The sequence below is a fragment of the Pelobates fuscus genome, chromosome 5, assembly GCF_036172605.1.
Source record: "Pelobates fuscus isolate aPelFus1 chromosome 5, aPelFus1.pri, whole genome shotgun sequence".
NCBI lineage: Eukaryota > Metazoa > Chordata > Amphibia > Anura > Pelobatidae > Pelobates > Pelobates fuscus.
The window spans coordinates 56,180,353-56,324,531 of NC_086321.1; the positions used below are offsets into that span (position 1 = coordinate 56,180,353).

At 40.5% G+C, this 144,179-nt stretch overlaps 1 protein-coding gene across 2 annotated transcripts; it reads left to right on the top strand.

Moving 5' to 3' along the window:
* The first annotated feature begins 597 nt into the window (after nt 1–597).
* On the top strand, nt 598–68,220 carry SMAD2 (SMAD family member 2). Of its 2 annotated transcripts, XM_063453864.1 has the most exons (11): nt 598–975; nt 18,329–18,604; nt 38,195–38,284; nt 39,452–39,645; nt 50,280–50,414; nt 57,026–57,100; nt 58,740–58,793; nt 61,337–61,549; nt 62,462–62,599; nt 63,493–63,637; nt 66,454–68,220. In XM_063453864.1, exons 2-11 carry the CDS (start codon nt 18,369–18,371, stop codon nt 66,575–66,577), a joined length of 1,404 nt encoding a protein of 467 aa, XP_063309934.1. In that variant the 5' UTR covers nt 598–975; nt 18,329–18,368; the 3' UTR covers nt 66,578–68,220. The 2 variants fall into 2 exon arrangements, with proteins under 2 accessions (XP_063309934.1, XP_063309935.1); XM_063453865.1 differs by lacking the exon at nt 38,195–38,284.
* The last annotated feature ends 75,959 nt before the right edge of the window (nt 68,221–144,179 follow it).

Here is a 144,179-nt window from a genome sequence, read left to right on the forward strand (position 1 = left end):
TTTAAAACTATTAAAAGGACACATTGTGAGGTGTATCACAGCCCTTGATTCAGTCGGTTTGTGGTACCCTTCGAGTTGGCTTGAGGGCACAGCTCAAAGACAAACACACTGTCCTAGAGGAAAGCCAAACTCTGCGCATGCGCACTCTGCCAGACAATGCCAAGCCGGGCAAGCTCTGTGCATGCGCACTCTGACAGACATCGCCAAGCCGGGCAAGCTCTGCGCATGCGCACTCTCATTCCCTTTCTTCATTCACCCCCCTGTCAATCAGGCACATCCTATCCCAACAGCGCGCGGGTCACGGCTGCAACGTCAGAGAAGGCGGGGACTGTTCGTAGACATGAAAGCGCCTCTCTCGTGACGTCACGCTCATTGTCTCCCCCCCCCTACCCAACGAGCTACAGCCCCGCCTCTCCTCAAGCCACGGCAGGGAGGAGCTTCTGAAAAGCCCCTCTCCTCCTCCTCCTCCTCCTAACACGACAGAAGAAAGCCTGACGTAGAAAGCGGACAAGGGGGTGGGCGGGGCCTTGTGCGTGATCGGCAGCCCTGTGCGCCAATAGTGTGCCGCGCTGCCTTCCGCTCAGCCAATGGCGCCGCGAGTTTTGCTGCTGGGGGGCGGGGCGGCTAGCCGTGGCGAGGCTGAGGTTGGCCGGTTGTGCGCGCGGCGGGGGTCTGTGTGAGGATCTTTCCAGCGGAGGAAAATAATAATAAAATCCCCGGAATCACCGGGCGGAGAGCGCGCGAAGGGCCCCTCCCTCACTGGTCGCCGGGTGAGCGGGGTCTCCCCCTCCATTTTGAATCGGGGTCGTTGCTGCGTCTCTCCCCCCTCCGGCCGTGTAGGCCTCACCGGGCTGAGGATCCCGCCAGCAGCGCGGCCTACAGGGGGTGAAGGAAGAGGCCGCCAGCCCCCCCCCCCTCACCCGTCAACCCCGGGCCGGAGAACGGAGGGACCTCCTCTGCCCAGACCCCTTCCAGGTAACCATCACCTCACAGGACTGCATGCCGGGGTCACCACCAACAGGCATACCCCGCCAGGCTGCGAGCCTAGCACAGCCCCAACTGCTGCAGAACTACTCCACGGCTGGCAGAGCATCATGGGAGTTGTAGTTCCGCAGCACATGGGGTTTTACTTCCTGCCAGCACCTGCTGTAGCATGTTAGAGTGTAAGCTCTTTGGGCCATTGTAAACATGAGGCAGAAGCTCCTGGTTGAGGCCAATTGTAACTACAATTGGACTACATTTCCCTGATCCTACAATACCATTTTAGAACAGTGTTGAATTGTGCATTACTATAGCATAGATTATATGATCTGACAAGTTGGCTTTCTTAAAACATCACTCTCATACACTATTAGATTGCGAGCTCTGTGGGGCAGAGAGTAAGCTTCCATTTTGTTTGCTTTGATTCTGACTTATGGCTAATCATTTCTTCTTCTGCTGTTGTTCTACTATATTATTCTTGATTCTAAGACAGTGTCATGTCTGAGCATCATGACACTTTTTATAATATTCATTGTATGCAGTTCTGTATGGAAAGTCTCCTTACTAAACCTGAAAGAATACAAAGCAGGGATGTCAATATAATAATATAATACATAAATAAGTTAAATATACAAACTGAGACTACAGTTATTACTAATGGATCGTAAATGTTGTTAAAAAAAATACCCAGAGATATGCAAGTCTCCATGAGCTGGATGAGCATTGTAGGATCTGTAAGAAAGTTTTACTCTTTTTCTGCTCTTAAAGTATTGTTTATATATAAGGTGTAGACATTTTTTTTTTTGAAAACCAGCAGTCAGATGGACATACTTTGGAGCCTCTCTGGCATTGTTAGAGACCAGTATAGATGTATATCTTTGGAGCTCTTTGGAGCAGTACTAATAGTCTTTGTAAACCTTGCTCTAAAATGTTGTATTAACCTTTATATTTTGTGGGTATATGGTGGTTTAGCTGTGCCCATTGCTTGCCTGATTGTAACTTGTTCCATTGTATCCCCCCTCCCCCAGCAATGTTTACATTCCTGGATATCCCCTCCCCCCTGGGTTAGAGAACTTATTGCCAGTAAATGGTGAAGAGATCAGGCCTATAATTATTTTTCTCTCTTTCTTTCAATCAATGAGACCGATATTCTTGAGCTTGTATTTTTAGTCTAGATCAGTTTTATGGAATATAGTACTTTTCAGCTGTCATCAAACTGCAACTCCCATAAAGACTTGACATGTAATCCTGGCAAGGTTCATGGGTGGTGTTGCCAAAGAACTGGGTATTTTCTGTCTGGTTATTCTCTAAATTCTACAGGCATTTCACAAGAATTTCCCATCGCAAACTCCGGTTGAGCGCTGCAGTGCCTTCTGAAACAAAAACTGCAAATAAAGTATTTTGTGTTTTTTAACCTTTTAATTGCCAAAGAGATGTTGGAATACTTATTGATAGAACCTGCCCACTGTAAATTGTGAAGTTCCTCTCTGTTTTGCAAATCTGACATTATGGCATTATATATTCCACTATATGTATTCTATTTTTTTTTTGTTGACAAATGTTTACAAATATATGTATACTTTTCTAAACTAGAACTTGAAAAATTCCCGAGAATTTAGGAGCCAGGAAAAACGTTCATTGGCAACACACATTCCTTAATAAAGGAACATTCTATGCACTAACACGTTTTTTTATAGCATTGTATAGTTTTTGCCCTAATTGCCTTTTTGCATGCTTAATGTTATATTGTTTTTGCAGAAAACAAATTGGGGTATTCTGCATAACCAGTCCTATCTCCCCTATGTTGCTGGTTACTGTGCCTGCATTTGTGATGTCTCTACTTATTTTCCGTCTGTTCTTCCTAAGCAAAGATTTGAAGGAGTTTTCTTTCATCTAATCGCTTTCACAGGTAGAAAGTTTATAACAAAATTACAAGTCACAGAAAATCATCTCTGAGCAGATCAGAGACTGTGCACAGACTGCTTTAAAAATTACAATACTAATCAGCCTCTACAGGGCTCAACATTCCACTCATTAACCATTGGTGTAGAAATTCACCCCTGGTGCCATGGACCCTTTAGACTTGCAGTGGTGAGAAACTTTTGGCATGGCTGGTAGCGCAAGACTTGAAATCTCAAGGCACTACATACTATGGAAACTAATGAGTAGTTCAAGATATGTGTTTGATTGAAACTCCAATGCAAATTGATGTATAGATTGACAGTCTAGTATTGAGGCTCTGCAAAGAGAGTTGCACTTTATCTCTTGTAGTTCTTTAACCACGTTCAACAGTTCAGACTCTATAGGCAATATTTAGAGACTTGTGGTTTTAGCAGAACTGATTTGTCTAGGGATTTGCACACATAGATATTTGAAAAGTGTAAATAATTGATTTTAAATTTGAGATATATGATATAATTTATGAAAAAAAGGTGTCCTTTCCACATTTAGTGTTAATGGGAAGGAGCACTATAGGGTTAGGATACAAATTTGTATTTATTTATTTATTTATTATTGCCATTTATATAGCGCCAACAGATTCCGTAGCGCTTTACAATATTATGAGAGGGGGATTTAACTATAAATAGGACAATTACAAATAAACTTACAGGAACAATAGGTTGAAGAGGACCCTGCTCAAACGAGCTTACATTCTATAGGAGGTGGGGTGTAAAACACATTAGGACAGGAATTTACAATCAAATAAGGTGGGCTGCCCTTTAGGAGAGGGCAAGAGACAGGTATGTGAGGTAAGGGTTAGTCTTGGAGGCCATAAGCTTTCCTAAAGAGATGGGTTTTAAGGCACTTCTTAAAAGATGCAAGACTAGGGGAGAGTCTGATGGCGGTAGGCAGGCTATTCCATAGGAAGGGAGCCGCCCGCGAGAAGTCCTGCAAGCGCGAGTTGGCCGTACGAGTGCGGACAACGGACAGGAGGTGGTCACGGGCAGAACGGAGAGACCGAGAAGGGACATACCTATGGATCTGTGAGGAGATATAAGAGGGGCTAGAGTTGTTCAGTGCTTTATAGGTGTGAGTTAGTACCTTGAATTGACTCCTATAACATACAGGAAGCCAATGTAAGGACTGGCAGAGGGGTGAGGTGTGAGAGAAACGACTAGAGAGGAAAATCAATCTAGCAGCAGCATTCATTACGGACTGTAAGGGTGCAGTACGGCTATTGGGGAGACCAATCAGGAGAGGGTTACAATAATCCATGCGGGAAATTACTAGAGCATGGACAAGCTCCTTGGTAGTATCTGGTGCAAGAAAGGGGCGGATGCGGGCTATGTTTTTAAGATGGAATCTACAGGATTTGGCAACATGCTGGATGTGAGGCTCAAAGGTGAGACCAGAGTCAAGTATGACGCCAAGACAGCGCGCTTGCAAGGATGGACTGATGTTGGTACCACAAACTTGGAGGGAGAGCGAAGGAGGAGGATCAGTATTAGGAGGAGGAAAGACAAGGAGCTCAGTTTTTGAGAGATTGAGTTTCAGAAAGCGGGAGGACATCCAGTCAGAGATGGAAGAAAGGCAAGTAGTGACACGTTGCAGGACGGCAGGGGAGAGGTCCGGGGAGGAGAGATATAGCTGGGTGTCATCAGCGTACAGGTGGTAGTGAAATCCAAAAGAGGTAATAAGTTTGCCAAGAGAGGCAGTATAAAGCGAAAATAGAAGGGGACCAAGGACGGAGCCTTGGGGAACTCCAACTGAGACAGGGCAAGGGGAGGAGGTATCATTAGAAAAGGAGACACTGAATGAGCGTTGGGAGAGATAAGAGGAAAACCATGAGAGGACAGAGTCACAGAGACCAAGCGATTGAAGAGTTTGAAGAAGGAGAGCATGATCAACGGTGTCAAAAGCCGCTGAGAGGTCAAGAAGAATTAGTATGGAGTAGTGGCCTTTGGATTTAGCTGCGATTAGGTCGTTAGTAACTTTGATAAGGGCAGTCTCTGTAGAGTGGAGAGGGCGGAAGCCAGATTGAAGAGGGTCAAGGAGAGAGTTGGAATTGAGGAAATGAGACACACGGGTAAAGACAAGTCTTTCCAGAAGCTTTGAGGAAAAAGGGAGCAGGGATATGGGACGGTCGTTAGAGGGGGTGGATTGGTCGAGGGATGGTTTTTTTAGTATAGGTACTACAGTGGCATGTTTAAGGTCAGCAGGGACGATGCCAGAGGAGAGCGAGCAGTTGAAGATGTGTGTTAGAGAAGGCACGAGACAAGTGGAGAGAGATCTAATAAGGTGAGATGGGACAGGATCGAGCGGGCAAGTGGTGGGGCGAGAGGAGCAAAGAAGAGCAGCCACCTCTTGGTCAGTAGCTGGGGAGAATGTCTGAAGGGTAGGAAAGGCATGATCTATGTGTGATTGAGAAACAGAAAGGCAAGGAGGGGAGAATTCTTTCCTTAGCTGTTCAATCTTGTCAGTGAAGTAACATGCAAAGTTATCAGCAGTAAGGTTAGTTTTGGGGGTGGCCACAGCAGGGCGAAGAAGAGAATTAAAGGTGTGAAAGAGACGCCTGGGGTTGCGGGAACATGAACTAATGAGAGTGGAAAAATAGGACTGTTTGGCAAGGGCAAGGGCTGCACTGTATGAACACAATATGAATCTATAATTGAGAAAGTCTGATTGTGTACGAGACTTCCTCCAGGAGCGTTCAGCACAACGGGAGCATCTTTGCAGGTAGCGCGTTGATTTAGTATGCCATGGTTGGGGGCGGGTCCTCCTCGAGGTGCTTGTTTGGAGTGGCGCTGCAGTGTTCAAGGCAGATGTTTGTATTTCTGTATTCCTAATTTGTATTCCTAATGCTATGGTGCCCTGGTGGCTGTTTGGGCACCCACCTATAGGGAGAAAAAAAAAAAGCAGTTACTCCCTCCACGCTGCTGTTATGCTTCCTTGGATGAGGTCATACTTTCCCATAGATGAACATTGGGAGTCTCTTGCACATGTTCGGTAAAATGCCATACGGCGCCAATGAGAAAATGCCTCTAGTGGCTGCCTGCAGAAATTAAACCGTACAATAAAAAAAAAAAAATCGCCGTTCTACCTAATAGCAATGTTTTCAGTAATATGGTTTAAATGGGGATGGGGGCTGATGGGGATACATATCAATTAGACAATATCATTGACATGTAATAGTCTTTGTGCCTATAGTATAGTCGTATTCAAAATCATATATCAGTCACTTGCACGTGCTGTTCTAACTTGCTATGAGTATGCACACATGTGACTAGTTGTGCACTCCCCTATACCTACAACTTTGCAAGAACCATTTTTGCATAGACTGTTTGTTTTATATTGCAGTCTTCAAAAGTAAAGTTACTGCACCCAGACCACTTCATTGAAAAGAAGTGGTCTGGGTATCTTTAGTGTCCATTTAACCTGTGATTAGGACCCCTAATGAGTCCCTATGTTTTCAGTAGGTTCTATTTGTTGAAATAGTTAGTACTGCCTTCCACAGATCACTAGAGACCCCAGAAACTGGAATGATACTAACTAAGGTGTTTCTTGATCAATTTATGAGTTGATGATTATTCGTAGGTATCGCTATATTGCTAATGATTGACATGCTTGGACAATCACCAAAATATCCCTAGAGAACAAGTGATTGTCTCAGGACATCATTCTTTGGAGATCTCACCATGTAAGCAGCAATCTTAATGCAAATGTTGGTTCTGATAGCTCCGAGAACATAGGTGTCCGTATCAGAACTTTACTGACCTGTGAAAACTTTCCTAGACAGACTGCATGTCGGGAAATGCTGACATTGTTTGTGTCTGCTCTCCTGCGTCCATGTTCACCCTCAGCAATTAGCATAGATTATTGTCTTGCCCATTTCCTTCCCATTGTACCCATCCTTCATGAAACATAACCTTTAACTTCTATTATTTTTATTTTAAGGACGTAAGTGTTCCTCCAGTAAGAGGGAAGATTATTTAAATGTAATTGTATATAAAAACAATTAAGGAAATCCAAGTCTGCTTATCACTCACAGTAATTGTCAGTGACATGGTGACTTGGAGCATGTATAGTTTACTGTGCCTATTTCCCAGAATCCGCAGCAACATCCCTCTTTTATAATGGTTTTATTTTTTATTTATAAGCAACAATAAATTCATTAGTGTTAGGTGGACTAACACATGTATTTGCAATAAGACGCAGGGGAACAGAGGGTGTTGAGGGCCCTGCTCAGACGAGCTTACGTACCTAATCTATACTTGAAGTTGTTGTAAGAGAGGGGTTTAGGGGTAAGTCTGTGTATAAAGAATACACACAAAATTAAACGAAACTTTAACAATTCTCTAAAACCACATAATATGCAAAAGTGACAGAGATGGCTAATTAAAGTGTCTGTCACCTCAAACTTAATCAAATAGATCAGAAATATAGAAAATAAGAACAAATTCTGGAAGAGGAACAATAGGAGAAAGGTAAGCTTGAGGTGACAGCCACTTTAGGTAATTCAGTTAAATGGAGCATAAATCTACCAACTGACTATCTGAAAGCTGGGACATATGCAGAATAACCTACTCCGAACGTTTCGCCATAAATCCTTTTTCAGGGGACTAGCATGTAATCCGTGTTTACATACAATACAAATGTAATATGGTGGCCAAATATGAGACATGTTCCATATTTAAATGCTAAAGTTGTAGGTCCCAAATTTGTCCCTGTAATTTCACCAAAATGAGCAAAGGTTAAAAAAAACAAACAACTTTTGTATTTGGAGTCCATGCGGGAGGGATCTAGCAGAACACAGATATGAGTAATTACTGCCTTCCTTTATGTATATGACCTGTAAGTGTGAATATAGTAGGACATTGAAATTTTCTAGAAAAATATAAAATAAAAAATAGAACAAATGAATGAATCTGTTTTCACATATTTTTTTTAGTTCCTCAATATATGTCTTATTATAAGGCAACATTAGTGTGCTTCTCTCCCCCCCCCCCCCCCCCTTCATTTTTAGCATCCTAAATGAGTAGTTATATATCTGGTTTGTATAAAAAGAAAGCCACGTATTTTAAAAACTAATGTATAATACACTTTTTTACACTATATTAGTACGAAGTAATGTACAAATGAACGAAGACCGCACAAAACAAAATGTATCTTGTACTTGAGTTACTAAACCAACCCTTGTCATAAAGGGGACAACGTGCTTACTGGAACAAATCCATGTACATGTTTACAAAATGAAAGATATTTTAAATAGCATAAAGTGGTTTTTGCTATAGTCAATCTGTTAATAGATTTAGTAAGTGTAAAATCTTATTTTGTCTCCCAAGAATATATCTGTCTTTAATACATGAAAGCATCACAATTATGTGCTGCCTGATTTTATCTTGCTGCCTCAGTTGAGTCTATTAGTTTTTTCAGATAAAACAGGAGTCTGTAGACAAGGGTTTTATCTCCAAGAAGACATGTTTAAAAGAAAGCTGTTTTAAAAACAAAAAATGTTTTTCTGCATTGTGGCAAAGAAAGCCTTGTAAGTGGACTTGAGGGAATCAACTCATTTGCATTAATATATCCCATTCCAGTAAACTGTAGTAAAAAAATCACAGGGTGGGACAAAAATTATTGTAGGATTTGACGGGTAAATGACTTGTTAGTAGTTACCGTAGTTTTTATTATTTTTGTTGTTGTAGGTACATGTAACTGAGTCTTGGGAGATTCATCTTGGGTAATTTCGTGAAGGAACAGTGAATTAGCCAGAGAAAACAATGAATTTAATACATCAACTGATCGTGTCTGACGAAGCTCATTTTTATTTAAATGGCTTTGTCAATTACTGTTATGTCTGGGGTACAAATCTCTATACGTTGAGAATTCAGTGTATATAATCATTAAAATTTATTCATTAATAAAAAATAAAAAAAGCTAGTGACTCTTCAAACACGACTCTGAATTTTTTTCCCCACCCTGTATACCCATACCTGTTCTATTTCAAAGTATAGCTGCTGCTTTAAATGTGAAAAAGTGATTCTAGCATACAAAAAAGCATTTTTGTATGCTGTTTGAGAGTCTCACACAATTACCGCCTCATTCCTTATATATTTTACAAATAGCTGCAGCTCTCTGTTAACTTTTAGCCATCACTTCCAAATTTCCCCTCTGCTATCTCTTGTCTCAAATTCCCATTATACGCTTTAGATTGTAAGCTCACGGGCTATCTAGCTAAGCACTTTGTTTAAAAAGAGCTTCAATAGCTAGACAGGTTCCTCTCCACCTTTTGTATAGGTCTGTGTATATTGTATATTCTCCCCTAATTGTACAGCGCTATGGAATTGGTTGGTGCTTTAGAAATGCCAGTAATAAAAAAAAACAAAACATTTTTTTTATTTTTTTCTGGAAAGGAACACACTATAGGCACCCAGTGGTCTTGGTGCCTTGCCCTGTTTTAACCCTGCAAGTAAAAAAACATTGGCATTCTGCAGGAACAGCAATGTTTAAATTGAAACGTTTAAATACCTCAGGGGTAGGCAACCTTCAGTACTCCAGATGTTGTGCACTATGTTTTTCCCATGATGCTTTGCCAGCATTATGGCTGTCAGAGCATCATTGGAGATGCAGTCTGTAACATTTGGAGTGCCAAAGATTGGCTACCCCTGCTCTAGTACATGTTATTCTGATAGCCCCTAGAAGTGTTTCTGCAGAAATTGCACTGTGAAACTATTTCAATCAGATGGACCCTTTGATTGGCGCATAGCAGCCTTTTGCTGCAAATGCACCCTAGTCTCCCAGTTCTTTCCTAGTTGATGATCTAAGCCATGGAGGCATGCTAGCAGAGACCATCGCAGCGAGGGTTGAAATGTAAGTGTTTATCACCATTCAAGCCTTCACACGGCAGGGAGATCTTACTATAGATAAATTAAAACTATAATGTTTGGAATCCATGTTTGTGTTCCTTTAAGATAACGTATTACTTTGTCACAGGTAACCTAATCGCAGAACTTCAGATGATGTACAACTGCAATAGTCTGACGTCTGCTTTACATTGTCTGTGTATAGACTTAACCCCTTACAGACCACAGGGTCTTTCTGAGCTCCACAAGCACTTTGGAATATTGCAAAGTGCATGATGCTTAGAGCTCCATCTGCCTACTCTCTTTTCTGAGATTAGGCTTTAGTGCTGCCATTATAAGATAGCCCATTAGGGTTGAATAGAAAAGTCTCTCTTCCAGTAAGGCTACTATGTTTAAAGAACATTTCCAAACATTCTGCGTGATGTTTGGACCTGCTGTTTGGGGATAAACTGGTTATCCCATAACCATCTGGTGGACATGGGGGTTATATGATATTAGTCACCTTAGACCAGAATAAGATGCTTCTGATTGGAGTATACATATGTAGCAGGGGTCGGCAACTTATGGCACTTGAAGGGCCTTTGCCTGCCATGCAGAGTCTGGGAAGATTGGACGATATCACCCTAAACTGGCCTGACAGAGGTCCCAGTAGGACTTAATCGTTTACCTGCTAGTGCCTGTTTGCAGCCTGCAATTACTGGTAACTCATGGCAACTCTTGGAGGTAGTTATCTCAGATCACTTCCTCCCAGTGCTTGTGAAGAAGAAACCACACTGCTTGCTGAAGCACCTACTTGCCATGTGCCTGGTTTGCCTGGTCCTCACATTACCCCAGGGGTCCTTACATTACCCCTCATACTGTTAAATGGTAGGCACAAAGGATGGCTAAAAATAACAGCACTTCCAATGTGTGGTAGTGGTTGTTAGTGTGTTTATTGCAATTTGTAGTAGAGTGAATGTGTGTGTGTTTAGAATTGTCTGTCTACCAGTGTGTGGTAATGGGTAACTGTGTGCCCTGGTAGTGTGTATTGGAGGGGTTACCACATATACCACAATACTGTAAACTGCTAACACACATAAGTGTTAGAACACAGCCCACATATGCACAAATACAACCCCACAAAGTAGCTGCAGCACTCATGCATAAAGCAATACACACAAGTAAATAAAACACCCCCTGGATTTTACATTTTTATTTTTTACATTAAGCGATATGGGTAGTAATGTATGCATTGAAGTGGTTATAGTGCTGAGTCTTTGATTGCCTTTTTTTCCCGTTGGTGTCGACGTGTTTTTTTTTTTTGTTTTGTTTTTAAACTTTTTATGTTTCCTTATATCTTAGATTTGTACTTTATTTTTTTATTTATTAAACTTGTTTTTCAGATTTGTAAACAAGAACAAAAGGATTTTTTTTTCTCATTTTCCCCAAGTGGTAAAACAAGTTGTTGTTATTATTATTATTATTATTATTATTATTATTATTATTAGTAGTATTAGTAGTATTTATATAGCGCCAGCTTATTCCGCTGCGCTTTACAGTAAACGTGGAATTTACTAAATGAGACCATAACAAAATGTAACGGGAACAATAGAGGACCCTGCTCAAACGAGTTTACAGTAGAGTATTAGAAGATTAGGACTTTCTTGGTGCATAAAGTCATGCCTGCTTAATGCGGCAATGATGTTCTTAGAAGGATGTTGCATAACCACTGCAATGCTATTACAATGAGCTGTAGTGGTTATGATGCTTAGTTTCCTAGAATTTGAAACAAATGGAACTTGTAATAGTCAAATAACATGCACAGATTCCAAAGTTATTATTTAAATAGCGCCATCAGATTCTGTAGCGCTGTGCAATGGGATTTGCCAAGCTCTTGATGCTATGAATGCGTATTGAATATATTACAGTATAAAAATGACTAATGCAATACTGTATTCCACCAAGCGAACATCTCCTAAAAAAAGAACCAACCCCCCCCCCCCAAAAAAAACGAATATATATGTGTGTATGTATATATAGAAAAATTTAGTTGTGATTTTTATTGGCATGCTTGCTAGTGTGAACAAGGAATGTTTTTAACTTTAAAAAAGAGCAAAATTTTGTAGAAGGTTGTAAGATGTCTTACAGCATTCGTTTTCGTTATATATTTTTGTGTACCTATGTATTTTCTTTTTTTGTCAATCTTTATTTTATTGAGGCAAGTGGTTATGGTGGTACAGAATGAAGAGAGGGAGATTTGCAGGGGTCATACAGGTGAGAAACATCATGACAAATTACAAAATCTCTTAGAAGTAACAGCCTCATTTTATATTATATAAACACGCTGGAAAACAATAAGTTGCTAAAACAGGTGAACAGTAATAGAAGTCGTAGTCATCAAGCTTAAATACATGTTAGGGAGCATAAAGTCCAAATGGCTGCATGCTAGAGTGTTATGGCCGGCTATTCTGTGGTGTATGGGTAGATAATATGACCGTCAACATCATTGAATGAAATTTTTACATGCTAGGTTAAGACGTGTATAGATCTAAGTTATATGTAGCTTTGCGTCGTTAGGAAAAGACAGCCTTTACGATAATAATGGCGATGACATGTTATTAACAGTTAACACTAAGGATTAGATGTCACAAAGGTTAAACTAAATGCAGGCACCATGCAATTAACGTTAAAGACCTCGCTAGGTACATGCAAACATGGAAGCAAGATTAATAAGCAAAATTTTAGATATCAACTGGCTGAACAGGCTAACCCTTAATAGGCAGGCATAATACTTGCTCCACTCGTTTATTTTGGTCATAAGACCTGTTTGATGCGTTAAAGGTTTGGGAATGGGAGCAGAGGAGGTAGCCATATTAAGAGATGCAAACCCATCTTTGAGGCCCATTGGGCGACTGTTAAAACATACATATAATGAGACAGTTAAACAGATTGAGCTATTGCAACAGGTCATCTTGCCGGGTTATGCCGTGCCATTGTGCCGTGATAGTCCCTCTCAGCCTATTCCCTTCAGGGGCAGGTGATGCACCCCCTGTAGTCGGAGGCCCCATTCACTGCTGTCTCTGGGGATCTGCTGCGGCATCGTTTCCGTGAGGAGAGTGGGTAGACCCTGGGGTCCTGCCAGTTTAGGTCGATAGCGTCTTGTTAGACCCCTGAGTGTGAGCTGTAGCGGCTGTGTCAGGTAGGTCCAGATGGTGTCGAGTAGCCGAGAAGAAGCTGGGCTCACCACCCTGCTCCGGGTCTGTGTGAAGGCCAGTATCGTTACTCCACGGGCTCGGGGTCTTTTAAAGGCCGGGCCCTTTCCCGTTGGGGTAGGTCTGGAGATCGTGATGGCGTTCCGCCGCCTGCGGCGTATAAGCCTCCGCCTCTGTGGGGGATACATTGGGGTTTCACCCTTTAGGGCCTTCAGCCCGGATGGGATCAGATGTTGAGCGGTCGTCAGCTTTGTCACATAAGTACCCGGGGGTCCGCCTGTCGCCCACACGTGTCAGCTTGGCATCCAGGTTCGCCTGTGCCCGAGTCTGTGCGGCAAGGTGTCGAGCTTCCACTCTCGCCCAGAAGTTCTCCAGCAGCAGTTGCAGGCGTGAGGATAATGATTCATCTGGGCTAAGCTGACATTTTGGCAGCGCATGGCCTTCGTTGGGTTGAGCATCCGCCATTTTAAAGTCGCTTGTGGCCTGCTGGTTAGGTCCGTAGTTTCGGCTGTCGCCTACTTTTGTAGGCTGCATGAGTGTACAGGATTTGTTGAGTGGGACCGGGATAACCCCCACCGGTCCCAGGGGGGGGGAGGGCAGCCCGATACTGCGGGTGCTGCATGCTTTAGAGTACAGGGAGAGCGGCCGCCTCTCCCTGTTCAGTGTGATGTAGGCCCCGATCCTCTTCTCCGGGTTCCCTGCAAGTGATCCAGGCGTGTAAGGTGTCCCCCGGTTCCTCATCCCCCGTGGCACAGGGTGAGGTAAATTGGGGTTCAATATTAGGCGGGTACCCTTTGTTTTCTGTCTATATTAGAGTGTGGGATCGGGAGCTCACTGACTTCATGTACGTTCAGCTCCCCGGTCAGGCTCCGCCCCCCTACCTATGTATTTTCAATACTTTAACAGAGGAATAATTGTTTAGGTGGTTTATGTGGCTTGTGGTTGAGAAAGGTGGTATAACAAAAAACAAATGATTTTTACTATGTACATTTTTTTTCTAATGCTTTATAACATTTCCTTTGTGCATGCAAAATAGCATAGTGGTTTAAATGGCAATCCAAAGTGCACCAACCTTTTCCTGCACAGGAAAGGCTGATTTTGTTGTTTGGGGTTTAAATATGTAGTCATTTGTACGCGCAAATATATGTAAACATGTTGCTTAATATACTGTGGGATTTTCTTTTGCTTCTCCTCTGTGTGCATCTTGGGAATTCCTTCCAGTTGAATTGTGTTTTGAGACCGTTTCCACAGGCTTGCAGGCACATGTGGAAAGTCTGTATTTTTTATTTTTTATATACATCTCATGTCTCCTGTGCCTGGCTCTCATGTATGTGGACAGACCGTTCAGTTCTATCTGCCGGCAAACTATAGATTTGAAAAATAAAAAAGAGGGTTTCTACAGTTCTTCCAGACTGCAGTCAAGCAGCACAAAACAATATATAAATAAATTGCATTTCAGGCAGTCAGCTGTTAAATGAGAATACATATTTTCTTTTTCTAGTTGCCACATGTGAACAGACCTGCACCACAATAATCTATTGTATTCCATATTTCAGTGTAGTGGTTTAATAGAAAAACCAGAGTGAGCGCATATCTTTGGTGCATGGTGAATGGTTTGAATAGTTGAATCTGTGCCTGAACAAAATGCTTCTGGAAATGTACTTACAGTGAAGAATAGTCAAGTGCTTATTTTATACATATATAAGCTCTTCTCTTTGGAGATTTTTTTTGTTTCCTAGGCCATATAATGTCAGACTCTGCCTGTTTTGGTACGAAGTTATTTCTATATAAATACAATGTTAAACACTGGTCTGCACACCAGTCAAGCCATAAGACTTTCTTTCCCGACTGAAATGTCACATTTGCAGTGCTGTTACTACTGCAATGGATTCTGGGTGGGCATATGGAAATTAGTTAAACATAGAACCACCTTTTTGCCCATTTGTTTCTACTTTATTCATGGATTTCTTGGACTAATGTCTGCTGTATACAACAGCCTTGAAACACCACTCAAGAGGAGCTGCAAAGCCAGATAACCACTCATGGACAGCTGTTTTGTCGTTAATGCAACTCATCAGCGTGAGGTTGGTTACTGGCTTGCTATTGAGGCTTGGAGTTACTTGTGGAGCATAATCCAATAGTTATTGTGGGGAAAAGTGATTGACAACCACTTCCACCTAAAGCCATTGCATAGTAAATAAATTGTTAAACACAGATCTGCAACTGTATACATATATCCCAACACATCAGACAGTGATGTCATATCCAGTTATTTTCTGTAATGAAGGGAAAATGCATGGGTAACCTCCCTGGAGTTGAGGGGCCTTCAAGGGACATAACACTGCCTAAGTACATGAGAAAAAAAGCAGTTTAGTTGATATACCCCTAATGAAACATGCATTTGATTAATAATTTTTGAATTGGGGGTATATCTAAAACAGGGCTCAACAAAGCCTGGGATTTGTGAGCCTATTAAGCCCCTGAGGTGACTGGTTGCCTGAGAGGAGAGGCAGGCGGCTGAATGAGGAAAGGAGGCTTATGGAGAGCTGAGGGAGGCGGGCTGCCGGCTCATTGAAAGCTACGGGAGGGAGGTGGGCGACTGACTGAGGTAACGGTACGCCGACTCATGTAGAGCTATGGGAGGGAGGTTGGCGGCTGACTTGGAGGGAGGTTGGCGGCTGACTTGGTGCGGCGGCAAGAGAGGGGGACTGTAATCTCCCTGCTCTGCTCCCTCGTGCGCCTTGAAGTGATGCTGGGAGCCAGAATATGACGTTACTACGGCCCCTCATCACTAAACTGTGCGCGTGAGGGAGATGACAGCAGCCCCATTGGACACAAGGGAAGCTCTATTCTCTCCACCTATCCAAAGGTGGGGATACTGAGTGAATTTGAATTAAAATAAAAAAGTAATTATTTATGAATGAATGAATGAGTGTCTGTCTGTGTCTGTCAATGTGTGTGTTTAGATGATCTGCCCCACTCCAATCACATGGGAAATGTATTTTACTCACCATTTTCCCCACGCCGTGCTGTTGGAGCTGGCCCCACCTCCTAGGCTGAGATCAATTTTGATCATCACAGCCAATCCAATACTTCTGCCAAAATGCCACTGTGACAATCAACTTCTCCTCATAGAGATGCATTGAATCAATGCATCTCTATAGGGAACATTAACGTAGTTGCTGCACAGTATGAAGCACTGACCCAGGAAGCACCTCTAGAGGCGACCTGAGTGACTGTCATTTGAGGTGTCACCAGGCAGCAATGTAAACACTGCCTTTTGTCGGAAAAGTCAGTGTTTATATTGAAAAGCATGCAGGGACAGGATATAGACTTCAGAACAAATACATTAAGCTGTAGTGGTTCTGGTGAATATAGTGTCCCTTTAAGAATGGAATTTTTGGCGTTGAAAAACCTTGCTCCTAACCTTTTTAGTTGGCTCCTAGATTCCAAGCAAATTTGGCAAGCACTGATCTAAAAGCAACTTTCAAAAGTTGCAGATCTCATCTGAAATCTTTACATAACCCCTTGTAACCCTCCATAGACTTTTTGTGGCTGTCTAACCACAGACTTTCCAATGCAGCTCAATGAGCAGTTTTTACAAGGTAGGTGATCTGGGCAACTGCTGCCTCTTGAGTTTAGCTCCACTTAACTAAGCAAAAGGAAGTGACAAGACCAGTTGTCGGAAAAGGGGGTGTAACAAAGGTAAAGGGACATAATAGTTACCAAAACAACCTTAGTTTATTGAAGCAGTTTTGGTATATAGATCATGTCCCTGCAGTCTACCTTCTCTGCCATCTAGGAGATAAATCACTTTGTTTATGTAGCCCTTGTCACACCTCCCTGCATGTAACCTACACAGCCTTCCTAAATACCGCCTGTAAAGAGAGATCTAATGTTTACACTCCCTTTATTGCACAATCTGTTTTTAATTTAGAATGTATTATTTCCTGCACTTTTAATAGCTTGATAGACCTTGCAGGAACCTCCCGTGTGTGAGTATAGGTCAAATTACAGAGCAGGAGATAAAAACATCTAAAGCAAGTTACTATCTCATTGAAAATTAAACCTTTTTCTTTAAGCAGACTGTGTGAAATTACAAGCCCCTTGTCAGCCACCCCCACCCACCACTTTCAGCCAGTAATCATTGATGCATTGGTGTTAATGCAAAAAAGTTTTGAAAGATCTTTTTATTACAGCATTGCAGATATACAGTCCATGAATTTGCAATCACTGTGACCCACCACTCAAAAATGCTTCTCAACACTATGCATTGAATGCTACATAATTTGTGAATATTCCCAAGTGACTAGCTTGGTGTCAGCTCGACCTGCTGTTTGTGCTTGCCCGCCTGCCTGGCAACGATGTACCTCCCACAACATATCTGCAGCTCTTAATGGTTACGTTAGGATAATACATGCATACACACAGCAAGCTACCTGCAGCGTCCTAAAGCTGTGTTCTGCGGTGCATGCTAGTGGACATGACAAGATATAATTATTTGAGTCAAGCCAAAGCGAGTCTACTGAATGTTTACTAGACAGCCACTTAAGTTTGGTCTTACAAAAAATGTAAATGGTGCTGTATCTGAGTGTTACTGCAAGGGTATTTGCACAAAAACCACATTGGTAACCTGCAGTGGTTTTGGTGCTTTTATGAAACATTGCGGGGAAGCAGTCATGATGGGGGCAATCCCTCAATGCTTATAAGAAGATTATTGGTTTCTATGTAACTATTCTTTAATGGCATATGAAGGTGTAATATATAATGTATAAAATCAGTGTTCACACACTTCTTGAATCATACTATCTTATCTTGCTTGGTATTGTAAATAGTAAACATTTTGTTCTCTATATGCAAATCTGCTTCCTTTTCTCATGTTTTATTTAAGACTTTTTCATGGCCACTTCGTTTCAGTGTGGACCACTTTTGGAGGTTTTTTTTTTGTCAGTTTGCTTAGTTGCTTTGCTTTGGATCAGTCCACTTTGGCATAAGGACCCACGTTAAAATTGTGTTCTGAAAGTTTGTGTTAAACTTGAAATAACTGTATTTGTAAGGTGGCTTCTTACATGTCTATTGTGTATATTTTCATTGACTGTTTTTGTTTTCTTTAGAGATATAGCTAATAGAGAACTTTTTTATTATATAATGGGAATAAAATAACAAGTCATAGCTATGTTGGACGGCTTTTAACAGATCAACTTTCTTATTTATTTTTTTCGTTGCGTGTCCCTACTTATGTCTTTTTAAAATTCCTATTCATTTATTTGTGATTATGTTTTGTAACTGCTCTGTATTCCTGTTTCTAAATGCTAATCCGCATACCTTTCTCCTCCCCGCCCCCTCCCCCATTAGGTAAGAAGTGGATTGAATTCCTTTTCCAAGCACAGCAAGCATGTCCTCTATCTTACCGTTCACTCCACCTGTCGTGAAGCGCCTTTTAGGATGGAAAAAGTCCGCCAGTGGTACCAGTGGCGCAGGTGGTGGTGAGCAGAATGGTCAGGAAGAAAAGTGGTGTGAAAAGGCAGTGAAAAGTTTGGTGAAAAAGTTGAAGAAAACAGGGCAATTGGATGAGCTTGAGAAAGCAATCACTACGCAGAGCTGCAACACAAAATGCGTAACAATCCCAAGGTACACATTAAAGTATTCTGTGTGTTATCAATGGCGTTTGTTCCAAGGGCAATTCAGACTTTGGGGGTTTATTCACTAAACAGTGAATTGTAAAAAATTAAATATTGCAAAATTCACACCTTCAAAATAGTGTTTGATCTTTATATATTGTTCTGAATATTTCTAGTTGGTTAAGTAACTGCTTTGTTAATAAAACCCCTCAGTTATTTGTTTCCACTAGTGAGCAACATGATGTCAAACAAGGCGTTGCAAATGCTAACCAGGATAAACATTTGAAGCTATGACCAGCATATCGCTCTTTGTAGCATTCATTTTTGTATGTGAAATCCGTTTTAATACAAATGTACTGGTTTTATTTTTAGATCAAGACACTCAAGAAAAGCTGACTTTATTGTTATTAACTTCAATCTTAGTATTTCCTTGGTCATCACTTCAGTTACACTATCAAACTTGTTCTTATTAAAAACCATTTGGACTCTAGATGTGGCTGTTTGGATTTGATGTGTGTGATGGCAGAGGGGGTTAAAAAATTGTGGGACAAATTGACAAAAGTGAAGCTGTCACTATAGAAACCAATACAGTTGACCTGTTGATTACTGAACTTTATCATTCTGTTATGTCATATGGTCAGTGATGGCTTTATTATATATGATTTATTTTTTATATAAAAATGTTTGTATTTCACTGACAGGTTAAAAAAGCTTTGAATAGATTTTGCTTTTCCATTCACTTACACTCCAGTTTGACTTGAAATCATTGTCAAACATTGATAGTACATAAAAAATGTACTATCTTGTAATGTATCTTAAAAGGACACTGGGATGGATTTACTCTTAAAAAAACAAAAAGAAAACTGTTTTGCTACAGCAATAATAACCCTATTACAAAAAAAATCAAAAAAATCACGTGTTCTCCCCACCAATTTATTCCCTGGCCTCTCATAGGCTTCTACTTTATACCTAGTGAGAATGTATTTTGTGTTGCCATCAGCTGCTCACTAATTTCTTATATGAATCCATGGAATGCTGCATGTTTAGTGTATCCTTGAGTGGCATCTCATTTCTTAATGAAATACAAAACTACTCAAGTGAATAAATGAGACACAGCTATTGGCTGCGTTGTGTGTGTGCACATTGACCAAACACATCAGATGTGTGACAAATGACAGCATTACGTTCTATTTAAAACTGTGGATTGTGTTTTACCTGCTGATGTTCATTCTTTTAAACTTTGCGAGGTTAGAGCTTTTTTTTTTTTTACGATAATTTTGTTCATTTTTTCCAAATACAAGATTAAAGCAAAGTGCTGGGAGTTTCAGAAAGGAGCTGATAATTCTTTTACAGATGGGAAAAGTACCATTGTAGTAATTAGGTTTTTACTAATATAGTAATTCCCAAATTACAAATTGACTTTGACTGCCAACCCGATTTTAAACTGTCCTTTTCCCTTAATTTGTTTTAACTAGAATAAAATTGGCATCCAGCACCTGACATATTAGGAAAATAATGTTTGGTACCTGGTAGGAAGTATTCAGAAGGTCTAGCACTGCATAATTGTATGTAAACTACACATTTGCATGACAATGATGTTTAAATGGAATGCTCCAAGCACCACAACCTCTACAGCATGTTATAATGGTTATGGTGCCTGGAAGGCTTTGGCTCCCACATTGTAAGTTGCCAAATATTTTTAAAATGGTTTGACTGCTTACTTGGGGTCTGACAGGCGTTGCACCCTGTCTCCACAACTTCAGCCAGAGAATCAGAAGTTTTCAATCTGAGCTAACAGAAGCTCCTAAGCAGGATGTTCCCGTTCTCTGGCTGAGGTAGTTGAGGCAGGGGTCGGCTTCAGTGAACCCCAGGTTAGAAGTCAAACTGTTAACTCATTACAATGGGGGTTGCCAGGAAGCTCCTGGCACCATAGTCTCTACGGCACGCTTGGAGTGTTCCATTAATTTGGTTAGTTTTTATTTTAAAAATCCTAACATTCTTATTTTTAACCATCTGTTAATTTCTTTTTGAATGGCAGGGCCTGTTTATATTACCATAATATACAAACATTAAGATGAGTGGTAGTATTGGTGTTGTAGCAGCCTGCAGATAATTTCATGTTGAACAAATACTTGTTGGCAAAACTGTACAGACTGTATTGTTTCTTTTAAATAAATATTGATATAAAGCTTGTCCGCTGTGTCAGAGGATTCCCCTCCCCAACCCCCTTTTTGTTTCTTCTTTTTTGTTATTACTTATATGTTGAGTAAGAGCTGAGGAACAACAATGCCCAAGCTCTTACTCAACATCCAAGTAATAACAAAACAATGAAATCCTATATTCCTTGTGTAGCATTAGTAAATGAGGCTCAGTCACTTTCAATGTATTATTATTATTATTATTATTATTATTATTATTATTTATATAGCACCAGCATATTCTGTAGCGCAAATAAATTAGCTCAGTGGGCAAATGCATCATCAGAACAATCCGTTCAACCCTTGTGGGTTGCAGGTTCAAATCCAGGCAGGGTTGACTCAGGCCTTCATTCTTCTGAGGTAGATAAAATGAGTACCATTAAATTGGGTAATAGTAACATCCTGAAACCAGAGCAATCTGAATGTACCTTTCCTGGTTAAATACTTTCTTATAATGGCAGAGTACAGAATATTTGATAGTCCTAACCTCAACATCTGAGGAAAGGGATTTAGGGGTGATTATTTCTGATGACTTAGGCAGATAATGTAATAGAGCAACAGGAAATGCTAGCAGAAAGCTTGGCTGTATAGGGAGAGGTATTAGCAGTAGAAAGAGGGAAGTGGTCATGCCATTGTACAGAACACGTGTCCTTCTAGTACTCCTTACTTGGAGTACTGTACGTAGTACTGGAGACTATTTCCAGAAGGATATTGATACTTTAGAGAGAGTTCATAGAAGGGCTACTAAATACCATGGTTCATGGATTGCAGGATAAAACTTACCAGGAAAGGTTAAAGGAACTTGGCATGTATAGCTTGGAGGAAAGACGAGACAGGGGGGATATGATAGAAACATTTAAATACATAAAGGAAATCAACACAGTAAAGGAGGAGACTAGAAAAACTACCACAACAAGAGTACATAGTCTTAAATTAGAAGACAAAGGTTTAAAAATAATTTCAGGAAGTATTACTTTACTGAGAGGCTAGTGGATACATGGATCCAGCTGAAGTGGTAGAGGTTAATACAGTGAAGGATTTTAAGCATGCGTGGGATAGGCATAAGGCTATCTTAGATATAAGAGACTAATGAAAGTTTTAGAAAATTGGGCAGACTAGATGGGACGAATGGTTCTTATCTGTCGTCACATTCTATGTTTCTATGTCAAACTCAAAGGCTAACACAGGCCAAATAAACAAGGTTTACATTCATGTGGGCCGCAAAAAAAAAAACCCTTTAGTTTTCATAGAAATGTAGGTTTATTTTGAAAAGTAAAGTATAAAAAAGTTGCCTAACTGACACTGGACGCTCGTAGGGCTTTAAAGTAAACAAAAGAGCAAATTTATTTTAATGAGACGTGCATTTGCCTATCAATAAAAGTTTCAGTCCAACTACCTTGACTTATTAAGAAAAGTTTGGTAATGGGACTGAAATGGTGAATGTATGCTGTTGCACAGCTGTAAATAACACGTTATCTTGTTGATTTTGAAAAACTGAGTGTGTTCTTTGATTTGGTCATCAAACTTAATTTTCTCAGCCAAGGCTATTGTGCATGTGTGGCAAAAAGCTGGTTGACCAATCAGCGTCGCCATGCAGTCCCAATCTAATATACAGCCCCATTCTAATACATTGCCCACAAATCCAATACACTTCCCCCTCCATCCAATCAAATAACTAACCCTTTATCTTAAACACTGCCCCCCCTCCCTCCACTCTAATACACTCCCCCCTCCACTTAATCTAATACAAATGTACTGGTTTTAATTTTAGATCAAGACACTCACTTCTACCACTCTTAATTAAATACACTGCCCCCCTACCTCCCCTAATTTAATAACTGCCCTTTCCTTCCCCCAATTTAATACACTGCCCCTCCCTTAAATTAATACAATGGCACCCTCCCTCCTCAAATACAGCCCCGCCCCCTCAAATTAATACACTGGCCCGCTCCCTCCCCCAAATTAATACTGTTCTCCCTCCCCTTTTTAACACTACACAGGAATGTCTCTGCAGCCCCTCTTCCCCTACCTTAAGATGAGCCGCCCATCCTCCAGTTCCAGCTCTGCACTTCTCTGCTCAAGCAAGCCAGATGCTCCTCTGGCACCGCGAGCAGGATTGAAGGGAGAGTGACTGGCCTGCTTTGCAGACAGACAGCCACTCTGCGCTTTTGTGGCCGTGGGAGGGAAGACCAATTTCAGACAGGAAACAGGCCCAGGGCAGAAGGGCCGCAAGTATGACATGCTTGCTGTAGAGCTTTACAATAGTATCTGAAGGGGGAGATTTTACAATAAATGAGACAATTCTGCACTCAGATCTTTCTATGCTTTTATTCAGTGTTGATGAGCCAGTTGAAGTACAACTGTTCTACTGTTTAAATCACATCACATTTAGTGGTTTGCCATGGGTTTCATGCATTAATGAGCCTGAGTGCACAGTCTTTTTAATGGGGATGTGCACGGGCCAAAAATTCAGTTCGGTTTGGAAATTCGGGTAAGTAAAAAAAATTTGTCTGCTTCGGCATTCGGACCTGAACCACTTGTTTTTACACTTTTCAGAAATCCGAAGCACTTCGGATCTTTGTCAATTCGGAACTTATTCGATTCGGCAATTCTAACATTCGTAAGCATCCAAATGTCCAAATTGTGTGAAATTCGTCCGAATATACATTCGGAACGAAACAAATTGCACATGTCTACTTTTTAAGAGAGTGGGCCAAGATGTAACTTTCATCTCCATTATATCATTTGAAGTGAGGAGTGGACAGTAAATGAACATTATCTTCTACTTTCTATATTCTGTTCCAATTCTACCTTTTAAAGGAGCACTATAGGCACACCAAAACAACTTTAGCTTATTGAAGCAGTTTTGGTGTATAGATTATACCCCTCAATTTTCTCTTGTATGAGTTAAAGCACTTTGTTTATGTAGCTCTAGTCACACCTCACTGCATTTGCACAGCCTTCCTAAACAATTCCTGTAAAGAGACATGTAATGTTTATACATCCTTTATTGCATGGTCTATTTACATTAGAGTATATTCTCTCCTGCACTAATAATCTAGAGCAGTGGTTCCCAATCCAGTCCTCAAGTACCCCCTACCAGTCCAGGATTTAGCTATTACCCAGTTGTGTCTAAAGGTTTATTTATTTTTTCCTAAAAACACCTTGGACACAACTGGGTAATCCCTAAATTCTGGACTGTTAGAAGTACTTGAGGACCTAGAGCTTTCTACGTGTGATTAACCCCTTAAGGACACATGACATGTGTGACATGTCCTGATTCCCTTTTATTCCAGAAGTTTGGTCCTTAAGGGGCTAAAGTCCAATTTACAGAGCAAGAGATAAAAACTTCTAAAGTAAGTTACTATCTGATTGAAAGCAGAACTTTTTTTTCATGCAGGCTTTGTGAGTCAGAGCCAGGAGAGGTGAAAAACAAGTGATACAACTCCTTAATGGCAAATAATTGAGCAGTGAGATTGCATGAGCATGTTCTATTCTCTTAAACTGCTTCATTAAGCTAAAGTTGTTTTGATGCCTATAGTGTCCCTTTAAGATTTCACACCATTTTAGCTCTCCCATTTTCCAATCGTTCTGTGTCATTATTTCCTCTCTGTACACATCCCACACACATCATGTCAGTACCCTCTATGTCAATTCCCTATTCTTGGTCTGCATGCCAGTATTCATTTCCAGAACATTTCTCTTCACCACACCAATCCACTCTGGCCACTTGTGAACTCGCATTAGAATTTGTTACATGTGTCCTCCCCTACACAGGTCTCTGTTAGTCATCTGGATAGCTGTTGGTGCTTGGTGGTTCCTGAAGCCAGGAATGGCTGCTGTTGATGTCATGTGACCCAAACCCCATAACATTACTCATTGCTATATACAAGTGAGTGCTACGTCTGGTGACACTCCTACCATCACCAATTTGTTTCTCTCTTTTAGGGAGAGTTTAAAAATGTCTTTCCCCCCCCCCCCAAATTGTTTTTGGGTAGAAAATATCTTTCAACACGAAATCTGAGTTGTGTTATACTATGCTGGATGGTACCTTGTTACCGTGGAGACTGGAAAGAAATGACCTAGTGACAGACTCTCAGCAGGACAGCTAATGCTTTGTAAACCTTTGTCTGTGTAGCTGTTATCTGCACTAGCAGTTCATGGACACTTTAATTTAAAAATAAATTAGTTGATTTGTAAAGTATAAACCAGTTAAACAAACAATGGAACCTGTATCGCTTACACATGTATGCATGATTAGACATTTTCGCTGTTTTTATGCAGGTCGTGATTGCACATGCAAAAAGCCTTAACGTTACACACAGCATTATTTTAACAGTGCAGACATTCTATTGTGCTAGCAACTGTATAGTGTTCTCCCCCCTCCGTCCCAAGTGCAGTATTTTTTGATTTTTCATGTTATCATTACTATCTTTCACTGTGATATATAATCATCTGAATTGTTAATGCAAACATGTCTGTTAAACTATGCACTACAAAAATAAATATATATATATATATATTTTTAAATACGTTTTTTTTTTTTTTAATTTCGGCAAATTTGACCCGTTTTCGGACGAAATTTAGGTGCATCCCTAACACAATGTGATTTGTTCGTGGCAGGTTGGCACTCCACTATAATAGAGAACAATAATAAATTATATACTCCTACCTGGTCAAAGAAAAACTCCAAGCTGGACCACAAAACATGGCAAACAGGGCTAAATGCAATACATAAATCTCACCTAGTTTAGAGAAGCATAAGGAAGGTACGAATCTGTGTAGGTCAGGATAATTGGAAGAGGTGAAAAAAACTAGCTAACCTTATATGTTCTCCTGTATGAACTAGGAACTAATACTACTTCGTTACACCATACCCATGGAAGAGAGACCGCAAATCCCTACAAAAGAAATGTGGAATTCAGGAGACCAAGGTGGAAATGTGGTAAGTAATAATAGATATGGAGGTTGACATCATCATACTGAGTGTAGTTCCTGGCTAAGAGCTCAGATACTAACTCTACAAAAAAGCTAGTTACATTGGCTCACTAAATGCTAGTGCCTACTGAACACCAGTCCTGAAGCAAAGCATTTCTAGTGCGATATAAAGAGAGTGCGCTCCATAGTAATGTGTAAACGTAAACCAATGCTTTAGGACTGGTATTCGGCAGGCTTTAGCGTGCCGGGGTTATTGGCTTCTGTCACGAGCGTGGGCTATAGGCCCAGCCGAGACAGTGGGGAGAGTGTGGAAGTGACAGGGTTAATGACACCAGACCCCTGGTTACCTGTTGCTAGTCCCAGCAACCACTCAATTAACCCCTGCAATCCCTTCTACACTAACCCCCTAGTACACACTTTACTGCCACCACCAAGACTTTTAAACCCGGGCGTCTTAGGTTACCCCACACACAGGAGAATTATAGAATCACAGTTCTGCTTTTACTGATCAAACACATATAATTAACCCTTTTTGGTAAAGTGTTACCTGCTTTCCTCTGGAGAGTGAAGCTCTTATAGAACAGAGACACAAGCTGATTAAGTAAATATTTAATCTGACAATAAAAGATTCAGTGCTGAGTACAAAATACAGAACCCCAATTCCTTTGATGGACATGGTTGCTTTTTGTGCTGGGCAGTGAAATTATACTGTTGGAGGATAAGGCTCCAACGGAGCAGTTTATCATTGTTACCGGACACCTGCAGCAGGTTGTGATCAGTCCATACCACTGCTACATCCTCAACAAACATGCCTGATTTGCCTGTTTCAATTTCCCATCGATCTCTGGTAACATCCCTTAAACCACACCCACTGCGCTCATGTAGTAGTTGTAAGGGGAAGAAACCAACGGATTTATGCAGCACTCCCTGGTAAGCACACAAAAAAGCAGAAAGAGAACACTCCCAGGATAGATGTGCTCTATCACCACCCATCATCTTTCATTTTGGGGTCTGTCTGCTGGGCTTGTTCACAATCAGAAAGTTGCTTAGGTGTATGCGTGAGTTGTGATAAACTGACAAGGTTCCTGGTTCCTCTAACATTGTTTCCCTGCAGCCATCCTTCCTGGACCCACAGGCTGAGTCTGTCCGTGCCCCTCACTTTCACTCCAGGTCATCACACATACCGAACTTTGGAAACTGGCTAAGTCTGGCGCAGAGTAAAGCTCACACACCCTCTGCCCTCCCTTATGGCCTTGCTGTCTCTTCACAGTTTCACCCAGTGCATCACATACATCTGCTTCAGGCACATATTGGCACATATATTCATTCAGCCCCCTCTCGCTGGAAGGCTTTTCCCATACATTTTCACAGAGCACATTTGACCCCCCTTGATCAGATACAGAATTTTGCACACACTCACATATTTTCTTCTCCAAGGCAGGCCATCCTCTCACAATCTCACATAGCCCCTCAGACTCTCCTGCTGCAGCCCTGACCCACTGCTGACTTGGTACCACTGCGACTAATGGTACACATCTCTTGCTCTTACCTTCCTCCTCTACCTTACTCTCTGACATCCCAGCCTCAGTGTTTTGATACAGGCACATCACTACTCACCCCTATCTCACATTTGGTAGACATCACTGGTTCAGTAACAGGTAGATATTTATCCACACCCTGCTCTCCCTCCCAGCAATCACAGTTCACAACGTCTCCCAAAGTTTCACACAATACCTTAGGTGGAGCAGTCAGCCCTTCTGGCTCACAAACAGTGTCCTCTGGACCATAGTGACAGAGCATCCTGCCCAAATCATTCCCCAACAGAACATTAACAGGGATATCCTCTGAAATCCCCACTTCCCGCAAACCTTTGCCTGCACCCCAATCAAGGTACACACATGCCAGGGGCACAGCGGTGCGCACACCTCAAATTCCTTTCATGGACATGGTTCTTCCAGGGATTATGTCCTCCGTATTCACCACTTCAGGGCGCACCAGGGTGAATGAAGCTCCAGAATCTCTGTCCCATGGTCACTCGGTCACCCACAATTACACTCTGCAGGTTATCGTCTCGTTTCCCTACAGACCCACCCACAAGCAAAACTGATGGTGCCCCTCCACAGGCTGGTGAGGGTATATTCCTAGTGGGGCAAGTCCTGCTCAGATGACCAATCTGGTTGCATCAAAAACAACGGCAGGCATCTGACTCACTTGACATCACCGCCGACTGCCAGCGTAGCCGGGGCTAAGTTCTCACTGCAGATCTTACAGGTGGTGATTGAACTGTAGCTTCTCTCCAGGTCGAAGTAGCAGCTGACACCAGTCCACGTCTGGATGTGGGTGCATGGATGTCGGCATAGTCATCTGCCAGTTCTGCAGCAGCCCTAGCATTTTTTTAGCTTTCTTTCCAAAATCCACTCTCGTACATTAGGGCTCCGGGTCTGCAAGAACTGCTCCAGGACCATTAAGTCATTAAGGGCTTCATAGGTAGTAGCTTGTACTCCTGTTACCCATTGCCGGAACGTGGTTTCTAATTGTGCAACATATAGAATGCAGCTGGATGATGGGCATTGCTGCATACTCCTAAACTTTTTCCTGTAAGACTCAGGAGTAAGGTTAAAAGTTTTTTGCAATGCAGATTTGATTGCCTCATAGTTGTTATCAGTCTCTGGGGGAAGGGACACAAACACATCCAAGGCTTTCCCTTCCAATTGTGGAGTAAAATATCTGCCCCACTGGTCTGAGGGTAGTTGATGCTGCCTGCATACTTTCTCAAAACTTTTTTAAAAATACATCCAAATCTGTCCCTTCTTCGAGGTAAGGAAAATCATCCTTACGGAGCCTACGTGTGCTGGGCTCTGATGCATTTGCTGTTCAGGGAGGACTGAAGGGTAAATTGCAGTTTAGCAAGTTCCAGCTCATGTCTCCTTTGCGCCTCCCTTTCGGCTAGCCTCTCTCGCAGATTCCCTTTCTGCAGCCTGCCTTTCGGATAGCCTCTCTGCAGATTCCCTTTCTGCAGCCTGCTTTTGGATCATCACATGCAGGTACTCCTGAGGATTTGCAGCCATCAGTTGCCGAAATAAATCAGTTGAGCAAATGTCCTTAATGTTTTGAGGGGTACAACCACCAGGCATTTCAGTAAACAACACTCCTGCAGTAGTAGGGAGCTCAGTAACCCTTTCAGTGTCCGTCTCTGGCTGGAAAACATGGCTGTCCGCCTCCACAAGGTCAGCAATAAGTTGTCTTATTTTTGCCAAAAGTTGGTAAATCCTTTAATTGGCACAACAATTCCAAGGCCTCTTTCGAGTGTTTGCGATAGGCCTCCATATTCACAAATAGGATAGAGAAAGAAAAACAAAAGATGGGAGAGGGAAGAACTGTTTTTCACTTTGTATGTATTTTAAATCAGCACTGAGCTTGGTCTTTGAAAATTACACAAAAACAAGTATGCAATTTATTTTAGTGCGAAGACCCCCTTTACAGGTAAAATCTAGCAAGCACTAAAAATCTCTAAATATATCCCATCAGCTGCCGCCAGTTTGTCACGAGCGTGGGCTATAGGCCCAGCCAAGACAGTGGGGAGTGTGTGGAAGTGACCGGGTTAATGACACCAGACCCCTGGTTACCTGTTGCTAGTCCCAACAACCACTCAACCCCTGCAATCTCTTCTACACTAACCCCCTAGTACACACTTTACTGCCACCACCAAGACTTTTAAACCCGGGCGTCTTAGGTTACCCCCACACACAGGAGAATTATAGAATCACAGTTCTACTTTTACTGATCAAACACATATAATTAACCCTTTTTGGTAACGTGTTACCTGCTTTCCTCTGGAGAGTGAAGCTCTCTTAGAACAGAGACACAAGCTGATTAAAGGGACACTCTAGGCACCCAGACCACTTCTGCTCATTGGCGTGGTCTGGGTGCCAACTCCCACTACTCTTAACCCTGCAAGTGTAATTATTGCAGTTTTTTATAAACTGCAATAATTACCTTGCAGGGTTAACTCCACCTCTAGTGGCTGTCTACTAGACAGCCACTAGAGGTCACTTCCTGGGTTCTAGCACAGGAAACCTGTGCTAGAGCGTCGCTGGACGTCCTCACGCTGTGTGAGGACCTCCAGCGTCGCTCAAAACCCCATAGGAAAGCATTGAAATGATTTTTCAATGCTTTCCTATGGGGAGACGTAATGCGCATGCGCGGCATTGCCGCGCATGCGCATTAGGTCCCCTCGGCCGGTGGGCGAGATCAGTCTCGCCTACCGGCCGAATCAATTTTGAGGAGGAGCGTCGCAGAGGCGGAGACAGCGACGAGGGACATCACCGCTGCCTCAGGTAACTCACTGAAGGGGTTTTCACCCCTTCAGTAACCGGGGATTGGGGGGTGGGAGGGAGAGGGACCCTCCAGTGCCAGGAAAACGGATCGTTTTCCTGGCACTGGAGTTTCCCTTTAAGTAAATATTTAATCTGACAATAAAAGATTCACAGTGCGGAGTACAAAATACAGAAATAAATGACATACAGATAACAAATTGCAAAACAGTACATAAAATAAAATAGGAGAAAACACAAGAAATACCTTACATATATTTACCCCATATAGAATTCTTGTGGGAGTCTTAGATGGTATTGATCTCCTAGAAGTTACTGACAAAAGAAAAAATGAATAACTGAACTCCCTGGGTAGTCCAGCACCCTCATTATATATCTAAACTAGTTGTTTCTCAGTGGGCAGACTGGGAGAGGGGAGGACAGAGGGGGTTGGTCTGGCAGTCTATTGCCCACTCTATGAAATTCCTTGTGTCCAGGTCTGGTGATGGCTATCTAGATGTTTTATGGTCTAGGCCTGGTGCAAGATCAAAGACCACAATAAATGTCATCCCAAGGTTTACAAAAAAAAAACCCAACTCTTAACATATATAAAGACACATCAAACACCAACTCATGCTTTTGGCATGAGAGCTTCTATGTAAAGTTAGTATGGCTCTTCTTAGCCAGGAATTACACGCAGATCCCAACCTCTATCAGTTATTAAAAACCTTTCCATCTTGGAGTCCTGGATTCCACATTTCTTTTGAATCAGTAACTTATGTAGAATATATGGCTAGCTTTATCCCAAACCCCCTCCAAATACTCTGGTCTACAGATTCATACCTTAATTTACATTTAGCCCTGTTTTGTCATGTTCTGTGGCCAAGTATGGATTTTTGTCTCTAAACATATGTGTGTGTGTATATATTTGTGTGTGTGTGTGTGTGTGTGTGTGTATATAATTTTTTTTTTTTTTTTTTTTTGTAGTGTCCATCTGCCTCTAACAATCACATTGTGTATGGCCTTCACCCCTCCTAGGTGAAGATTATACAGCTGGCCACCTATCGTTTTGCACACAGGTCCACTTATATGTCCCCTCCATTTTTTTCTCATTTTCTATAAAAATTTTCCCTCAGTCCTACCTGCATCTGGACTTTGTGCCCAGTTATCAGTAGTCGTCTTGTGTTTTATATGGGCCATGCTCATTTCAGAATTGAGGGTCTAGTGACTTTCCTTACAGGTTTTCCTCACACTTTCTCAATGACTTCGGACAGTAACCTAAAAATTCCTTAAAAGGGCTTTCTTCCCTCAAAACAACTTTAAAACCTCACCCATGGACTCTGGCTCCAAAATAAACTTCACGGAGATAAAGTGTTACTCCAAGCATCATTACCACTTCAGTGATTTGTAGTGGTTGTGGCCTCTGGAGTCTGTATGTGTTTTGCTATGAAGCGCTAAACATATGTAACTCCACCTTTGGCACAGTCATTGGGTTGTCATCAGCTTTCATTGCACAGAATGTCAGTCATTGAATGCAAAAGGTCAGCTGATGCTCTCCAATAAACTGCAGCATCCATGGCTTCACTCTCACTGCATCAGATCCTGTCGGGGACTCATTTAATGGGGCAAACTGTTGCTAACTGGTTTGCCCTGTTACCAGGGAACCAGGCTTGGGTACTTCTGGTATTTGGCATCACAAGTCTTACCCCCGCCAGCAGAGGGATTATGTGCAGAAAACAAAGCACATACAGACTTCAGGCACGTGTCAAGTTCAAGTCAGTGAGGTGGTTATGGTTTTTGGCGTAACTTTAATGTTATAAAACAGGAAAATACATACAAGTACTTGTTTCCCACTTGAAGTAACCAACCTTTTTTAATGTATTGGTCACTTCTCTATAAACCTTGTGCCAGGAAGTCTAGCCATGTATAGCAAACCATTGCATAGCACAAGTTTTTGCTGCATATTGTCATTGTGAGTATCTAAAAAGAGCTTGCACATGCAGTTCTTATGAAGGTAGCCTTTACAAGTCCACTCTTTCCTTCCCAGGAAAGACTTTGTGTCTTCATAGAGAAATAATTAAGGAATAATGTTGGTCTGATAGGAGCTCTGAGAATGAATGGGGTGAAGGCAGACACTTTCAGGAGTGTGCAAGCTACTTCCGTTCGCTCAGGGAAGCAAGCTTAGCTGGCTGCCAGACAAGTGTTTAATAGTTTAATTTTAAAAGTGTTAATTTCTTGTAGAAATCAAACCTTTTTTTATAACCTGAAATTAAATTGGGATAGGCCTCACCCATGAGGCACTTAAGCAAGCTTAAAGGTACAGTACATTGCTAGAAATACAAAATTATTCCCCCCATTCCCGGCATCAAGTAAATTAATAAAAACTCTTTGTACACCTACCCGATTCCAGCACTGCGCCATGTGCTTTGAGTGCCATGCGCATTAAGCCTTCCCCCATAGGAAAGTATTGAATCAGTGCTTTCCTATAGTAATTTAGAAGATGCTGGCTAAAATGACGGGGACACTGCACCCAGACCTTTTAAATGAAATGAAGTGGTCTGGATGCATGTAGTGTCCCTTTAAAGGGACTCTCCAGTGCCAGGAAAACCGTTTTCCTGGCACTGCAGGTCCCCTCTCCCTCCCACCCACCATCCCAAGTTGCTGAAGGGGTTAAAACCCCTTCAGGGACCTACGTGTATCTCGCGCCGATGTTCCTCGGCGCTGGTTCAGGGTCCGCCCACGCTCCTCCCCCGCCGAAGTCATCTGGCGTGGGAGACCTATTGCGGGCGGCGACGGGGGAGACCTAATGAGCATGCGCGACAATGCACTGCACGCGCATTAGACCTCCCCATAGGAAAGCATTGAAAATGCTTTCCTGTGGGGATTTCAGCGAAGCTTGAGGCCCTCGCATAGCGTGAGGACGTCCAGTGACGCTATAGCACAGAAAATCTGTGCTATAAATTCGGACGTGCCCTCTAGTGGCTGCCTAGTAGACAGCCACTAGAGGAGGAGTTAACCCTGCAAGGTAAATATTGCAGTTGCAGGGTTAAGGGTAGTGGGAGTTGGCACCCAGACCACTCCAATGGGCAAAAGTGGTGTAGGTGCCTGGAGTGTCCCTTTAATTGCTTTATGGATCACTTGAGGCCCTGCTGCAGTTTGTATGGATACCAAGAGCCATAGTTATCCTAACAATACTTTTTATAGGATTTGTTTTCCTCTCTCCCCCTCCCAGACTTGTTGGCAGTGTTTTCTTTCTGATCATGAAAAACGTCAGGTTAATTTGAAGATGAATGTAACAGGTACAAATATAATTAAAGTGGATTCAGTCCAACAATTAATTGCATTTGGCAGCTGACCTATAGATGCAGCAAATGTCTTGTTTACTGTCTCTTCTTGTATTCCAGGTTGTGTAACTGTGTCTATTAAATTATCTTTTATTTGCTATATGACTGCACAAATATTGGAAGAAAATACCAGAGTTCAAATGGGATCATGCAATTTGTAATCTAAAAATACAAATTCTCTCAAACCTGCCTTGGCATTGCAATCCCCTCTGTTTGCATAAGAATAGGGGATTCCTTTCTAAATAGTGAATTCATAAACAGATTGCAAAATTTAAATAAAAGAAAGTAACAAAACTAGTCTATTGCAGCGTAGCCCCTTAGTGTCATAGACAACTTCATTTTGCTTGGGCCAAAGTGACTAGAGCAACTGTTGGCATTTTAATTGTATTTTTCAGGCATACCATCACTTTGTTGTGCACGTTTATTAAATAGTGTTTAACCAACCGATCTTATTAGCTAATAAATAATTATGATGGACTGTCTTGATGGCAAAAATAAATTGCAATGTTTTGGTGTGAACCTTTATCAACATTAGTGTTGTTTGAATTAATCATATCTATCTATATATGGTTTCAAGAAGTGTTTTACCAATCCAAACTATTACATCAACAATTCAACCCTTTCTGGGTCTTTATCAAGATTTTTTGAAATAGTAATGTAATACTTTGGATTGTTAAATATACTTTTTGAAAACCTAGATAGATCTCTCTCTTCTCCCATCCGCCATTCCTCCCCCCCCCCCTGAACATTTTATGTCACAACACTAAAACCACCTACCTAATATTGTGTGTGCCCCTCTTGTGCTGTCAACACAGCTGTGATGCGTCAAGGCATGGACTCCACAAGACCTGTTGACTGTCTACAAGATATTAGCAGTACATCCTTTAAGTCCTGCAAGTTGCTAGCTGGGGCCTCCATGAATCAGATTTAGAGATCTGGGAAAATTGGAGGCCAAGGCAACACGTCAAATTTCTCAAACCATTTTTTGCTATGTGACAGGGTGCATTATCCTGCTGAAAGAGGCCTGTCCTATTAGGGAACATTATTGCCATGTAGGGGTATATGTGGTTTGCAACAATGTCTACTTGGGTGGTATGTGTCAAAGTAACATCCACATGAATGCCAAGACCCGGGGTCTCCCAGCAGAGCATAACACTGTCTTCGCCTTCTTCCCATAATGCATCCTGCTTCCCCAGGTAAATATGATCAAAAATAAAACTTCTTTCTATTACTCTATGGTCCAGTTCTGATGCTCACGTCCCCACTGAGGACGCTTTCAGCAGTTGGCATGGTACCAATGACCCTGACGCTGATTCACCGGTTTTCCTTCCTTGTACCACTAGTGGCAATAGCATAGGACTTCAAATTGGAAGCCCCAGTATATATTTATATACTTTTTCTTTTTTTTCTTTTCTTTTTTTCTCTTTCTCAATTGGGAAGTTGTGCCTAAGGAGGGTAGCCACTGCTGGGTAGGATTCTCCAAAAACTGGGGTTTTGTAAAAGACAAATAAAAATGAACATACAAAATAAAGAATAATAATGAGACCAAAATCTGTCCAATGCATTAAAGTTGTGTAGGTGCCTGGAGTACTCCTATAAGTTTTTAAAGTTTACTATTTTGTGCATATATCGGATATTTTATATTGAGGGATACTGAGCTTTCAGACTGTTGGATGTTGGTGATGGTGGATATGCCTCCAGAGCGTGCTGTGCATTTATTTCATACATTAACCAATGTATTGTTACATTCACACATTTCCATTTTATCTTTATTTATTTTTTATTTTTTATGTGGTTCACACCGTTGTGATTTGTGGGATTTCCTTGTTGCTAGATAATGGTGAATCTGACTTTCATTTTCTAATCACAATGAGCGAATGTTTGTCTTTAGAAAACAATGAACAATTTAGCAAACATTGACTTTCCATAGCTCCACCACTCCACGTATGGTTTATCTCCACATCTGTCTGGTCATCCTATTTCTGACAAAACACTTAGTACTTTGTCACATACACTCTGATTTCTCACTGACACGTTTTGACAGACACACACACTATACACTTTCACTTGAAGTGCAGCAATCATGTTCTGAAAGTAGAGCTCCAACCATATTAACCTTAAGGGGACTGTCACTTCTCTGGAATTTACACCATTGAATGCAACATTGTAAATCACTTGTAACATTTGTTATAGACACTCTAAGTACAAAAACAACTTTAGCTTAATGCAGAGGTGTATAGGATAGAGATCTTTCTTTTGCTATCTCACTGCCAAATTCTCTGGCATTTAGTAGTTAAATTAGTATTATTTTTGCTCCCTTGGGTACACCGCCCCCCCCTCCCCCCAGATGTAACTCACACCGCCTCTCTACACCTTCCATGAGAAGTAGCTAATTTAATTTTTTTTAACTACACCTTATTGCATAGCGTGTTTTTATTTAGAAGTTCTTATATCCTGCTCTGTTAATTACCTGCTAGTGAATGCAGTATCTTCCTGCATGTTTAATAATCACCAGAACAACTATAGCTTAGTGCATGTGTCCTGGTGAGTACAATAATTTCCTTCAGGCATTTTGCTGTAATTCCTGTCTTTTCAGACAAAATGCAGCTTCTACATTACAGCATAGTGATAGCTCCACTGACCGACCACTCTTTAGATTGCTGCTAGAGGTTATTCCTGGGGCAGTGCTGCATAGTAAGCAGCACGTCCATTCTGTATCTCCACCCTCTGCATGCAGACACTGAACTTTCCTCATAAAGATGCATTGACTCATTCCATCTCTATGAGGAGTTGCTGATTGCCCAGAGCTCCTAACAATGACAGGGAGCCAATTGCACCATACAGAATGGTGGGCTTCTACATGTAATTCTTTTCATGCCTACCAAACACATATTTTAAAATATGGGGATGAATAAACATTATAAATCATAGGAAGTGGCAACTCCTGTTTTAAGAGTATTTCACTGTAGTTCTCCTCACAGTAGGAAAAATATAAATAAAAAAAATCTTTGGGAATCCATTTTTACTTTTTCATTATGTTGCTGATGTCTCACCAGTAGGTCAATTGTTAACTGCCATTTCATTGTCTCAGTTTTTTATGCTAGGTCTGTGATGTCACTTTATAGTAGATGTTTTTTCTTTTTGAGTAGTTTGTTATTGACATTTGTTGAAATATATGTACCAAGGTAGAATCAATTTCATGTATCACATACAATCTACTTTGGAACTCACATGACTTGTGCTAAAATGGACCATTAAAATTGCATATCAGATGCGTGCAATATTTAACTCTTCATTTTTTGTCTTTTTTGTTTTTTTATTTAATCCATATTTAAAACTCCTCCTCTGGTGTCCACTTGGAATACATTTATAGGGGGATAAAAAAAAAAAAGAGAGCTGGTCTTGCTACCCTGCTCAAGTAATTTTAAGACACCGGTGCATACCATAGACTCCATCCTACACGTGCACAGTACATCCATCATCGATCTCAATGAATGGTGGACATTCTGTGAGAGGAATAATGTCAGATTTTTTTTTAAATACATCCATACCCTTTTGTAAGTAAATATGCCTGACAAATCCCTTTAATTCAAATATATATTTTAAATTATACCTGCCTGTAAGGGAAATACGTTCTGTTTAATTCAAAATTCAGTTCTTATCCTGTTTACTCTGAACCCCGAAAATACCTCTTGATTTCATTTCTCTTTGCTTTGCATTATATGTATATGTCTTGGGAACAGTGTGTAATTTATCACTTTGGTATCCACAACAAACAGGAAAGATTATAAGATGTGAGGGCCTTTTTTTTAATGTTTTGCCAGAAGTAGCTATATTTCTATGTACATATGATACACATTTATTTAAATAAATAAAAAATGTCTGCATTATTTATATTTTTTCCATGTGCACCACTTAACTGTTTCAGTATTCTGGCCTTTTATTGTTGCATTTTGTTAATTGTTACTTAGGTGGTAGTTATTTCATATGTATTGGGGGAGGAGGGGGAGGGGGATGTCCGCAAACCATCAACACCTTTTTGAGTCCTGTGTTTATTTGATCTATTTTAATTGGTGGTATAAGCGTTGGCCTTATTGCATAATATGACCAATAAATGCCACCTATGTTATCTGTTTGACACAAGGATTTAAGATTCCTAGGTTCCTGTCAAGGTATATGTTTCTTGGATCAAACCCTGGACTTCCTTAGTTATCCTAATCACTAAAATCTATCTAGGGAATTAGAGGGCTTTGATGTCTTATGTTAACTATACCTTAAACCTTGATCTGAGCTTAGTAATTGTTACATAGCTTTGTTTTAGTATTTGCTCCCCTGCCCACTAAATCGTTTCAAATTTACGGTAAAGCCACATGAGATTTAAAATTTATTTGATCTACGTTGATCTGAATCTGCCATCCTGCCCTTTTTCTAGAGTGCTTCTCTCAATCTCTCCCCCCGTCCTCCCCCCGGCATGACTTTGTCAAACCACTATGAAAGTATGTAAGTCAACCATTTTCCACTTCTGTTTAGTTTTGGTTTGGTGGGGGAAAGTCTTCATAGCAGCATCGAGTTCCATACAATCACAGTATCTTGGTGTTTTCAGCATTGTCACAGCTTTCCTTGATCACTTGTTCCATTTGAAACTGCTTCCTTTACACGAACGATGATTTTTTTTTTGTTTTTGTTTTTTTATCTTCCATGTGAAGGAAGTATTCTGTACATTTCCATGTACGTTTTACATCATGGTGTATCAAATAACCACGCTTCCATATTCACATCAATTTTTTGTTTTTCAATTTATGCACAGCACTTGCTCTGAAATTTGGGGACTGAGTACATCAAATACCATAGATCAGTGGGATACCACAGGCCTTTACAGCTTCTCTGAACAAACCAGGTGAATATTTTGCACTCTGTCGCATTCTAGAGCTCTGTGGGTTAGGAGTTTAAAGGGGCGGAGGATGCTTTTAGTGAAATTCTCAATGTACTACAGGATGCTGCTTCTTTAGAAATAAATAGGCACAACATTGAAGTCCTTGGCAAATTGTTATATATTTCATTTACTTACTAGCTGATGTTTTGACCAAAGAAATTATTTAAAAACCCATCGGAATCTGCCAATAAATGGAAATTTAACCCATTGTATGATCAGTTGTAGCACAAAACTGTAGCACATATTCAATCAATTTTAGCCACTCCATAGCCATATTTTATTTGTTACAGAGTAAAAAAAAAAAATATATATATATATAAAAATATATTTTTTTCCTGGTTTGTGTTATGTCTTTGTCTATGTTCATTTCACAACCATTTACATCTGCATTTGTGTATGTGCATATGCAGCTAGTTTTTGTAATGCAATGTTTCTGAATATAGGTTTTCCATGGGTGCCTAGTCTTTTTTTTTTTTCCTTTTCCTTTCTCTTTAAAGTTGCTTTTTTTTTTTTTTTCTCAACGCTTATTAAAATGACTTTGAGTCTTGGCTGAGAGTGTTTGCGTGTTTTCGGGCTAATGTATATGCTCTTGAAAATTGTGTTAAGAGTTGAAACAAACGGGGGAAAAAAAGCATCCAGGTTAGATTAGTTAATAGGAGTGGGGACATCCTATTTTTGTTTTTTGACATTGAGTATGTTGCTGTTGCACTCTAGTCCCTACAAAGCTCATCTAAAACTCTTATCAATGCTCTTATCTTGCTTATGGCTTGCTTTTGTTTCTTTCCTTCAGTGTTGCTGCAGTGTTTGTGTTTTGCATGACGATCTAGCCTTTGCCTGCTGCAGCTTGACTGTTTGCTTAATTCATCCTGAGCTGCTACAATACAGCTTTCTTGAGTATTTATATTTTATTTTCTTCTCTCCACTAATTCTTTTCTAGCAGGTGCTGTGTGTCAGGGCTTCGTGCTGATTGGGAAGGGCTTGTGTGCTTGGGAGGAACAGCTTTGCTTTCTTGTATTTTTGCACATGGTGATATTTCCTTTCCTTTCTGCTTCAGTGTTTGCATTTTTAAAATTGTTTGTATGATTTAATTCCCTTCTCCCCTTTCTTAATATTTATTCTTGTGCTGTCCAGGTCTCTTGATGGGCGTCTCCAAGTATCCCACCGTAAAGGGTTACCGCATGTTATTTACTGCCGACTATGGCGCTGGCCGGATCTTCACAGTCATCATGAACTGAAAGCAATTGAAAATTGTGAATATGCTTTTAACCTTAAAAAGGATGAAGTATGTGTCAACCCATATCACTATCAGAGAGTGGAGACCCCGGGTAAGTAGCCTGCAGTCTATAATATTTCTGGCAGAAAGCAATGTGTAAACTAGTTAAGTTACAATTTAAATAATTAGTATGTTGTGAGAAATGTTTTGTGATCTCTTAAAACAACGCAAAAACAATCTTTTCTGCTAAAGACTACCTTAAACATAACATAAAATGGGTCAGGTTTACAAAGACTGGCTTGAAGTTAAATTAGCAGACTAAGATTATTGTTTATGGTTGATCTGCTGTAGTGATTCAAATTCTGGAAGCACCATAAGCATTACAGCCTGCTGTAGTTGTTATGTTGCCATAAGTGCAATATTGTCTTTCCAACATAGTCAAACTATTTAAAGGAACACTATAGTCACCTAAATTACTTTAGCTAAATAAAGCAGTTTTAGTGTATAGAACATTCCCCTGCAATTTCACTGCTCAATTCACTGTCATTTAGGAGTTCACTTTGTTTCTGTTTATGCAGCCCTAGCCACACCTCCCCTGGCTATGAATGACAGAGCCTGCATGAAAAAAAAAACTGGTTTCACTTTCAAACAGATGGAATTTACCTTAAATAATTGTATCTCAATCTCTAAATTGAACTTTAATCACATACAGGAGGCTCTTGCAGGGTGTAGCAAGCTATTAACATAGCAGGGGATAAGAAAATCTTAATTAAACAGAACTTGCAATAAAAGCCTAAATAGGGCTCTCTTTACAGGAAGTGTTTATGGAAGGCTGTGCAAGTCACATGCAGGGAGGTGTGACTAGGGTTCATAAACAAAGGGATTTAACTCCTAAATGGCAGAGGATTGAGCAGTGAGGCTGCAGGGGCATGTTCTATACACCACAACTGCTTCATTAAGCTAAAGTTGTTCAGGTGACTATAGTGTCCCTTTAAGAAAGTTTTGTAAAGGTATCTGGGTGCTGCCACCTCCCTTCTGTTCCTGCCATGGAGCAAAGCCGGTCTACACAGGGCTACGCTGATTGCCTGAGAGTGCTCAGTTGATGCTCTCACCTTAGCTTGGAGGAGCATATAGCAGCAGGTGAAAGCAGCACCTGGTATTACTACAGTCAGTTGTCGAACTGTTCTTTTTTTTTTTTTTTTTTTTTTAATTCTTTATTTTGGTTGTGCAAGAAATAACAGTAGGAAAAAGCATATATTGCCACAACAGCGTATACATGCTTCACAATTGCATATTAATATACATACGTGACACTATAAGCATTGCACATTTTTATAGTAATAGAAAGTTGTTGTCAAAAAGGCATAACAATGGTGGTGATGCGATGATATGAGATCTAAGAGGTGCCACCACCTATGGGGTCACCCTCTCTATGGGGCATTATTAGGGGGCTCATAAGTCCCTTTGGGTTACGATAAGTGAGAGGGGGGGGGGGTGTGTGTTTCAGTAGATTATGTGTCGTGCTGTAGACAGAGTATCTGCGAGTTGGGAACCAGTCTGGTCTGTGTTCCGAGCTGGATGAGCAGCTTTGCAGGGCGAAAGTGGGGGGACAAACTTTCCCCGGTGTATATGGCTATGTGACGTTAGTGTTGTATGTGTGTACATGTGACAGAGCTTAGCAAGGAAACAATACATTAGTCAAAAGGGAGAGAAAATAAAAGAAAATATAAGGCCATACGGTGATAACAATACTAGGCAGGAAAAAAACGTTAGGGTGGTTTCATTTGGCAAGTCCCGGTGTGTTAAGGGGTGGTAAAGCCCTTGCAGGCTGCTGTAGGGACGGCCTCGGGTTATGCAGTCAGGTTGCAGGTCCGGGATTTGGGGTGACCCGGGCAGCGCGGGGTACAAACTCCCGTATTCCAGCCGGGTCGATACGAGCCAGTCCAGACCCAGAAGTATCTGTCGGGGAGGGAAGGCCAAGCCTGTTCAATTGTTCTCCAAGTTCCTGCAGGGTGCTCACCCTGTATGATTTCCCCCTGTACCTGGAAAAGGAGAGTTCTCGGCATGCCCCATCGGTAGGTGATGTCCTTTGCCCGCATAATCTGCAGGTGAGGTCGCAGGGAGCGGCGCCAGGCTAGTGTTTTCCTTGTGAGATCCGGGAAGATCTGCAGCGTGGCGTCTTCAAATTGTATCTGGTTCTTCCCCCTTACTGCTGCGAGGAGCAGGGCCCTGTCCTGCAGCAACTGGAAACGAACTATGAGGTCTGGGGTCGTAGAAGGTGGAGCATTTTTCGGTACCGGGATCCGGAACATACCGTCAAGTTTTACTGCTTTCGCTTGTTTTGGCGGCATATAGGCTGCGATGAACCTCCGAAGAAAGTGAGGTAAGTCGGAGACCCCCACAGATTCCGGCACACCTCGGAGCTTTAGGTTATACCGTCTCCTCATATCTTCAAGTGTGTCCAGTCTGCCCGTGGTAGCGGCGTGTAGCTGTTCAAGCTCTGTCACCCTCTTCTCCACTGCAAATAGTCTGGAGTCATGGGTGCTGTGCGCCGCCTCCAGTTGGGTGATTTTTGTCGTCGCGGTGTCCACCGCCTTTTGGAAGTGGGCCATGTCTCCTGCAATATTGGCGCGCAGCTCAGCCAGCATCGCCCTCAACATAGTGGCAGTGACCGGTTCCCCGTCGTCTCGCTTCTTGTGCCCGGGGCCTGCGCTTAGAGTAGCGGCTGCCCCTTCCTCCGTGTCATCAAAGCATTCCTCCGAGGAACAAGAGAAATCCCCTTCCAGGGCGGCCATCTTGTCCCATGCGGCCTGCTGTTTATTGCGGAACAGTTCACCGATATCTCGGCTTGGAAAGTCCTTATCCGCTTTCGGCTTCTTATTTTTTCGGCCCATGTCGGGTGCTGTACGGTAAGGAAGGTTTGTGGACCTTCAATATGCCCGTTTTCTCCCGCAAAACTTGCGTTTATCGTAGATTATTGCGGAGCTTGGAGAAAGCGTGTCTGCTCCGGTGTTCTGCCAGGCTCTGCCCCTGTCGAACTGTTCTTGATCACTTTGGCTGCTTGTTTAGGAGGCGGCGGGGCACTCGTGGCACCATAACCTCTAAAGGTGGTTCATTTAAGGCGCATTTTGGGGGAGGATAAGGGCATGTGTAATTGGTTATGGGATATTTAATATAAAATCACGAGGTGCAGAAAAATAAAATCGAAGCATTTACTGCCTGTGTTCTATGCATAACGAGATGACCCTGTATATCTTTATGACAGGCCTGTCCAACCTGCGGCCCCCCAGATGTTCCTGAACTACAACTCCCATGATTTTTTCAATGAACCAGATAGCCAGGGAATCATGGGAGTTGTAGTTCAGCAACATCTGGGGGGCCGCAGGTTGGACAGCCCTGCTTTATGAAATATCAACAGCAATTCTCTCACTGATGCTTTTCATGCCATCTTATTTCTGTGCCACTCTGAATCTTAATCTGGATTTAGTTTCTTTGTTGGTACTCACATAGTGCTTGCCTTTGAATAACTTCACAGTGGGCTGTAATACATGAACGAGTGTCCCTAGCTACTAATAGCCCCATAGACCTGCGTCTGATTCCACCATGAAGTCTGGTGTGGCTTGAAGACCACTTTACTGTTCCAGGCCTGCATGTAGTAGCCACCAGCAATGTTTATTCCTAATGTCTAAAGTGAGTGGAACCATCTGATCGTAGGATGGCATATCTTGAAGGAATCTGCTCTTTAGGTGTTGGGTAGCCTGATAGTGAAGTGGGGTCAGAGTGATAGCCTCTAGATGAGCCAAATGATGGAGAGGAATCTGGTCTTCTCGAGAAACTCTTTGTAAGTTTCTTCGTTATCTAGGTTTGTTTTTTTGACTGAGGCAGACCTAACACCCAATGGGTGGCATCTATCTTGAATCCTAGAAATGGAATCATATGAGATGAAGAGAGGGGTGTTTAAAAAAAAAAAAAAATATATATATATATATATATATATTTATGCCCCCCCGATTCACTAAAGACTCCAGTGAGTATATTGCAAATCGCTTGTGAGACCTCCGTCTTTATGGTTCGTCAGAGAAAAGCAACATATTGTCCAGATAGATGAGACAACATATAGCCTTGGAACTCAGACCATGACCGGTTTTAGGCGCTTCATGAAGCACCATAGAGATGATTTCAGAATGAAAGGAAGACACGAGAACTGGCACACTCTGCCTTTCCAGAGAAAACAAAAGAAGGGGCATAGAAGAGGAAGAGGATATGTCAGGATGGATAGATACGTGTTTTTCAAATCTTGGCGTGCAAACCAATCTCCTGCACGAGGAAATATCTTGAAGATGGAGACCTTCCATCTTGAAATTACGGTACTCTACAAAGGTGTAGAGACGAGTCATGAAGCGGTGGAAGTCTCCAGTCTTTTTTCGAACTAGCAAAATTTTCCTGAAGAATTTGCCCTCATCTGGGACATATTGCACAGCACCTTTCGCGAATAGTGATCTCACTTTGTCGTCATAGATGAGGGATTGGTGGTCCGCAGTTAGCAATCCGGTACTAGTGCTGAGTGGAACTCTATAATGTAGCTTTGTACTGTTTGTAGCACCCACCCATTTGAGGATTAATCCCTCCATCCGTGGAGAAATTTAGACAGTCTACCTTCATGCAATAGTCTGGCAGGGTATAAGAGAGCAAATCTCATCTCGGGTCACAAAATTCTCACAAAATATCAGAACCGCAATCAAAATAACTTAATGGTGGAAAAAAGATATCTGGATAAGTATTCTTGTAGTGTTTATTTTTTTCAAGAGCGATGCATGCCCACCATAATAAGCAGCAGTGATAAGAATAGTACATAACACATCTCTGCATCGGGCATCAAAAAAGAGAACATCGAAAAGTTTGTTCTGGGATAGATTCAAGCGTCACGACCAGTCTGGGCCAGGAAGATGGATACTGTAGAGTCAAAGTCCGTTCTCTGTGACCTTGTCTGGCAAGCAGGGTATCAGGCATTCAGTCAGGAGTCAGTTATGGACCTCTCTATCTAGAGGTCTGTTAAGCCAGGAGTGGACTACCTGTGCCAGATTATCTGGGAGTGACCACTCCGAGGAACTCTGGTGTCTGCTGGTTATCTGGTCAAGCAAAATTTGTCCAGAGGAATCCAGAAAATTGGAAAATCACTCTGGATGTGGAAGCCTTCCACGACCAATTCACTGTCATACAGTGAATCATCGGGGTTCTCCCACATTGGCGGTGGCAGAGTGCCCAGTCTGCCACTCACCCAACTCAAGACTGCGGGAAGAAGGGAATAGTCTTCCTCATCCGAGAGGTGTGTGTGTGTGTTTTCTCTAGTTCCACTGCCCTTCTGAGGCGATTGGCTGGGGCCTTCCCTTTGTGGAAGCGAGGTTCCGGTCAGACTATTTCCAGAAGTGTTTAACGCCTTTTGTCGCCCTCTCACTGAGACATCAGACTCTGCAGAGTTGTCTGCAGAACGTGAGGTGTCTGGGATCCCTTTGGGCTGGATGGCCTTTTTCTTATGCAGTGGTGGGAGTACTTTCGCCAGAGGTGTTTTTTTTTTTTTTTTTTGGAAAAATAAAAAATCCCCTCGCTCTCACTGATGCCTCCACCGTGGAATTAATTTACGCTTGCAAGCTTGGTCTTGAGTTGGTGACTCGCCCATGATTGTGTGTAATTAGGAGACAACCGGGGAACCTATAGATTGGAGATATCTGATAAGGAAAAAACATCCTGACAATAACTAGTAAGAAAGAGGAAGTTCTTAGGGGATCATGGGACTTGGGTTTACTTGTTTTACTGTTATCTGAATGGTTGTATTTTTGAATAACTTGTGCTGCTGTAGAGGTCTATTAAAGAGAGTATTGGACAAAACACAAAGCCTTCTGTTGTGTAGTAAAATTGAGTGCCTAGAAGAACAACAGATGGCCAAGAGGAGAACTTGAAGGAGCTAGGGGTACATATTTAAAGTGACACCCAGACATAAGCAAATATTTTATCCGCTTTGGCAAAAATATCTAGACCCATTTTTTTGCAGGCTCAATTTTGTATAATTTTGCTGTTTACAGTACCTGCATACCTGATGTTAAAGCTTCTTTAGTGTCTCTCCTTTATAATCTGCTGTGTCCAATAAAAGTTGTATCAAGAAGTACAGCAAAGGTTTCCTGAAGTGGTAGCTCAGTCCTGGCACAGAAAGCCTTGAAATTGTACACAATGTACAGTTAGATAGGTAGATACAATATATGGACAAAGGTATTTGGACCCCTGACCATTACACCAGCAGGGACATTTGACATTGCATTCTAAATGCATAGATGTTAATATGTAGTTGGTCTCCCCTTTGCAGCCATAACAACTTTCACTTTTCTGGGAAGGCTTTCCACAAGATTTTGGAGTGTTTGTGTGAATTTATGCCCATTCATTCAGTAGAGCATTTGTTAAATCAGGCACTGATGTTGGACGGGAATGCCCCAGCTCGCAATATCCATTCCAGTTCATCCCAATGTTTTTTGTTGGGGTTGGGGTGAGGGATCAGTTCTTCCACACCAAACTCATCCAATCTTGTCTTTATGGACCTATGTGAGTTTACGTTGTCTTCTGCTTTGTTGCTGAGTTGCCGCTTCCACTTTCCAATAATACCACTTACACTTGACTTTGGTATATCTAGCAGGGATGACATTTCACAAACTTATTGCAAAGGTGGCATCCAATCATAATCCCTTTCTTGAATTCACTGAACACTTCTGAACGACCCATTTTTTCCACTCGTTTGTAAATAAAGGCTGCATATCTAGTTTAATTTTATAAACATGTGGCAATGGGCCTGATTGACACACCGAAATGAAATTCTAGGCCGAAAATCCAGGATGCCCTTGGCTGAAAACCGAAAATGACTTTTTTCCCCCCAAATGATTTAACCCCTTAAGGACCAAACTTCTGGAATAAAAGGGAATCATGACATGTCATGTGTCCTTAAGGGGTTAAAGTTTTTCCTAAAATTGTATTAATATTAGACTTTTTAATGAATGTAATCTAATAATTCCCCCCCCCCCCCCTGCTTAATGTTCCCCTCCCTCTCTTCTTTAGTGTTTTCTTCCCTCCTCCCAGTCCCATAGTGTCCCCCTCCCGTGTTTTTTTTTCTCCCCCTCTCCTGTCCCATAGTGTTCTTTCCCCCTCCCCATAGTGTTCTCCCCCCCCTCCCCTTTTCCATAGTGTTCTCCCCCCCATCCCAAGTGCAGTATTCTTGACTTTTCATGTTATCATTACTATCTTTCATTGTGATTTATAATCATCTGCATTATTAATGCTAACATGTCTGTTAAACTATGCACTACAAAACAAAAAACAATTGTTTAAAAAAAAAAATAAATTTTTAATTTCGGCAAATTTGACCTGTTTTTCGGCCACAAATTTAGTCACATCCATAGTGTCCCAGTACCTTTGTCCATATAGTGTATACAGCTGTGCGTTCTCTTTATGTAGACTTGTGACTCTCATGTTTTTAGTATCTGCAAAGAGCCAATGCTTGATCTGCAGTATGACCCACAATAGGAATTGTTGAGCTTCTTTAGCGAGACCTTCCTTTAATATCCCTTTTCTTCTCTATTAGAGGCACTGTTTTCTGAGATTTTTTTAACCTATATGTCTAGCTTAGGGGATGATATTTATAATTACAAACGGTCTTCAAGTGATATTCATTACATTTGTTTCCACCAATAAATGCAATGTCTTTCTTAGACTTGGTTACTTCATGCCTATATTAATTAAGGAAAGTGGGTAATATATTTGTTGGTTTATATCTGCTGCTCTAGATACAAAAAACCCCCACACATGTCCCTCCTACAAGGATTATAGTAAATTAGACAAACATCTCCACATTTAGAGTGATTGTCTCACAATTTATAGTCTAAGTCTATAAATCTGGTTATCGTATTAACAGCCAGTTGGAGTGGCTCCTCAAAGTGTTAACTGATTCCAGACTGCTCTCATTTGTCCAGGAAAAAGCTGGCCTTGAAAACGGCCCTCCTCGCCAGGTTGGCTTTACTCAATTTAGGTTTGGTATAATATACACTTCCCTACTCCCTATAGAGCTTAAAATGACTGTCACCTTCCTGGGTCTATGCTTATTTTGTAAATGCCCCTGATGGAGACCTTGCTGCTTGGTGTGCATTGGCTGGGGGTGTCAGTGGTGATGGTCTGATCTTCAGCTCCTGGTGATTCTTCTGCCAGGAGCTCACTTCAGTGCTGTTCTCTTTCCTTATGTATTAAGAAAATGACACTGATGTCTTTGACGGAGACCACAGAAGCCTCCATGGATAGATAGTCTTGCAAGGAGTAAGAAAATGCCTTATAACCACAGCCTGTGCTAGGGTCAGCTGTGAAAAGTGGCAAAACATATGATGGCAGTAGCTTACCCTTTTAACATGTTTTGTCAACGTAGAGACAGTCTCTTCGAGCATTTCAAAGATTTTATGTTTGTCATCCAGAATTTATTTTTGAGCATTTTACAGAGTGGATAACTTGGTAACATCGCGATCACATGACTCTGATTGGTGGGATTAACAGATTGGTTGCAACTGCCTGGGTTGTCAAGCAGATCCCCCAACATTGAATTAACGTTTCTTAATTATAAATGAATAATCTATACATACATTTAAAATTAAATTATATAGATGGATTGAGATATATAATGTGTGTGTCGGTGTGTGCGTACCCATATACTCATAATAGTTTGTGATTCATGTGTTTGTTTGTTTTTCTTTGTTGTGTTTTTTTTTTTTTTTAAAGGACCTGCCTGATTTGCAAGCTCTTTAACACCCTGTAACTTTTCAAAATTTTATAAAACTTTTACAGGGGAGATACTGTTGTACTTTTGAGACCTCGCTGAACAAAAAATATGTTTAGAGCAGTAACAAGTATAGTAACGACGATATAGGTGAAAGTGCAGCATTTGTGTGAAAAATTGCTAAAAGCAAACCTAAACATAATTTGGCCAGTGTTTGTGACTAAGTGGCTTCTAAAAACAGACTGGACATAACCCATTTTGAATACCCTGGGTTGCCTACTTTTGCAGATAGTGGGCCCTTCCTGGGCTGCCATACGGTCTCATAGGCAGCATAAATCCAGCAAGCCAATCTGACAAATTGAATTGTGTAAAAACATAAGCACCATATTTGACCCTGTAACTTTCCAAAACTCCATGAAACCTGTACACGGGGGCATCGTTGTACTTGTGGGGCACCATAACATAAGAATGTGTTTTATTGCAGTAAAAGCTAACAGAGTATTTTGATCAAAATAAAAATGCCACACTTTGAAGCACTGCCCCAGGAAGCGCCTCCCAGTGGCGACTGGAGGTGTCGTTAGGGGGCAATTTAAAATGGCGGTAATAATTATAGTAACCAGAACTGCAGCTTAAAGGACCACTATAGTGCCCTGAGGGTGCCCCCATCCTCGGGGTCCCCCTCCCGCCAGGCTGGATGGAGAGGAAAGGGTTAAACGTACCTCTTTCTCCAGCGCCGGGCGGGGAGCTCTCCGCCTCCTCTCCTCCTCGGCTGAATGCGCATGCGCGTCAAGAGCCGCGCGTGCATTCAGCCAGTCTCATAGGAAAGCATTTACAATGCTTTCCTATGGACGCTGGCGTCTTCTCACTGTGATTTCCACAGTGAGAAGCACTCAAGCGCCTCTAGCGGCTGTCAATGAGACAGCCACTAGAGGCTGGATTAACCCGAATATAAACATAGCAGTTTCTCTGAAACTATGTTTATAGAAAAAAGGGTTAATCCTAGCTGGACCTGGCACCCAGACCATTTCATTAAGCTGAAGTGGTCTGAGCGCCTATAGTGGTCCTTTAATGTAGTCGTTTTGGGGAGTATAGTGTCCCTTTAATTTCTCACACATTTTTAGATTCTCCTGAACAGAATGATATATGTGTGGGTACACTTAATATGAAAGGGGTAAATTATGGTTACAAAGACGGATAGCTCAAATTGTAGGCTTTGTTTTGGCTCTGAACTTGTGCAGTTGCCTCTGTCCTTTTAAATTTCAGTTATCTGATTTACTGTCAAGTATAAAGGTCTGTTGGGGTATTCCACATCTATGAGAAATCTTTAGAAAACACTTTATTACTTAAGTGTTCTGACTATTCAAATTATTACTTATCACTACTGAGTGCCAAAAGCCCTGTCAAATCTTTCTTTGGGTTGGTTTTTACATTTTTTTCTTTCGGTCTAATTAATTGTAAGATGCTCTTCTGTTTATGCTTTGTATATACAACCAACCAAAAGGTATAAAGAGATCATTGTTTAGAGTTTTTGCTCTAGCAAGAAAAAAAATCATATCTTTGGTTTCATGCATGTACACTATTGTGGAAAAAGAACCATTTTGTATAAGCTATGCTGCCACTTTTTTCATGTACTCGATATATTTGTAATGGTGTAATCTCTACACTGTGTATACTTACCTGGAGTTTGTCTCCTTCATCCACTATAAATGCAGATCTGGCTCTGAATACATGCTTCCCGATTTTCTCTTAACACAACTTAGTGTGGCATCACATGGTCCAGTTAAGCATTGTGGGGCATATGATCAGGGGGGCCTTGAGAATGCTATACATTTCAGATTTCTAAAGGTCCATTTTTAAAATATGAATAAAATAAGTATCCTTAGGAAGCACTTATGAACCTTTTTACTGATTGTTTTTTCTTCTCCCCTCCCCCCCCCCTTCTTTTTTAGTTTTACCTCCTGTATTAGTGCCACGACATACAGAGATCTTAACAGAATTACCACCACTTGATGACTACACGCATTCCATTCCGGAAAACACTAACTTTCCTGCAGGGATTGAACCGCAGAGCAATTATATACCAGGTAAATTTACTGTAGTTAACAGGGTGTCATTGAAACTGTCATCTTAAAGGAACAGTAAACAATTTCAAGGGCACCCGATTTAAAGAGAATTCATATTATGTTCTTAGGGTGTCTGTGCTGGTCATCACCGAAGCCAATAGAGACTAGCAAGCCATGTCTCCAAATACACACTCAAAACCGTTCCTGTACTTCTGGTAGCCATCTGAAGAGTGGCCACTGGAAGTATCCCTAGGCTGTAATATAAATACTGCATTTTCTCTGCACAAAGCCTGCAAGGACTGACTATACTCACCAGAACAACTACATTAAGCTGTAGTTGTTCTGGTGACTATAGTGTCCCTTTAAGGATGGCATTTTTCTGGTTGATAATGAAAATGTTTTAAAAAAACTGGCTCCTAACTTTTTTAGCTGTCTCCTTGATTCCAAATAATTTTGTCAAGCCCTGGTGTATATAAATAAACCTAGAATTACATTATTTTTGAATTCACTTTTTTTCAATTCAAAATGTTGGGGGACCTGCCTTATAAAAGGCAGAAATTGCAGAGAATTTAATTTGCAAGCTCTTTGACACCCTGTAACTTTTCAAAACCCCATAGAACTTTTGCCGGGGAGATACTGTTGTACTTGTGAGACTTTGCACAAATATGAGTGTTTTAGAGCAGTACAACATATATAGTGCCGTGTTGCGTGTTTTTTTTCCTGTGCTAAACTGAAGATGATGGAGACATAAACGCATACAGTACCCATCGGTTGTTTGTGTTCTGAGTAGAGTTTTAAACCAAAAGTGATGTAAAACCATAATTTGGTTTATTAATGCCAGTGATGGGGGGGGGGGGGGGAGATAAAGGTTTTTAAAGTGATGTCAAATTCTTCACTGTTACACAGCTAGAAGAACTTTACTATATCGGTGACCTTGTACATAACAATTTGAGTCTCCTTCCCTTTTACAGCTTTTTTTTTTGCTTTCTTTTTTTTTTCTTTCATAAATCACTCCCAATCAATTTAAGGTAAAATAGTTTTTTAACCCCTTAAGGACTGGACTTTTTTTGCGATGTTGTACATTTGCGACCAGGCATCTCTTTACACTTTTGTGATGTTTGTGTTTAGCTGTAATTTTCCGCTCTCTCATTTACTGTTCCTATACAAATGATATATATTTATATTTATATATATATATATATATATATACCATTATTTATATAATCTCATGTAATTTAATTTTTAAAAAAATGAAAAAATATGATGAAAAATTGAAAAAAATACATGTTTTTTGACTTTTATGTGAAAAAGCGAATGAAAAAAACTGCTAAATAGATTCAAAATTTTGTCCTGAGTTTAAAAATACCCAGTGTTTACATGCCTTTTGCTATTTTTTTGCATGTTATAGGGCTATAAGTACAAGTAGGATATTGCGGTTTCAAAACATACATTTTTAAAATGTATCAATAGTGACATTGTAACACTATTATTTGTCAAAATTCTCTGAATAACACCCCACATGTACATATTTTTTTTTAAAGTAGACAACCCAGGGTATTCAATATGGGGTATGTCCAGACTTTTTTAGTAGCCACTTAGTCGCAAACACTGGCCAAAGTTAGCGTTCATATTTGTTTGTGTGTGAAAAAAGTAAAAAACTAAATTGAACGCTAATTTTGGCCAGTGTTTGTGACCAAGTGGTTACTAAAAAAGACTGGACATACCCCATTTGCAATACCTTGGGTTGTCTTCTTTCGCAAATGGTATGCCATCATGGGGGTAATTCTCATTCCTGGGCTACCATACGCTCTCAAAGGCAACGTAACCAACCTGGTCATTTTCAATGTAAAAATATTTGACCCTGTAACTTTCAAAAACGCTATAAAACCTGTACATGGGCGGTACTGTTATACTCAGGAGACTTTGCTGAACACAAATATTAGTGTTTCAAAACTGGAAAATGTATCACAACAATTATATCATCAGTAAACGTGCTGTTTATGTGTGAAAAATGCAAAAAAGTCACTTTCACTGACAATATCATCGCTGTGATATGTTTTACTGTTTTGAATCACTAATATTTGTGTTCAGCAAAGTCTCCCGAGTAAAACAGTACACCCCATGTACAGGTTTTAGGGTGTCGTAGAACGTTACAGGGTAAAATACAGTGCTAGCAAATTAAATTCTCTGGACTTTCGGCCTGGGTTGGCAGGCAGGTCCCTTAAATTGCAATCAATAAAATAACTTAATTATGTAAAAATATTACATAAATACGCACGTAGAATTTAAATATATGTGCATATTTATATATTTGAAGTCTACGTGTATATTTATATAATTATTTATGTAATTTTGTATATGGACATATGAATAGTTTGTATTCTTTTTATTTATTTATATATACATAGATATATATACAATTTCATTCTAAGTGTATTTTGATATAAATATATATATTAATATCAAAATACAGTTAGAATAACATTTCGTATAGATATATAATTTTTTTTTAATTTGTATTATTATTTTTATTTTTTTTAATTTAATTTAAATTATTTATTATTCGTATTTTATAATAATATATATATATACAATATATATATATAGTTATTATATATATATACGTGTGTAAATTAATTATAAGTGTATTTTTATATTAATATATGTACATATTAATATAAAAATACACTTAGCATGACATTATATATATATGATATATAGACATATATTATATAGGTATAATATATGTCTATATATCATATATATACACATATATAATAATATTTTTTTTATTATTAACTTTCACTTTAAATTTTTTTATGATTTTACACTGGCAGGAGACTGCCTGTCAGCACAGACAGTCCCCCTGCAGGCAGAGACTAGGACACCTATTGTGACCATGTGGTCGCCCTGTTGGGCGATCACATGGCCCCAGGGGTCCTAATCCGCCATGGGGAGACTGTCTGGGCTGCAGACAGTCTCCCCACACCGGGAGCAACGCCGATCGCCGCCGGGGGAACGACGGCGATCGGGTAAGTACATTTTAAATTTAGGACGGTTCAGGACCGTCGTCGGTCGTCAAGGGAAAAATGCCGATGACGGTCCTGAACCGTCTTGCGTCCTCAAGGGGTTAAGCATGTGTTTTTTTTTTTTTTGTTTTTTTTTTCAGTGCTGCAGGATATGCTAGGGGTTTATATACAAAATAAAAATTAAGAGCTGGACGAATAATACATGATCTTCCTGTCTCGACCGATCACTAATCTGTATAATATGTTTATTTTTTCAAATGTAATATGTAAATTCCAAATACAGCAGTATGCTTACTAAATAGGGCTGTATGTACAGTTTCACTTTGATTATGATGGAAGGGTCTTCATGTTATGGAGCAATCTGATGTAATAAAAGCAGCACTGTCACTGTCTCGGGACTTTCCATAATATGCAAGGCCTCCGACAGTAACAATGCCACTTGGAGAAGGCTGGCTGGGTTGGGGCAGGTGTCACAAACGTGTACTATTGGCCCAGCCGAGACAGTGGGGGAGAGAGTGAAAGGATTAATGACACCAGACCCCTGGTTACCTGTTGCTAGTCCCAGCAACCACGATATTAACCCCTGCAATCCCTTCTACACTAACACCCAATTACACACTTTACTGCCACCACCAAGACTTTATATCCGGGCGTCTTAGGTTATCCCGCACACAGTAGAATTATAGTATCACAACCTTACTTTACTGATCAGACACATATATATATAACGTGCTTACCTGAGCTTTACTCAGGAAAGTGAGCTCCTAGAGAACATATACACAAGCTAATTAAGTAAACATTTAATCTGACAAAAATGATTCACAGTGCTGTGTACAAAAATACAGAAATAAATAACATACAGAAACACAGATCCAAAATTGCAACACAGTCCATAAAATAAAATTGGAGAAAACACAAATCTTTACTTATAGTTACTCCTTATATATAATTGTTGTGGGAGATTCAGATGTTACAGGTCTCCAAGTAGTTGTTGAAAAATACTTCCCCTGGATAATCCTCATTATAGATCTCAAACTAGTTGTTTCTAAGTGGCCAGACCCCTGGGTGGATCAGAGGGGTTTGGCCTGGCAATTTATTGTCCACTGCATATTTTCTTAAATTATGTTGTCCCGACTTGGAGAAGAGTCACGCCAAGGGGATCTCTCTCCCAGCTCTAGTATGGTTACCGAACAACCTCCGACCTAAATCCTCAGAATTACTGCCTACCACCACACTAACCCTCTCTGTATGGGACAATTACTCCCGAAAGAGAGGTATAGCAACGTCGTTCTTACCAGCGACCCCGATGGAAGCAATACGGCAGCTTATCCCTGACTTTAATCATAAACTCTGGCAGAGACATGGAATACATACACTATCGCAAGTAATGCAGGGAGACACCTCAAGTCCCTTACAGATCTGTGCACAGAATACAAGCTACCCAGAACTGCGACCTTCTCCTATATCCAACTGCAATCATGGATTAACCTAAATAGACAACAACAAACTGCAGCGCCACCCGACCCACATTGGGTCAAATTGATACAAATATGCACCAAAGTCAAGCCGGCAACGAAACTCATCTCACAGCTCTACGCCTCCGCAAATTCAGGCGTCCAAGCATCCCCGCCCTCCTTCCAAACGGCATGGGAACGGGACATAGGGCACAAGCTTACAATCGACCAATGGAGGAACATATTCCAAGCCAACAAAAAAACTCACCCTATGCACAACGCACGTAGAACTCTCACGCAAAATACTGTATAGGTGGTACCTAGTCCCAATAAGACTCAAACACAGCTACCCGAAGATATCAGATGAATGCTGGCGGTGCCAAGGGGACCGAGGCACCTTACTGCACATATGGTGGCAATGCCCGCTATTGCAAAAATATTGGTCACAAGTCCTAGACTTAATAACACGCTGCACAAAACTGCACATCTCCCTCCTGCCAGAAATATTCCTACTACTATTATTACCTCAAACACGGCACATGCACACTAAATACCTGCTATACCACATCTGTATAGCGGCCCTCACCACTATCAGTAGAAATTGGAAACAAACGAAAGCTCCAACGATCACCCAATGCATCACAGCTGTAGAAGCGTCCAAGACCTATGAAACAATGGCAAGGAAATCAAGCCATTCTGATCCTTATTGGACCGAAGCATGGAATCTCTGGGACAGAAACAAACCACACGAACCACACTGAACAAACGACAAGAGAACCACCCTCAAAAGATGGAAAGCCCCCACGACCGGAGGCAACCTAGCAACACATAAGCTGGCTCACATGCACACACACCACACACACATCACACCTACACTAAGCCTACACTACAACTACATAACACCCCCACACAACACGTCTACACTGAAACTACACGACCCCAAGTACACGACATGGACCTCATATTCCCACATGACCCGACCCCACCAACCCCCCATATATCCAACACCAACACTGAAGACTACATTACATCCTAAGCCCATATCGAGCTCGAACCATTCGCTACAGACACCACCCACGACCAACACATAAAGGCTCATCTCCACTGAAAATTAAGACATTACAACCAATGGTGTTTCCCAATCGAGCTCATAGAAGGTATCAGTGTTAACCATATGCAGGGATTTAACACTGTTGAAAATATTGTGTATGGATATATGCGTAACCCCCCTCTCCCCCTCTTGCCTTCTGTACCCCCCACCCCCGATTGAAACATTGCTGAAATTTTGTGTATGGATATACGCGTACACCCCTTTCTCCCTCTTGCCTTCTGTACCCCTTACCCTGGATTGCAAAATAAAAATTGTCAAATTCAAAAAAAATTATGTTGTCCTTTGAATAACACAAAGTCAGAGCATACGCACCAATACTTTTTATGATAGTTATCTAGTCATTACATTTTATGGCTTAGGCCTGGGGTTGGATCAAAGCCTACAATAAATGTTATCCCAACATGTACAACAACAACTCTTAACATATATCAAATGCCAACTCATGCTTTGACATGCCAGCATGCAAAAAAGCGTTTAACTTGCCTAAACTTGTCCCTACAGTCTGGTAGAAAGAGTCTGTTTCCTGCAGCCGTGGTGACAGCTGGTGTATTGACACTTCTAGGTGATGGTAGCTCCGCCCAGTATCCAGAAGTGTCCGGCGTAGGAAACCTGCGGAGACAAAGTAGACCCTACTTTGTCTCAGTGTATCTTTTAACTGAGTTGGAATTTCAAGGAAATTCTAACACCGTCAATGTGAAAAATTCAGAAAGATTTAACTTGCCTCCGTACCTTCCTCTTTGCTCCAGAACTCTGCAAGAAAATGCCTTCCTTGCCAAGGTGCATTATTCTTTACTTTTACATCTCTAGTGCTCCCCACAATACTGCAACAACATTTATAGGTCATGTCTGCATTCCAGGACACTAATAAAGAGTTTTAACATTGTTATGGTGTATCAGGGACATTCTAAAAAATAAAAAAATTCTCAGACTCTATATATCAATATCAAATATCAAATATCAGTTTTTTTATTTGTGATGATACTTGCATTGTATAGCAAATATGAATCTATTAATCTGCATACATTTTTGTTTCCCTAGAAACTCCACCTCCTGGATACATTAGTGAAGATGGAGAAACTAGTGACCAGCAAATTAACCAAAGCATGGACACAGGTAAAGTTTTTGACCAATGTATTCTCATTAGAGCAGTAGTTCTTAACTGTTGGGTTGGCACCCAAGGATGGGATCCATGTGCCATCTTAATTGGAGCACTTGGTTGAGGCACATCATCTACATCAATCCTCAAACTCTTGTTTCCTGTAACAGCTTTGCTTTCCCCGGAGTGGTAGATTCCCTTTGAGGGACTGTATGTGAGGTTTAGTTTATAGTTCTATATTTTTGCCATTGAACAATGGCTTACTATGCCAATGCCTGGCCAATATAAAGAATTGTTGCATTTGGATGGTATATTCTTTTGTGTTGGTTATAAAAATAACCTACTGAACTCACTTGGCCGCAAGTATCTAATAACCTTGTCCCAGGTGCATTATTTCATAAGTTTCTGATAAAGGGTTTCATGACCTTCACAGAAGTATCTGCTGCAAATGTAGTTTTCCAGCAGCATTGATGCGTGACTGACGAACCTTTAGTTTGGAAACTGATTTTATTTTGGTTCAGGACATCCTGAAAGTGTCCCTATTGCTGATGGCAAGAGCTGGAGGTAGGGCCGGGTCAGCAAGAATTTTTTTTGTAAAGAGTGAGAATAGTAGAGCGGCTATAAATGCAGCTGTTACGTTGAAAATCTTAATTCTAGCTTTTCATGGCTGTGGTAAATGTTTTTCATTTAAGTAGTACAAGCACTTTGAATGTTGGTTTGCTTTTATTTACAGTATAATTCTTTATGTATATTTTACAGCAATGCATATTTCCAGTTAACATTGCTGTGTGTTTATAGTGATAATACATTCAATACAGAAGGGGATTTGGAGGGTGTACTGTATGTGCCATGTGTAAAGGTGTTTTGTAAGACAAGTGTACTGTTTGAGTTCAAGGTTAAGTTGTAGGTCATATAAAATATTCTTTAATATAAATCTGAGAGCAACTCAACATTACAATAAGGAATTTCTTTGGTTTTAAAAATTGGAAGAATTTGTTTGGAATACCATCGATCTCAGTCTTACGGGTAAACCCTAAGCATTCTTAATTATTTAAAAATTATACATGCTTTCTATCTTCTGTGTGTGTGATTTTTTTTTTGTAATGCGTTCTTATAAGTCAGTAACTACTCTGATTGCTTATCCTGACTCGCTCCTTCTCTATGGGGGCCATCTGGAATTCCGCTTTGTTTGAATGCCCTGCCTTTTGACCAAGAAAGAGGCAGATCAATTAGAAGAGCTTAATATTTTCAAGATCCCTGACATAATGGGGCTGGGCAGCTCAAAAAAGTTTTACAGTTTCAACCTTTCGATTGGCACATGAACTCCAACTGAGTAAGTTGTGGTTCTGGCCAAAGAGGACATAAGATTACTGCCATCACAAAGCAAGGATAAGCCAAGAGATGCACTAAAAAGTGGTATTAACAATAATCTGTAAAGACGATATATTGCAAATCTTTTAAGTATGAAAAATATAAAATGAACTTTTCTCCTTTAACTCCATACGGCTGCTTAGCAATTCACAAATGTTTTTATCATTTCCAGGTTGGTGTGTTTTAGTTGTCTAACTTGTGAGATATCAGGACCTAGTCAGCAGACACCTTAGACTTCTTGGACAATAGAGACCAGCTGATTGATCTTTTTCTTGTATTGCACAGGGTCACCAGCGGAACTTTCTCCTAGTACACTTTCTCCAGTCAATCATGGTCTCGGTGAGTGTATGTCACAGTATTCACTTGTAATCTCCATGTGTTGTCATTAAAGGACCACTATAATGCCTCCAAAGCTTCAGTTGCCATTCTCAGCCAATACATTCTGTTTACACTTTGTATGAGTTTTTGTGATCATGGAGAAGTATGCGCTTCCGCTTTGTGAGACCAGAAAGACTGCTTGTGCCCAACACTGTAAGGTAGATGTCAAACTGTTTGTGAACAGGTTGACAAATTACCTACAGATGGTGACTGTGGACTCCTGGTCCCATAAGCACTATAATATGCTGTAGTGGTTGTGAAATGTAGCTTTCTTTTCATTTCAGGACTTTACACTTTTTGAATTTTTTTTTATTCTTTATTATGATGGTGCATAGCAAAGATATTATCAGTACAGTACAGGTACGTCTGACATTGGCAGTAGAAGTGTGCATCGGTAAAGCTATAACAAAGCATTTTTTATTTTTTATATAGACAATAACAGGATTTAACAATTTGAGCTCATCTGAGAGGAGTTGTAGGGTGGTAAGTATTAGATGAGGGTAGGCTCTCAGGTGCTCCCATGTGGTGGGGAAGAGATGTTCGAGGGACTGTGTCGAGAATAGTAGTGCGATGGCGTATGTATGTTTGTGGAGAGATGCGTGAGTTCTCCCGGTGTATGGGATATCGATTTGCCTAGAGGCTTGGAAAGGGGATTGTGTGGGTGAGATTTGCTTGGCGCAATACAGCAAAGCTTATGGGGAGATATGTCTCCTTATCGTTATGATACCCCTAACCAAGGGGGCGGCAGGGGGCCCCCAGTCGGCCCCCAGTCCCAGAGTGTTGTCCGGTGTCAGCTGCCTGTGAGCCTCCGGCTCTTGGGACAAGGGGGTGATGCGGGTAGGGTCCCAGGTGTCTTTAGGGGTGGTTGACTGTAGTTCCTTATTACTTTCTGCCAGTCCCAGTGATTTTTAGAAAGGCCGGTGCCCCTTTGATCGACGTGAGTGTATGATTAGTTCCGTTGTGGGTTACCACAAGAGTAACTGGAGCTCCCCAGCGGTAGGTTATGGCCGCAGATCTTAGTTGAGAGATGGCTGACCCCAGTGATTTCCGCCAGACAAGAGTGTTTTTTTGTGAGGTCTTGGTAAAAGGTTAATGATGAGACTTCGAAAGTCAGTGGTGCCCTATTCCTCAACGCCATCATGATCTGTTTTTTGTCTTGCGAGGTTAAGCAGCGAAAGATGACGTCTCGTGCTACCCCAGTTGATGTTTTAAGTGCACCCATGATGCGATAAACTCCGTCGATGACCACTTTTTGGTGGCTTTGTGGGCTAATATAGAGGAAAGTAATCTGCGGGTATAGTGCGGGAGTTCTGTGGTCACGTCAGCGGGGATTCCACGTATTTTAATGTGGTTCCTGCGCTGTCTGTCTTCCAGGGCCGAGATTTGGTGAGCCATGGTGACTTGGTGTGTTTGGAGTTGTTGCACTGTCTCTTTAAGGGCTGAGATGTCATTTCTGGCATCGAGTATGTCCTCTTCAGAGGCTTGCACATGGTCCGTGATGGCTTGTATATCCGTTCTCAGCAGCGTGAGATCAGCAGCCCACAGTGTATGGATATCATTAAGCAGGATTTTCAAGTCCTGTTTGGTTGTGGGAGCTGACCCATCTGTGGTGTCAAGTGTGTGCAGCAGACTTGCCTGGGTGAGTGGCGTGGCCTCCTGCCCTTCTTGTGCCCGGTTCTCGTTGTTCCGGTCCACTGCTGTAGTCCGCTTGGGCTGTGCAGGCTGTCTGAGCATAGCCCCTATGTCTCTGCCATCGGCCGCGGTAGTCGGTTTTTGGGAGCGGCGACCTGTAGCGGTCCGACAATCCGGCAGTGTCGGGGAGGTTGTAGGTTCTGTTCCCAGGGGGGGCTGTGTAATGTTGCTGCATAGAAGTGCCTCCAGTCCCAGGCTCAGAGGGGTGCAGTAGGCCACAGACTTGCGCCGCGGTTTGGAGTGCTTTGGCGTGAGAAAGGAATCTATCGATGCGTTGTGACTCGGGGAGACCCGCTGGAGGGGTAAGGAAGTCGGATGGGTCTTCGTTTTCACGATATTCGGTTAGTTAATGTAGGTTGTTTGAGAGCTGTTAGAGATGGCGTCCATTCGTCAGGCTTGCAAGCCCCCTCTTCTCCACCTCCCCCGACTTGACACTTTTTAAAGCAATATGTGAAGATGTTTGAAGGCCTTGTGGAAGAAGTTACTCTAGTGTTTTATGTATGTAGTGCTGTATCTAGTATCTGTATGATGGGATGGTGATTGGTTAACATTATCACAACCCTGCATACCCACTAGTTGGGGGGGGGGGGGGGAGTGGGAGGTATATTTCTGCCTCAAATAATTAGGAAATATTCACCCTTGATAGCAAGTCTGAGTGACCGCTTACTGGTTAAAATGAATTGCAATCAAATCTATTTATTTAAATTGGAGCACTTGCTTATAAGTCAAATTGGTATCATATGTGACCTTATCTGATATTCTAAACTAAAGCTTAATTATTCATTTTTTCTTTTCTTTCTTTGATGTTCTAGATTTGCAGCCTGTTACTTATTCGGAGCCCGCATTTTGGTGCTCAATAGCATATTATGAACTTAATCAGCGAGTGGGAGAAACCTTCCATGCGTCGCAGCCTTCACTAACTGTGGATGGATTCACAGATCCTTCAAATTCGGAGCGGTTCTGTTTAGGTCTACTCTCGAATGTAAACCGTAATGCCACAGTGGAAATGACTAGGCGTCATATAGGTATTTTCCTTTCTTCTTTTCTATTTATTAACAATTCACAAAAAGGAACAGCCTAATATATACTGTTTTTCCAATTAGAAAATTAGATTACAAATCTATTTAATTTAACAGTAACAAGCTTGCAAATATAGAAACCTATTTGTCAGATTTTCTCAGGAATCTTACCCTTATCCAGTGCTTGTCAGACATGTGGTGAAACAAAGAATTGCTGAGATAATTTGGACAGTTATTGGTTTTTGTCAGGTTACAATTTGTATTGCATTTTGTAATAGTTCATTATATTCATTGAATGTCAGCTCAAGTATAGGTGTTACTTACATTTATCACACTATAGATCCACCTACTCCATAACTGATTAATCCATATTCCTTTTCAGTTGTGACATCATATATTAAACTAAAGCATACTGAAGTACATGAAAGCAATAGAGTTTACAGATTTATTGTTACATATGCTTTTGAAATAGAAATGTGTGACTGGTTTATAGAAAACATAAAACTTGTATAATGCACAATTTAATGCTGTAAGAAATTAAGCATATTTGGAAATGGTATCAATTGCTAGTAGTCACTCTAAACATCCGTTATCATCCACACTGAACTGAAAATGTTCAAGGGAGAATTGTGCATTAAAATATAATGCAGACAAAGATTTCAAATAATTTGATGATCAAACAACTTCTGTAATATAAATTGCAGTGACACTGGGACTTAAAAAAACAAAACCCCCAGTGCTTATGTTAAGATGGAAATCAAGGTAACTGTACAGCTTCAAACCCCTCTTTGGCAACCTTTGCTTCCCTGAGCACTAGAACTTGCAGTGGTGGGGGAAGGGGGGATGTCAATACTGCTTTTTGTATAAGTATGCTTTTAATAAATGTGTTTAAAATCAGTTTCTATCTTTATTTTATAGGAAGGGGAGTGCGACTGTATTACATTGGAGGAGAGGTTTTTGCAGAGTGCCTAAGTGATAGTGCTATATTTGTTCAGAGTCCAAACTGTAACCAGCGGTATGGTTGGCATCCTGCCACAGTATGCAAGATTCCTCCAGGTCAGTGTTACACAACATTTCTGTTTATACTCTGCATTTTCAGTTTATCCCAATACTCCCCCCAAGTCCTATGAGAAAGTAATGCATCACCATTTTGCCTTCAGAATAGTTATATGGAAGGCCATGTGTGGCAGGAAAGGAGGCTGGCTGACTTATACAGTGTGAGCCAGTAGTGCATGCCTGCATGGTATGACTAAATGAAGTGGTTTTATTACTCAAATGATAAGAAAGGGGTACGGTACCACTGATATTGCTTAAAGAAAATTGCAAGTTTTTAATGGGTAACGGGCATCTGCTTAGCAAAAATACCACTGCTTATGTTTCCCTGGAAAGGAAAGTCACGCAGGGATTGTATTAATATACAGGTGTACACTATTTTATAACAAGTTTGAGGAACCAGACAACGTGTGTGTGTGTGTGTGTGTGTGTTTGTTTTATATATTTGTGTATGTGTGTGTGTGTGTGTGTGTATATAAATAAAAATAAAATGTTCTACCTGCGAAAGGTTTTAGAACACTTTCCATTTAAAAAAAAAATAAAAAAATGTAATGTTAAAATTTTAAGAAAAATTCCACGCACCATAATCACGTCATCTAAATGAAGTCACTATTATGCCTGGAGATCCTAGGTGCTATCTAAAATGTAAAATGTTTAACCCAAAAGTGCTCCAGAAACCTCTGGTCTATTCCTCCAGCCTTAAATGCGGGGCTTGTGATATTCTGAGATTGTTTTGCACTGCCTTGTTTGTCTATGCGTGCGTATATGATTTTAAATTAAGTTACATTTAGTCATGTATCCATATGACCTAGCAGAAAAGGTCTTGATTATTCCTGGAGACAAGACTAAAACAAACACATCCCATTTAATTTCCTAATATACTCTGTTTACTGCAGGCTGCAACCTGAAGATTTTTAACAACCAAGAGTTTGCCGCCCTACTTGCTCAGTCTGTGAACCAAGGATTTGAAGCAGTTTATCAGTTAACCCGAATGTGCACCATCAGGATGAGCTTTGTAAAAGGCTGGGGTGCCGAATACAGGTATAGTTTCCACCAATCGGTATTGGTGTGCCAACAATGCAATGGCAATGGTATTTTGCTGGTTATAAAATGTAACCTGTATGTTCTTCTGTATGTTTGTGACAGCTGCCATACCTTGTACGTCACACTTACGCAGTTGTTGAGTGCTGGTGTACAGGATATGGCAGCAGTTTATAATCACCTCACGTAGTCGAGCAAAGATATTCTATTGTCTGACTTCTCTCTGCTGAAGTTGCTGGGCAACCACCTCGCCCTTCCTCTCCATGGTTGCTGACAGTACCCCTTTAAGATTAAAAATAATTTTATCTCTCTCTATCTTTATCTATTACATGATTCAGCAATCTTAACTTATTTAAAAAAGCCACATGGGTCTGTTTTACTGTATTCACTTTTGTGAATACCAAGCTTGTTTGCAGTTTATTGCAAGTTTTGTTTCAGCAGTTTACTGTGTCGTTACTGGTCTGTCAAGTTTTTGTTAGGTTTACTTCATTATGCTAATATACAGGGTGATCTGGGCAAAGAAAGCTCCAAATGTGTTGCTGCTCACATGTTTAACAATAAATTAGAGAAGGAATCTTATATTGACTTAATATTGTTTTGCAGCCTATGGTTAAAATAAACTTGTGGGTTGCAGGTTCAAATCCAGGCAGGGTTTACTCAGCCTTTCATTCTTCCGAGGTAGATAAAATGAGTACCCTTAAATTGGGAAATAGTAACATCCTGGATGTTGGGCAATAGTAACATTCCCGGGACGTACTTGGAAACCAGAGCAATCTGAATGTACCTTTCCTGGTTAAATACTTTCTTATTATTAGTTAAGGAACTTGCAGCACACAGAGGGGAACAGCATAAAAGTACTGAAGCAGTGTCTGAGCACTCAAATATAATCCAATTTCTAATACAGAGCGGCAGCGGATTGGCTCTACTATCATAGCTCGATAAAGACTTTATATTTTTAAATTATATATTTAGCTAGCTGGGGTGGTGGTGAAAGCTAATAGGGAAATTTGGGAATTTGGTGTTAGGCTAGCTGAGGGGTTAACGTTTAAAAAAAAAAGTTAACAAAAAAGCTTTCAAAAGTTGTAAAAAAAAAAAAAGTTAACGTTCAAAAAAGGGACCCCTCCCCCCCCTTTACCCAGTTCTAATAAAAATTAACCCATTCCCTGCAGTGATCAAAATACAGACCACAGTATTATACTGTGGTTTTATTATTTTTTTTACCCCTTCAATTTAATTTATTTCATTAATTTAAATATTTTAATATTATATATTTTGCAAGCTGGGGTGGGTGGGAGTTATGGGAAATTGGGGAATTTACTTTTGTTGCTGCTTACTCCTCGTTAAGGGTTAAGGTAAAAAAAAAGTTTATAAAAAATTTTAAGTGTAAAAAAAAAAAAAGGTTTTAAAGTTTAAAAAAAAAAAAAAAATGCTCATTACTACTACACCTGGAAATAACTAGCGGAAAAATAATCACACACTAAAGTTTAAAATATCCCAGGGTGTATATATATATATTTTTTAAATGGTATGCGTTTGTGGAGTAGTTGGAATAACAAACCAGCTAAACTACTCAAAAATGGAGCATGGACACGGCGTAAAACTTCAAAGTTAGAAAAAAAAAGAAGAAAAAAATGGCTACGTCTCAAATGTGTCCCTTCACCATCCACATATATACCTGGCAAAGGTACATACGTGGGGGTATTGTTGTAGTAAGACGACATAGCTGAGCAACATATGAAGTATTATACCGCTGTAGCACACATAATATACTGTGCAAACTCACTGTGTGTCAAAAAGCCAGAAAAAATGCTTATTACCTCTACACTTGGTATAAGCTAGTGAAAAAATGATCACACGCTAAGGTTCAAAATATGCCTGGGATGTCTTCTTTAAGAAATTATATGCCTTCATGGTGTAGTTGGAATATGTAGCCTGCTTCAGTGCTCCAAAGTGGGACACGGACGCATCAAAACCCTCCATAAAAAATCACACTTTAAAAAACTGAACTTGTCATGTCTCTTTTACAGCACTGTAACTTCATAAAATAGTGTCTAGGTCATACATTGGGCATATTGTTTTACTCAGAACATGTAACTGAGCATAATTTGGGAGATTTTATGACCGTGGTACGTATCAAGTGTAAGAATCCATCTATGAAAATTCTATCTATAGAAACTTAAATAGCCTTGTCTCTTATGTGGCATTGTAGTTTCTTTGTTTTCCCATTTGTTAAACATTTTTTTTTTTTTTTTTTACAATTAATGAGAATTTATCTATGTATTTGTGACCTCGAATTAAAGCCCTTTTAATAGAATGTCTGTCAGCATGCAGAGCTAAAAAGATAAGGTACATTAGAGATCAAAGATTATTTGGCATGTATATCAATTTGTGATATCATGAGACGTTCATGCAATGTTTATATTTTTGGTAAATTAATTCCATGAAGCGGGAAAAAAATGATCTTTAGATATTTTATAACATATTTGCTGTGAAAATAGGCATGTTATCTCTGCAAAGTTCAGAAAGCTTTTTAATCCAATAGTTGTCCTCCAAACATGAGTGATTTAACTTATTAAACTGTAGATGGCTTACCTTGCAATAATTTCATCATTATCCATCTATGTATTCATTTAATATATAGCAAATTATTTCCAATATAACTTATCTGAAGTTATTATTCTAAATGTGAAATCTTTATCTGGCTGCAAATGTTTAAAATAACATTCAGCAAAACAAATTAAAAAATGAAGGTATTTATTTTCTTCCTAGTTTACAACTTCCTCCCTATTTATTTTTCCTTTTCTCCAATTTTCCAGGCGGCAAACGGTTACAAGCACTCCTTGCTGGATCGAACTTCACCTGAATGGACCTCTGCAGTGGTTGGACAAAGTCTTGACTCAGATGGGCTCTCCATCAGTCCGCTGTTCAAGCATGTCCTAATGACCCCCTCCCTCTATGTGTAACCTATGGGTTCAATCTGAAGTCCCAGCTACAGACTTAATACAGCTTGTCTGTCATAGTAATTGTGTGTGGTCCCCATGAACTGTTTACAATCCAAAAGAAAGTGAAAAACAGCACTTGAGGTCCCATCAACTAAAGCACCTTGTTGGATTCTGTTTCTGATACTCTAATGAAAGTAGATGAAATCTTAGTGTAAAAATAAAATGACTCCTTACTGGGGAAGGGACATTTTAAGGACGTGTAATGGTGTATTATTGGGCATATAATTGAGTGTCCAAATGGTTTAACAATAACATGAGTACTCCTTATGTAAGTGTCATGTATAGTGTTCTCCAGCTGTTCATTGGTCAGGCAGCATGTGGCCTTCTTGCTGTTGTTGAACCTTGAGTTCCATGCTCCTTAGCTTAATGAGACTTCTAGTAACTGCTTGAGGGCAACAAGTCTCCCAGCCCTCACCCATTCCCTAAATAGAATATTCCTGCTTCTTTATCTTAGTTGCAAACCTCGATTTAAGTTTTTTTTTTTTTCCATTATTGTTTCCCATAGTATATTTGTATTTCGCCCTCCTGTGACCTCTTGCTTTTTTATTAATGTGCCCTAATGGTGCAAATGCTTGCTAAGGTAAAACTGACTTTCCTTACACGTCTTTTCCTAGCAACCAGGGACCCTTAATGCATCCCAATTATCCATTTTTGGACTGGAATTAATTTGCATCAAATAATTATTCTATAGTGTCTTTTCAAAAGCAGGCCATCTTGTCACACAGTGTGTATGCCAATTTGAAAGCACCCCAGCCCCTTTTCATTGTTTTTATACAAATAAGGTTGAGTTTTGAGGTGGAAATTGTTTTAATTTTTTAAGTGCGTGTTATTGTCAACACTTGGACACTACATTTGCACCCTATAAAAATATTTAGAATCATATTCTACAGATGTCCATGTTTAGCGAGGGTGGGGGCAAAGGTTGTTTAGAAAGGGTACTCTGACTAAAACAAATGTACATCTTACTAACCATTTTCTTCTTTAGCTGTCTGTCATTCTTTTATAATTGTGGCAGTGGCAAGATTGCCTTTTCTTCTTCGACTCTATCCCCTTGGTTGTATCTATTACACTAGTTGTGTACTTTGTAAGTACAGCTAGTGAAACTTGTTGGCTTTGAGAACAAAAACATGGCCAGTGTTAGGGCGTTTCATCATTTGGCAAAAATTGTGATGATTTTTGTATGCCATATAGTTTAGTGCAGGGGTAGCCAATGGGTAGCTCTTCAGCTGTTGTATTACTGCAAACTCTAGCAATGGTCATAGTGGAAAACGTACTTGTGTATAATCAGAGTTGTAGACTCACAGCAACTGGAAAGCTCCATAATGTCTCTCCCTGGTTTAGTGCATAGAGGCAATTCCAAAACTGTGTTGGGAAAGTAAATCTGGTAGGCCAAACCATGAAGAAAACAAAACAAACAACAACAAAAAAAATAAAATAAAAATTGGCAAAGCATTTAACATTTGTGAACTAGTTTTACCAGTAGATTGGTGTATTGGTAGAACTTGTGAACTTAAGACCTAAGCTTTGTGCGTGTTGCAATTGCCGAATATGTGAATACACTAATAAAAGATTTAATTCTCACTTTGTAATTTTCTTTTCATGTGGTTTGCTCAATCGCCCAAGTTTCAGTAAGATGGACTGTAAATAGTGTTTTGTGCAGACTGTTGTACTATAATACAAAGAGAGACAAGTCATTTGACATCTAGATGTATTTATTACTGCAAGATGAAATAAAATCTAAAAAAAAAAAAATTTAAACTAGTAGCAAAATGAATACAGGGAAATGGTTTGCAACCAAGCAAAATGGCTGCTCAGATGCGAGCTCTTAGTTATTGGGCTAATAACATTATGGAATAATATCAAGCCTGAACTCTCACTGGATTTATACTGCTGGGCTGACCGAGCAAAAAAGTTAGAAAATCAGTGCTACATCCTGTTTTAAAAGGCCAGCAGTCACCTTGTGATGATTCCAAGGTAGACTCTTGAGGACTTGTGTAGGCTGCAGCTGAATGACAAGATGGAAGGGGCATGTACAATATTGGCGTAAAGGAGTCTTTGATTATGTCTTCCCAAAATGGAGGAACTACGGAAATCCTGTGTGCTAGTAAGCCTACATGTGGGACCTGCAAAAAAAAAAAATTTAGGACAAAGTGTATGCACATAACTTTGTTTATAGAGCTGTAGTCAAAATTATTTCAACCCCATTAAAAATCAGGTTTGTCAAAATGTACAAACTTTCAGATGTTTGCAATGAACAAATCAAACAAAAGCAATCGAAATAGCTCAACACAACACATGTTTAAGCGGTATCCCCAAATTCATCTTAAATTGCAACATATGACCTCTAGTCTCGAAATTATACAACCCCTTCATGGCAAGCATCTTTAGTACATAGTAGAGCACCCTTTTGTTGTTATGACCTGCTGCAAGTGAAATGCATAGCCAGACACCGGCTTCTGGCAGTGTTACTTGAGGAATCTTAGCCCATTGCTCATGTGAAATGGCCTCCTGTTCAGTAATACTCTTGGGTTTGTGTGCTGCAACTGCCTTCTTCAAATCCCAGCAGAGATTTGCAATGGCATTAAAGTCTCATTACTGTGATGGCCACTGTAGAATTTTCCAGGACTTCTACAACCAAGCCTTGGTGGAATTTGAGGTATTCTTGGGATCATTGTCTTGTTGGAAGGTCCAATGACGCCCAAGCTCCAGTGCCTCACAGCATGTTTTCTCCTATGATTTTCTAATACTTCAATGAATCCATCTTTCCTTCCATATGCTACAATTTTCCAGTGCCAGAGGATGCAAAGCAGCTCCAGAGCATCACCGAGCCACCACCATCATTAACTGGAGGCAGAGTGTTCTTTCCAGCATATGTTTCATTCTTCTTCCTCAAGACATACCTCTGGTCCATTGGGCCGAGAAGTTCCAGTGTTTCATCCCTCACCAGAACAAAATCACAAAACTTCTGTGGCTTATTTATATAATTTTGAGCATATTGGAGCTGACTTTTCTTGTGCTTCTGGGTCAGTATTGGTGTAAGTCTTCTGGCATGGACACCTTCTGCATTTAGTATGTGCCTTACTGTGCTCACTGTAACCTCAGTCCCCAGTCTTGCTGTAGATCTTTTGCAGTTTCACAACCTGCTTTCTCAGAAATATTATTGTAGCCATTGATAGCTTCCTTTTTCTGCCCCTTCATCTTTGAACTTGCGAACCATTCTTTCCAGTGATGTCTCTAGGAACATTCAGATTCTTTGCAATCTTCTTGTATTTTGTTACTTATTTGTGAAGGGCAATGTTTCTTCTCTTAACTTTATTGACCATTGTTTTAACTTAGTCCTATTTCCAAAATGCAGTCAAATGTGACACTCAACAAACCACTTGCCAGTTCAGGTATTTCAAGTGTTGCAGCTCAAGCACACCTGGAGCAACTAATGAAGTCCTTAGTTGCATCAGGTGTGCTTGAGACAACACCTGTTTTGCATATTTGTGTTGCTGTGAGGGACTCTGTTCAGGAGTTTTTAATAATTTTGAGATTGGAGAAGTCATTGTAAGTTGCTTTTTAAGTTAATTTTGGGGAAAATTACTTGAAGCATTCATTTTGTTGAGCTAATTCAATTATTTGTTTATTGCAAACAGTCAACAGTCTGTAAATGTTGACCATAAACCTGATTTTCAATGGGGGTTGAAAAATTTTGTTTACTAGTAACCACTTCACAGTATGTGTTTGTTTTATTTGGTTGTTACTACTTGTCTAACCACTGCTACAGAAGATCATACATGAATAGGTCTATGTGATCTAATATTGTAGTTGCACAGTTGTGTAAGTATCATTGCCACAGTGACTTTTTCCAGTCATGGCAATGACAGCACTACTCCTGGGTTAGCTCCTTCCACCACTCCCATTGGATAGGAATAAACTTCTTGGCCAATAAATAGCCCCTCTGACATAAGAGCCCTAATTATTTTCCTGTCCACACTCTGAACTTTTTGGACATACTAGGATCTATTTAGTTCCAATTTCTATAAGTTCAGCATCTCTTCTTCCGAGAAGCTGCAGTATAGAGCGCCTGAAGAGGTCCCCTTAGTGACGGTGCAAACTCTCTAGTAACCTGTTGGTAGCTGTATGGAACTTGGGAATGCAGGGTAAATTCATTTGGTACCTGCAGTATTTGGAGGGAACAGTTCCTTACACAGCAAGGGCTGGGGAGTGCATCCACTTGCATTTTGTTTTCTATGTATGGGGGATTTTGGGACCTCCTATGGGTTTGTAGAGCCTCTTTTCCATAATTCATGTAGGGTAGCGACGTTGGACGCAGAGCACGTACCTGATTGACACACGTCTGGGTATGTGCCGTTACCATTATAACGGACTCTTGCTCACGGTTTTAAAGGCTGTTTTGCGTTAGTTTGCCACTGTCTGCCTACTATTCCTTGTTTTTTTTTATTCTGTGCTTTTGGGCTTCTGCTCCTGGTTGCCTTTACAGATTGCTGTCCCGATGTTCAGTGCGTGACAGGTAAGTGTGTTATAATCTTATGTCTTAAAGCTCTAGGTTCGTTTTTTATGGTTCAAATGTTAATTATTTTCTGGTAGTATCCTATTATAATTCTGTGATTCATATGTTTCATATCCTATCTAGGCCCCTACGCTCTACCGAAGACCTCCGTCAATCCTCTGTTCGTACTCCTACCTCTGACGCTCACCTTAAATACTTCTCTAGGGCTGCACTGTTCCTATGGAACGCCCTTCCCCTCTCTTAGATTTTCACACAGTCTCCACTCCTTCAAAATATCTTTGAAAACTTATTTCTCCAGGAAAGCATATCAATTAAACTGTGAACAGCTTTCCCTTCCAGCACCCTGATTCCTCTCCTGAATCGGTCATTGAAACAAAACACTAAACCCTCAATGAACACTATCCTATCAACCTACTTTTCTACCCTACCCTTACCTTTTGTGTCACATTACCCCACTCCCTCTAGCATGTAAGCTCATTGAGCAGAGCCCTCAACCCCTCTGTTCCTGTGTGTTCAATGCGTCTGGTTACAAATACGTGTCAGTCCACCCATTGTACCGCACTGCGGAATTTGTTGACGCTTTATAAATAATAATGTTAAATGTGATCTATTATTGCAGAGGTTTTCTTGTTTTTTCTGTATTTAGATTGATATATATATATATATATATATATATATGTGTAACGGACCGTTTCAGCATATGAGGGGTTAAAATCCGTTTAGGCGATAATCCCCTTTTCTCAGAAAGGCACAGCTACTGCAGAACATCAAAACTCACGAATTGGATATAGGTGAATGCATTAAACTCCCGAACTGCATACCAGGGAATAAGGTAGCACTCCAAGCTGGAACCTCACGAATAGCTGCTAGCAGATGAATAGGAAAAGCAGACATCAGCTTACACTCCTAGCAATCAATCTCCAACAGCATACAGTGAATCCTCCCCAAGAACGAGACAAGGCTCCGTGTTGAAGGTCAAGCAGTGGTATGAGGACTGGGATGCCCAGCCTGCCTTTTTATTAGAATACAATACAGAAAGTACACACCCAGGGGGAGGTATAAAACAACCAATCACATACAGGGTTCAACCCACACATCCCCTCCCCTCAGATAAACAATTAACCCAATTATACGGTACACATTTTTAGGCAAGTTCTGGATGTACCCCAAAAACAGGGGGTACACCTTTAAATTCAGCATCGCTGGATAGAGCTCATTCAGGGAGACCATATACCCAAAAATCAGTGTATTCGGACAAACGGTTCGGGAGATATGGGATTCCAAAGACTTGACCAACCGCACAGAGCAACTAGCCGAAAACAGTTCCATGAGTTTTGGCCTTGCGGTCGGTCCTCGTTCGGGCGGTGAAAGGATGTGAAATTCGTGCCATCCATTCGAATCCTTATGGTCGCTAGAATCCCCATAGTCTCATAGTCTATTAAGCCTTTCTGCCGAACGGTGTAACGTTCGGTAGTTTCAGTGCGAATTTACGGAGGTCTGGAGGACTCAGCGGTGTTCGCCTGTTTGCGTGTCTGTTTTTAGTTCCATGCGGTTACAGGCAAACACCGCTGTTCGTGCACAAGATGGCCGCGAACACGTGTAAAGTGCCGAAATGGCGGCCACCCAGACACTGAAACAAAGGGAATGTTAAAAGACACGAACGTTTTTTAATACCGAATCTCAGCAAGGCAGTTACACATTTTCCAAGTGTCCATGGTCTCTGTACAGCCCAATTAAAGAGCCAGAGACCGCATAATAGGAATCCATTAAGCCCAGCTATAGTTTTTAAAGTGTAATACGTCCCGGGGCCATAGTCGCAGGGAAGCAGGCGGACAACCAGGCTCCTCCAATACAATGTGGCGAGATTGGTTTCGTCACAATATATATCTCAATCAATTTTTAAAAAAAATTTTTTTAATGAGCCCTAGATTTTCTCATTATCGCTTCCTCAAGCCAGAAAAGTCACGGGTCACAATCTAGAGGTTCAAGGTATGACAATGTATTTTTTTTTCTCCTTTGGTAGTCTGGTTGTAGCAAAAAGAGTGCTTTCTTACATTTTCTTGTCCGTTCCCTCTACATTTTCTTGTCATGTCTACCAAGAAATCCATTGCTTTGCCTGTCGACAAGAAACCAAGACAGAACCACTGTGAAGTCTGTGTTAAATTGGCAGAAGGAAAGCAGTTTTGCCTACAATGCATTACACTGGTGACAGAGAGCGCCCCAGGGTCTTCTGGCACCATAACTTAATTTAGATGAATTTGTTATGGTGACCGGAGTATTCCTTTAAGGCTGGTCTTTAGAATTCCAAGTCAGAAAGGTATAGAAGTATAAAGTGCCCTGCCTGGTGACCCAATACTTCCTCTTATTCTAGCAGTATATTTTCCTACAGTATTAGCACTAGCACTATTAGCCTGCCAGATAAGTATTATCTTTTTGATGTGCAGACAAGGTTTTAATATACTTAATAGACCAGGTGTGGCATTTAAGAGGCTGTAGTAAGGGGCAGGCGGACATAGTGTGTTAAACTAATTTTAAGAGCAGCTCTTTTACTTGCTGGGGTCTTAGCATATGATGGTGACATGGTCCCTTGCTGTGCAGGGCAAGGTATTGATACCGGAGAAACTGACGGAAGCCAAGCACAGAGAGATGGACACAGGTTTCTTCAGGAAGGAAGAGATTCTTTATTGGATCACCGATCGGGACTCAGAGGGACTAGCGTCACCAAAATACAGCAAATTCTGAGCCCCGGACAATAGTGCAGGCTCCTTATATAGGCATATAACTCCTCCCATATTAAGCTCCACCCGCACATTCTCTTAACCAATCAACACAAATAAGAATTAACTTCCTGTTTGACCGCATGGCTTGTCCAGCACAATGGAGGAGGGGAATACTATATCCTGTATTCTTGCACATGCTCCGTACACTACTGATCGTATCTTGCCTCGTGCAACCAACTGATCGATACGTCAGCATATGCACGTACACATGCCACGTGGTAATCTCGGCCTACTAAATTTATTTTTACCGAGATTCCACCACATTCCCCCCTTTGATGCCTCTTGATATTTTACAATTACTTGAGGCATCACATAACCTTAGTTTTGCTTACACCGCAAGTTACCTTGAACCAGACCAGACTTATCTTATGATGTGAATCTTCAACATTCATCTTCCTGCATTGGTTCTCCTTGATCTAGAGCCCTATACTTATATATCGCCATTATCTGTGCAGCAGCCTTCCTCTCTGCTATACTTCCTATCAGGCTTTGCACAGACCTAACTACTAAGGGTATAAGACACGGTAGGAGTAGACACAACAGTAAAATCAGTAGGACTCCACCTACCACTGCCTTAAGCCCTCCAAACCACTCATACCAGCTACCAAACCAACTACTTGGATTGTACCCTTTCCATACCTGAGTAGGCACATGCGCTAGTTTAACCATATGGCTGGTAAGCTCAGCTATTGCTTGCCCTTCGTCATCTATTTGAAGACAGCAATTGCTTAGGTTAAACTTCCCACATACACCTCCCTCTACTGCCAAAAGGTAATCCAAGGCTAATCTATTCTGGTATACTGCTGTCCTCATCCTGGTGTTATGCTTCGCTAGAAGATTGAGCGCTTGTGACGTCTCGTTGGTGATAATCTCAACCACCGCCTGTAATCTTATAATGCGGTTGAGCATATAAATAGGGGTTCTATAACCAAAGGTACCATCTTCTGCCCACGTGGCTGGCCCATAATAATCTATGATACGCTGGGGAGGCCATTCATTATCTTCCCAGGTGCCTATCTCTATGGGTCCCCTTTTCTTCCTATGATTCACATCATACACTTTAACACCTAAAGTCTCACCTGTTTCAATCGGTAACAAGAAGAAGGATGGTTTGAGCATACCCAACACACATGCCCCTTCCCAGTCCTGTGGCAACTCCGAATAGGCTTTCTTACCACAGATCCAGTACAAATTTGCTGGGGCTCTCCAGGTAGATGTGATGGATAAATCAAACCACACATCCTTTAAACTGGCATATCTGGCAAACGGGTTAGATGGTTCTGAGACATTTGAAGCCGACCACCAAGTTGTATTTTTAGTATCATCATCATAAGCTTTTTGCCCTAGACAAGTTAATTCTCCTACAGAAGTATTATACATTATTCCTTTCCTCGCTATGCAAACATAACCTATGATGGAGGTCTTTAATCTCCACTCAGATTTACCTCTAACACTCAAATGATAATCGGCTTGTGTAGATATTAGTTGGTCAACTGCCTCAGAACCGGACATTACCTCCTTTGCTTCCCAAGGCCATTGGTCTCCCATGTTAGTACCTCCACACACATAGCAGTTGGTAACATTAAGACTACCGGCAATACTTTCAGCTAGGTCAATGAACAGGTTTTTAGCGTTATGGGGGATCTTATTATCTATACTCATCTCTTCATAAAAGGAATGGTATACTTGATGAGTCTGGGAGGATACCGTATCAGTCTCTATTCCTATAAACAATAATGTCCCAGGATCTAAACCCGTCCCGTATATCTGAAACCCAAATAAATTTCCATACTTATCTAGGAACTTGTCGGGGTTATTAATAAGTATATGGACTGGGTTGCATTCCATAGACTTACAATAAGGGCTAGTCGGCAACTTAGTCACTATCATGTCTTTATCTACTGTCTGTCCCCAAGTCGCCCACCCCACACAAGACCAATATGGGCAAAAGTTATAGTCTTTATTTGGGCATCTAGGACTTACATACTTATTTTTACTACTGGGACAAATATATTTATCATTAGACCCATACGTCCTCTCCCATCTAAGATCCCCACATACATTCCACGGCTTTCTACCACTTGATATCGCTTTACACGCATCAAATAGCAGAACACCCGAAGAATATACGGATTCTAACACCGTCTTATTAATTAGGGTCCCCTGAGGATCTCCATTCCTGAGAGTCAACCAAATTGTACGAGGTTGATACTCTGGACTGAAGCACTTAGGTTCTCCTACTCCTAAATGGCACACACTATAGTCTATATTTAGGTATCTACATCTTGATACCTCTCCTTTACATTCGTATTGTGAATGCCAAATTAGGGTTTGGGAAATATGGTTACCTGTTCTCGTAGTCTTAATGCATACCTCACAGCTAGCACAGACTGAGTAGTGCGTTTTCAACTGGATCTTGCAGGGATTCTCTGGATCTGCTGTAACTTGCCAAGAATCGACTGCTGCTGGTTTAACCCTGGAGTGATGTATCCACGGAGTTACTTCGGCTACTTTTATCGCTGTAGGGGTAGACAAAAGAACAACATAAGGACCTCTCCACTTGGGCCCTAACGGTACATTATTCCACTCTTTAATCCACACTTGGTCTCCTGGATGATAACTATGAACAGGGGGATAAATATTCACAGGTAATCTATCTTGTACCCATTTCTGTACCTCCTCCATAGTCTTACCCAACTCTACAACCTGCTGCCGGGTAATTCCTTCTCCCAACTGACTCAAATCCCCCCTTAAGTTACCAAGTACGGGAGGTGGTCGCCCATACATGATTTCAAAAGGAGAGAGGCCCATCCTTCTGGTAGGGGTACTGCGGATTCGCAATAGAGCTATGGGTAAGAGAACGTTCCACTTAAGTTGGGTTTCCTGACACATTTTAGCCAACTGGTTCTTAATAGTTCTATTCATTCTCTCTACCTTACCAGAACTCTGGGGTCTATATGCAGTATGAAGCCTCCACTTTATACCAAGCATATGAGTCAGTTGTTGTAGGCACTGGTGAACAAAAGCTGGACCATTGTCCGATCCTATAGAACAAGGTAGTCCATATCGGGGTATTATTTCTCGTAGCAGGAATCTTACAACTTCTCCTGCTTTCTCTGTACGAGTAGGACATGCTTCTACCCAGCCTGAATAGGTGCACACAATTACCAACAGGTAACGATGTCCACCCGATTTAGGCATCACTGTAAAGTCTATTTGTAGATCGGACATGGGGAGTCCCCCCATAAACTGGACTCCTGGTGGCTTTACTGGTCCTTGTCTTGCATTATTCTTAGCACACGTTACACATCTGCGTACAATGGCCTGAGTCAAGTTGGACAATCTTGGTATGTAGAAATGTTTCCTGAGAGATTCTTCAGTACTGTCTCTCCCAGAATGTGTCCCGTTGTGATAATTTTGGACAATTTCTACCGCTAGTGATGCTGGTATAACTATTCTTCCATCTTCTAGCTGATACCACTTGTTCTCCAAATACTTTCCCGGTTCAGTCTTTAACCACTCCTCTTCTTGAGCTGTATAAACTGGAGTCCATTGGGACAATGGAGTTGGTATAAGAGCAGCTATATGCCCCACATACTCCTGTCTTCCTGATTCAGCAGCACGCTTAGCTGCACTATCTGCCATCCGATTTCCCTTGGTTACATCACCACCTCCTCTCAGATGCGCTCGACAATGTATGATACCGACTTCTTTCGGCTCCCACACTGCTTCCAATAGTTGTAGGATTTCGGCTGCGTATTTGATTTCTTTGCCTTCTGAATTCAGTAGTCCTCTTTCTTTATACAAAGCTCCGTGGGCATGAGTGGTTAAGAACGCATACTTAGAGTCCGTATAGATATTCACTCTTAAACCTTCAGCCAATTGTAACGCTCGTGTTAGTGCTATTAATTCTGCCTTTTGTGCTGATGTTCCTTTCGCCAGTGGCCGAGCTTCTATCACCTTGTCTATTGTTGTTACTGCATATCCTGCATAGCGGATCCCTTCTTTCACATAACTACTGCCGTCGGTATAATATTGAACATCGGGGTTCTGGATGGGAAAATCACGAAGATCTGGTCTACTTGAAAATACTTCATCCATTACTTCCAAACAATCATGTTGACTTTCAGTAGGTTGTGGCAAAAGGGTAGCTGGATTTAAGGTGTTTACAGTCTCTAAATGCACTCTTGGGTTTTCACACAACATTGCTTGATACTTGGTCATACGGCTGTTACTAAACCAATGATTTCCTTTGTAATCCAACAACGTCTGTACTGCATGTGGGACTCGTACATAAAGTTCTTGACCCAGAGTGAGTTTATCGGCTTCAGCTACTAGCAGGGCGGCTGCAGCTACGGCTCTTAGACAAGGTGGAAGTCCGCTGGCCACTGCATCCAGTTGCTTAGACATGTAGGCAACGGGTCTTTGCCATGATCCCAAGTACTGTGTCAATACTCCCACAGCCATTCTTCTTTGCTCATGTACATATAAGTAGAATGGTTGTGTGTGATCAGGTAGACCTAATGCTGGGGCACTCATCAAAGCCTTCTTCACATCTTCAAATGCCGTTTGCTGTTCTTGGGTCCATAAGAAGGGGTCGTGCTCTGTACCTTTGATAGCTGCGTACAGAGGTTTTGCCAGTATCGCATAGCTGGGAATCCATATCCTACAGAAGCCTGCTGCCCCCAAGAATTCTCGCACTTGTCTTCTATTCTTGGGTATTGGTATTTGGCAGACAGCTTCTTTTCTCTCTGGCCCCATAATCCTTTGACCTTCAGAGATATGGAATCCCAGATACTTGACAGTTGGCAAACACAACTGAGCCTTCTTCCTGGACACCTTGTATCCTGCCTTCCAGAGAATATGTAGTAGATCGTGCGTTGCTTGCTGACATTTTTCTTTTGTAACTGCTGCTATCAACAAGTCATCTACATATTGTAACAATACACATTCTCCTGGGATAGACTCGAAATCCAGTAGATCTTGACTTAGAGCTGAACCAAATAGGGTAGGTGAATTTTTAAACCCTTGGGGCAGTCTTGTCCAAGTCATTTGGCGTTTTGAGCCCGTTACAGCGTTCTCCCATTGGAAAGCGAAAATACATTGACTTTCTGCGGCAATTCGGAGGCAAAAGAAGGCATCTTTGAGATCTAAGACTGTGAAGTAAGTAGCCCCGCCCGGAATTAAAGCAAGCAGGTTATATGGATTGGGTACAACTGGATGTATACTAACAACCGCATCATTGACTGTTCTCAAGTCCTGCACAGGTCGATACTCATCTGTACCGGGCTTTTGAACAGGCAGCAATGGGGTGTTCCAGGGGGAAGTACAGAATTTTAGGATACCATACCGTATGAACTTATCCAGATAGGATTGGATGTTCTTCTTAGCCTTCTGTGGGATGTGGTATTGTCTTAGGCTTACTGGATAAACCCCAAGTTTCAGTTCAATTTTTATAGGTGGAATATTGCGGGCCAGTCCTGGTGGGTTGTTCTCTGCCCAAACTCCTGGTATGTTAAACAATGTCTCATCACTCCTAGGGTTTTGGCTAGTCAACACTGTATAAAGTCGCCACTCTTCTTCCTTTGGTACGGATAAAGTCATAATACCTGAAGGTCCATTAAACTTTAAGGATGTTGTTCCATTTGGTAGGAACGTAATCTGCGCTTGTAATTTTGATAGCATATCACGTCCCAGCAATTGGACTGGACATTCAGGCATATAAAGGAATTGGTGTTTTACTACGTGGCCTCCCAATGTACAGAGTCGACTTTTAAGAACCGGTTTTTCAGCACTTCTTCCAGTTGCTCCTATCACAGTAATAGTCCTTCCAGATGGAGGAGCAACTAGATTAGTCACCACTGAATGTTCAGCACCAGTGTCGATCATGAACGCACTCCTTTTTCCCCCTATTGATACATCGACCATAGGCTCCGCTCGACCAAGGGGGATGGAGCCCGGTCGGTATCAATAGTCCTCCATGACCGTGTCAGCCAATCCTACAAAGTCCCTACCTTCTCTATCGCGGGACCTTTGCGCTGCTGGAATATACCTGTCTTCCCTAACACTTCCTCTGTTCCCATTACTCCCTCTATAACCATTACTCCCTCCGGGGCCTCCTCTACCTCTCGCTCTGCCTCTAAAGTTTCCGTAGCCTGCCCTGGGTTGGTCTCTCTCGTACTGCTCTCTTTGCGGACATTCGTTCCTCCAATGCCCTTCTTCCTTGCAATACGCGCATTGATCCCTACTCAAAGGCTCTCTACTCCATCTATTATTGCCTCTATCTGGGCCCCGTTTATCTACGCCTGCGATCGCTACCGCTAGCATATCAGCCTTTTTACGCATCTTGCGCTCTTCCTCTTTCTTACTTTCTGTATCCCTGTTCATATAGACCTTATTTGCTACCTCCATTAGTTGGGTGATGGACATACCTGCAAACCCTTCTAACTTTTGTAGCTTGCGCTTAATATCTCCGTATGCTTGGCTGACAAAGGCGGAGTTAACCATTCGGGAATTGTCTGCGTCTTCCGGATTAAAGGGGGTATACAAGCGGTATGCCTCCAATAATCGGTCATAAAAGACACTGGGCGCTTCATCGCTTTTCTGGATCACCTCAACTGTCTTCGACATGTTAATGGCTTTCTTTCCTCCTGCTTTCATGCCAGCAATTATAGCGTCTCTATAGGCTCTGAGTTGAACCATATCAGCACCATTTACGTTCCAATCGGGATCAGTGTTGGGATAATGTGTTGCGGCTCATGCTGCTGGATTAGCTTGGTTCAAAACACGGGCTCTATCCTCTAGTGCTTTTATGGCTGCTTGATTTATTCTTGTCCTTTCCTCATTGTTAAATAAAGTCATTAGTAACTGCTGGCAATCAGCCCATGTCGGATTATGCGTCTGTACTATTGAGGTGAACAGATCAGTCATGGCTTGTGGTTTCTCAGTATACGAGGAATTATGGGTCTTCCAGTTTAAAAGATCGGTTGTGGTAAATGGGACATATACGAAGACTGGGTCAGCGTGTGCCATTTGACCTGCGGCATCGATATAAGCTGACCCGGGATTCAGACGAAGAGGCATCTGATAGTGCTTTAATTGTTGGGCACCAGTCAACTGTCGGGTTTGGATGGGGCTACGTAGAGAGGCGTCAGTCATGGGTTCCGGTCGGGGAGAGATAGGGTATGGGGATGTGGGAGGTTGGTTTTGGGAAAAGGTCGTAAATAAAACACTTCGAGCCGAGCTAGATGAAGCTTGACCGGAAGTCTGAAGTGGCGCCAAATCAGGATATTCGTTTCTAATGGGGGTGGGTTCTGGTTCCGGAAGGGGAGATTTAGTACGAGGGGGGGTAGATCCTGTACTGGAGGAGGAAGCGGAAGTGGATGGGGGTAATGAGGGGAGGGCTGCAGGACTTCCTGCGTTTGCGTCACTTCTTCTTAACGGAAAGTAAGGGGGCGGCAAAGGGATCTCGGACTCAGGGGGCGTGTCCAAAATGGGCCTAACACCAGTCCTAGTGGACGAACAAGTCCTAGCTACCATGAGGCGACACTGCTCCTCGTGGCATGTCTGGAGCCATTTTGGCGAGTCATTTACGGCCTGTCTCCAACAGTCAATATAAGGAAACTGGCCGTAAAGTTCAGGCCTACCTGATACAGCCACGTGTAAGCGCTGTACCAGAGTTAGATCCAAACTGCCACGTGGCGGCCATGCCGCAACCAAAGTAGGCCACTCCCTAGTACACAAAGTGACCAAACGTACAGGAGACATTTTAACCCCAAAATCACAAGTTTTGAATCCCTTTTTAAAATTCTTCACCATACAACCTAAGGGATCCGGAATCGTTGACTGCGACGCACCCATACTTAACAACGGAACGTCGTCGACAACGAATACTATACACGCGTACTATTCAACAGTCACACCCGTTTCCTCTGGCAACAGCACCACGTGGTACGGTTACCAAGTGAAACGTACACAATAACAATAAACACTCAGGGAATTCCCGTACACACACAGCTGTTACACCAGTCACTATATAATCAATATTATGCCCTTTGGCGTAACTATACAGTCACCCACGCTATAATTCTCTATATACGAATTACCCGTCTATAACACACCCCAGTAACATCGTCTTTTACAAATAGCGGTTACAGTACGGTTAGCATAGGTCAAAGCACAAGTTAAGGTCACAATACAATTATTAGTGGTTATGGTGTTAAACATGCAATGGACGACAATGATTAGTACTTATATACAGTGTCAGTAAATATACAGGGTTATGGTACCGTGCACTATAATACAGCAACACACTATTAACACTCTCGCTAGACGGCTGAGCTCGCGCTATCTAACAAGATATACACTTTACTAAAACAATCGTTAACACATTTACAATTCCCAACTAAACTATTGGCCAGTACCTTGAATGGACTACCTAAAACTATATACACCCGTTTTGGTTAGCCACACTGCCCAATCACCACATATATAGCGAGCTAGAGAACCGAATTTACACAGGCGCCTCTTAGTCGCACTATCAAAAGTCTAGTGGGTTCCAAATTTACACGCCTTCCCACTTAGCCCAGATAGGATGAGAACTAGCGAACCGAATTTACACAGGCGCCGCTTAGTCTCCCGGTCCCTCCGACCTAGCGAACGTAATATACACCCTAGAACGCTAGTCTAGACAAGACACCGGTGTCCGGCTAGGGCTATTTACACCAGGACCCCGCCTGACTAACCAAATCAAACGGTCTGACTAAAGAGCGTTCGATCGAGCGGTGCGCCTTCGCTCCTTCCCTCCGACAGAGGGGGCAGATACACAGATTCAAACCCCTTTGGGCCTACCGCACAATCGGTATACCCCTAGTGGGTCCTGCCGTCTAAAACAGCAGTTGTCTTACCTCCTCGTTCCTGAACCTGAGTTCACACTCATCGACGGGGACACCCCAGCACTTCTCACGTAGAGGCCGATGATCTCCTGGACAACAGACCAGTGGCGCCGAGACGAAGGGAGGTCCACGCAGAAGTTCAGGGGTGCAGCCGTAGAGAACGTGGGCAAAGATAGACCGTCTCACGACTCTGCCTCTCAGCTACCGTTGAACGATGAGTTTCCCGGCCAATGCACCAAATGATACCGGAGAAACTGACGGAAGCCAAGCACAGAGAGATGGACACAGGTTTCTTCAGGAAGGAAGAGATTCTTTATTGGATCACCGATCGGGACTCAGAGGGACTAGCGTCACCAAAATACAGCAAATTCTGAGCCCCGGACAATAGTGCAGGCTCCTTATATAGGCATATAACTCCTCCCATATTAAGCTCCACCCGCACATTCTCTTAACCAATCAACACAAATAAGAATTAACTTCCTGTTTGACCGCATGGCTTGTCCAGCACAATGGAGGAGGGGAATACTATATCCTGTATTCTTGCACATGCTCCGTACACTACTGATCGTATCTTACCTCGTGCAACCAACTGATCGATACGTCAGCATATGCACGTACACATGCCACATGGTAATCTCGGCCTACTAAATTTATTTTTACCGAGATTCCACCACAGTATGTTTTACTTGAAGCTGTGCCTGGTTGCTGCCCCCACGGCCATCCAGTGGCTCCTGGTGCTTCATCTGCAATATTGAGTACAATATTGATGTTTATGGAGGATCCCATAGAAGCCTCCCAAAAACAAACCATTTTTCTACTTACTAGTGAAAGACGGGGGAAATGACAAAACTTGATGGCACTAGCTCTGCCTTTTGTCAAGCATAGGGAAAGCATAAATTAAAGTAATTCCTACTTTGTCTTGTATATTTTGACTACTTTGGAAAAAAAATTGAGTTGGGGGGAGGGGGAAGAGACTGTTCAAAATTATTCCCTTTGATTTGGCATACTTGGGCCCAAAAAAAGTAAATTACTTTTTTGGTAAAATGGATCCACTATGATGGATAACGTTTTAAAGGACAGAAAATAATCTATATATTACAGGCATACATATGTTCAATAATGTTCTAGAAGTATGATGGAAATACTTGAAACCAATAAAGAATAATTTGCCATTTTTTGTTCTATAAAACAGTGATTCAAACAAGGCGTGGTCATTTGTTTTTGAAGGGACTTCACCTTGACTTTAGATTTATTTTTTATTTTTTTAAACTTTTTATTGAACAGTATTAAAAAAAAAAATATATATATATATATATATATATTTCACATTTGTAGCGGATTGTGGATAACCCGACCGGTTACCTCTGCTAATTCCTTCCTTCAGCCTCTCTGGAACCATCAAAATAAGCAGACATTAATTTTCCCCCAGCAACTGCACGACACACAGTTCTGGGAGTAGACGGTCTTTTTATGCAAAGTCTCCTCCCTGTTGCAAGGGGTCTCCATCACAAACATTCAGGGTCTTTTCTCCCAAGATCTTCTGTGCCTGAGAGATCATTGCATGAGGAAACTGCTTTAATTTAATTATTCCTTATGTACAGGACAATCTACAATAGTTCCAAACACCCCACCAACACATTTTAATATTTCAAAAGGGGTTAATTGATCGCACGGAAGGTCAGAGCTTACAACCCAAGTTCCTGTTGGAAGCTGGGACCCCAACCGGGCCACTCTGCCAGTTGTGAGAAATCACACACAAGTGTCCATTTTCCCAGGTGTCCCAATGAAACTGCAAATTCACTTTTTGAGGTGATGGTTGCCACAACGCCAGTTCATACCTTTTGTTCTCGAGCACTAAAATCAGTGCTTCCTTAATTGATGATAAAGTAGTAGATTTCCAATAACAAGGTATGATCGATGTGGCCACCCATGATTCTTTCTAATTTGCTTGATGTCTTTGGGAGATTTTTGAATAAACCCACCTCCAGAGAGAGTGTTATAATTGATGGATCTATCTTTTTATTCAGTGAATGTAATGCTGCAATATATTGTGTGCACGGCTGACCATACTCTAGTGTAGGTAACCTGTAGTTCTTTGTGTTACTAATATATATTATAATTGTATAAGATGGGGTGTCAGTTTTTGGTGTCAGTGTTACTCTACACCTTAAATGGTAACTGTTGGCCTTGAAAACTTTCAGTAAGGAGAAGTAGTTACTTGACCACCCTATGTTGTGTATGTAATACCAGTACATTATGTGTATATATATTGCATGTATTTGTGCAGGAGGGGAATCACCAGAACACCTAGGACATAAACAATCTGGTGGAGTCCAAGGATATGAGCTCGATTTTGTTTTTCTGCCAATATATATAAAAAAAAAAATTTAAGGCTCAGAAAGATAACCATAATTTCCTTCGTACTAAATTCATATTTTATACCTTGTGCCGAGGGGGGTATTTGGTATGCAGCCAGGAGAAGTGTTAACTTAATGGGTTACGTGGCTATGGACAGAGTGTGAATTTAGTCTTCTGATGGTTAAACAATGTTTTTTTGTAAAACCATATCCACTTCTCTTTTCTGGGGAAAGCAAAGGTTATAAAAGTGGTGTGTGTGTGTGTGTATAACTTTACTTACTTAACCCCTTAAGGACCAAACTTCTGGAATAAAAGGGAATCGCAACATGTCACACGTCATGTGTCCTTAAGGGGTTAAAGCCAGATTATGATTGTATTAGAACTCTAGTTTAGTCTCTCAAGATTTTATAATACATTATTCAGTATTGCGCTTTTTTTGTTTGTTTTCACGTTTGGGCACTTTCAATGGCTCTTAAATATATAGATATATAAAAATCAAAGGTTTGAGCTTATATTTTCATATACTTATTTTGCACTTTGCCACCTAATTTGCAAGCACTTGTTTTGATTGGTATTGACATTGATAAACATTGTAAGCGCATGATCCCCTGTATCCTATACACACTTGATATTGTGACCAGGGCTGGGTTTAAATGTCAGGTGCCTGTAGACACAGAATTTAAGGCGAGTTATGCCATATATGAAGAATGTCGCCTGGTTTTATGAATCGGGTTTTCTTTTAGATAAGGTGGATGGCTGGGTGTGTGTGTGTGTGTGTGTGCGTGCATCGTTTGCCTTAGTAAGAGATGGAAGAAGGAAGGCAGGCAGAGGCAGTGTTATGCTCTTGGCAATGTTCCAATGGGAAACCTTGGGTCCTGGCATTCATGTAAATGTTACTTTGATACGTACCACCTACTTAGACTGATGCAGACCATGTTTACCCCTTCATAGCACTGGTGTCCCCTGATGGCAGCAGCCTCTTTCAGTAGGATAATGCATTCTGCCACACTGCAAAACATGTTCAGGAACGGTTTGAGGAACTTGACAAAGTGTTCCAGTTGTTGCCTTGAATCACTCAGTGCTGCCCCTGTCCCCACTGCAAGGCATTTCCTGTGTGAGAGACTGTTAGTGGGCAGATGGGAAGTGATCCCTTCCACTTCCTGTCCAGCCTCTCACACAGATGCTGGAGAAGCTGGAACATAAAAATAATAAAATAAAGATTTGTTTTACTTATCTTTTTCTATCTTTCCTATCTGGGCTTCCGCGTCATCTGACAGGCTTACTCTGTAAGTGCAGCGAAAGTGCCTCCAGTGGCTTTTGTTGTAACAGCCATTTCTGGTGTGTTTATGCCTTTAAAGTCAACATTCCAGTTTCCTTGAATGGTTAAATTGACAGGACCACTGCAGCCAGGCCACTTAATTAAGATATAGTGGGCAGAGGGACTTTAGTGGTACTTTAAGCTCCAAAATTTCACATTTAAACAGGCACTTTCAGGCCTGGTGCCTACTCGGCATAATAGGAAATGCTTCCCTGATTGTTTGTACACCATATACTTGAACATTCACTTAGTATAATTTATGCTTATAGGATTTAGACTTATAGGATGTTCATTCTCTCTGTTCCTATTACCTCTACGCAATTATTTTAGGACCGGCCGCGGCGGGCTGGCCCTTTAAATGCTGCAGCCGCCGAGCGCTGTAAAGAGCGCTCAGACGGCTGCAGCTGCTTCTCCCCTCCCTCCCCTCCCCTGTAGGTGGCCGAGCTGCACTCCGGTCCGCGGTCCCGGCCGGAGTGATGGGAAGGTGCACACTGAGTGTGCACTTCCTGTCAGTCCGGCCGGGTACAGGAAACAGAAACACTGAGCACCTTCCTATCACTCCGGCCGGGACCGCGGACTGGAGTGCAGCTCGGCCACCTACAGGGGAGGGGGTAAGAAGAAGGGGGGGGAGAGAGTAAAAAGAGGGGAAGGGGGGGGAGAGAGTAAAAAGAGGGGAAGGGGGGGGAGAGAGTAAAAAGAGGGGAAGGGGGGGGAGAGAGTAAAAAGAGGGGAAGGGGGGGGAGAGAGTAAAAAGAGGGGAAGGGGGGGAGAGAGTAAAAAGAGGGGAAGGGGGGGGAGAGAGTAAAAAGAGGGGAAGGGGGGGGAGAGAGTAAAAAGAGGGGAAGGGGGGGGAGAGAGTAAAAAGAGGGGAAGGGGGGGGAGAGAGTAAAAAGAGGGGAAGGGGGGGGAGAGAGTAAAAAGAGGGGAGGGGGGGGAGAGTAAAAAGAGGGGAGGGGGGGAGAGTAAAAAGAGGGGAAGGGGGGGAGAGTAAAAAGAGGGGAAGGGGGGAGAGTAAAAAGAGGGGAAGGGGGGAGAGTAAAAAGGGGAAGGGGGGAGAGTAAAAAGAGGGGAAGGGGGGGAGAGTAAAAAGAGGGGAAGGGGGGAGAGTAAAAAGAGGGGAAGGGGGGGAGAGTAAAAAGAGGGGAAGGGGGGAGAGTAAAAAGAGGGGAAGGGGGGGGGAGAGTAAAAAGAGGGGAAGGGGGGGGGAGAGTAAAAAGAGGGGAAGGGGGGGAGAGTAAAAAGAGGGGAAGGGGGGAGAGTAAAAAGAGGGGAAGGGGGGGGAGTGTAAAAAGAGGGGAAGGGGGGGGAGTGTAAAAAGAGGGGAAGGGGGGGGAGAGTAAAAAGAGGGGAAGGGGGGGGAGAGTAAAAAGAGGGGAAGGGGGGGGAGAGTAAAAAGAGGGGAAGGGGGGGGGAGAGTAAAAAGAGGGGAAGGGGGGGAGAGTAAAAAGAGGGGAAGGGGGGGAGAGTAAAAAGAGGGGAAGGGGGGGAGAGTAAAAAGAGGGGAAGGGGGGGGAGAGTAAAAAGAGGGGAAGGGGGGGGAGAGTAAAAAGAGGGGAGGGGGGGGGAGAGTAAAAAGAGGGGAAGGGGGGGAGAGTAAAAAGAGGGGAAGGGGGGGAGAGTAAAAAGAGGGGAAGGGGGGGGAGAGTAAAAAGAGGGGAAGGGGGGGGAGAGTAAAAAGAGGGGAAGGGGGGGGAGAGTAAAAAGAGGGGAAGGGGGGGAGAGTAAAAAGAGGGGAAGGGGGGGGAGAGTAAAAAGAGGGGAAGGGGGTAAGAAGAACACAGGGAGGAGGGGGGGTGAGAACACACAGGGGGGTTGAGAACACACAGAGGGAGGAGTGAGAAGAACACAGGGAGGGGGGATGAGAAGAGACCGCTAGGGGAGGGTGGGGGAGAGGAGAGACCACTAAGGGGCAGGGGAGAGCTCTATAGGACAGGGGGCAAGACAGGGAGCTCTTTAACACTACGCACACACAGAATGCATCCCTATACATACACAGAAACACACAATGCACCCCTATACATACACAGAAACTGAACATGCTTCCCTTACACACAGAGAAACACACAATACATCCATTACACACACACACACAATGCAACCCTTACACACAAAGACAATGCATCATTTGCATACATATACAGAAACATACAATGCAAACCCTTACACACACATGCAAACACACATACTGTTTTTCTTACATACACACAGAAACACAATGCATCTCTTACACTCAATGCACACACATACAGACACACACCTTGCATCCCTTATGCATACAAACACAGATTCACACAATGCATCCCTCACACACAACCAGAAACACATAATACATCCCTTATACACAAATACACACTGCTTCCACTACACACAAACACACTGCATCACTTGCACAAACTGGTATCCCTATACACTAGATACCATAAGCACACATATTAGATAACACATAACACATCCCCTACACACTCCACTCCCTGTGATCGAGCTCATGGGTGGGTGGAGCATATAAGTGGACTTATGAGTGGCCTTATGGGCATACTCACCGTCAGGCACTGGGGCCCAGACCTTGAGCTGTGTAAGAGGCCCCCAAAAAATGGAGCTGCTTCCAATTCTCCTAGAACGTTGAATTTTGTGACCACAGTTGCAAACAGCCTCCAGAGGTCCTGTTCTACACCAGACCAGTGGAGCCAAACTGCAGCCCATCATCATCCTCCTCTAATTGTAAGTAGGCAATCTAGTATATTATAAGTGACACTAATCTATAATTTACCTCACATTAAAGGGACACTATAGCTTAATGAAGTGGTTCTGGTGTCTATAGCTGGTCCCTGCAGGCTTTTTAATGTAAACACACACTGTGTGCAGCACTGGCGTTAGTTCATATGGCAGATCATATGGGTGGGGCATTGTGATGTCACATGGGGGGGCGGCAAATTTATATTTTGTCTAGGGCGGCAAAAATCCTTGCACCGGCTCTGATCCTGGGCAGGTGCACCAGTCTACTGGTGACCCACAGGAGGGGAGTGCACTGATTGCACTGCACTCTCCTCCTGCCCAGACCTGTCTTGACCGCAGTGCAAGTGCCCTCTGCCCCTAATTTACAGTGGCTCACACTCACAACAAGCAGTGCCTGGAGCCCTTTGCAGAGACGGAAACAAAGAGGTTCTGCGGCAGCTGGCCGTCCTGCAAGCATTACATTAAACAGCTGTTCCCTATGCAGCCACAGGTGGCGTTGTGCTGGGAGACTGTGATTACTCTTCACTTCCTCCCAGCCTACAGAGCAGCGCATGGGGGAGAGAGGAGGAGGCATGATTTAATCTTGAATAAATCCTCTAAGCAAACCTTTATAAATTTGGGGGGATCAGCTCTGTTTCCACAGTTTATTGGTGTTTACTCTCATCTCTGTATTAATATTGAGGGATGTCTAAGTAGTAACATCAGTGTGTGTCAGCAGGGCCAGCCGTTGGGGTGGGCAAGCTGTGCGGTCACGCAGGGTGCCATGACAACAGAGGCGCCCGGCGGCCAACACAGCTCACAAGTTGGGTACACCAGCATATTTAATTAAAACGATTCGCTGGTGGTCCACTGGTGCGCACCAGCAGTAGGTGCAGTCAGATCATATCCTCTCCCTCGTGGTTCCGGCGCTCAGTTAGTGAGTCAGAGCACAGGCTCAGAGATTCTCAGCCTGTGCTCTGACAACATTGAAAGTCAGAGCCGTGAAGGAGCGGGTATGGCAAAGAGCTACTGATTTGCATAACATCAATATCCGTTATAAAACCAGAAAAAGGTGGGCATGGATGGTGAACTGATTTGGTGGCGCAATGGGCCACTTGACTGGTTTTGCCCCCCAGGCCTAAGGTGGCCAGCCCTCCCCTGTCTCTACCTCTAATCAACTGCTTTGCTCTTAAAATCATCTATGACCTCTCATTGAAATTCTCCAATTTTGCTCGCTAGCATTTTCCAGAACTCCTCTTAGAACTTGTTGCATCATGATATCCAACTCATTCTTTCCCTCAAAACTCCTCTTTTTGAAATGTCTTATCGGTTTTAGTGTGACCATTTATAAAACTCTTCACGGAGCACCATTACGTCTATAATTTGCCCATCACATTTCACCCATTTTGGGCTGCCATAATTTGCCCATGACAATTCCATTTTGGACTGCTGCACATTACAAACAGGATTTTAGGATTGTGTACTAGAGTGAGAATAATGGGGAATTCAAGTGAATTTCAAATGTAACATCAAAGCAGCAAAACTGGAAACATAGCTGACTTAAAGAATTCTCTTCTAGTTCGGATGCTTTGGCTTTTAATTCCAAACAATGTTTTCCCTTTCCATCTTAGATTCTAAACATAGCATGGTTACTCAAAACCTGCTGCACTTAAACTAATTTATTTTGGTTAAAAAATTTTTTTGCAATAGCATTGATGTTTATTTTGATCACATTGACGTGACATTAACAATGTCCAAAATCTTCAGCAGTCACCTGTGCGACTTTCCTATCTCCTAAATAACATTTTTAGGCTGTATTTTAACTTGTTTATCACGTTGTGTTTTCTGGCCTATGCATTACAAAAATCCAATAACAAGTCTTCTTTTAGACTTTGAAACACCTTGCGAGAATATATATATATATATTTAATATTATTTTTTTTTATTAAGGCTGTGCTTCAATTCTTCGTTTGTTTACATGAAACTTAGAGCAACATTTTAAAAGGTTTATCTTCCATATTTTTATATAATAGAAGAATATAAAATCCCCAAGGGCAGGTTTTATAAGACTGGTATGCGGGTAAGATATATTTGTCTAAATTTAATAAGACCCAGTGTATATTATTTACACTAAGCAGAAATGAGATATAAAGACCATAAATTTTACTCTGAAAATTATTTGTGAGTGAAAATCTGATCAGAGAAATGGGATTTAAGAACGCAAAATGTGTTTTTGCTTCAATTTTATTTTTATTTCATAGTTCCAATTAAACACCTGGAACCGTTTGACACTACAAGCATTCTATGTCCCTCTGCAAATGCATTGGCTACTCCTGAACATAGCCAGTAAATATGATTTACAACTCTGCCTTTTTAAAAAAAAATAAAAATAAAATAGAAAGCAAAGTGCAGTAACAATTTATCAAATGCAGGAATAGCCTCAGAGTGCTGAACATCTACAGACACAGCTGAAAAACAATAGTGTTCCATAAAGAAGATTGGTGTTACGGATGGATAATGAGAAGTTGGGTTTATGTACTGTGGTCCTTACTGGCCAATGATGGGTGGGATATAAGTTTCAAATTGTTTTGGCTTTCAAGTTTCATGGGATTGCTCTCAATATTATTACTATTATTTGGTATTTATATGGTGCGAACATATTCTGCAGTGCAGTACAAAAGAGGGAACAATAAAGGACACATACTGTCACGAACACAACCTACAGGTGATACTCGAAAAATTAGAATATCATGCAAAAGTTCATTTATTTCAGTAATGCAACGTAAAAGGTGAAACTAATATATGAGTTAGACGCATTACATGCAAAGCAAGATAGTTCAGGCTGTGATTTGTCATAAGGGTGATGATTATGGCTTACAGCTCATGAAAACCCCAAATCCATATTCTAATTTTTCGAGTATCACCTGTAGTCTAAATGTGCACACGACATGGTTCTTGTGGTGAAAGAGTATAAGTTCACCATTTGTCTGCGCTAAACCTGAAATAATGATACAAATCCCCCTTAACATCACGCACTCTATTATTATAATATAAATATTACTAATATACTACTTTAGCACAATATGTATGCAATTTCAAAACACTAATACATTGCTCTCTTCAGGTAACATGAGTCTTAACAGACAAAGGCAGAACATTTGCCCATGATTTGTTTTATACTTACTGTCTTCCAGGTTTCCAAGCCTGCCCACTGGTGGTATAGATGGAGGGAAGGCGTACCTACACGGACAATAAGTGACCACCCCATTTTGTTTCAGACCAACATCAATCCAAATCATTATTTCATTATTTATATAAATTCTGTAGCGCAAATTCTGTAGCGCTTTACAAAGGAATAGAAATTGTTGATCTCTTTTGTGCTTGCCACAGAAATAAACATTTCATCTGTCTTTGTTGCTATTTTCCAATTTCAAAAATATGTCACACTTCCTATTTATGACGTAATATAATGGACTCCAAAATTCCTTCCAAATGGCTTAAACTGTGCTAGCCATATTTATACTTTTTTTTTTTTTTTTTTAATAGATTGTGCTTCCCCCATTTTAAATATACACGAAAGGATGCATGATTATTCATCTGTGGGTTATTATTAACGTTTCTTTTGGATGTGTTTCTAGAATACAATGGTAATCTTGAATGCTAATGGCCATTAGCATATCAAAATAACCCACTATCTAAGTGGGGATATAGGCATATGGTAAATTAGAGAGTTATTTTACATTGAGCTAGACTTACAGGCAACTCGTGTAATCTTTCACACCTTGCAGAGGGGCTCTGGAGTCACAGCTTCAAAAAAGTTGTAAACCTTCTGACAACTATCACATTCCTATAAAATTTAAATTAACCCCTTCTGACATCCATCCGCTACAATTGAATTGGCCATACCAGTTCTACCAAGTAGCCAATTCATGCACTGCATAAATCACATTAACCCTTTAACCCCTTAAGGACGAGTGACGGACAAGGTCCGTCACTCTGGAAGAAACCCTTAATGACGAGTGACTGACCTCGTCCGTCACACGGTAAAATTAACCCCAGATCACCGCGATCGTGGGGTTAATGGTGCTCCGGTCTGCCTCTGTATTAGAGGCAGACCGGGAGCACCGGATCGGGCTGTCCCAGTACATGTGCCCGCTCTTGACAGCATGTCAGAGCGGGCACATGTGCTCAGTATACTCACCTCCGCCTCCCTGCACTTCCGGGTTCACTGTGAAGTGCAGGGAGACAGATCAGTGCTGATCCTGCCCCCTGGTGGAAAAAAATAAAGTTTATTTAAAATCCCACCCCCCTTTGCCCATTTTAAGAAAAAAATTAACTCCTTCCCTGCCAATTTATCACTGACTACAGTGATCAATTGGCAGGGATTACATTTTAATATGATCTCATTTTTTATTTTTTTTAACCCTCAGGGGTTACATTTATTTTATTAATTAATTTAAATATTTTAAAATTATAAATTTAGCTAGCTGGGAAGTTAGTGGGGAATTGGGAGATTTAGTGTTAGGCTAACTAGGGGTTAACGTTAAAGTTTTAAAATAAGCTTTAAAAAGTTAAAAAAAATTTTAATAATGTTTAAGTAAAAAATAAACCCTTTACCCAGTCTAAATAAAAATTAACCCCTTCCCTGCCAGTCGATCACTGCCTACAGTGATCAAAATACAGATCACCGTATTAGAATTTTTTTTAACCCCTGACTATTAACTTTTATTTATTTTTTAACCCTCAGGGGGTTAAATTTATTTAACTAATTTAAATATTGTATAATTAAATATTTTGCTGGGTGGGAGTTATGGGAAAATTGGGAATTTACTGTTAGTGCTGCTTACTGCTAGTTAGGAGTTAACGGTAAAAAAAAAGCTGAGAATGTTAAATCTGTAAAAAAAAAAAAAAAAAAAAGTTTTACGAAAGTTTAGGAAACTTTAAAAAAATTAATAAGCAAAACAAAAGTTTAAAAAATAGTTTTAAAAAGTAAAAAAAAGTTTTAAAAAATACTTTTAATAACGCTCATTACCACTACACCTGGTACAAGCTAGCGGAAAAATGATCCCACGCTAAGGTTCAAAATATGCCTTTTGAAATACCCTGGGATGTCTTCTTTAAGAAATGGTATGGCTTTATGGGGTATTTGGATTATATAGCCTGGTAAAATACTCTAAAATGGGACATGGGCACAGCGTAAAAATTGAAAGTTTGAAAAAAAAAAAAATGTAATGGCTGTGTCCCAAATGTGCCCCTCGGATGTCCACATATGCATGGCAAAGGTACATACAGGGGTATTTTTGTACTCAGCAGACATAGCTGAGCAACATATGAAGTATTATACAGTAGTAGTACACATAAGGTTTGCAAAATATACTGTGCAAACTCACTTTGTGTGTCAAAAAGGCAGAAAAAAACGCTTATTACCACTACACTTGGTACACGCTAGCGGAAAAATGATCCCACGCTATGGTTCAAAATATGCATTTTGAAATACCCTGGGGTGTCTACTTTAAGAAATGGTAGGCCTTTGTGTGGTAGTTTGAATTTACCACCTGCGAAGATGCTTGGAAATTGCACATAGGCCCAGCGTCAAAGTTCGGTAAAAACTGATATGGCTTGGTCTCCTATATGGCACTGTAGCTTCACGAAATAGTGCCAAAGACATTCATTGGGGGTGTCTTTTTACTCAGAAGACTTAGCTGAGCATAATTTGGGGGTTTTGAACTTAGTGACACATATGAAATATACAAAATGCCCAGCAAAAATGCAATCCGTATGTAAAAAATGCACTATTATTTTTTACCACATACTTTGTCATATATTGGTGAAATAATGGGGGCATGTTAAGGCACAATATGCACCTTATGAGATACCTTGGAGTGTCTACTTTTACAAATGGTAGGCCTTTGTGGGGGTTTTTTGAACAGTCAAACTACTATAATACCCCAAATGGAAGCATAGGCTCATTAAATCCGTCTCTCAAAATTCGACTGTGAGTACTGAAAAGGACAGGACTCCTATATGGCACTGTAGCTTCACAAAATAGTGCCAAAGACATACAATGGGGGTGTCATTTTACTCAGCAGATGTAACTGAATACAAAATAAAACTTTGTACAGGAATAGCACACACCAACTTTACAAAATACACATGAGAAGTTCTATGTTATAAGTTTGTGTGCCAAAACCCCCCAAAAATACAATTTTACTCCAATATTTAGAGGTTGGCGGTGAAATGGCTACGTAGAAAGTGTCAAAACAACTTTAGGTAAATAGCCTGTGGTGTCTACTTTATATAAATATATACTTTTGTGTGGCAATTTTGTTTTCTTTTATGGCTATTAAGCTTACAAGACAAACATACCAAATTCTAAAATCGCTCCACATTAAAAGTTTTTTACTCCTTGTGCTTTGTGACCTGTAACTACCAAAAAAAACTTAAAATCCCAGACACATTATATATTCTGTAAATCAGAACTAAATGATTTTTTTTATTATTATTATTTATATTTATTATTACTTTCCTTAACCTGCACTAATTGTGCACACATTATTATTGCAAAAACTGTAAAAAAAATCAACATTTTTCATTTTTTTTTGCATTTTTCTGAATTTTTTAAATAATAAATAAGCATTTATGTATATATATGTTACATCAAATTAAAGCCCTTTCTGTCCTTTAAAAAAACGGTATATAATATGCGTCGGTGCAATAAATTAGTAAAATGCAGATTGCAGTTTAACGCAAACAGCAAAAAATGCCGTTGTCATTAAGTGAAAGACAAGCTTCTGAAGCTCTGTCCTTAAGGGGTTAAGGACTGAGCGAAATGTACACGTTGTGATCAAAACGTAAACAAAAAATTGTATTTGCGCTTTGTCTGTTTAGGCGTAATTCGCCTCTTTCATATTATGTGCACCCACACTTATTATATATCATTTTATTCAGGGAAAACAGCGCTTTCATTTAACATCAAATATTTAGGTATGAAACATAATTTAATATGAATAAAATATCAAAAAATTAGATAAAATAAGAATTTTACTTTTTTTTTTTTTTAGTTCTACGTGACATTTTAACTGTGAATGCCATAATACTGTTTGCTTTTACTGCAATATTCAGCGATGTCTCGTGTGTAAAACAGTACCCCCTATGTACAGGTTGTATGGTGTTTTGGGAAGTTACAGGGTCAAATAAAGCAAGTTACATTTTTTATTTTTTCACATTGAAATTCGCCAGATTGGTTATGTTGCCTCCCTCCACCAGCCCGAGTCTGCACATGCGCTCTGAGTCAGCGAATTGGTCCAATCACAGGCTTCTCTATGAGAAGTTTGTGATTGGTCCACGTGCAGTCCCTGTGACATCAGAGGTGGCATGAAAGTCAGCACTGGGTGCACAGATCCTGGTAAGTAAAATATCTTTCTTTGCAGATAAGAATGATTAATTCATATCAATTCATCCTTAATGAATTATTAATTTATAATGCCCAATAGGGAACATTACACAGAATAGATCCACCCCCGCTCCTCCCCCCCCCTCTTCCCCAAAGGGTAAAAGTAACCCTTTAACCTTTTTGTTGCAGTCTTGTAAAAAAAAAAAAAAACTACTGTTGGAATCTTCGTCAGGTTGGCCAGCATCGAGATCAATTAAACAACTTTGGTCATTCTTCAATATGCTGTATTTTTCTAACATGATTGGAATATGTTTAGGCTGAATATTAGTCACCAATGAGTCAATTCGCATATTCAAGACTAAATTTCAAATCATTTTGAAATCTTCTAGAGTGATCTAGCCTAATTTTCAGATCATACAAGGAGGTTTTCCCCAAACTTTGCATTTCAAAACTTTATTTTTACTATATTGAGTTTAGTGTGTAAATGTGCTAGATTATTCTTTAATAACATTAAGATTAGCATAGTATTTACAATAATTTGGCACAAACCATTTTTAGCTTTTATTAATGAACATCTATCTTATTTTCCAACTCTAGATGGCACCACACTCTTTCAAATCCTTAAGGTGTTTTAGTGGAAAAAGCAATAGTTTTAGAATGCTTCGTGATCTTCTAATTCAGATGTTTTAAGAATATATAAAGATTACTGGGAGTTATGTATATAAATTGTTGCATTCACGTTCACTTTTGCACCAGTGTACCCTGACGTGCATAGTTGTGTATAGTCTTGGTCTCTAGGATTCATATTCTATATGTACACTGAACAAAATTATTAACGCAACACTTTTTTGTTTTTGCTCCCATTTTTCATGAGCTGAAATAAAAGATCTAAGACCTTTTTCTGTGTACACAAAAGGCATATTTCTCTCAAATATTGTTCACAAATCTTGCTAAATCTGTGTTAGTGAGCACTTCTCCTTTGCCGAGATAATCCATCCACCTCACAGATGTGGTATATCAAGCTGCTGATTAGACAGCATGATTATTGCACAGGTGTGCCTTAGGCTGGCCACAATAAAAGGTCACTCTAAAATGTGCAGTTTAATCACACAGCACAATGCCACGGATGTCGCAAGTTTTGAGGGAGCGTGCAATTGGCATGCTGACTGCAGGAATGTCCACCAGAGCTGTTGCCTGTGAAGTGAATGTTCATTTCTCTACCATAAGTCGTCTCCACAGGTGTTTCAGAGAATTTGACAGTACATCCAACCGGCCTCACAACCAGAGACCACATGTAACCACACCAGCCCAGGACCTCCACATCCAAAATTGTCTGAGACCAGCCACCCGGACAGCTGCTGCTACAATCGGTTTGCATAACCAAAGAATTTCTGCACAAACTGTCAAACTGTCACAGGGAAGCTCATCTGCATGCTTGTCGTCCTCATCGGGGTCTTGACCTGACTGCAGTTTGTCGTCGTAACCGACTTGAGTGGGCAAATGCTCACATTCAATGTAGTCTGGCACTTTGGAGAGGTGTTCTCTTCACGGATGAATCTCGGTTTTCACTGTACATGGCAGATAGCAGACATCGTGTATGGCGTTGTGTGGGTGAGCGGTTTGCTGAGGTCAACATTGTGGATCGAGTTGCCCATGGTGGTGAGGTTATGGTATGGGCAGGCGTATGTTATGGACAACGAACACAGGTGCATTTTATTGATGGCATTTTTAATGCACAGAGATACTGTGACGCGATCCTGAGGCCCACTGTTGTGCCATTCACAACCATCACCTCATGTTGCAGCATGATAATGCACGGCCCCATGTTGCAAGGATCTATACACAATTCCTGGAAGCTGAAAATATCCCAGTACTTGCATGGCCAGCATACTCACCGGACCGGTCACCTATTGAGCATGTTTGGGATGCTATGGATCGGCATAAACGACCGCGTGTTCCAGGTCCTGCCAATATCCAGCTACTTTGCACAGCCATCGAAAAGAAGTGGACCAACATTCCACGATCAACAACCTGATCAACTCTATGCGAAGGAGATGTGTTGCATTGCATGAATCAAATGGTGGTCACACTAGATACTGACTGGTTTTCGGACCCCGTATTAATTTCATATGTCACATTTATAAAAAAATATATATTTTTTTCTAGAATCAATAAATATCTTCAATAATGTATCATTAAGATATTTGTACCCATTCCTTTATAACTTTGTTCTTTGTTCTTAGTTTGAATTTTAAGGGTTAAGTCACCATACGATGGTGGTCAGTCAATCAGTCTACCTTCTATTTTAGAATTTTGTGTTTGTCATATTAAATATAAGGGCAGAGAAAATGATGGCCACTACCAAAAAAAGAAAGAAAGAAGTGAAACAATACTCTCGTAAACTGTGTTTGTCGCTCCAAACAAATTATTTTAACTAAAAGTTAAAAACATGTAGTTTACAAGATTTAAATATAAACATTGTTTTACTACCATTGTTATCTTGCAAGGATCCCTAAATCTGTTGTACCTTGCTTTTTGTTTTGTTACTTTTTTTTTTCCCCCATCTATTTAGACTTCTCTATATTTTCTCCAATTTTGGAAAGTATCCCAATTTAATTTTTTTTTTTTTCTTCCCATTTATATTTCGGGTGAACTTTGATCGGAGCAGCAGTTATAACTCAGATTAGTAGATTGTAAATTGTTGGAAAACCCAGAATGATTGAAAAATGTATTGTATGGGATCTTTGCAATGTTGACACGTGTTGCCCACATGTCTTTGGGATGATAGGCTTGGCTTTAACAAGTAAAGTGACTGCTTTGCAGGGCCGGCGCTACCATAAGGTGGCCCAGGCGGCCGCCTTAGGGCGCACCAGCCCTGGGGGCGCAATGTCAGGCTGACCGGAAGGAGGGAAGCCGGTTACTATTTGTAGCGTGGCCGAGCCCAGAGATTCCCGCCCGCGGAGCCCAGCCTCTGCCCGCCCACCTCCTACCCTGCTGCCTGTCGACTGCCGCAGGCTGTGTGGAGGGGGCGGGGATATGACGTCATATCCCTGCTCCCTGTGTACCTCACAGCGCGGCTGGCGCCCAGTGATGGGGCTGGGCTGCAGGACTCCACAGAGCCGGACAGCATGTACCCAGGGGACAAGATTGAACTGTACAAATGAAAGTATGTATGTCTCTGTATCCATGCATGTATGTATCTGTATGCATGTGTGTAACTCTGTGCCTTTTATGTCTCTGTATGTACGGATGTATGTATGTGTCTGTGTGTCTCTGTAGGTCTTTGTATGTACGGATGTATGTATGTGTCTGTATGACGGTTTGCCTCTGTATGTATGTATTTTTGTATGTCTTGTATGTTTATGTATGCCTGTATGTCTCTGTATGTGTCTGTATGACGGTATGTCTCTGTATGTTTCTGTATGTATGTATGTGCCTGTATGTCTTTGTATGTATGTTTATGTATGCCTGTATGTGTCTGTATGCCTCTATGTGTCTGTCATAGACTGTGTCTGTATGACGGTATGCCTCTGTATGTATGCATGTCTTTATATGCCTTTGCCTGAATGTCTCTGACTGTATGTGTCTGTGTCTGTATGTCTCTGTATGATTATTTCTGTGTTTGTATGACAGGGTACCTGTGTGACTGAAAAATGATGCCTGTGGCTTGGGAGGAAATACACACAGGTGAAGATGCATTTTTTTTTTTTTTTTTTTTTAAAGGAGGGTGAGGGACGCCAAAATGCATCTTCGCCTGTGTAACTAAAATCCTAGCACTGGCCCTGCTGCTTCGCACTGGTTATCAGAATTGCACTTTCAGCAGAATCTGCTAAAATCACAATATGCCCACTTTCCGTTGTCCCATAGTGATAGATCTATACCCTTGATATATAACATTTTCTCCTTTGGGCTCAATACAATCAGTCCAAAAGTAGGACATAGGTTTGATATCTAAATTTCTGTTGACCTTATTGATGGATAGGGCTAACCTGCTAAACCTTTGGGGCAGTGGGAATTGTTTTAGTCCTGGCTTAAAATGGTACTCTACCATCCAATAGACTTTTTCTAAAATCCACTCTTTCTAAAATCTGTGTGCCAGTAACTAGTAAGCTTGGTATTGCCAATCTTGGCATTCTTAATACCAGGCCTTCTGTCAGAGCCTTATGTAGTCTGTACTAAACAATTAAAATATATCTCATCACATTAAGGATGGTTGGCTCATCCAGGCCAACCCAAATACAGCTGTGAATCTCACCCTTGTTCTTGTCTAACCTAGTGTTACCCAGTCTCCTCTCTAGTCCTCTACACCAAGAGGACTTCTCTAGTGAGCGGCTATATTTCTGGGAGAGTAATCACATGTAAACGCAGAATTATAAATGTTAGCAAATCTTTCTAAACATATACATAATTATGTATTAGCCATATTTAAGGAACATTTAATAAGTAAAAAATAATTTGCTGTGAGGCCAACAATAAATACATGTGTAAAGTTATGCTCTGAGATAAAAAAAAAATGATACTTAATCTTTTTTTTGTGATCATTATATTCTCCTTGTTCTAACTAAACCAAAATTAATCTTGGAAACAAAAGACTAGCGGATTATTTTGAATTAGATGCATGTTTTTTTTTAGTTCATTCGAAGTATATATTCTACTAATAATTAAAGTCCAACAAAAGAGATGTTGTCATTTATTAATGATTAATTAGAACATTGTTATCTATTCCTGACCTTTCAGTCAACACAATAGCTGGGCCTAAGTGTATTGTTATGGTTCTCTTAATTTCTCCAGTGTCAAATGTTGGATACATGTGCCTTGCCTTCTCTCTTGCTTTTGCAATAGTCATAGTCTGGTAACCTGAGGATATTCACCAATGTTAGACTAATTAGTTTAAAATTAATTTTCCACCCTTCCAGATCAAGAATAACAAGGGTTGTCTTGAGATACCAGAGACCTTTGAAGAAAAGAATGCCATGCTCTTTGAGAATCTGACCAGTAGAACCGATCGCGAAGAAAAGAGAGATTTTTTTTGTTTGTGTCTTTTGCAACAGGCAGTCATCCCAAAAATATTTCTTTTTCAATGGGGACATGAGGCAGCTAATGAGCTTATGTCAAAGGAATTTTAGAATCCTGCATTGTTTTCGTGGTCAGACTCATTAATTAATTAGTGTTCTAAAAGTGAAATGATATGAAAGTAAGGCAACGTTACAAGCTGTCCATGAATATGGCCTCTAAGTACAGATGACGTGGTCTGAGTTTACACCTACCTGCATTATTATTTTTATAATAATTTATTGCAATAGTTTGATGGAGATTTATTCAAGAGCTTCACACAGAGGTAGTTGCAAAGTATTGTAAAGCAATGGATACTAGCATGTTGTTATAGTAGTTATTGTCTAAAGGAAGGCAAAGGAATATGTCTTAAGAAGGCTAAAATATGTTTGGGAACCGGGCACCCATTCGGTTCTTGTTAAGTTCTAAGTACCATAACTTAATAAAAGAAACTGGCTAAGATTGATGTGATTTTTAGCTGAAGTCTGCTTGGAGTATAGGGCTTCTTTCTGTGCTGCATACTATTGGAGACTGCATGTACAAGGTCTTATTAGGATTTAGAAGGTCTTTGTTAGAATTGTTCCAAACAGTGGGTTATGGAAATGAAATCAGTATTTTCTGTGGTAGAGAAACAGAGCGAGATTTAAATGTTTAATTAAAAGTGTGTGTGTGTGTGTGTATGTATATATATATATATATATATATATATATATATATATATATATATACTGTTACCCCAAAGCTTAACTTTACTGTTTATCTTGTATAGCATTGGAGCTCTTGTGCCCAACCATATGTCTTCTTGTTTGGGGAAGAGATAGGAGTGTTTGTTGGTCTCTAGCCACGTTATCATTATCCTCTACCACATCGAATATGAAGTGAAAAAAGAGCAGCTATTCGTCAAGAAACTCTGGTTAACAAGGCTCTTGGGACCCACGATTTGGGATATTTGGGGTATTGTGGTCATTTGATATCTCTACTCTTTTCCACCAAGGTGGCCCATAATGTTTCTGTAAAATACCTATTTTTGTATTTGAAGATGGTGGATTTATCATTGGCCAATCTGTTGTTGTTTTTTTTTTTTTAACAGATTGTCATTGCCTTTCATATGATGTTGTTTTTACCATGTTCTAGGTAGAGTATGCAGAGCCACCATCATCAGGATTAACCGCTAACATTCGCATCTACTCGCATCATTAGCAAGCCCTGCATGGAGAATAGAAGTCAAACCTAGAAGAAAATATGGCATTTACAGCTGACATCTCAAAAACAAACACGCTTGTTTAATTGCCAATAGTAAATTCACTCTCTTTCTATCTACTACTAGAACTGGCATCCATACAGGTTTCCGCAATTGCACCTAATGTCGGTTTTACTCTTTGCTTGTTTATATCTACTACTTTTTTTTTTTATGATCTATTCAATTATATAAAGTTTTTTTAGACATTGTGTTGGCTGAGAGCCATGGGAATTGCAGTCCGTATAAAACAGGAAGTCTTTATGTTGCTCCCTTACATTCCAGTACTTTGTGTTTTCTGCATTTACCTTTTTTATATTTTTTATTTTAATTTACTCATCATATGATTCCTTATGTTCTCCTTTCCCTGGTGAACTGATGGAGGACGAGTTGTAATGAAAGCAATGTTGCACATAATGAGATGTACTAAGTAGCACTGTGCTTTAAAACAAACAAACAACATCTGCTATTGTGTAGCGGTCAGGGATTCCCATGTCCCTGTGTTCCTTGTTACCTTCATTTTTTGGTGTATTTTCTTATAATGGAAATTGCTTGCTTTTGTTACAAACAAATGTAACTTAGTTGGCATTATGCATAACTTAATTAACTTAATTATTTTATTCAAACGAGCTGGAGGGCTATATGTTGTCCAGAACTATACTATATGTTGCTTAAACGATACAATCTATTGCAACAGCAATATTAATCTATGCGACCAACCACTTCTGCCTTTATCTGAATGGTTAACAAGGACGTTGGGCAGGGTGTAGTTATGACTCCAGATCCATAATACCAAGAAATATGGTCTCCTCCTTTACTGTGTCGATTCCCTTTATGTATTTAAATGTTTCTATCATATCCCCCCTGTCTCATCTTTCCTCCAAGCTATACATGTTAAGATCCTTTAACCTTTCCTGGTAAGTTTTATCCTGCAATCCATGAACCAGTTTAGTAGCCCTTCTCTGAACTCTCTCTAAAGTATCAATACCGTTCTGAAGATACGGTCTCCAGTAATGTGTACAATACTCCAAGTAAGGTCTCACCAGTGTTCTGTACAATGGCATGAGCACTTCCCTCTTTCTACTGTTAATACCTCTCCCTATACAACCAAGCATTCTGCTAGCATTTCCTGCTGCTCTATTACATTGTCTGCCTACCTTTAAGTCATCAGATCTGACAGCCGCCCTATGAAGAAACTCAGCGCTTTACCGCGCATGTGCGCGGAATGCGCGTTCGCGAGCTGAGCTGTCTGACTGACAGCTCAGCTCGCTTTCTAAAACTAACAATACGGGGGGGACCTACTGTCTCCCCCTGCCCCCACCCCTGAGCGGTGGGTGGGGGCCCTAAAACTAACAATACGGGGGGGACCTACTGTCCCCCCCAGCCCCCACCCCTGAGCGGTGGGTGGGGGCCCTAAATACAAAGGGGGGGACCTATTGTCCCCCCTCCGGCCCCCACCCCTGAGCCGGTGGGTGGGGGCCCTAAAACTAACAATAAGGGAGGGGGACCTACTGTCCCCCCCGGCCCCCACCCTTGAGCGGTGGGTGGGGGCCCTGAAACTAACAATAAAGGGGGACCTACTGTCCCCCCCGGCCCCCACCCCTGAGCGGTGGGTGGAGGCCCTAAAACTAACAATAAGGGGGGGACCTATTGTCCCCCCCGGCCCCCACCCCTGAGCGGTGGGTGGGGGCCCTAAATACAAAGGGGGGGACCCTAGTTAACCCTTCCCCCCCAAAAAAAATGTATCTCCCTACCTACCCCCCTCACCCTAAAAATAATGAGGGGGGGACCTTTAACTAAAAACCTGTAAAAAAAAAAAAGAGATTAAAAACAACTTACCATTCGATGTTTTCTTTCTTCTAAAATCTTCTTTCCTTAGCCCCAAAAAAGGCCAAATAAAAAGCCATAATAACCGACGCAATTAAAAAAAAAACTAGCGCAAAAAAAACTATCCATGTTCACCCATGGAGGGCTCCGCGCAGACTGAGCTTTGCAGGGCGGGGGAAGGCTTTAAGGCTTTAAGGCTGGTTTAAGCCAATCAGAGTGCTCTCTGTCATTTTACGCAGCGTGGGAAAATTTAATTTTCCCACGCTGTGTAAAATGACACAGAGCACTGTGATTGGATGGCTTGAAATCCATCCAATCACAGTGCTCTGTGTCATTTTACACAGCGTGGGAAAATGTAACTTTCCCACGCTGTGTAAAATGACACAGAGCACTGTGATTGGATGGCTTGAAATCCATCCAATCACAGTGCTCTGTGTCATTTTACACAGCGTGGGGAAATTGAACTTTCCCACGCTGTGTAAAATGACACAGAGCACTGTAATTGGATGGCTTGAAATCCATCCAATCACAGTGCTCTGTGTCATTTTACACAGCGTGGGAAAATTCTTTGGAATTTTCCCACGCTTTGTAAAATGACAAAGAGCACTCTGATTGGCTTAAACCAGCCAATCAGAGTGTTCTTAGCCTAATTGCAGGGCGTGTTTTTTTGCGCTCGTTTTTTTTTTCGTTTTTTTTTTAAATTGCGTCGGTTATTATGGCTTTTTATTTGGCCTTTTTTGGGGCTGAAGAAAGAAGATTTTAGAAGAAAGAAAACATCGAATGGTAAGTTGTTTTTATCTCTTTTTTTTTTTTTACAGGTTTTTAGTTAAAGGTCCCCCCCTCATTATTTTTAGGGTGAGGGGGTAGGTAGGGAGATAAGTTTTCTTTGGGGGAGGTTAACTAGGGTCCCCCCCTTTGTATTTAGGGCCCCCACCCACCACTAGAGGACATAGGGGGAAGGCTTAACCCATTCATAAACATAGCAGTTTCTCTGAAACTGCTATGTTTCTGAAAAAATGGGTTAACCCTAGAAGGACCTGGCACCCAGACCACTTCATTAAGCTGAAGTGGTCTGGGTGCCTAGAGTGGTCCTTTAAGATATTAATCTGATCTTATAAGGTTTCGACTTAGTCCTTTATATTATACAAGATCAGAAGAATCTTTAAGGGACACTATAGTTACCTGAACAACTTTAGCTTAATGAAGCAGTTTTGGTGTTTAGAACATGCCCCATGCAGCCTCACTGCTCAATCCTCTGCCATTTAGGAGTTAAATCCCTTTGTTTATGAACCCTAGTCACACCTCCCTGCATGTGACTTGCACAGCCTTCCATAAACACTTCATGTAAAGAGAGCCCTATTTAGGCTTTCTTTATTGCAAGTTCTGTTTAATTAAGATTTTCTTATCCCCTGCTATGTTAATAGCTTGCTAGACCCTGCAAGAGCCTCCTGTATGTGATTAAAGTTCAATTTAGAGATTGAGATACAATTATTTAAGGTAAATTACATCTGTTTGAAAGTGAAACCAGTTTTTTTTTTCATGCAAGCTCTGTCAATCATAGCCAGGAAAGGTGTGGCTAGGGCTGTATAAACAGAAACAAAGTGATTAAACTCCTAAATGACAGTGAATTGAGCAGTGAAATTGCAGGGGAATGATCTATACACTAAAACTGCTTTATTTAGCTAAAGTAATTTAGGTGACTATAGTGTTCCTTTTAGTATAATCACTTCCCTCCTCTATTGCCTTCATCGTTTCCCACAAATAGACTAGGAAGAATTTACGATTAGAACTAACGCAGTACGTTGTTTATGTTTTATAATTTATATGTATCAACAAGCAATTACTGCAATTGAAATATGTCTGTATAAAATGTATATTTTGAGATTAAGAAATAACATAATTGTGATATTACAAACTATTATAGAATACTTAAAATTAGATGTATTTGCTGTAATATACTTCATGAAAAATAAATAAACTCAGTGCTGTCCCAGATCCTCCAGTGTCTGTGTGTGAGGCTGGACAGGAAGTGGAAGGGATCACTTCCCATCTGCCCACTAACAGCCTCTCACACAGGAAATGCTTTGCAGGAGGAGCAGGGACAGCACTGAGTGATGCACACTGTATAGCAGCCACAGTAGCTTAACAATCAATCATAGGAGAATGAGTACTTTGCAAATAACCTTTCAAACTCTGTCAGGATCGGGACAGGGATCCAACACGCAGAGTACAGACAGTAGAAAGGTACGTATACCGGACCTTAGAATGGCCGGACTAACGTACGGAGATAGAGAGAATGGTCAAAGGCAAGCCGAGGTCGAGGGAACGAGAAGACCGGTAAGCGAGGAACAAGCCGAGTCAAAGGGTAACAGAGATAAGCAGAGTAATACAAACAAGCCGGGTCGGAACCAAAAGGATAACTGGAAATACAAGAGCGCTGAGTGACTAGACAGGCTAGAACCACGACAGGGCAATGAGCAAATGGAAGAAGCACTGTTAAATACCCTGGCTCAGGAGAGTAGACACGCCTCCGACGAGTCCTGATTAGTTTCCAGACAATTGAGTGACAGGTCGGTCCGGGTTGGCGTCATGACGTCGACTGCTGGGCGTCGTGTTACAAAAGGAAGTGGATCCCTCGCGGCCGGCGTGTAAATGACCGGAAGGACCGTGAGGGACGGAGGAAACAGCCCTTCTGGACGGATAAACTTCTAAGTCTCTACCTCTCTCAGAGGAAGAGACTTCAGGTACCCTGGCAGTACCCCCCCTCTCAGATACGCCCACCGGGCGGAAGGAACCGGGACGAGATGGGAAGCGGGAGTGAAACGCCCTGCGGAGGCGAGGAGCATGAACATCCTCTTGAGGTACCCAACTCCTCTCCTCAGGACCATATCCTTTCCAGTCGACCAGATATTGTACTCTCCCCCGGGAGATTCGAGAATCGATGATAGAGTTGACCTCATACTCCTCCTGACCCTCCACCTGAACAGAGCGAGGAGAGGATACCGTGGAGGAAAATCTGTTGCAGACTAGCGGTTTCAGCAATGAAACATGAAAGGAGTTAGGGTTGCGTAAGGCAGATGGGAGAGCTAGACGATACGCAACTGGGTTAATTCGAGTCAGAACCCTGTAAGGTCCAATATAACGAGGAGCGAACTTCATGGAAGGCACTTTTAAACTAATGTTTCTAGTACTCAACCATACTCTATCGCCTGGAACAAAAACCGGAGCCGACCTTCTACGTTTATCAGCGTGTTTCTTAACCAGCATAGAATTGTGCAGAAGAATTTGTCGAGTCTGATCCCACAACTTCCTCAAATTGGCAACATGAACATCAACCGACGGTACCCCTTGGGAAGGAGAAACCGAGGGAAGAATGGATGGATGAAAGCCATAATTCATGAAGAAGGGGCTTGAATGAGTAGAATCACAAACGAGATTGTTGTGCGCGAACTCCGCCCAAGGAATCAAACCGACCCAATCGTCCTGGTGTTCGGAAACAAAACAACGTAAATATTGTTCAATCTTTTGGTTGGTGCGTTCAGCAGCTCCGTTAGACTGAGGATGATAGGCGGAAGAGAAATTCAATTTGATACCCAGTTGAGAGCAGAAGGATCTCCAAAAACGAGAAACAAATTGGGAACCTCTGTCAGATACAATTTGGGAGGGTATCCCATGTAAACGAAAAATCTCCCTTGCGAATATCTCTGCCAACTCGGGAGAAGACGGAAGTTTAGGCAGAGGAACGAAGTGAGCCATCTTGGTGAATCTGTCAACCACGGTGAGGATAACAGTCTGTTTTTTAGATATAGGTAAATCGACAATAAAGTCCATAGCCAAACAGGACCACGGCTTTTCTGGAACCTCTAAGGGATGCAGAAATCCACATGGAAGCGTATGAGGTTGCTTGGTCTTAGTACAAACCTCACACGCACCGATGAAATCTTTGATATCCCTACGTAAAGCAGGCCACCAGAAGTCTTTAGAGATCAAAGCGCACGTCTTGCGAATGCCAGGATGTCCAGCCACCTTGCTGTTGTGGAAACATTGTAACAGTTCCAGTTGAAGAGCAGGAGGAACGAAATGTCGACCCCCGGGAGTCTGTTTAGGGGCTAGATGTTGCAGCTTTAAGATCTCGGCAAGTAACGGAGAGTGAATCCTGAGATTCGTGTTAGCGATAATATTGCATTTCGGAACTATAGAGGAAAGAACAGGTTCAGATATAGTAGAAGGTTCATATTGGCGAGACAAAGCATCGGCTTTAGAGTTCTTAGAACCAGGTCTATAAGTAAGCACATAATTGAAGTGGGTCAGGAATAAGGACCAACGAGCTTGTCTGGCGGACAGTCGCTTAGCCTCCCCAATATAGGACAAGTTCTTGTGATCCGTTAAAATGGTAACAGGATGTAAGGTCCCCTCCAATAAATGTCTCCACTCCTTTAAAGCCATAATGACCGCTAATAATTCCCTGTCACCGATGTCATATCTGCTCTCAGGGCCAGACAGTTTCTTGGAAAAAAAAACACAAGGGTGTAGTGGTTTGTCCACCCCTAACCTTTGTGACAGAATAGCACCTACGCCTGTCTCAGAGGCATCGACCTCGAGTAGGAACGGCAGAGTCGTATCAGGATGGACTAAAATTGGAGCAGAAGCAAAAAGTTCCTTGAGAGTCTTGAAAGCAACGAGAGCTTCAGTAGACCAAGTCTTAGTGTCAGCCCCCTGTCTGGTCATATTGGTAATAGACGCAATAATAGAAGAGTATCCCTTAATGAAGCGCCTATAATAATTGGAGAAACCAATAAACCTCTGAATAGCCTTGAGTCCCTTAGGCAATGGCCAATCTAAAATAGACTGGAGTTTGTCGGGATCCATCTTAAAGCCTTCCCCAGAAATCACGTAACCAAGAAAGTCTATCTGAGACTGGTCAAAACTACATTTCTCCAATTTGCATTATAACCCATGTTGAAGAAGTTTGTGTAATACCTTTCTGACTTGTCTGTGGTGGGTCTCAATCTCTCTAGAGTGTATAAGTATGTCGTCCAGGTACACAATAACACAATCATGTTGAAATTCCCTAAGAACTTCATTAATCAAATCCTGAAATACTGCCGGTGCGTTACAAAGACCAAAAGGCATGACCGTGTATTCATAATGCCCATAACGGGTATTGAACGCTGTCATCCACTCGTGTCCTTGCTGGATTCTCACCAAGTTATATGCCCCTCTGAGATCCAACTTGGTGAAAATTTTAGAGCCCTTTAGGCGATCAAACAGCTCGGTAATCAAGGGGATCGGATAGGCATTTCTGATGGTTATTTTATTCAAACCTCGGTAATCAATGCAAGGTCTTAGGGAACCATCCTTCTTTTTAACAAAAAAAAAACCAGCCCCGGCAGGAGAAGAAGATCTCCTAATGAATCCTTTGTCTAGATTCTCCCGAATATATTCCTCTAGAACTGAATTCTCTTTGGTGGATAGAGGATATACATTGCCCCTCGGAGGCATGGTACCAGGTAGTAGATTAATTTTACAATCAAAAGTCCTGTGTGGGGGTAGAGTATCAGCATTCCTTTTGTCGAATACTGCTGTTAAATCCAGGTACAGAGGCGGTATCTGTATATCTGTAGACTGGGTAGAACTACCTGGTGTGTTAATTACACCCAATGGAGAAACCCTCCGTAAACACCTCTCCTGGCAACCCTGGCCCCATGAGAGTATCTCCCCTAACTCCCAATCAATAATAGGGTTATGTCTCTTTAACCATGGGTAACCCAGGACTATGGGAACAGAAGGGGACGAAATAAGCATAAGCGATAAGTTTTCCTCGTGTAAGATACCAACAGTTAAGTTAACGGGTATGGTTTCACGAAAGATAACAGGCTCAAGTAAAGGTCTACCATCTATGGCCTCAACGGCCAAGGGTGTATCCCTTAACTGGGATGGGATAGTGTGTTTAGTAGCAAAGGCCTGGTCGATAAAATTCTCAGCAGCTCCGGAATCTATCAAAGCCATGGTCTTTAGTACTCCCTTCTCCCAAGTTAAAGAAACTGGTAGCAGAAGCCTGTGATCTTTATAATTATGAGTAGAGGACAAAATAGAAACACCCAAGGCCTGTCCTCTAGAGAAACTTAGGTGCGGGCGTTTCCCGAGCGATTAGGACAATTCAGGCGTAAGTGACCTCTGACTCCACAATACATACACAATCCCTCCCTTCTCCTGTACTGTCTCTCCTCTTCTGAGAGGCGAGTATTGCCTATCTGCATAGGTTCAGGAAACAGTGAGGTAGTGGAATCAGGACTTTGAAATGCGGGAGCTAATTTAAAGGAAGGTCTAAAGTTCCTCTCTCGAGTGTTCTGTCTCTCTCTTAAACGCTCATCAATACGAGAAATGAACGAAATTAAATCCTCCAAATTTTCAGGAAGCTCTCTAGTAGCAACCTCGTCAAGGATTACATCTGATAGCCCGTTCAAAAATACATCTATATAAGCCTGCTCATTCCATTTAACTTCTGCCGCCAAAGGCCTGAACTCTAGTGCATAATCCACAAGTGTTCGGTTCTCTTGTCTCAGGCGCAAAAGTAATCTAGCTGCATTGACCTTTCTACCAGGAGGGTCAAAAGTTCTTCTAAAGGCAGCTACAAAGGCATTATAATTATATACTAACGGGTTATCATTCTCCCATAATGGGTTGGCCCATCTCAGAGCTCTCTCAATGAGTAAGGTGATAATAAATCCAACCTTCGCCCTATCTGTAGGATAGGAGCGAGGTTGTAATTCAAAGTGGATACTGATCTGGTTTAAAAAACCACGACACTTCTCAGGTGAACCACCATAACGTACTGGTGGGGTAATACGGGAAGAGGCACCTACAGTGGCTACCTCTAGGCCTGAACTCACAGGGGAAATAGAAGTAGTACGCGTCTCCTCTGGTGGGTTATTAGCACGAGATAATAACGCCTGTAGTGCTAGGACCATCTGATCCATTCTGTGTTCCATGGCTTCAAACCTAGGATCGGAAGGACCAAGCTGACTGTTTGTACTTGCAGGATCCATTGGCCCTGTCGTAATGTCAGGATCGGGACAGGGATCCAACACGCAGAGTACAGACAGTAGAAAGGTACGTATACCGGACCTTAGAATGGCCGGACTAACGTACGGAGATAGAGAGAATGGTCAAAGGCAAGCCGAGGTCGAGGGAACGAGAAGACAGGTAAGCGAGGAACAAGCCGAGTCAAAGGGTAACAGAGATAAGCAGAGTAATACAAACAAGCCGGGTCGGAACCAAAAGGATAACTGGAAATACAAGAGCGCTGAGTGACTAGACAGGCTAGAACCACGACAGGGCAATGAGCAAATGGAAGAAGCACTTTTAAATACCCTGGCTCAGGAGAGTAGACACGCCTCCGACGAGTCCTGATTAGTTTCCAGACAATTGAGTGACAGGTCGGTCCGGGTTGGCGTCATGACGTCGACTGCTGGGCGTCGTGTTACAAAAGGAAGTGGATCCCTCGCGGCCGGCGTGTAAATGACCGGAAGGACTGCGAGGGACGGAGGAAACAGCCCTTCTGGACGGATAAACTTCTAAGTCTCTACCTCTCTCAGAGGAAGAGACTTCAGGTACCCTGACAAACTCCACATGACCTAAATTTTCTGTTGACTCATTCTCAGATCATTTGGAGTTAACTTCATGTTGTATTTATCCACCTCCCATTTGATACCTAATGGAATAACAGGGGCCCTTCCTCAGATCTCCTCTCACTTCCATGCAGTCCCAAGTGCCCAAATAATACATTTATATTTAGTTATTGTTTAGTGTTACTAAAGAGATTGTGCCACAATCTGAAACCCTTATATGTTCTATGAACCAAATGGTGACAAAGAAATCTTGATTCGTTAATGAATTCATGCTATTTTATCCACCAATATCCATACCTCCCAACATTTCTAATGGACAAAGAGGGACAATTTAATTTTAGGGGTGTAACCAGGGGCGGGCAGCCGTTCTCAGAAATTTTAGATGACTTACTAATAATTTATGAAACTAAAATGTAGTTTTCAAGAACAATGTACCTTATTTTCTGATATCTAGAAACGGTTGTTGCAGTTTAAAGGTATATTAAATGGAAATGCTCTAGAGGTCTGGAGTGTCCCTTTAAAGTTTTGATGGTAATTTTGGTAATTTGTTTGGGTGCCTACCGCAATGTAAGATGCTGCACACTCTTGTGACTCCCATATTAAAATCTATCTGTGATATGTAGTTGACTTCAAATATGGTACTTTAAAGGGACACTCTACTGGCCAAATAAAAAAAAAATCTATTGAAAAAAAACACTATTTAGTAGATATACTCAAAATGGAAACATGCATGTTTTAATTATGCAGTTTTTTCCTGCAGTCTTTGCATGCCCTCCCCTTCTAACCTAGCCCAGACGTTCTGTGGCTATCCACAGAATGCAGCTCAATAAGGAGTCTTTGCAAGTGAGGTGCTCTGGGCAATTGCTGCCTCTTGAGTTTAGCTCAATTGTTCAAAACAACCATGACTTAATAGGATCAGTTGTTTTAAAAAATAGCCAAGGGGGTATAACAAGGCTAATTTAACCCCTTAGTGACCGTGGACGTACAGGGTACGTCACCAAAAAAAATGGTTAACGCACAGACAGTCCCCCCTCTGCACTGTAGGACCCCCAGGGGTCATGTGATCACTCTAAAAGAGCGGTCACATGGCCACAATAGGTGTCCACAGTGCTGCCCGCAGGGGGACTGCCTGAACTGACAGGCAGTCCCCATGCTGGTAAAAAAAAGTTAATAAAAGTAAAAAAAATACATTAATAAAAAAAAAAAAAAAAAGGGACATACCCCATTTTAAATACCCTGGGTTGTCTACATTTAAAAATGGTGTGCCATGATGGGGTTACTTCCATAGGCGTGTGCCTGGGCACACTCTAATCCCTGCGGCCCGCACTATGTGCCTCCCTCTGTGTGCCGGTGAGGGAAATCAACGATCTCCCTCACCGGCCCACAGGCAGGGAGGGAGGCAGGAGAGGACCCGGGGAGCTCTAGCCTGCAGCTCAGCCGTGTTCCTCTCGCAAGGTCAGTGCGTTGCCGTGGCAATGCTCAGATCTCGTGAGAGTGAATTCTACCCCCGCAGGCTAGAGTTCACTCACCACTGGACCAGCAGGGATAGCAGCCGCACAATCCCCCCTCCCTACATAAGGTAAGAAGGGAGTGGGGATATTAACTAAACGGTCTACCCACCCCACCCAACACATACATCACCCTTACACACACACAGTGCCCTTGCACATAGCACCCTTACACACACACACACACACACACACACACACACACTAACAGTGCCCACACACACACAGCACCCTAATACACTCACACAGCAGTGTGTGTGTGTGTGTGTATATATATATATATATATATATATATAAACGAATAAATGAAAAATCTAAATGCACTCACAGGTCTTTGTATCAGTAGAGAAATTGGTTCTTTATTTGTTCATCAATGGTGTACAAAAATCAATCGACGTTTCGACCCTGCCGGGTCTTTTTCAAGATCTTGAAAAAGACCCGGCAGGGTCGAAACGTCGATTGATTTTTGTACACCATTGATGAACAAATAAAGCACCAATTTCTCTACGGATACAAAGACCTGTGAGTGCATTTTGATTTTTCATTTATTCGTTTATATATTTGACGCCAGCAATTTGCACCCAGGCATAAGAGATACATTTAATTATCTTTGGAGGAGAGTGCCAAGCTTCCACCTGTATATATATATATATATATATATATATATATATATATATACACACACACACCGTGTGTGTTTGTGCTTTAGAGTGCACACCCTTATGCAATAGGATGCGCACGCCTGTGGTTATTTCACAATCCTGGGCTACCATATGGTCTCAAAATGCAACACAGACCCAGCAAACCAATCTGGCAAACTGAATTGGGCAAGCCCTATATTGACCCTGTAACTTTCCAAAACACCATAAAACCTGTACATGGGGGGTGTTGTTATACTCGGGAGACTTCGCTGAACACAAATATGAGTGTTATAAAACAGTAAAAGTTATCACGACATTGGGGGCACTGTTGTACTCGGGAGATGTTGCTGAATACATATCAGGGTTTTTTTTTTGTCAGTAACACATAACAGGAATTGAGAATCCATGCCTAAAGTACAATGTGAGAGAAAAATAACACAAAAAAAAGTGTGATTGGGTATCTACATTTTAAAAATATATGGTTTGATGGGGGTAAATTACATTGGCCGGCTTCAGAAATGTCCCTAATAGGACATGGGTGCATGATGACCAGCTGTGAAAATTCCAAGTTGGAAAACTGGAATGCGCACCCTCCAAATAAGGTCTTTTAGCCCCCAGAGAACCCGACACACCTGTACATTGGTGGCATCACTGTACTCAGGAGATGTTGCTGAACACATATTGGGGTGTTCTTCGGCAGTAATACATAACAGGACCTGAGAATCCATGCCTAAAGTACAATGCGTGTAAAAAATAATACAAATAAATGACTACCCAAAAGGTTGACAAAGACTGGTGGTAGAATTAGTGCATGGAAAGTGTTAACATACCACCATTTGACATACCCTAGGGTGTCTACTTTTCAAAAATATATGGTGTGATGGGAGTAAATTACATTGGCCGGCTTCAAAAATGTCCCAAATAGGACTTGGGTGCATGATGACCAGCTGTGAAAATTCCAAGTTGCAAAACTGGAATGCGCACCCTCCAAATAAGGTCTTTTAGCCCCCAGAGAACCCAACACACCTATACATGGGTGGTATCACTGTACTCGGGAGATGTTGCTGAACACATATTGGGGTACACATATTGGGGTATTCTTTGGCAGTAACCCTTAAAGTTTTCCATACTTGTATTCTTAAATTGCTATGTGTGTCAAAAACGATCACCAATATTTTTTTTTTTAAATTTGGCATAGATTGGGGTAAAATGGTTGCATGAAAAGAGTTAAAGTTTAATACCTTAGGTTATCTTCTTTAAAAAAATATATATATATATATACATGTGAAGGGTTATTCAGGGATTCCTGACAGATATCAGTGTTACAATGAAACTTGCGTTAGTTTTGAAAAAAAAATGGTTTGGAAATAGCAAAGTGCTACTTGTACTTATAGCCCAATAACTTTCCCACAAAAAGCTAAGAACATGTTAAAGGGACACTGTAGTCACACAGACCACTTCAACTAAATGAAGTGGTCTGGGTGCCAGGTCCTCCAGGTTTTAACCCTTCAGATGTAAACATGTTAATCCAGCCTCTAGTGGCTGTCTTCCTGACAGCCGCTAGAGGCGCATCTGCGACGCTGGATGCGAAATTCACATCTAGCGTGCAAAACTTCAATAGGAGAAGCATTGAGAAATGCTTTCCTATCGACTGTTTGAATGCGCGTGCGACACTTGCTGCGAATGCGCATTCCGCTCCACTCGGGAGCGGACGTCGGCGGGGGAGGAGAGGTCCCCAGCGCTGAGGGAGCCCAGCGCTGGATTAAGGTAAGCTGCTTATAGTTTTTTTTTATGGTAAATTATATGATATGATGAAAATAATGGGATTTTTAGAAAGACCATTTAATGACTAGAAAAACGGTATATAGCATGTGTGGGTACAGTAAATCAGTAAAAGGAAAATTACAGCTAAACACAAACACCGAGCCCTGGTCCTGAACAAGAAAATTGAAAAGTGATCTGGTCACTAAGGGGTTAAAAGCGTAACAATTTCTATTAAAATCTGCACTTTTTGCATGGAAAAAAAAAGAGTGCTTTGTGGCATTGTGACAAATTATGTAACTGTGGAGACTCAGGGCTAACAATTAAATGGGGCTAAAATTATACATAGGGCTTTTCAAAAACCCTAGTCAGCCTCTCCCATCCCCCATCAGGTTGAGTTACAACCCTTGTATCCTCTGTTCCCATGATCTGGCTACAATCCAAAATTCATGTACATAACTATAACAAAATGATGAATGCATAGAAACAGTTTAGCTGTTTATGTACCATAAATGTCAATGACATGTTAGAAGGGTTGTAGACCAATATCCTGTATATAAAACAAGAAATGAAATCTGAAGCAGTGTAGCATTTCTTTACATTTTGATCGTACTTTCAAAAACTAGAATATTAATAATTATAATAAACTCTTTAATCGTGCATGCATGTTTTACATGTGTGAGTGGTGGGCCTCGTTAGTCTACATCGTAAATAAATATTTTCTGCAGTTACGAGTCCATGCAGACCGGTACCTAAGATGTTATTTTTAAGATTCAATTCAAACTTTTTAAGTCCATGTCATCATCACAGCTAATATGGTCTTAATACTTCAGGCAAACCTAGTGCTTTCAGCCTATTACACAAAATAAATGACATCACATGCATTTACAAAAACAGCACAATATCTATATTAACTCATTGACTGACCCTGAAACCCTGACTAAGTTAAAAATAGCGTTCAATAGTTGTCAATTCAACATTAACATGAGTGTATTTATTAAAAAGTGAGTTGTCATGAGTTGAATTCATGTTAAAAAATTTAAGCTAAAATAGTGGCAGTCCTGCCATCTTGATTTAGCCTCCTGGTGTCCAGCATCTGGGGGCACCAGAATACTATCCTCGGGCAGAACAGTGAAAGTGAATATTACAACTTGATCGCGTTGTGACTAGGCACTGGGACCCTGCAGTAAGCACATCAGCAGTGCTCTCTGTAAGGTCCTGAAGGCTTGGTGCCAGTCAGACAGGCCCCTGCAGTCCGTCAGTGGGTGGGCATGCTGACCCATTTTGGGTGTCACCGGTGACTTGTGTCTTGTCAGTGGTGATGCCCCCATTCAGGACAGCCCACTGTCCTGCTCTGATGCTTCCCAATGTTGGAAGTGTAACGGACGCTGGTATTTCAAATACCTGTTCATTCGCTTTCTCCCGAATTGCTAGATACTTTGTGATTATAGCTCGCAGTTCGGGTGTCGATTTGTGCATTCTCCAGAGTAAAATACAGCATACACATAAATCCAATGGGTATTCAGACACATATCCAAACATCAGCCTAGACTAGATGAAGGGTACAACAGGAATGTTTTTTATTCAGGCCAAATGGCCGGCTTTTATACAAATGTCAAGGGTACATTATCACAATGAGTCAAAATGACTCAACATAAAATACAAAATTTAAAAAGTACATAATAATTCACATAAATATTATAGAGGCCCCCAAAAATGTCATATCCCCAGAGAGCCTGGATCTGAGCCCCTAAGTTGTCCAAAGAGCGCTCAGATCCCACAAATAGAACCAAATCACCACCGGGGTAAAGATTTGACCGACTGCTCATGAGGGACTTGCCCAAAATAGTTCCACTGGTAGCGGTCGGTAAATTTCAGGAGTCCCAAACCGAACAAATCCACAAACGGTTCCCCTGGCTCATTGGTAGCGTTTTTTCCCCAGGTTCATGCGAACAAACCTACCAAACAGCACTCTCCTGGCTTGCCTGTGAAAAGAAGCAGGCGTTCGCGGAGTTGACCGTTGTTTGCGGAGTCGAGTGTCCAATTTGGAGTTCCAGACACTCCAGGTCCCGCTGCCTCCTTTCGTGCGACAAGATGGCCGCCATTTTCTACAGCACATGTTGTTCGGTTGTACGAACGACGGCCACACAGGTAGAGTGCTAATTCCTGCGGTTTTCTTGAACTTAATAAGCCAGGGGGTGGTCGGTGTTCGGTAGATTTATCTACCGAACAAAAAAACCCCTAAAAAAATAATAACGAATGGGAGCCAAAGTATATTGTTTCTTCACAGGAAGTATGTAATGAAATAGAAATTAAAGAAAACGTTATTCACTTAACAGAATTTTTGAGAATTGACAAAGGAATTACATTTTTTTGCCAAACAGCTGAACTGACTAAACAGCTCAGGTGAATAATAACCTATTTTGGCTTGAAATGTGCATTTATATATAGAGAAGAATTGACTGAAGACCTCCAATTGGTTTTTACACTGTACTGGATACATTTGTAGCTATCACTTAGCTCCAAAATTGTTCCAGTCATTCCTTTATCAATGTAGCCCCTGGTAAATTTTAGAGAATAAAGATTTTACCCACCATTTTGAGAGCAAAGAGTATAGAGTCACAATAAAGTGTGAACCCCCCTCCCCCCAAAAAAACCCCAGAAATAAAATGTAATAAAATGCATGTATTTGGTAGCCTATTTTTTTTTTAATGGAAAATATATGGGAACAATCAAAAGAATCCCCCTGAAGCATGTTGAAAATTATTGGCCAATGTTTGTATGACCAGTATCATTTTTTTAATTTAGCTGCAGTCATATAAAATAAATTGTTCCATAGTAATCTGAGCTTGTAATTCTTAAATGCACCCAATTCATTCTTATGTTAAATTGAATTGTCTGGACACCGGAGGGTGCTGTGAATTAGCTTGGCATTCTCAATATATATTATTTATGCTGGCCTGTAGTTATGTTAAAATACCTCTAGATGTCAGGAGAGAGAGGGGAATGAGATTTGTCTATGGAGCAGCTGCATTTTGTGCATATAAGTACACTTCTCTGCAAGGAGGGTAATTTAGAACAATTACACCAATTATTACTGCTTTTCTAATTAGTGTTTTTCCTACAGAATTAGCTGAGTGTTTATTAGAAGTTGCTTGCTGCCAACAGCTTAACTGCTTCACTACCAGATTTTGTTAAACATTAAAAAAAATAAAAAATGTTGTTATAAGGACTTTGCATAAAAGCGTTGATTAAATATTAATTTTGCTTTGTTACATTTACCATTAATTTTTAACCAGCTTTATGTCTTCCTTAAAAGATGTGTTAAGTGTGTTGAACCAAGTTCTTTCTCAAAGTAAGTAATTTTGTTTTTCCTCTATACCATTAAAGAGTACACAGTAAATGTACAGAGATGGATTGCAGGAACACAACAAATCTTGTTTTCGAACTTGCAAGTAGTTCATTTTATATTTTTCATAGCAATAAGTGATTCATCTATTGGTGGCTTAATTAATTAATAAAATGTAGTTATATGTACACAAATATAAAAAAAAAAAAAATTGGAAATAATCCATAGATATTCCTTCTACATTTTAATAAGAATTTTAAATATGACATTTTGAATTTGATATCATATTTTATTGTCATAAGAATAATACAATACAGTAAGAATAATCATATAGAAATAAAAATATAATAGAATAATCCATTGAGAAAGCAAAAAACAAAACAAACACTAGTAAAGTAATTTAGATTTTAATATTAAACAAATTATGTAGGAAAAAACTCAAAATCGAGCTTTTGAAAATAGTCTAAAATTACATTTTGTACAACATATCATTTTTATGAGACCACAAACAGTTCAATATATTGAACACATCTGCTATTTTTTTAAGAAGTGTTTTTTTTTTTTAAATGTATATAAATGTAAAACGAGTAGCTATTGTATGTTTCTGAAAATATATATGTTTATGCATGCACATAAATGATTCTATTTTTACAGCCAGGGAAATTATCTTAGGGGGAAAAAAATGGAATTGTTTTTGGCAATTTAAAAAAGCAGACTTACTTGTCATTATAAAAAGATCCCATACCTCAATATTTTTTAAAAACAATTTGTAAAAACATGTATTTTTAGGTATTTAAAGTATGCTGTTTTTGGATATGCTACAATTAATATGATGCATCTGAATACATCCGATATTAAATAATCGTTTTATTAACACAATATTAAAAAACAAAATTAGATGCAATTGTCCTTGATATGTTTAGTAAATATTAACCTTTTTTTCAAGGTTCTATTAAATTGTGACTGGCATACATAAGGTGTTTTTAAACTATTCACAATTAACACACATTGACATTTACATTGCTTATCACAGCATCATTTTTGTTTTATTATTTTAATTAAATTTGATCAAAAATAGTTAAATTTTGATATCATTCAATAGCAGAGCTCTATAAATTTTGACATTTTATCAAAAACCGAATCAGTTCTAAAATTAACTAAATAATTAAATAGAGAATGTATGTGTGCATATATACATTCAGAGATATAAAAACATAGAATGCAGGTAAGGAGAAATTGGTTTAGATTTATTCTGCTAACTAATATTTTGTCATTGAAAGATATCTCTGCACTTTACTCTGGATCAGATTATCCTTCAGGCTGAGATATTAGATAGAGCTGCTGTAAGATTCAGAGTAAGAATAAATGTTTAGAGACTCTACTGCTTATTGAGTTGTGTTGATAGCTTTGCCTTCGTATTATGCTATTTAGTGAACAGAATGCATGATATGATTCATTTGCAGATGGCCTATTAGATGGATATCGTTAATGTTACAACGCTCAGACTCAGATGTCTAGGTGGTATTTTTGAATGGCTTGCTATTTCCTGCATCTATATACCTCATTGCTGCCTGCAATTGATATATTGAATGTAAACTAACACAGATTACACAATACACGTAGTCTCTCCCTATGTACGTATATATGCATACATAACTTTTGCTTTGTAAATACTGATTTTTTGGTCTGGGGGGGATTGTGAATGAAGCAGAATAGGTTCACAGATACGCTCTTAGAACACAATCTCAATTTTTTAAAAATTTTTTATATTTATATTTTTGACAGAGAAAACATAACCCCATTTCATTTAAACAAAATTAGACGTTTTTTTTTTTTTAATTTTTACATTTCAATACGATCCACTAAGAATCTGGTTCCTATCAGTTACTATAAAAAGAAACACACAAAAAAATAATAATAAAAAAATAAACATGTGTGGGGTATGATGCATTAAAGTCTATTATGCGACTTATTTTAAAATGGGCATTGCATTAGAGATTGCCTAAAGCTAAATACCTATCCCTCCTCCAGGAAAGTAATGATGTACACAAGAAGATTGAAAATTATCTGACAATGGGGAATGTCTGTAAAATATATAGAGTTTTCAGGTTTGGAAACTCTGCATTACATACACTGTGTGCTCTGATTTAATTGTTCTCAGACAAGATGACAATGAACTGCATTGTGGGTAATTTGTATATTTTTTTTTTTATGCCCTAGTAGCAGCTAATTATTATATTTTTTTGGCAAGATGCGTGTCAGTGGGAGCAATGTTCCCTATTGTAAATGCTCCCAATTGTCTTATCTTTTTTTTTTTTGCTTAAAGGGATACATGAACAATCATAATTCCTTTTAAGCTGATGGATGGATAGATTTTTTTTCTTAAACAGAAAGACATAAAGTGAATCATTTGTATAAGAAGATGGTGTACTGGTTTAAGGAAAGAGTATTGAAGAGCCAAAGGCAGAAAAAAACTAGAGTAAGATTCTATAGCAAGTAAATAATGTGAATATTTTCACTATAGGGATTTTAATATATTATGCAATGGACAGACAATGTTGGTAGAAACAGCCTTTCCATCATGAAGTGGTGAATCCACCGTGACGCTACCCAAACCAACATTAAGCTGTCTCTTCAACCATCTGGCAGCTATTACCACCGTGAAGTTTTACCACCCATCATAAAGCTACCTATCTCATGAAAAAGAATCCCTGCCCACAATTAATCTATTGTGGTTCCATCTGTCCTGAAGCTGTCTTTCCCACCATGGAGTAAATCCACTCAACATGTTTGCTAAACCATAATGATTACCACAAAGTATCTCTGCCCATCATAGACCACCGCTGTCTACCAAAAATATATCCACCCACCTGTACTGCTCATACTGCCTGATGCACCACAAATAATCTTTTCCACAATATGACAAATCCCTCAACAGACATGCAGGTATCATCCGTACTTAGAAGTGACTTCGTCCACCATTGTACAGTCTAGTCAAGCCATGTTTACCTACAGCAGGCTTTGCACCTGTCTAAATAGACCTTGAGCAATGTTGTTTACATATTTGATAGGATGGGGCTTATATCATAAAGAACACATTTTTGGGACCCAGACCTTATTTGACAAGGAAGTCAGACAGGAGACCTTATGGGTATTTCAGGAAGGTTTGAGGTAAAAAAAAAAAAGTCACCACTTCAGTTGGCACATGTAGCCCCTGAGCCTCCCTTTTGATGGCAGTGCCTTAGCGAATGATCAGTCAGTTTTACCTTTAAGACAGGACTATAGGAGTTAATATCTGAAAAGATCAAGATCAATCAGTGTTAACATAAAGAAAGACTAATTAAAGGTTTCACAAGAATCCCTGTAGTAATTTGCTTAACTGCTCTGAGTTCAATTGTTCCGTCTCTATTTTTGCTCCGTACAATTCCAGTTTTAGGCTTCACCGGGCTCTAAGCACTGCTCATTGCTGGCCTCTGGAGGGAATTGTGCTATGGAAATATGCAATTAATAATTCAGCAATCATAATTGCTAATTATTAAAACAAAGCTACCCCTATTTCATGGCCTAGTTTTGCGATTTCCTTTTTTTAAATAACAGATTGGAGGTTACGTGCAGAAATCTTGTTTATATTCCATGCTTTTAAATTAACGATAATGCACTTTTACGGCCATCATGCTATTAATAATGAGTAATAAACTGACTGATCAGCTTATCGGCGGTAAAACATCTTATTAAATTATATTTATAAGATACTGGAGGAAGACCAGACTCAATCATACACCCATCAATGCTTTCATATCTGTTTTTCAAAGACATGTTTACCACTGTTATATCAGAGTCTCTTATTTCTTGCGATTTCTTCTGAAAGTTTTATCAATGCATCCACAGCATGCATGCACATTTTCCTAGGAAACTGCTGTAAACGTTTCCCTTTCAATGAGAAGACCAAAACCTTCCATTGCTTTGAGAGGCCATCGTGAGCGGGGGACAGAACGTTTTTTTCCCCTTAATATTGGAGATCCACAACCTTTACTCTTGTTGATATTTATTCTCTTTATTCCCAAAATAGAACTGATTTACAATGCTTTTATTAAATATATAAGAAAGAACCAAACTTTTTTTTCCCCTCTTAAAACAGAACAGTTAAAACGATTGCACGATTCTTTAAACATTGAAAAGCACTTGTAACTCGCGTTAACCTTTATTTTCATGTGATGCTGCTTCTTCTAAAAAATTTATGAAAACGCAAATGACATCACAATCCAGTTCCGTCCTGGCACAGCTGGAGCACACTATGCAAATGAGGATGCAAACAGAAACAGTTTCTCCTCTTCTGTTAATTTTGTTCAGTGACAGAAAAGGGTAACGTAAAATGTCCCTTAAAAAATACACTAGAAACATGAAATTGTATGGTGCACCTTCTATTAGCTTATGACAGTTTTCAGAAACCTAAATTAAGCTTTTTATTAGTAAAATGGGGATAAAAGCAATTTTAAAATTGATCAGACTGCCTGGGATACCCATGCGTCAGAAAATACAGCACAACTTTGAAGGTCACGAATGAAGAACCGTCCAGCACCCACGTGGAACACTTTTGACATCTAAAGTCTCTGCTGGGACAAACTGAGCAGTTTAGCCAGTAAACGAGGTGCAAAAGTCAACTTTCTCAGAATTACTATTACATTGAGCATTGTGTATAAAGAAAGTTGAATCCATTGATCAAGTTTGTTACATTTGTGATGACAGGAGATTCACCACCACCGACAATCTACTAAACACAGCAATTCAAAAACAAGGTATTTACTTTGGGGGGAAAAAAGAAATGCAAACTGATTACCATAACTTTATTTCTAATAACTAGGGCGCAGTACCAAATGCTGTTGATTTTTTAAAGCAGGCAATTAATTTGCTCTGATCTCTTGGATCACAGGATTGTTTCCAATTTTCAGGCTTTTGATTGTAAATCATGGCTGTCGAAAGTCATCTTGTGGTGGAAAGCTTGTACAACTATGTTAAAGAATGATTAGCATCACAGCCCTTTCAAAGTCTTGCTCCACACTGTACCATTTAAAGGGTTAACTAACAGTGGCAGCTCGTGATATCTACAAAATGTCATTGTGGAAAACAAAAAATCTGTCACAAATGTCTTTGTACATAGCAGAGCGATCTACTAATAAAGCAACACTCTACAGCAGCACTCTACTGAAAAAGATTTTTTTTTTTTTTTTTTTTATCATCCGGATAACATATCTGTTCCTTTCAACTTTTAAATGGCAGCAAAATGCACGGAAAAATAATGAAACATGAAAGGATTTCTGTTTGTTGAAATGGTGAATTTAAACAATGATTTCTTAGCATTAGAGGTGGCCTCAGGTGTTTAGACACATATTGTATTTGTTACATACCATGCAATTAGAAACCTGCTCTCTTCTTATTAAATAAGCAATGCTCACGCACTGGCTAAACAGTTTGCCTGCTTGTGAAAGGAACAATGCTGGTGTCAAATATTTAGCATATAAATATAAGAATGGGAGATAGAGAATAGCTGTGATGTCCTATAAGAATTGATGCATGAAAATAGACCAATTACGTGCTCTGTTTACGCTCCTGAAAGATAGGTATACTAGTCACATTTTCTAAGCCTTAATTAGGGAACAAAATCTAAAAGAAGATTAAATTACATATAACATTATATATATTTTTATGGCAGAAAGTATATCTAATGAGACAGTAATGCTTACATATTCCTGAATCGTTCAATCCATAACCATAGACTCCCGCACCTTCATATTTCATTTTATTTCCCCTTCTGGTATCTCCCTAACTTTTTAAGATCCAGGTTTAAGACTTGAAACATGAACTAGCGCTATAGAGTTTTGTCTTCAACTTGCTTCATGCTGGACATTTTGGACTGCTTCAGAGGTCTTGCTAGGTTCTAAAATACTTGGGGCTTGAGTCCAAAGGGAAAATCTGTGCCCCCTCGCTACACTACCAGAAAGGTGTTGACATGTCATGACATATGCCCCCTCTCTACAATTGGACCGTGTGCGGTTGATGCTCTCCATGATCTTACGAAAGATAGGGCCTGAAACAAGCACGTGTGCAATGGCCAGATAATAGATGCAAGCTTCGCATACGAATGAACTAGTTGAATGCTAATCTCCTGCACCTTCTCCTGAAAGTCACCTGGAGCTGTACCACCTGCACCCCCTAAGTAGCCTGGAGGAGCACTTTATATAATAAGTCGTTACTTTGAGAAGTAGCCGACTAACGTAAAAATTAAAAAAACAAAATGCCAATATCTTGCCCTCTACATGAAATGTAGAGAGGGCTAAAGTGTCCCACATCTGGAGTGCCATCCCACAATGTTCCTTTCAAGCAACATCACAAAGGGCTGCTGATCTGGTTCTGTACCATCATTTTTTTTTGTGTGTGCAAATGTATTTCTATTTAATTTGAGAGAAAAATAGTGAAAGATAGTGTCAACTGCAAACATGCAACTTTATACCAAGTGCCCTGTAGAAGAAATACATTTGAGAATAAGTTAGTATACAAGAGGTAAGTTGGGAATGCCTGTAATAGTCAAAATATCACTTTTTCATTACCATATAATGTCAGATGGATCCACTAAGCGGGCTGTGGAGTCAGTAGTGGTGGGCGTCTCCACTCTTCAAACCAAATCAACCACCAGGACATTAAGGAAAGTTGATATATAATTATACAGGGCGTCTGAAGTTACAGATTAGGGATGGGTTAGGTACGTAACATTATGGATGCCTAGAATCAGGGTTAGATCAAAATATTTGCCCTAAAAGGAAATGGTTTAGATAAGGGTTTAGGCTAGTTTAGTGCTGCGGTTATATGGGTGAGGGGTGAGGGGTGAGGGGGTTGTGTTAGGGATGGGTAAACTAAATTTATTTTTTTGTCAACTACACCCAACAGAATGATGTGCTTAATGTTGTGTGCAAATGCATGACAGATTGAAAAGGCCAGAGCCAAAACAGTCGAACGAATAACGAGCCACGAATAAGACATTTATTAACCTACCCTCACCAAGTTAATGAGGGGTCAAACCTTAAGTCAAGTGAAAGACTCTTATGTTGAAAATACACCTAGACCACCACCATGTTTTGCCTTTCTGTTAACTGATGCAAAAAAAACAACTCTGCTTCTTGTAGAACCTGAGTTGCATTGCAGACTGTATTACTAATGCTCTGATGTAAGCAGCAAATTCAACAGTGGTCACTTGTTTGCGGTACGAAAATAGAAAAGATAAACACAAAACTTGGTAAAGTTATGAACTTCAGGGCGAAGAATGCACAAGTAAATTACACCCTAAATGGTAGTGAATTATGCATAAAAAGCAGCATCAATTCTTAAAACAAAAATATAATTTTGCCTTTTTATAAATTAATGGTAAGACCACACCTTGAGTACGCTATGCAATTTTTAGCACCTGTACTAAAGAAGGATATTCTGCCACTAGAAAAAGTGCAAAGACGTGCTAAAAAAAGGAATAAAAAGAATGGAGCATTTTAGTTATGAAGAAATGATAACACATTCAAATCTCTTTAGTCTGGAAAAATGGTACCAGAGGGGGGGTGGAAATGATAACATTATACAAATATATTTGGGGCCAATACAAACCATTGCCTGGAAATCTATTCATAAACATGACTATACATAGAACACGAGGTCACACATTTAGACTGGAAGAAAGGAGATTTAGTCTAAGGCAAAGGAAGGGGTTCTCTACAGTAAGAACAATAAAGATGCAAAGTTCTCTGTCTGAGGTAGTTGTATCAGAGTCTGTACAGATGTTTAAACAGCAATTGGATAAATTATTGCAAAAACATAATTCAGGTAATTCATTTTTAATGTGTGCGGTAACACGTTCTTGATCCAAGGAGAGATCTGACTGCCATTCAGGAGTCAATAAGTATTGTTGTAAAATTGGAAAGGGCTTCAAACTGGGCTTTTTGCCTTTTTTCTTATTAACAGCAAAAACCATTGTGAGAAAGGTTGAACTTGACGGATACATATCTTTTCCAGCCTATATAACTATGCAACCCTTGTTACCCTGCTTGTAGGGAAGTACATTTTGTATAATATGAACTGTAAAATGAACTTGTTAGGAGTACACACAAACATTTGGTAGAATTAATCTGCAATTTAAATGTAGTGTGCTTAATTAAAATTAATTGAAATGTTAACACCTGCCCCTGTGCCACTAACAAAGTAGAACACTGTTCTGATACTTTTTAACAATGCTGTTATCATTGCAGAGCTAAGACCACAACGTTGCTAAATTACCATAATATTTTTTCGCCTATCAAACTTGAAGTTGCCTGATTACAAATTAATCTTGATTTTTGGACTGGTCACATTGATAACGCGCAATACCGGCTGTACCGGCGCAATACCGGCTGAAATTCAGAAAATTTTATGGATTGAGAACAGACAGTTTGTGACCAAGGCTAATGATGGAAAAATATTGTTGATCCTTATATGACAAAATAGGCCGAAGCTTTTGTGATACATTTCATTTGAACCAATCATGCCAAACCCTGATAAATGATGAATAAATCATGATATAAAAACAAACAGACTGAGCAATATTTAAGCGCACATGTCTGAAAAGGGCAAAGCTTTGTATTATGTAAATACTTATCTGTAGCTTAATTGCAGAAAATACAATGTCAATATCCTGTTTTCCATGTAGTCTCAGGTGTTGCATGGTTGTGATGATTCTGGCAATTAAGAAAAGCCTATATCTAGATGGTTAATTACGTATTGTTGCTAATTGCTTAGAAAAAGGTTCCTTTCAGTTGCATTGACTATGACGGAGATTCCAGATCTATAAACTAGCTCAACAGCTTCTCTTCGAGAGATCCTTCACGTATCCTTTAAACAACGCTTTGTTAAGCCAAACACAACAAATGAATTCATAGATCACTGTGAGGTAAATGTAGACATGCTCCATGACCAGACAGCTATGATCCTTTTTTTTAGCAAACGTAAATGTAAGGAAATGATTTATGGGCAATGAAGCTGCTCTGGCAATAGACACTCTTTTCCAGCAAACAGGTCAGTATGTGCTGTATCAATTATGAAATAATGACTGACTTCCAAGGTTTTCCAGCGCACATTACTCCTTTTTGTTTCCGACTGGTAAGTATAAATCAGCTGACCTCAATCTTGGTGTCCGGGGCATACGCAGGTTCCTAATTCAATGATATCTACTCTTGCTTTGAGTTATCTCTGGACATGTGCATGGCATTGTGGGTCAGAAATGGCCGCCGATGAGTTCATACATTGCTTTACTCTTTTTCACCTTTATCATTTACCATGTATCACTCACACACAGGTTCGCTGTCTCACAGATGATGGTGATACTGGGCCGCTGTTCAAAGCAATGAATTTTCAACTAATGCAACTCTGCTTTGATCCTTGAAGATGTCTATAATTCATTACATTCACTCCTAATCCAGTATGTTTGTCAATTTACTAATGCTATTATATTTTTGTTATGTGGCATATATTTACTTAAATAAATAAATAAAAGTGATTTCAATGTAAGCTTGGTGGTGTCTATCTATCTATCTATCTATCTATATATATATATATATATATATATATATGATGCCAAAATACCAGAGTATTGCAGGATGCAATGATACCTTTTGTATTGGACTAACATAATGTTTCAAAGACAAGCTTTCAAGAGTTTTCCTCTCTTCCTCAGGTCTGAAGCAATGCTGATCAATCTGATAGAGTTTAACACTTAAAACAACTGATGTTAGAGAAGGGGATGGAGGGGGTGTGTGAGCGGGGTGTCATAAATATATATAGTGACAAAGGCTTACAACAGTCTCAATAGTAACACATTCTGCTATATGCCGATTGAAACATATTCTGCTATATGCCGATTGAAACATATTCTGCTATATGCCGAGTGAAACATATTCTGCTATATGCCGAGTGAAACATATTCTGCTATATGCCGATTGAAACATATTCTGCTATAAACCGAGTGAAACATATTCTGCTATATGCCGAGTGAAACATATTCTGCTATATGCCGAGTGAAACATATTCTGCTATATGCCGAGTGAAACATATTCTGCTATATGCCGAGTGAAACATATTCTGCTATATACCGAGTGAAACACATTCTGCTATATGCCGAGTGAAACATATTCTGCTATAAACCGAGTGAAACACATTCTGCTATAAACCGAGTGAAACATATTCTGCTATATACCGAGTGAAACACATTCTGCTATATGCCGAGTGAAACATATTCTGCTATATGCCGAGTGAAACATATTCTGCTATATGCCGAGTGAAACATATTCTGCTATATGCCGAGTGAAACACATTCTGCTATATACCGAGTGAAACATATTCTGCTATATGCCGAGTGAAACATATTCTGCTATATGCCGAGTGAAACACATTCTGCTATAAACCGAGTGAAACATATTCTGCTATATGCCGAGTGAAACATATTCTGCTATATGCCGAGTGAAACATATTCTGCTATATGCCGAGTGAAACACATTCTGCTATATACCGAGTGAAATATATTCTGCTATATGCCGAGTGAAACACATTCTGCTATATGCCGAGTGAAACATATTCTGCTATATGCCGAGTGAAACACATTCTGCTATATGCCGAGTGAAACATATTCTGCTATATGCCGAGTGAAACATATTCTGCTATATGCCGAGTGAAACACATTCTGCTATATGCCGAGTGAAACATATTCTGCTATATGCCGAGTGAAACACATTCTGCTATATGCCGAGTGAAACACATTCTGCTATATGCCGAGTGAAACATATTCTGCTATATGCCGAGTGAAACACATTCTGCTATATGCCGAGTGAAACACATTCTGCTATATGCCGAGTGAAACATATTCTGCTATATGCCGAGTGAAACATATGTCTCAAATCCTATCCCAACATTTTGGCATCCACTGATACCTTCCACAAAGGACAAGCTTGTAAATACCCACTAAAACTGCTGATGGTCATCAGTTGTGATCCTGACTGAGTGTGGACATGACATCATCAAGTGCACGCTCGCAAGACTTGTTCAATTCACTACAAACATTTGTCTCTTAAAATGACAAAAATAACTCAAAATATTTGAATCATTATACATTGTGCAAAAATACGTGTCAAAGCTCTTAAATAAACAGTGATCTCTATTCCCGCATCAACATAAACCCCAGAAATGCATCACATGCTATATTATAGTAAACAGCCACATAGCATGTAAGGGTAAGCCAGCCCAGAACTTGCCATCTGCTTGAGTCACTCCTACATAAGCTCAACTAACCATAAAAACATAAGGAAGAATCCCGTCTTACTCGTTGACAGATAATACAATTTTCTAGAATTGTATACATACTTATACCAGGAATTGTAACACACATCCAATGCACATTCCGTATGTGTCTACATGAAAATCCCATGTGTGCACCCTTCAAAACAGTCCGCTAGTGCCCTTACAGCTAAAACAAATTATTCTGTATAGATAAACCTAGCCACTAATGTGATCCATAAAAAATAAAACAAACATTCTCGTTCTTGTCGTTCTATACTACCTTGTGACCTTGTACAGTAGTCACAGGGCCTCACGGGACCTTATGGGACCTGCCCTATTCTTGAATTACCAGTTACCATTACACTCCACTTGGAGACTTGTTTATGATGTCTCTCTTTTGTCATGCTATACAAAATACTTAATTAAAATCTTAATTACAAAAAAAGAAAGGAAAAAACAAAAAAAACATTAGTGCAGACAACCACCCCCCATAGATAGTACACATGAACTATAAATACACACATTTCTCAATACTCCAACTTCTTCCTACTTATCCAATGTATCGTGGAATAACCATAACCATACAGGATAGTTGAACTTTGATCATTTGCTATGTAACTTGATCTTTGTCCCTCCTTATCTTAAATTTGACATGCCCATGCTATCTGAACAGCACCAGTGCTACTTTCCACGGAATAAGAGGTCTGTTCATATTTTCTTGATTGTATAGGTATGTTTTTCACTGTTCCTGGGTCCCTGCTAACTACCACAAGCTCACACTGATTTCCATCATATTGTCAGGTTACTCATCACAAGATGTCATGGTTCTTCTCAGTCGAATGATGCCGTGTACGACTCCTGCGTCAATATTGACACCGAGCTTCCTAACCAGTCAAATTCTAATAACACCACACACCATTCATGCGTCAATATTGGCGCAGGATTTCCCAATTAGCGACATGATAGCGACGCCATGTGCCCTCAAAGTATCAACATTTATGCAAGATGTTCATCATTGAAACCACATCTCTGAATTGACGTTGCACAGGCGGCAAGAATGACAGAGAAAGCTAGAACATTAATTGTATTTATAGCAAAAATAACACAAACACAGCATTTGATGAAGTTTTAGTGCCATAATGATATTGTCTGATGCTAGCCTGTGATGGAGCTCCTGTAATCCGACTGAGTACCTCCGCCCAATCCACTTCCTAGCCGCTTGCAGGGACCCTGTAACGCTCCAGCCTCGATATGGAGGTAACAGGACATTATAGGCACCAAGACCACTCAATCTCATTGAAGTGGAACAGGTGCAATGTCTCTGTCCCACTTAGTCTTGCAATGTAAATCATTACAGTTTTTGAGTAAGACTGCCTCTAGTGGCTGTCTATCATGCTGCCCTGTTAATCTTACAAAGACAGGGGCATTTCAGGGAAAGCGCACTACTTTACATTTTGCAATTTCCGTGCCTACTCGTAGCTGTTAGAAGATAAAAGTCATCAGGATTGATGACATCACCGGAGGAACATCGGGCTGCAGTGAGGAGAGAGTTTCAGCACTGGATTGGCGATTAGTTTTAGTAACTTTTTGAAATGTATTTATTTTATTTTTTTTAAATCCAAGGGTGCACAGTAATCTAAAATAAGTAAAGGAAAAATATTGTTTGTTTGCGTTTTTAACTAGAGTGTTCTTTTAAGCTATAAAAGAAAGTGCTTATGCAACAATGCTTGTAAAGAATTTGCATTATGTTATGGTCTTTGTAGTTCACCATATATTCTGATTATGAGTAAAAATGAACTAGATTTCTGAACACTAACTCCTTATATCATCAAATCACATCTCATATAGTTATGTTAAATTGTTTTGGGCTTTTAATACAAAGTGTAATTTTTTTTTCTGTACTGGCTCTTTGTAATGGAGATCTTTTGGGTCGACTCACATCTCTCAGAGTTCATGCACCCTTGTCAAAATATCCTTATCAATAGTCATTCAGCCACGTTTCCTTACAATCCTACAGTACAGAGATTGTTTTACCGTTAGACTGATTTCTGAACTCTCTGTATGTACATTTCCCCTTATTTCGTATTTATTTGGAGTGTTACCCATGACCTAATGCTGCATGGTTTATTCAGGAATACTGTTACCATACTTTCTGTAATTTTTTTTCCTGATCAATCTCTATGACAATATTATGTTTTCACAATTTTTACAGCATTAGGTAGCAAATTACTAAGATTGTCTGTTAGGGGAGAGGCTGTCCTATTTAAACTAACAGCAAAGTATATATATATATACATATTTAGCAATATCCTCCGTCTGTTTTTAAATGCTTATACAAAGGTATAAGGTTACAGATTGACAGTTAATATAGATTCTTCATTAGAATAAAATATTGAAACTTCCAATATTCAACCCAGATAAACCACAATTCTCTCTAAGTAGTTTTAAGTTTCCCCTGGAGAGCAGATGGCGCAGCAAGATTCAGTCTATTAATCTACAAATTATAGCAACAGATGTTTTTGGATGTTTACAGTTAAAATTAAACAACAAGGCCATTTTTTTTCCTAGATGGACCACGAAGAAACAGAACAGCAATGGTTCTCTCATTAATTAAGACTAATAAGCATTGTGACAAATGGCTGGGAGCACGTCTCGCCATTAACAATGTTTACAACCAGTGCGAAATGTAGCGGTGGAGTTCCAGAACCTTAAAAGTGGACAGCAGGCGCTTCTAGAACGTAAAAACAAAATACAAAACACATTCGTTGCATTCCTAAGTTTGTTAGATGCCAAGTTAAAGGTCAGAAGATAACAGCAATATCTGTGTTAAGAATTCTAAAAAGATTGTAGACTATAATGAGTCCTCTTGAAACAGTAAAACTGCCTTCAGCTAACTGCAGTGTCCTCTTCACAAAGGGGTGCAAAAACTGCAGGACGAGGGAGTATTATTGATGGTTTTGCCTCGGGGATGAAAGCAAATAATAGATGTGCGATAGAGGCTGCGCTTTGTCATCAAACGAGGGGCCTGAAAGATGGTTTACGGAAATATTATCAGTCATGACTTGATCAAGATGTAACGATAGGAAGATTTTTCTGTCATTCTCTTTTTCTATCTTAACAATGTTGAAATGTAACTATTCCAAAATAGAAAACAAATACAAATACGTCTTCACAGCTTACGTGGAGAAATTGTTTCTTTTTGGATTTTTTTTAATAGGAAAAAAAGTTCAATGCTGTAAAATAATGTACGTGTTGTACATAGGAGAAATTAATGCAATGATGTACTTTATTCTATACCTGCATACAATCTAATAATGTCAGGGAGAAAAACACGGTTTCTTTTTATCTAGCACAAGGGTATGTTAGACGCAAGGAGTTTTTCACGCACTGCCGACGCTGCAAATTAATCTATTACAGAAAACTAAAGATGTTTATTTTTAGAAATGTGTGTTTATTTACATACATTTCATGTATATATATTACTGATTCATGTATCTTGAAATGAAACTTCAGCCTCTCAATTAACTTTTGGAATAACTATAAAATGAATAAACAGCAAACATTTGTTAAAAGGACACGGCATACTGGACTCAATCCAATTGTCTATAATGCATTATTTAAATAATGATAATTCACTGAAATGTATGCAAAAACATAAACTAAAGGTTGTAAATTTTTAAGGAGAAATATTATTGGATCTTACCAGGTTATTCACTAGATTTTGGCCTTAAATTTGAAATTAATTTTCAGTTCACTTAGAATTCTCACTTTGACGAACAACCCTGTACATGTATCAATCTTATTTATTTTAAGCATCCTAGAACATGTCTACCCCCTTACATTTCCTCTGTGTTCTTAAAGTGAACCAGTAATGAAAATTTTCAATTGCCTCAAATCACTCTCATATTCATTATATACACCATATATCACAAAAAATACATGGTGTATTCAATGTAAAATATAGACATTTACTCATGCTTTCTCCGTTCCAGTGCCACTTCGTGGGTGTTACTCTTTGTTTAACACCCACCTCCGGACCATCATCTGCTTCTCCTCCACTTCACTTGGTCTCTTCTCTGATATCCCTGCTTGGGATTCATCCCTAAGCAGGGCAAATCTCCTTAGTGACGTCGGCAAGCTGGCCTCTTTGTAAGCTTGCTGTGTCGGAACAGAGTTCCTATACTCTCTACCAAGCGCTAGAAGCACTGGCTAGGAAGTTTCTATCACAACCACAGCTCATGCTCGAGTGGAGAGCAGAAGAACCTCTTGTGGAAGCTCTTTTCTGCTCTCTCTTGTCAGTCAATGCCTCTTTTAATCTAGGAAAACTGCTAGTATAAGATCTATAGATTATATCTTATGCTAAATTTAATGAGCAAAAGTTGTTTTTAACTTATTCCCTAATTCTACCATTACTTGCAAAGATACTCTCCAACATTGGAACTGTAAAAAATTGACAAGGAATTTTACCATTGGGAATATTCTAAATAATCTATGTTCCAGCGCTGTTATTTTGGCCCACAATTTCCATGATGCTTGTCACTTAACAATTTGTTGATTAAAGTGGTTTTGTGGTTTGAAGTGGTTGCAATCATTTTAATTCTTTCCTCACCGACCCAAAATATGACCTACTGGTGTTTTGTTAGCTAAGAATTTAATTATTTTGGAGAAGCTTTTCAAATGATTTATCTACAGAAATTCCCCTAGACAATTCGGACTTCTGTTGATAAATCATTTGAAATTTCTAACAAATCCTAATAAACGACTAAGTAATAAAAAGCGAAAAGGAGGTGGGTGAGAGCGAGAGAGTCCCACGTAGCTAGTGCTCCTCAAACATAGTCTAAAACGTAACCTTCAACCTTATTAAATCACATTATTTTCTGCAAGTACTTTGTTTAACTCATTGGGGAATACCAAGCCAAGCATTGTGAATTCCATTTGATTAGACTTACAGGGTATTTTCAGTGTTGGTCTCCTTGGCGCTCTGCAGATGTATTTGAGGTGGGTCTGCTCCAAATTGTCTTTGGTCTCTGTCCCCCTTTGGACCAGTCGATATCCTGATCCCCACTGGTGAGCTGATCTAGACCTCACAATGAGACTTCTGCGAGCAAGAAAAGTTGATTATCCAACTATTGAAGATGGCTATCGGATCTGGGGTTTGCTTTACAACAAACCTTTGTGATACTATCTTAACACATGGACCTGCTTTTTCAAGCATTTGATCACTACACTAAGCTACACCAAAGAGTGGTTGTTTTTGCATCTATGCTCCAGACCATGCTATCATCCAGGACAGTTCAGTCTCATGCTGTCCTTGATGACCGCATGGGACTGAGGATACACTGAATGTCCTGCAATAGGTGAGACAGGAAAAGAAGTTGAGGTTGATGTTTTATCCCAACTTCGCCACCACACATCTGGGCCATGATCCGACTGGAACAAACCCCCACGCACAGCTCAAATCCCTGGTCAGCTCTGAGGGTTGCATTCCATGGGACTCTGGTGATCTGTGAGATTGTGCTGGATCATTCTAGTGCTTGGGACTGGTGGGGTGATAACCTATGGAATTCAGGACTCATGCCTTATTGTGGCAGTGGTGTTTGCTTAGTGAGCACCGACTCAAAAAAAAAAAAGAGCTATCTTTTTTCTGTGTGGCCTGTAAAGCTTGTTTATAGTATGCACCATTCTCTTAGTTTATAATGTGTAGTTATTTTGTCTTCACAACCAAGTGGTATTTTCCTTTTTCCATATGATCTTGTGTTATTTTGGGGCATTGCTGCAATCTGCAATACATGCTGATATGATTATGCATTTACTGCTGACGCTTTAAGTGCATGTTGTACCCCCTATACCTCCTCTCTAAGCTTTTACTAACACTCTTATTTCTTTATGTTAAATGATGTAATGAGTTCTACCAGGCAGCCACTAGAGGTGCTTCCTCCTGTTTCATGGAGTTTACATGAGGATGTCCAGCATGTTTAAAATCCCCATAAGAAAACAATGAGTCAATACTGTCCTATGGGGAAGGCATAATGTGTGCATTGCACTCGTCTCACATATGCATTTTGTTCCTCCACCAGCTGAAATCGGTGGAGGAAAAGCACTACCCAGCACCACTCGAATCAGTTGAGTGTAAAATAGTTTTTACCCTTTATTTATTGATGGGGGAGGGTGGCAGAGGGACACTAGTGTTAGGAATACAGTTTTGTTTTCCTAACGCTGTAGTGTTCCTTTAAGGGTTGCATGTGTAACTGGATTCAACAGAATGAAGATAAAAAAGGATAAGAAAAAGACTGTGGAGGACTTTTAGAAATCAGGAGCAGGGCTTCTCAGGAAAGTAGCACCAGGGCTGTGCAGAACATCTAAAGGATTTCTGGGGTCCATAGGAGCAGCACTCTGGAACACTACTGAGAACAAAATCTGTATTTTGTAAAACTAGAATAGGAACTGAAGACAGGTGAATGCCACATAGAACTGACCAGGAATCTAGCATACATAACTAGCATACATAAAATGTCTTCATTGTCCAGGGCTGCCATCTTAACAACCGCATCTAGCAAATTTCACTCTGGAAGTATGGGGCCTCTTGGATTTGATGCTGATACAGGATCACCAGATCCACAGTTTAGTATGTGAGTTAATACAAACGGGACATCAGGTTCCCCATGAACCTTAGGATTCAATGAGTCAGAAATAAAAAGACATGGACAATGTGAAGAACAATCACGACACAGGGATACTTAATGTAACAAAGGAGAAACATCACAGAATTCAGAATACAAAAGTCACTCCCTCTGCTGCTCTATGTTCATTCGTACCCGCTACATTGGAAGAGGTTTCTGCTCTGCTCCAGTCCACCCGCCCCACCACCTGCTCCCTAGATCCAATTCCCTTGCATCTCATCCGTACTCTGTCTTCTTCTCTTTCTCCACCTCTCACTAAAATTCGCAATCTCTCTCTCCTTTGGTATATTTCCATCGTCTTGCAACTGTAACCCCAATTCTAAAGAAGCCCAATCTTGACCCTAACTCCCAATCCAACTATCGTCCTATCTCGCTACTGCCTTTTGCATCCAAGATCCTTGAAAGAATTGTGTATGTGAGATTGACAGACTTCCTCAAGTCCAACTCTCTGCTAGACCCACTTCAGTCTGGTTTCCGCGCTAAGCACTCTGTGGAAACGGCAATGACCAAAGTATCCAATGATCTACTCACTGCAAAATCTCATGGTCACTACTCTATCCTAATTCTCCTTCACCTGTCTGCGGCTTTTGCCACTGTTGATCATCAACAACTTCTTCCCATCCTCCACAACTACAATATATTGCTCTCTCCTGGTTCTCCTCCTACCTCTCCCAGCGCTCTTTCAGTGTTTCTTTCTCTGGCTCTGCTTCTTCTCCCCAACTCCTCTCTGTTGGTGTCCCCCAAGGTTCAGTACTTGGTCCCCTACTATTCTCAATCTATACTGCCTCCCTTGGTAAACTCATTAGCTCCTTTGGCTTCCAATATCATTTCTATACAGATGACATGCAAATCTACCTGTCCTCTTCTGATCTCTCCCCATCCCTCTTGACTAGTGTCTCTGACTGCCTCTCTGCTGTTTCTAACTGGATGGCTGCCCACTTCCTTAAACTAAACTTGACCAAAACTGAAATTCTGGTCTTTCCTCCCTCAAGTGTTGTTACTCCTGTGTCTGTCTCCCTCCAAGTCAACGGTGCTACCATCAGCTCCACCACGCAGGCTCGCTGCCTAGGTGTTCTCTTTGACTCCGACCTCTCCTTAAAGCCTCATGTTAAATCTATAGCCAAAGCCTGTCATTTCCATCTCAAAAACATTGCGCGCAATCGCCCCTACTTAACGCCAGATGCGACTAAGGTGTTGGTCCATTCCACTGTCCTTTCTCGCCTTGACTACTGTAATCTGCTTCTCAGTGGTCTTACGTGCTCCCAACTTGCGCCGTCACAGTCCATAATGAATGCGGCAGCGAGGCTCATCTTCCTGTCCTCCCATGTCTCACCCCTCTGTCAGTCCCTACATTGGCTTCCTATAAAATATAGAGCCCAATTTAAAATTATGGTTCTTGCTTTAAAATCTCTACATAATGCTGCTCCCACCTATCTATCCTCCCTTATACACAAGTATGTCCTGTCTAGGCCCTTACGATCTGCTGAAGACTTACGTCTATCTTCTGTCCGTACTCCCACCTCTGATGCTCGCCTTCAAGATTTCTCGAGGGCTGCACCATTCCTGTGGAACTCGCTTCCCTCCTCCGTTAGATGCTCACCCAGTCTCCACTCCTTCAAAAAATCGTTAAAAACCCACTTCTTCATAAAAGCGTATCAATTAAACTGTTAATAGCTCCTGACTGATTCCTCTTCTGCAACTGTCACTAGCCTAATACTATCCTTTCCTTTTTGTGTCATTTTACCCCACTCCCTCTACCATGGAAGCTCATTGAGCAGGGCCCTCAACCCTTCTGTTCCTGTGTGTCCAACTTCTCTGGTCACAACTACATGTCTGTTCGTCCACCCATTGTAAAGCGCTGGGGAATTTGATGGCGCTATATAAATACCATAATAATAATAATAATAATAATAATAATAAAAGTAATCAACCAGCATGTGGACACAAATACAAGATTGAAATGGAGGATAGCACCAGAGCCAATCAGGAGGTTACAGCAAGTAGCACTCCACACTGAAGGCAGCAATAAGCTGAAACAATTCTCAAACCAATATCACATATATGCACAGTGTGCAAAAGGCATTCACACCATTGGCGTGGTGGGAGGTTATCATTGAAATGCAAAAACAATAGCAGAGGGCTTTCTCCATGATAAAACAGCAGTGGAGCCATAGGCTGGTGGCCCTCTATTTATAATCAGAAATATATTATTTAATCAGTTACAGATAACTTAAAGTTAGTTCAAATTGTTATGGAACCTTAAAAACTTGCTGCCTCCTATTCTGCTCATTTAAATAGAACACCTTCTGTAATCAAATGTGTATTCAAAATGTCAAAATTCTCATAGCCTTCCCTGGTCAATGAATGAACACCAAATCTGTTTTTGAAAGTCTTATATTATATGATTAAATGCAAAGCCACATATTAAATTATCATCCATAGAGGCCCATTGTCAAAAAACTAACAACGCTTTTTTTGATCTACATTATATGTTTTAGTAAACAGCTTACATTTTTTTTCTTTGTAATTGCCCTTTAATATGTTTTACAATGAATGAAAAATTCACCAGCATTCATATTCCTGCAACAATAGGACAAAGAGAGAGAGAGAGAGAGAAGATATGTCTTAGACACATGACGGTGGTTGCGTTATTGAACTGTATAATGTTACTATCCATTAGACCAGAAACATTTCATCTCTAGCCTAGGAGATGACCCACAGTAAATAAAGAGTCATATTTAGCTGGCATAAATAGCTCAGCTCTCATGAATGTTTTAACATGGGGTAAATATCACATTCCCTTCATTTATTTACATCCGCATAACCTCACAGAAGACTTGTTGCTATTAAATATTTATGATAATTTTCAATGAATCTATGCTTTCATCAATACTGTTCTTGCCACACATATATCCTGCATCACACATTCACAAATCTTGAACGCTCATGCAGAAAAGGATTGGAAAAATAATGGGAGGGTTTTGTTTCCCCCCCCCCCCAATCGTTGTGTGTATGTGGTTGCAGGTTTGTCGATCGATATTGTAACGCTAGATCATTGTGGCCTGGAAAGACTTTATAAACAGACTATCCCTTGTGACCATGGGAGAATAACATAACATCCGATATTCGAAGGTTGGTTTTCCTGTTTGTGCTGGGTTTTTATCTTTCGTTAGTGTGGTAGGCTTAGATTACGATACAAAAATAAAAATAAAATTGCAAATAGTATTTTCTGCCATAGCAGTTATTTATGATGCAGCCCCCCCCCCCCCTGAACACAATTATAAAAAACAAAAATCAAAGTTTTATTCTTAAACTTTAAAACATATGAAAGAACAAAAGCATTATTCTGGATTGTAAAATTTTCTGAGAAACATAACTGATATATCAAAACTTTCAAAATGGTATGGAGGTGAACACTTCTGAAGATTTCCAATGAAAGTAAAGTATGCCATTTCATTTTCCTCTAGAACATTTGGCAAAACAGGCCATGATTAAGGGCACAATGATGTTTTGGTAATGGAGGTGCCATTTAACAATTTTTTATTTTTTTTTAGCACAGAATACATTTGGTATAAATGTAAAGTTGATATATACACAAACTCTGTGGAACCAAAATATAGTCAACTCACTGATCATATGCAACATGCACAGATAACACCAACACATGATTTTAGTGTGATTGCAAAGTTAAAATAATATGTACATTGTGTGAGACTGATATCGTCTGATAACCCTAGGGGTATTACAGTAGGGCTGCTATTTCTCCAACTCGGCAGATCTTGAATCTGTGGATCTCCAGTGAAAAGAGAGGAGATTCCTTGAAGAGGGTATTTGCAGACCGCCATATGTCACAGTAACTTAATTCATCCAGGGGGTGTATACCATTTAATATGGATCTCTTACTGGTATTGAATCCCAAAGGAAGAGTTTATCTCAGGTCATAATATCCGGAGAATCACAATGGGAACATTCAAATCATGCTTTATCTTCTGTCATGTTCTAGCTTCAAAAAACACAGCCAGAGGCACAAATAAGTGAATGATAACCCCAGTGAAGTAATAGTAATGGTGGCCTACCACTTAGAACCTTTATTTATTATCCTTTTATATAAACTAAACCAGTCTTCTAATAGGCCACTTTATATATTGCACTAGAAATATTGAATTTGTTTCCCACGTTGGAATTAGTGTAGGGTACTGGGGTACCGTGAAGTAGTGGTGGCCTTAACACAATATGGTCATTTGGTGTAACTGAATCCCCATATTTGTTTGCTGAGATAGGTGATTTTAAGTAGCCTTGTAAAATGTAAAATATATTTACTATATGTTTCTTAATCTGTATTATATACAACAAAAAAGTCACACAGTAAAGGGGCACCTACATGTGCTTTCTCCTTTTGGGAGATAAGGGATGTAGACAAAAACCATCGAGAGCTAAAGTAGTTTGCTCACACATAAGCAATGTTTAGACAATTAAAGCATCGTTGGATTGTGAGTGGTGCATTGTTCAGTCTGTGTGCACAATTACTTACACTGTTCCTCAGTGAACTTACAAACTTAAGCTTTGAATATTTAATGATAAATACATTTACTAGCAAAGGTATAATGCAGTATATAGATCTTTTTTTATTCCTATCAATAGAAGACCTGTCACCTGTGGACGACTGATCCCTTTTATTTTTTATTCTGAAAACAAGTAGCAGAATGCTAATGGTTCTCTTTTCTTCTACTTAGTAAATACAAGTCTAGTTGTGGGTTTCAGACTTAATGTATTCTAAACTAGCGCATATAATTGAGCGATCAATATTGAATTACTAACACGTAAGCAATAATTCTATGGTTCCCAAGACAGAGACAATGGTAAAATAGAAATGATAAATACTAATAAAAATCGGTAAACATTTTTAAAATGATATTTGTATCATCCGTAAAAATCTCTCAATGGTGCACCTGGATTGAAAATTTTACAGTAATCATGTGATTGAATATCAATGATTAATGAGTCTGCTAAAGCACCATTAGCTATGACGAGTGCAGTATACGATATATGTTTTAAAAACAAATCTTAGGTTATCCATTAAACAATAAATAGTGTGTTACTTATGGTAGTGCAGACAGCAAAACCAGCATTAGAAAACACTTAAGCCCCTTAGCATATCCTAACCCTGTAAAATCTCCTCAGTTGTGGTTCCTGGTTACAACTCTAATCTCTCCATTAAAGACTTTTCACCTATTTCATAGACGGAGCACAATGTATGTACTTAGACACAAAAACAGCAGATTTTAGTACCATTAAAAGATCAGTTCAAGAGAAAAAGATTTTCTTATTGCTAAGGATTTTGTGCAGTTTACCCTCAAAATCTTGATTGTTTGACCCTTATTTAAGTGAGGGTTATGCGCTTTAATTTATATTTTCTAAACGCTGAGCTTTGCCTATATTGTATGTATTATCTGCTATTCTGTACTGTAATTATTGTCATTTTCCTTAAACGACAGAGTAGATAATCTAATAATATAAGACAAATAGATGCATTAAAATATAATTTAACAAAACCAAATAAAATATTGGTTTCAGTGAAGAGAAGATGTAGGTTTTTCCAAATATTTCATACCAGCCGTAGTTGCCTAAATTTTGCGATGAGGTTTTGAGTTTATTACTGTTTAGAAAGTGAACCCCTTTGTGCTCTGTTTTAGGGGGACAACACAAACAAGCTAATATTATTGGCATACAGTGGCATTGCCAACTTATTTTGCAGTGCTTTACCATATTAAAAAGGAGATTTTATTATAAATATTGTAAAGAATGATATACAGAATATTGTATTAGTTTGTTGTTTTGTATAATTGTGTGGAAATCTATTCACAAACCGGACTTTACATAGGACACGAGGTCATGCGTTTAGACTGGAAGAAAGAAGATTTCGTCTAAGGCAAAGGAAAGGTTTTTTACTGTAAGAACAATCAGGATGTGGAATTCTCTGCCTGAAGAAGTGGTTTTATCAGAGTCCATACAGATGTTCAAACAGCTACTAGATGCATACTTGCAAAAACAGAATATTCAAGGATATAATCTTTCAATGAGGGGAATAACTGCTTGATCCAAGGATAAATCTGACTGCCATTCTGGGGTCAAGAAGGATTTTTTTTCCTAGCTTGTTGCAAAATTGAAAGGGCTTCAAACTGGTTTTTTAGCCTTCTTTTGGATTAACCGCAAAAAACAAATGTGAGGAAGGCTGAACTTGATGGACGCAAACCTCTTTTCAGCTATGTAACTATGTAATTGTCATTGTATAATTAAAGCGGCACTGTCATGCCGAATCCCGTTTTTTTTTAACCCCCCTCCCGCCTCCACTACATCCAATTGACCCCCTAGTCACCCCCAAATGCCCCTAAGCCCCCCAGATTACCTATTTTTAAATCTGTATCTTCTGCCCCGATCTTTATTCAGGGCGCCGCCATCTTTGTGTGGGTAGGTGAAGTCCCTGTGGGACACGTCATCTACCCACACTAGACAGACTGTGAGATTCCCGCACATGCCCAGTGA

Excerpts from the sequence above, each read along its gene's own strand:
- SMAD2 (XM_063453864.1), top strand. The coding sequence starts at position 18,369 with ATGTCCTCTATCTTACCGTTCACTCCACCTGTCGTGAAGCGCCTTTTA. Across the intron at positions 38,285-39,451 it reads AGCTTCTCTGAACAAACCAG|GTCTCTTGATGGGCGTCTCC; the intron begins GTGAATATTTTG and ends TGTGCTGTCCAG. Across the intron at positions 63,638-66,453 it reads GGCTGGGGTGCCGAATACAG|GCGGCAAACGGTTACAAGCA; the intron begins GTATAGTTTCCA and ends CCAATTTTCCAG.